Below are 144179 nucleotides of genomic sequence, written 5' to 3' on the forward strand. Positions count from 1 at the left end.
ATATTCAATATCCTGAGATAAACTATAATGAAAAGAAAATAAAAAATAATGTATACATATACATATATATTTATATGTATTTATATAGATAACTGAATCACACTGCTGCCTGCAGAAACGAACACAACATTGTAAATCAAGTATAATTCAATTGAAAAAAGTTTTGAAAAATAGCACAGGAATCTAATTTATTTATTTAGTTCTTTTCTTTTTTTAAATTTTATTTTTTTATACAGCAGGTTCTTATTAGTTATCTATTTTATACTTATTAGTGTATATATGTCAATCCCAATCTCCCAAGGAATCTAATTTAAAAGTATGGAGATAACCACTGCAATTAGTTTATCAGAAGGTTGTAAAAAATGTTTTTTCCAAACTAGATTATTTCCACCCTTTAAACCTTTTAAACCTTTAAATCTGATTTCCAGGTTTAAAAGTTATGAAATAAGACTGAAAAATGAAATGCCAAATAATTAGGTAACTATTTTTAAATCAGTATTTTCCTTGCCAACTTTCTCAAGATTGATTTCTATTTAGTGCTTCAGCTAAAAGAAGCCTCAGGTAGGGCTGGATGCAACATAAGCAATGTGCACATGGTAAGGTCAAAACATCTTTTTAAAAAATTAATTAATTAATTAATCTATTTTTGGCTGTGTTGGGTCTTCGTTTCTGTGCAAGGGCTTGCTCTAGTTGTGGCGAGCGGGGGCCACTCTTCATCGTGGTGCGTGGGCCTCTCACCGTCCCGGCCTCTCTCTTTGTGGAGCACAGGCTCCAGACGTGCAGGCTCAGTAGTTGTGGCTCACGGGCCCAGTTGCTCCGCGGCATGTGGGATCTTCCCAGACCAGGGCTCGAACCCGTGTCCCCTGCATTGGCAGGCAGATTCTCAACCACTGCACCACCAGGGAAGCTTGGTAACTCAGGGATGGGTTCAGAGGAGAATGATTTTGTGTCTCTTACTAGGAGACTTTAGACTTTTGAAAGAACCCTAGGGTTAATCTTCCTTTCTCTGTCTTGTTCCTGGAAACTGCCATCGGGAAACCAACTCTGCATGTCAAATAAATTGAGAGGAGTGTCTCAAATGTTTGAGCTCACAATTTTGAAATCCTATTGAAAAGCTGGGCTACCTTGCTAGGTCCGGATTCTCTGCTGGCTGGGATTAGTTTCGAGTCTTGTAACAGCGGTAGGAATGGCTGGTAAATCTGCCACAGTAAATTATTTTCCATTATTTAACAAACATCGGGTGAGTGCCACCTGGTGTGCAACACATGCTGCTAAGTGCCAAGGATTTTTTTTTTACCTTGCCCCCAGCTCAGCACCAGGACTCATTAGAAATTCAGAGGACTTGATGGATGAGTTCATGTCAGTCCCTCGCTATCTGGGGAGACTTTTTCAAGAAAAGCTGAAATTGCTGGAGGCTACGTTAGCACCCTCTGCGTACAGACCCTGTATCCTGCCTCACACCGCTAGCCCTTTGTAGCCACCAAAGATTTCAGAAGGGGGAATGAATGTAGGCTTTGAAGGTTGAAGGCACACGTGGCAGCCAGAGGTAGAGTTCTGAGCCCACAAAGTGACATGGTTACAAATTCGGCTTCTAAAGTAGTCCTTTCTTAACCATTTTGTCATCACCATTGCACTGGTGAAAGCAATGGTTCTCTCAATAGGAAAAGGCAATTCCCCGGCACACGTACTTACAAATGATTTCAGAAGATTGATACGTCAGAAACCTCAGGTCTTGGAAGTCATGTCGGCAAAAGTGTTTTGCACCTGAGTTTTAAAGCCTCGCCTACAACAGTCTTAAGTGGCAGAGCCCAATTTACATGCCGCACAGTATCTGCCTTGCCGCGTTCGCCAATTTAGTCTTGCTGCTGAGTTCCTAACCCCGGTCTGGGTCTCAGCCCCCGATTTCTGCCTCCAGACTCCAAGGTGCACTGAACCCGCGATCCGCCATCCTGAATCTTTCCCTTGCACATCTTGCCTTTCCCGGCTCTGCGCCCAAGCGCACTTGCGCGCTTCCAACCGGTTATTCCATTCCCCGGATCCCCCACCGCCCTGCCTGAGGAGAGCCAGTTTCAGATATCCAGTTCCCCTGCCCCAAGGTTTTATTCCCTTGCAACGGTGCCACCGCTGCGGTTAAGAAGCAGACAATTGGAATAAGGGCCTCTTGGAAGTTAGGTGTCCTGAGCCCGGAGACCACCAACCTGCAAGGGGAAGAGATGTGCCGCGAGGCAGCCGCCGTGTCGAACAAAAACTGAAGCTTCTTGACACTGAGGTCTGGGGCGTGGACCTGTGGCTCGGGTCACTCGTGGCTCGTTTCGGCTAGTTTCGGTTCCGCCTGAGAAAACCAGCTACCTGGGATTCGTGTTTTATTCCACCGCCCCGCGATGCCGCCGCAGTGCTTGCCGCGCTGGAGGGTCTGTACAGGCTGCTTGGATCTTGCGCTATGTGCTCAGACCCAGCGATACTGCGGACAGTGAGAAGCTTCGTTTTCTGCATTCTATCTGCTGAGGACAGCAAGTCAGCACCTCAGACCTTTCTGGAAGGCTTAGAGCAGGAGCTCCGACAGAGAGATCCAGAAACGTGCTGGGCAGGGTGTAGGAGGGTGGAGGTGCTGGGTAATCGGGCTTTACAGAGCACACTTACTGAGAGTCGGTGCAGGTTTCGTGGACGCAGGTCCTAATCATGCCGCTCTGAGCATACTTAGGGCGGTACTGTGAGCATCACCTGGAGGCCCCCGAGCGCCAGTGTCATTTTGTGAGTGCCTGTGCTTTGGGAGTGCGCACATGTGTGGAGAACGTACTGAGTTTGTGTGTGTGTAAGAGTATGACTGAAGTGAGAGCGAGGATTGCACTCCGCTGGACTCTTTAGCACCATCAAGCTTGGCGGGCTTTCTAGCAGAGGACTGAATTGCAGTAGACGTGGGTGCAGGGCTGGAATCACAGGTCACTGGAACATCTTGGCAAACAGCAGCCGGAAGCAAGGGGCAGCTGGGCAAATGGTTGGAGAAGGAGGCTGAACTTTAGGTGATGAATGGCGGGGGAGGAGGCGTGGGGCTAGAGGTCCGCTTGGAAGCTTTTAGCCTTGCACTTCCCTGCTCTGGCCCAGTAGGGCATCCAGCCCCTCCTTAACCCACATGGTGGACCAACCAGCATGACTCCAGGCAGCTGCACAGGGTGCTGATTGGGAAGATGGGTTGCGATCCCACGGAATCCCCTATGAACTTCCCTGGTAAGCACTTCTGGATCCCCACCTGGGCAGAGAACAGGTACATACTTACTACTGATAACACTCCTTCAAGATGAGAATATGATCCCCATTTCAAAGATAAGTATACTGAGGCACTAGAAGTTACTAGCCCACGATGTTTCCACCTGGAAAAGGCACAGCTGCAACAGAGTTCCAGTGTGACAAAGTTCTTGATCCCCTGTGTCTGATACCCACAAGCCCTGCCCTCCTGTGCGTGATTCCAGCTGCCTGAATCAGACCCCCTCCTTGGGCACAGAATCATCAACTCTACTGTGCATTAACCCTCGAAGCTGCACTTGCACGGAGGTCTGCGGTCAGACCTAGGGGAGACAGGGTTCCTTGTAATGCTGGACTCTGCCAGACAAGATCGCACAGGTGGGGATGGAGTGGGACACGTGCGTGTTCAAAACCTGCGAAACCGAACAGCTGAAGTTAACCATGACGTCAACCTGTCCTCAAATTCCTACTCACTTTTTGTGTGTTTTTCGTTGGTCCTCACCAACCCCCCCCACGTCCCCCTCCCGCCCCCGCCATCAATGACCTCAATGCAAATACAAGTGGGGTGGTCCTTCTGGATGCTCCAGGTTCTGGACGCAAGTGATGACACAATCCTTCTGGGGCTCAGATCCTTCCCCTCATTGGTTGCCCAGAGCTCCTGGACCACCCCAGACCCAGAGCAGCAGGAATAAGAGCAGCTGCTGGTGTTGGGAGGCATCAGGCGCACTGCCCAGCTCGAGTGTCACTGCCACTTCTGCCACAGTGCCATCGCCTGAAGCCAAAGCTACCGCCACTGCTCCCTCCTCTGCTCCAAGCCACCTGGTTCCTGCTGCCAGGTAAGCCCGGAGATTCCTGCTTAGCTGGGATTCTGTTTTTCTCTCTCTCCCCTCTCTTCCTTCTCTCTCTCCATTACTTTTTCTTAGCTGCTCTCTTCCAGTCGCAAAGGCTCTGTCCACTTCTGTCTAGGTCATTTCACACAGCCTGCATCACTCTGCAATGCATCCCAGGCTCCTTCCACAGGTAACACTGGATGGTCTCAGTTCACGCACTCCCTGCTTCACTCTCCCAGCGCTGAGGCGGGCTCCAGTTTCCTTTCCCGCAGCACACGTGCTTAGGTCAGTTTGGGATGCTGGAGCTCCCCTGGCACTGCAAGCAGATCTGGACGCAGAAAGAGTTTTGTGCAGATGGTGCTCTCACGGATCACGTCTTGTGCCCAGCGGACCGCGGGAAATGCTTCGGAACCTGGGCCAGCGCAAGCGGGTGGCAAATAGGTGCAGTGACTGAGGGGCAGGCAGCCATTAAACGCAAGCCCCCGTTGTGGGTTCTGGGAACTTTTTTCCCAGTTTAAGTCCTGGGTCCCAATTTGAGACCCTTCCAGCTTGATTCTTACAGGGTACTCTTTACCAAAGTGTGGAGCAGCTGAGCAGTAGAATGTGGTTCTTCAGTTTCTCAGGGATTCCAACCGCAGAAATTTGTCCTCGGTAATCCCCTCCCCCCTCCATGTATGTGCAAAAGCCCGGCACCAGGAGGACAGCTCTGGGTTGCACAGTGGGAAAAGCTGTGGTGACAGGTACTCGGACTCTGTCCTCCAGGAGTCCTGGCCAACACGTTGTATGTGAGAGTGAGTGGAGTGATGGGGTGGGGGCTATGGACAAAGACCTCCTCACCCAGTTGTCCCACTAGGTTTCTTTGCTAAACTAAGTATGCTGCAGCCTTACTGGATCTTCCAGCAGTCCACTTGGCTGAGCAGGAAACGATGGTGAATCGGAGTGACATGACTAGCATGAAACCAGGACGCCAGGGAGTTAGGGGCAGAGGCAGGAGCAGAGCCTGGGTCTGTGGGCTCATGGAATTTATTTATTGTTCCAGGTGCTGTTATTCTTCCCTTGCAGAGAGTCGTCATGGGCTTCTGGAAGTTCCCCCCCTTCGTGGTCCTCAGCATCCTGGTCTTGTACCAGGCAGGCATGCTCCACTCAGCACCATTCAGGTGAGACAGCCCTGCCAGGAGCGCTCCCACCTGCCTCTGTCCCTGGATCATAAAATTCTATGTTCTCAGTTGTGCTGTGCTGAATTTGGCTCTTGGTGGGGTTGTGGGTGGGGGTGGTGGTAATGTATGAATGTAAACGTGTATATAAGTTTATCATAAACTGTTTATGAGACAAAGATGTGTAGCACACAGTGTACAAACACACATAAGATATACAGTACTCGTTATTGTAAATTTCATATAACATTGCTTTTTACCAAATATTTGTATCTTCAGCAAACCTATTTACTAATTTAACCACAATTTGAGAAATAGATTGCATCCTATCTGCTAACTACTTTGCCAATAAATTTGTTATTAAATCTGATATGTTACCTATACATCTAATTTCTCACCCTCATTCAAATTACATTAAAGTGAAATGATTTTCAGATTCAAACTATCATTATCACTTATTTTTTTTTGTTGTTGTTTAAGAAGAATTTTTTTTTTTTAAATTTTATTTATGGCTGTGTTGGGTCTTCGTTTCTCTGCGAGGGCTTTCTCTAGTTGTGGCAAGCGGGGGCCACTCTTCATCGCGGTGCGCGGGCCTCTCACTATCGCGGCCTCTCTTGTTGCGGAGCAAAGGCTCCAGATGCGCAGGCTCAGTAGTTGTGGCTCACGGGCCCAGTTGCTCCGCGGCATGTGGGATCTTCCCAGACCAGGGCTCGAACCTGTGTCCCCTGCATTGGCAGGCAGATTCTCAACCACTGCGCCACCAGGGAAGCCCATATCACTTAGTTTTTAATAATGGCTATATTTAACACTAAGCTCATAAAATTCCTGAAAATCTAACCATCAGCTTTCACAAGCCTATATGATCCACTTGGAGCCAACCACTTCTTTTAGGTCACACCAGAGCCTAAATCCTGGTGAAGCAGCATTTTTGGATGGACACTGGCCCCATGCCCTGTCCATTGAGAGCTGGGGCAGCCACATTCTCAGGGGAAGTTGCAGAAACCAGGAAACCTGGCTGCTTATCCTGGGAAGGGGTTAGGTAGGGGCTCAGAACTGGTGTTGGGCTTGCTTCCCCTCCCTAGGTCAGCCTTTGATAGTTGTTTTGATCCTGCCACATTTACTGGGGAGGAGTTCCGCCTCCTACTGGCTGCAATCGTGTATGACTGTGAGGACAGGAAGGCCCTTGAGCTGGAGAAGAAGCAGAAGACAGAGGGCTCCAGGTGAGGCTCCCTGCCTCATCCAGTTCAGGGGTATTGGTACCTCTCTGAAGAATTGTTATCCTATGGCCCCGTGTTCTCCAGATCTTTTTTTTTTTTTTTTGGCCCTGCCAAGCGGCATGTACCACGTGGCATGTGGGATCTTAGTTTCCAGACCAGGGATTGAACCCGTGCCCCCTGCAATGGAGGCGTGGAGCCCTAACTGCTGGACCACCAGGGAATTCCCCCTCCAGATCTTTATTCAAATGTCACCTACCCTGGCTATCCTTTCTAAAATTGTACCTCACCCTGCCAACCCAATCTAACCTTTTCTTTCCTGTTTTTTTTTTTCTTTTGGCCACACCCCATGGCAAGCAGGATCTTAGTTCCCTGACCAGGGATTGAGTCACCCACGCCCCCTGCAGTGGAAACACGGAGTGTTAACCACTGGACCACCAGGGAAGTCCCTCTTTGTTTTTTTCTTTTCACCTCTTTATCACTTATTAGCTACTATCATAATATATATTTTATTTAATTTGTTATGTGTATCCCATCCTGTAAACAGTGTTAAGTTCCATATGGGCAGGAATATGGCTCTTTTGTTAATTGCTGAATCCCCTACACACTGAACAGTATGCCTGGCACAAGGCAGTACTCAATAAATATTTTTTGAATGAATGGAGTTAAGTCTTCTTCTCTTTTGTGTTTGTAGTCAACTCTCTGGTTCCTTCTGTGTCTGAGGTATTACATGATCTGAGCCATATCATGTCTCTGCTCTCTTGCAAAATAACCCATTGCTTGTTTCACTCCCAGCTTCCTCAGGGTCTTTGCATTTACTTATTTTTATTTATTTTTTTGCTTAAAATGCTGTTCCCCAAAAGTCTGCATGCCTGATTCCCTCCCTTCCTTTAGAACTCTGATGAATCATCTCAGAGAAGACTTTCCCGACCACCATATATAAAATTACATTCCTTCTCAGATTACTCTCTATCACCTGATTATTCAGCTTAACTTTTTATTCATAGAACTTACCACTATCTAAAATATTATATATTTATTATTTTTTCTTTTTTTGTCTGTGTCCTTCCACCAGCATGTAACTCTATGAGGGAAGTTACATGTATCCTTGGCTATATCCCTGGAACTTAGAAAATTCCATAGAACATGATAGGCCCTCAATAAATATTTGTTGAGTTAATAAGTAAATTATGAAACTATGTAATGCTCTAATTTAGTTCTCTGAGTTCACCTTTAACCATTGACATGTTATGATATGTAAAAATCTCATATTTAAAATAGTCTATAGTTTTTGTTTTGATTTTCACTTTGACTCAAAAGTTATATGGAAGAGTATTTTAAAATTTAAAATAACTTTTAAAACTATGCTTCACTTATTCAGTTCCAGGTTTTGCACTGAGGTTTGAGAAAGTAATATCTATTAATTTTTGACTTGGGAAATTAATTGAGATTTTCTATGAGGTTTATTATATGATCCTTTCCCATAAATGATTAAAAGATATCAGAAAATGAAGTATTTTCCTTCACGTATAAAATTTGGTAGCTGTAACTATCTACACATATATCTTTGTTTATATGTAATTAAAGTGATTATGTTATTCATATATATTTTTTTTGTCTGGGTAGAGGGCAATAAAGTTTCCAAGTATTATTCTATCTCTGTGACCTATCCCTTGCAATTCTAAAAATTGTTAGTTTACATATTTTGAACTTTTTTCTTATTTTAAAAATCAACTTACATAAGGTATAAGTTACTTGATCATAATGTATGATCATTCAGCTTGCTCTGCACATCCTTGACAATGCTTGGTATTTTTAGTCTTTTAATTTTAGCCATTCTTATGACTCTGGAATAGTATCTCATTGTAGGTTTTACTTTTTATTTCCTTAATGACTAGTGAAAATTAAATATCTTCTCATTTGTTTATTGGTCATTTGTTTATCTTCTTTTGTGTAATTTTCGTTCAAATACTTTGCCCATATTTTATTGGGCAGCTTTTGTTCATTTTACTCAGTTGTAGGAAATCTTTTATATTCTAGGTAATAGTCCTGCTTCCTTTACGGGTACTGTTTCACTCACCTGCTCACGTTTCCCTCTCTTGGATTACTTCCTCTGTGGGCTGCCAGATGCCATGTCATGAGGCCATTCAAGCAGGCTATGGAGGGGTCTATGTGTCTAGGAATGAAGGTCTCTGGCCAATAGCCAGCGAGGAATGGAGTCCTGTCAACAATCAAATGAGTGAATTTAGAAGTGGACTCTCTAAAACCATAATTTGAAAAGATACATGCTACAATGTTCACTGTAGCACTGTTTACAATAGCCAAGACATGGAAGCAACCTAAATGTCCATCAACAGATGAATGGGTAAAGAAGATGTGGTACATATATAATGGAATATTACTCAGCCATAAAAAATAATAAAATGATGTCATTTGCAGCAACATGGATGGACCTAGAGATTATCATACTAAGTGAAGTCAGACAGAGAAAGACAAATACCATATGACATTGCTTATATATGGACTCTAAAAAAAAAAAGTTACAAAGGACCTTACTTACAAACAGAAATGGACCCACAGACATAGAAAATAAACTTATGGTTACCAAAGGAAAATGGTGAGGGAGAGGGATAAATTAGGAGTTTGGGATTAACATATACACACTACTATATATAAAATAGATAACCAACAAGGACCTACTGTTTAGCACAGGGAACTCTACTCAAGATTCTATAATAGCCTATATGGGAAAAGAATCTGAAAAAGAATAGATATATGTATAGGTATAACTGAATCACTTTGCTATAACCCTGAAACTAATACAACACTGTAAATAAACTATACTCCAGTATAAAATAAAAATTGAAAAAATAAAATAAGTGGATTCTTCAGCCCCATTTGAGGCTGGAGATGACTGCAGACCTAGCTGACAGCTGGACAGCAACCTCAAGAGAGACCCTGAGCTAGAACCACCCAGCTGAGCCTCTCCCAGATAACCTGCCCTCAGAAACTATGTGAGATAACAGATATTTGTTCTCCTGAGCTGCTAAGTTTTTAGGTGATTTGCCCCACAGCAATAGATAACTAATATCCATCCAAACCCTGATAACTTTGGTTCAGTCGCAAAATCTGGAAAGCACTTTCAAGATGAGCAGACCTGAGTCAAGTTGGAAGTCACAGTTCCCAGAAAGGATGCATTGTCAGACTTCTTTCCCCTGGTTCCCAAGCCCAGATCATATTAGGTGCAACGGCATAAGCTGCTTCCACTCCGAACAAAATTAAGTCCTTCTGTTTCTCCTCATTATCGAATGCTTTTTACCAGCAGCCTATTTCTCTCTCTGAGTTCTCAATGCTCTCCATCCTATAGCTACTCTTTCACATCATTCTTTCTGCCTCTAAGATTCTTATGGTGGGAAGAAACCATTAAGATCATGTAGACCAACCCTCATGCTTGAATTATTCTATAACACCCTGAGTGGTCTACTAGCTTATTTTCGAAAATTGGATATCACTATCTCCTGACGTAGCTCAGTCTATCTTTGGATCACTTTGACTCTTAGAAAATTTTTCCACGTGTGAGTAGAATTCACATTCTCTTCTCTCTTGATTCATCTGGTGAAGAGAAGAGATCAAGAGATTCATACTTGGGCTGACTCTCCAGGGAGAACTGGCTATGAGTGAGACCACATTTCTGCAGCCAAGACTAGGTATTGATTGTTGGGGTTTTAAAGAAATCATATTTTCTTTACTATTAAGTCCCTAGCTGGACTTCTTCCTTCTTCATCACAATCAGATTCCCAGTAGTCAAGCCCCACAGATTCCCCCATAATCCCTGTGGGCAAGACCAGAGTGGGGGCTCCCAGGAAGGGACCCCTAATGCCGGGAGATCTGGATGGCCACCGTGGGCTCTCTTTTCCACTGGAGGAACTGCAGGCTCAGGGGAGACCTCTCAGCATGGTACTGCCCCAGCCTGGGGGAGGGGTGATGCAGTTGGCATGTAGCCATTCCTCTTACCCTTCTGATGCCATGTGTCCTGGTCTCTGCGGCACAGTGTGGGTGCATCAGCCTCACCCCCGTGTTCTAGGATTCTCTCAGTGGTGTCTTTGTTCACAAATAGTTGTTAGTTGTTCTTCTTGTGGGGGTAACGAAGTCAGGAATGACCTATGTCACCATCCTGGTGATGTTACTCTCATCAGCGCTGAAGTCTGGAGAAAGACTTTCTTCTTCCTCAGGGAAATATCAGTGTTTACTTTTAAGGCCTTCAAGTGACTGGGTAAGGCTCACCCACATTATTGAGAATAATCTTTGCTTAAAGTCATCCTATTATAGAACTACAAAATATACCTTCCCAGCTAAAACCTAAATTAATGTTTGATTGAATAACTGTGCATTATATCCTTTCCCAGATGACACATAAAACTAAACATCACAAGGGGCTATTATCCCAGGGCATGAGTTGCAAGCCCCAAAGTCTGGACATTAGGCATGAGTGATGTGACTTGCCAAATAGTAAAATTATAGACATAAACAGTAGATAAATGATTTCTATCTGCTGTTGTGGCTGAGGGTAAAAATGTTGTGAGCCCACAGTTCAGTGCTCGTTTCTCTTATTGGACATTTCACTCTACCAAGCTAGCCTTGTGCAAAAACAAGAGAGGTAATAGGCTGCTAAGTCCCCCAACTTACATCCTTATCTCTTGTATACCTCTGGCATTTCTTATTCACAGCCTCAGGAGTAACACAAAGTTAGAGGAAGCTGGAACCAAGGACTTGAGCCCAAGTTATCATTCTCATGAATTCTCAAACCTGGAGCAGGCTGGGGCCAGAGATTCTGCAATTCTGGAAACTCTAATGATGCCAATGCTGCTAGACTGAAGACCACACTTAGAGCAGCAAGGTTTAACCACATTATGATTATAGCTCTGATTATATGATAGTATAGTTGGTGGACATTTATGTCTCCTCTCATATATTCTAAGAATCTTAAGGGCAGGGGTTGTTTATTTTTTCTTTATAGCCTTCAGAGTGCCTCACATAGCACTCAGTACTTAGAGGATGCTAATTAACTTAATACCTGTATTTTACAAAAAAAGAGAATGATGCACAGATTCCTTATACAAGCTGTTAGAGGTAAGTGTGCCTGTTTGAGACTGCACAGTGAGAAGAAGTTTGGAAATTGTACACTGAGATTGAGCAGAGAGAAGGTTTGGAATCAAAAAGGGGTAAGGAACAGGAAAAGAAGCCTTAAACCAGTCTCTTAAGATGAAGATCTAGAAAAGAGCCCAGATCAAGAATTACTTTTTTGTATTTGTTCTGCATTCTAAAGGTTTTGATCCTTCTTTTTATACCAAAGAAAGTCTCAGGTCAGTGCTAACTTATCTTTAATACCTAACACTGGTGATTCCTTCCATTTAAAAAACTTAAAAAAAATTGTGGTCAAATACACATAAAATTTACTATCAACTATTTTTAGTTGTACCATTCAGTGGTATTATATACATTCATAATTTTGTGCTACCCTAACCTCCATCCATCTCCATAACTATTTTCATCTTGCAAAGCTCAAATTCTATACCCATTAAACACTAAATTCCCCTTCCCCCTTATGCCTAGCTCCTGACAATACATCATTCTGCTTTTTGTCTCTATGAATTTGACTATTCTAATTACCTCATATATGTGGAATCATACAGTATTCATCTTTTTGTGACTGGCTTATTCACTTAGAATAATGTCCTCAAGGTTCATCCCTTGTTGCGTATGTCAGAATTGCCTTCCTTTTTAAGGCTGAATAATATTTCTCTGCATGTGAAGAAATTCTTACCATATTTTGTTTATCCATTCATCTGTCAATGGACACAAGTTATTTTAGCTATTGGGGGTAATACTGCTGTGAACATGGGTGTACAAATATCTCTTAGAGATTTAAAAAAAGATTCAGTCACCTTAGTAGTTATAGGAATGTGAAGATTTCCTATTTCTTTGTGATTTAGTCTTTGTAGGTTTTGTGTTTCTAGGAATTTGTCCATTTCATCTATGTTATCCAATCTGTTGGCATACAACTGTTCATAGTACCCTCTTACAATCTTTTTCATTTCTGTAAAATTGGTAGTAGTGTCTCCACTTTCATTTCTGATTTTAATAATTTGAGTCTTCTCTTGTTTTTCTTAGCCTATCTGGCTAGTGGTTTGTCAATTATGTTGCTCTTTTCAAAGAATCACCTTTTGGTTTTATTAGTTTTCTCTATTGTTTTGTGTTCTTAATTCCATTTCCTCTTCTCTAATCTTTATTATTTCTTTCTTTCTGCTAGCTTTGCATTTGGTTTGTTCTTTTTTTTTTTTTTTTGCTGTGCTGTGTGGCTTGTGGGATCTCAGTTCTCTGACCAAGGATTGAACCCAGGCCACAGCACTGAAAGCCTGGAATCCTAAGCACTAGGCAACCAGGGAATTCCCTAGTTTGTTTTTATTTTTAGTTCTTGGAGTTGTAGAATTAGTTTGTTGATTTGAGAACTTTCTTGTTTTATTATTTAGATATGACTGACATGCAACATGTGTAAGTTTAAGGTGTACACATGTTGATTTGATACATTTGTATATTGCAACATGATTGCCATTGTAGTGTTAGCTAACATCTCTACCACATCACATAATTATCATTTCTTTTTTGTGGTGGGAATAATTAAGATCTACTCTCTTAGTTAAGTTGATGTCTATAATACAGTATTGTTGTCTATAATCACTACACTGTGCATTAGCTCTCAAGGTTTTATTTATCTACTAGTTGCAAGTTTGTACCCTTAAACAACATCTATTCCTCCATAACCCAGCCCCTGGTAATCACCATTTTACTCTCTGTTTTTAAGAGTATGGCTTTTTTAGATTCCAACATATAAGTTATATCAACAGTATTTGTTCTTCTTTGACTGACTTACCTCACTTTGCATAATGTCCTCAAGGTCCAGCTTTATTATCAAAGATCACAGGATTTCCTTCTTTTTCAAGACAATAATATTTACATTTTAGTAATGTGAGATCTATCTATCTATCTATCTATCTCATATTATCTTTATCCATTCATTTATCGATGGACACTCAGGTTGTTTCTATGTCTTGGCTATTGCAAATAATGCTGCAGTGAACATAGGGATGACATACCTTTCCAAGACAGTGAGTTCTTTTCCTTTGAATTAATATCCAGAAGTGGGATCATATGATAGTTATATATTTAATTTTTTGAGGAATCTTTGTACTGTTTCCCATAGTGGTTTCACTAATTTGCATTCCCATCAACTACTGCACAAGGGTTCCCTTTTCTCCACATCCTTGCCAATACTTATCTCTTGTCTTCTGAATGGTATGAGGTGATATCTCATGATTTTGATTTGCATTTCCCTGATGATTAGTGATGCTGAGCATCATTTCATGTACCTGATGGCCATCTGTATGCCTTCTTTGGAAAAATGTCTATTTAGTTACTCTGCCCATTTTTTAAGTTGGATTGTTTGAGTTTTGTGATTGAATTTTATGAGTTCTTTATACATCATTAATATTAACTCTTCCAATTGATGGTTTGCAAGTATTCTCTCCTACTCTGTAGGTTGTCTCTTGATTTTGCTGATTGTTTCTTTTGCTGTGCAGAAGCTTTTAAGATTGGTGTAGTTCCACTTGTTAATTTTTGCTTTTGTTGTTTGTGCTTTAGGCATCATATCCAAAAAATCACTGCTAAGACCAATGTTGAGGAGCTTCTTCTCTAGGTTTTCATCTAGTTGTTTTACAGTATCAGGTCTTATGTTTAAGTCTTCTATCCATTTCAAGTTAGTTTTTGTGATTGGTATAAGATAGGGGTCCAATTTCATTCTTCTGCATGTGGTTATCCAGTTTTCCCAACACCATTTGTTAAAGAGACTTTCCACATTGGGTGTTCTTAGCACTCTTGTCAAATATTAGTTTTCTGTTTATGTGAGGGTTGCATTCTGGTCTCTGTATTCCATTCCATTCTATTTTTATGCCAGTATTACTAGAGCTTTGTAGTGTAGTTTGATATCAGGAAGCATGATGCCTCTGGCTTTGTTCTTTCTCATGATTGCTTTGGCTATTTGGAGTCTTTTGTGGTTCCATACAAATTTTAAGTTTTTAAAAAACATTTCTGTGAAAAATGCCATTGGGACTTTGAAAAGGATTGCACTGAATATACAGATGGCTTTGGGTAGTATGGACATTTTAATAATATTAATTCTTTTGATCCATGAGCACAGGATGTCTTTCTATTTGTTTGTCATCTTTGGTTTCATTCAACAAAATCTTGTAGTTTTTGTTATATAGATCTTTCCCCTCCTTAGTTAAATTTTATTCCTAGGTATTTTATTTTTTTTAATGTTATTGTGAATGGGATAGGTTTTGTAAAATTTCAGATGTTTCACTGTTAGTGTATAGAAATGCAACTGATTTCTGTATATTGATTTTATATCCTGCAACTTTACTGAATTCGTTGATTAGTGACAAGGGTTTTTTGGTTGAGTCTTTGGGATTTTCTACATATGAGCTCATATTATTTGTGGATAATGACAATTCTTCTTTCTGAATTGGATGCTTTTTCATTTCTGATTTTATTTGAGTCTTCTCTCTTTTTTCATAGACTCACTAAAAGTATGTCAATTTTGTTTATCTTTCTGAAAAATTAGCTCTTAGTTTCTTTCATCTTTTTAAATAGTTTTTCTGCTCTCTATTTCATTTATTTCCACTCTGATCTGTGCTATTTTCTTCTTTCTGCTAAATTTGGGCTTAATATAGTCTTATAGTCTTTTTCTAGTTCCTTGAGATGTAAAGTTAGGTTGTTATTAGAGATCTTTCTCATTTTTTAATATATGTATTTATTGCTATAAAACTTTTCAGAACTTCTTTTGCTGCATCTCATAGGTTTTGGTACATTGTGTTTCCATTTTCATTTGTTTCGAGATTTTTTTTATTTCCCTTTTGATGTCTTCTTTGACCCACTGGTTGTTCAGGAGAGTGTTCTTTAGTATCCATGCATTTGCAGATTCTCCAGCTACCTCTTGTATTGATTTCTAGTTTCTTACCATTGTGGTCAGAAAAGATACTTAGTATGATTTTCATCTTCTTAAATTTACTGAGACTTGTTTTCTGTCCTATAATATGATGCATCCTGGAGAAAGTTCTGTGTGCATTTGAGAAGAATGTGTATTCTGCTGCTGTTGGATGGAATGTTCTAAAGATATCTGTTAGGTGCATTTGGTCTAACATATGGTTCGAATCCATTGTCACCTTGTTAATTTTGTCTAGATAATCTATCTATTGCTGAAAGTGAGTTATTGAAGTCCCCTACTATTATTGTATTATTTATTTCTGCCTTCAGATCTGTTAGTATTTGCTTAATATATTTAGGTGCTCTGATATTGGGTGAGTATATATTTACAATTGTTATATCTTCTTGATGAATTGACCCCTTTATCATTATATAATGACCTTCTTTGTCTCTTGTTGAATAGTCACTTAAAGTCTATTTTGTCTGATACTCTTTTGGTTTCCACTTGCATGAAATATCTTTTTCCATCTCTTCACGTTGAGCCTATGTATGTCCTTAATGCCTAAGTGAGTCTCTTGTAGACAGCATATTGTTGGGTCTTCTTTTTTATCCATTTAGCCACTCTTTGCCTTTTGATTGGTGAATTCAGTCATTTTATATTTAGGCAATTATTGCTATGAAAGGACTTAGTAATGCCATCTTATTGATTGCTTTCTGGTTGTTTTATATTTGCACTGTTCTTTTTTCCCTCTGTTTCTACTTACCTTTGTAAATTGTTGATTTTCCATAGTGGGATGCTCTGTTTCCCCTTTTGTGAATCCACTCTAGATTTTTGCTTTGTCATTACCGTGAGGCTTACATGAAACATCTCATAGATAAAACAGTCCATTTTATGCTGATAGCAACTTATCTTCGACCTCCTTCAAAGTCTCTACCCTTTTACTTCTCCCTTTTATATTTTTGATGTCACAATTTACCTCCTTTACATTGTACGTTCATTAACAAATTATAGTAACTACAGTTATTTTAATACTCTTTATCCTTTATGCTATATTAAGTGGTTAACCCGCCATCCTATTATAGAATTAGTGTTTTCTAAGTCTGACTGCATATTTTTTTCACCTATACCAGTGTGCTGTATACTTTCATGTTTTCATGTCACTGATTTTTGTCTTTTCATTTCAGCTTTGAGAACTCCTTTTAGCATTTCTTGCAAGGCAGGTCTAGTGATGATGAACTTCCCCAGCTTTTGTTTGTCTGGGAAAGTATTTCTTCTTTATACCTGAAGGATAACTTTGGGGATAGAGTATTCTGGTTGGCAATTTTTATCTTTAAGCTCTTTGAATATATCATTCCACTCTCTCCTGGCCTATAGAGTTTCTGCCGAGAAATCTGCGGATAGTCTATTGGGGGTTCCTTTGTAGGTTACACTCTTTTTTTACCCCTGGCTACATTTAGGATTCTTTCTTTATCTTTGATTTTTCACAGTTTTATTATAATATGTCTTGGAGAAGGTCTTCTGGCACTGAGAATACAGGGTGATCTATTAGCTTCGTGAACTTGGATGTACAAGTCTTTCCCCAGGTTTGGGAAGTTCTCAGCTATTATTTCTTTAAATAAACCTTCTTCCCCTTATCTCTCTTTTCTTCTGGGACCCTGGTTATTTTGACAATTATCCTTTGGATGGATTCCCACTGATGGTGCAATCTTTCTTCACCCTTAAAATTCTTTTTTTCTCTGTTTTCCTCTGTGTTATTTCAAACTCTAAGCTACTTTTTCTGTCTTCCATCTGCTCTACTTTACTACAGATGCTCTCAATTGCATTCTTCATCTCATTTCTTGAATTATTCAGCCCGAGAATTTCTATTTGTTTCTTTTTTATGGGTTTCTATCTCTTTGAAAAAAACCTCTGTTTGATCATATTTTTTTTTTAAGATTTCATTGAATTGTCTTACTGAGTTTTCTTTTAGCTCACTGAGTTTCTTCAAAATAGCTATTTTGAATTCTTTATTAGCTAGATCAGGCTGTTTCACACCTTTGAGCTCAGTTGTTGGAGAATTATTGATATTTTTTGAGGATAACATACTTCCTTGATTTTTCATGTTCCTTGTGTTTTTGCATTGTTGCTTTCACACTTGAAGTAGAAGACAGTTCTTTATGTTTTTTAAAATTTTTATTTACTTATTTTTTAACATCTTTATTGGAGTATAATTGCTTTACAATGTTGTGTTAGTTTCTGCTGTACAACAAAGTGAATCAACTATATGTATACATATATCCCCATATGCCCTCTCTCTTGCGTCTCCCTCCCACCCTCCCTATCCCACTCCTCTAGGTGGTCAAAAAGCACTGAGGTGATCTCCCCCTGCGACGCAGCTGCTTCCCACTAGCTATCTATTTTACATTTGGTAGTGTATATATCTCAATGCTACTCTCACTTCATCCCAGCTTACCATTCTCCTTCCCCGTGTCTTCAAGTCCATTCTCTATGTCTGCGTCTTTATTCCTGTCCTGCCCCTACGTTCTTCAGAACGTTTTTTTTTTTTTTTGATTCCATATATATGTGTTAGCATATGGTATTTGTTTTTCTATTTCTGACTTACTTCACTTTGTCTGACAGACTCTAGGTCCATCCACCTCACTACAAATAACTCACATTCGTTTCTTTTTACGGCTGAGTAATATTCCATTTTATATATGTGCCACATCTTCTTTATCCATTCATCTGTTGATGGATACTTAGGTTGCTTCTGTATCCTGGCAATTGTAAATAGTGCTGCAATGAACACTGTGGTACATGACTCTTATAGAATTATGGTTTACTCAGGGTATATGCCCAGTAGTGGCAGTGCTGAGTCATATGGTAGTGCTATTTTTTGTTTTTTAAGGAACCTCCATACTGTTCTCCATAGTGCCTGTATCAATTTACATTCCCACCAACAGTGCAATAGGGTTCCCTTTGCTCCACACCCTCTCCAGCATTTATTGTTTGTAGATTTTTTGATGATGGCCATTCTGACTGGTGTGAGGTGACACCTCATTGTAGTTTTGATTTACATTTCTCTAATGATTAGATGATGTTGAGCATCCTTTCATGTGTTTGTTAGCAATCTGTATATCTTCTTTGAAGAACTGTCTATTTAGGTCTTCTGCCCATTTTTGGATTGGGGTGTTTGTTTTTTTGATATCAAGCTGCATGAGCTGCTTGTATATTTTGGAGATTAATCCTTTGTCAGTTGCTTCATTTGCAAATATTTTCTCCCATTCTGAGGGTTGTCTTTTTGTCTTCTTTATGGTTTCCTTTGCTGTGCAAAAGCTTTGAAGTTTCATTAGGTCCCATTTGTTTATTTTTGTTTTTATTTCCATTTCTCTAGGAGGTGGGTCAAAAAAGGATCTTGCTGTGATTTATGTCATAGAGTGTTCTGCCTATGTTTTCCTCTAAGAGTTTTATAGTGTTGATCTTACATTTAGGTCTTTAAACCATTTTGAGTTTATTTTTGTGTATGGTGTTAGGGAGTGTTCTAATTTCATTCTTTCACATGTAGCTGTCCAGTTTTCCCAGCACCACTTATTGAAGAGGCTGTCTTTTCTCCATTATATATTCTTGCCTCCTTTTTCAAAGATAAGGTGACCACTCTGCATGGGTTTTTCTCTGGGCTTTCTATCCTGTTCCATTGATCTGTATTTCTGTTTTTGTGCCAGTACCATACTGTCTTGATTACTGTAGCTTTGTAGTATAGTCTGAAGTCCAGGAGCCTGATTCCTCCAGCTCCATTTTTCTTTCTCAAGATTGATTTGGCTATTCAGGGTCTTTTGTGTTTCCATATAAATTGTGAAATTTTTTGTTCTAGTTCTGTGAAAAATGCCATTGGTAGTTTGATAGGGATTGCACTGAATCTGTAGATTGCTTTGGGTGGTACAGTCATCTTCACAATGTTGATTCTTCCAATCCAAGAACATGGTATATCTCTCCATCTGTTTGTATCACCTTTACTTTCTTTCATCAGTGTCTTATAGTTTTCTGCATACAAGTCTTTTGTCTCCTTAGATAGGTTTATTCCTAGGTATTTTATTCTTTTTGTTTCAGTGGTAAATGGGAGTGTTTCCTTAATTTCTCTTTCAGATTTTTCATCATTTGTGTATAGGAATGCAAGAGAGTTCTGTGCATTAATTTTGTATCCTGCTACTTTACCAAATTCATTGATTAGCTCTATCAGTTTTCTGGTAGCATCTTTAGGATTCTCTATGTATAGTTTAATGTCATCTGCAAACAGTGAATTTTACTTCTTTTCCGATTTGGATTCATTTTATTTCTTCTTCTTCTTCTCTGATTGCTGTTGCTAAAAATTCCAAAATTATGTTGAATAATCGTGCTGAGAGTGGGCAACCTTGCGCTGTTCCTGATCTTGGAGGAAATGGTTTCAGTTTTTCACCATTGAGGATGATGTTGGCTGTGGATTTGTCATATATGGCCTTTATTATGTTGAGGTAAGTTCCCTCTATGCTTACTTTCTGGAGGGTTTTATCATAAATGGGTGTTGAATTTTGTCGAAACGTTTCTCTGCATCTATTGAGATGATCATATGGTTTTTAATCCTTCAGTTTGTTAATATGGTGTATCACATTGATTGATTTGCGTATATTGAAGAATCCTTGCATTCCTGGGATAAACCCCACTTGATCATGGTGTATGATCTTTTTTATGTGCTGTTGGATTCTGTTTGCTAGTATTTTGTTGAGGATTTTTGCATCTATGTTCATCAGTGATATTGGTCTGTAGTTTTCTTTTTTTGTGACATCTTTGTCTGGTTTTGGTATCAGGGTGATGGTGGCCTCGTAGAATGAATTTGGGAGTGTTCATCCCTCTGCTATATTTTGGAAGAGTTTGAGAAGGATAGGTGTTAGTTCTTCTCTAAGTGTTTGAAAGAATTCACCTGTGAAGTCATCTGGTCCTGGGCTTTTGTTTGTTGGAGGACTTTTAATCACAGTTTCAATTTCAGTGCTTGTGATTGGCCTGTTGATACTTTCTATTTCTTCCCGGTTCAGTCGCAGAAGGTTCTGCTTTTCTAAGAATTTGTCCATTTCTTCCAGGTTGTCCACTTTATTGGAATATAGTTGCTTGTAGTAATCTCTCATGATCCTTTGTATTTCTTCACTGTCAGTTGTTACTTCTCCTTTTTCATTTCTAATTCTGTTGATTTGAGTGTCTTCCCTTTTTTGCTTGATGAATCTGGCTAATGGTTTATCAACTTTGTTTATCTTCTCAAAGAACCAGCTTTTAGTTTTACTGACCTTTGCTATCGTTTCCTTCATTTCTTTTTCATTTCTTTCTTTTTTTTTTTTAAGATTTTTTTTTTAAAATTAATTTAATTTATTTATTTTTGGCTGTGTTGGATCTTCGTTTCTGTGCAAGGGCTTTCTCCAGTTGCGGCAAGCAGGGGCCACTCTTCATCGCGGCGCGCGGGCCTCTCACTATTGCGGCCTCTCTTGTTGCCGAGCACAGGCTCCAGACGCGCAGGCTCAGTAGTTGTGGCTCACGGGCCCAGTTGCTCCGCGGCATGTGGGATCTTCCCAGACCAGGGCTCGAACCCGTGTCCCCTGCATTGGCAGGCGGATTCTCAACCACTGCACCACCAGGGAAGCCCTTTCATTTATTTCTGATCTGATGTTTATGATTTCTTTCCTTCTGCTAACTTTGTTTTTTTTTTGTTGTTGTTGTTCTTCTCACTCTAATTGCTTTAAGTGTAAGGTTAGGTTGTTTGAGATTTTTGTTGTTTCTTGAGGTAGGATTGTATTGCTATAAACTTCCCTCTTAGAACTGCTTTTGCTGCATCCCATAGGTTTTGGGTCGTTGTGTTTTCATTGTCATTTGTTTCTCGGTATTTTTTGATTTCCTCAGTGATCTCTTGATTATTTACTAGTGTATTGTTTAGCCTCTAAGTGTTTGTAATTTTTACAGTTATTTTTCCTGTAATTGATATCTAGTCTCACAGCACTGTTGCTGGAAAAGATACTTGATATGATTTCAGTTTTCCTAAATTTACCGAGGCTTGATTTTTGACACACAATGTGATCTATCCTGGAGAATGTTCCATGAGCACTTGAGAAGAAAGTGTATTCTGTTGTTTTTGGGTGGAATGTCCTATAGATATCAAGTCCGTCTTGTTTAATGTGTCATTTAAAGCTTGTGTTTCCTTATTTATTTTCATTTTGGATGACCTGTTCATTGGTGAAAATGGGGTGTTAAAGTCCCCTACTATGATTGTGTTACTGTTGATTTCCCCTTTTATAGCTGTTAGCATTTGCCTTATGTATTGAGGTGCTATGTTGGGTGCAAAAGTATTTACAATTGTTATATCTTCTTCTTGGATTGATCCCTTGATCAATATATAGTGTCCTTCTGTGTCTCTTATAATAGTCTTTATTTTAAAGTCTATTTTGTCTGATACGAGAATTGCTACTCAGTTTTCTTTTGATTTCCATTTGCATGGAATATCTTTTTCCATCCCTTCACTTTCAGTGTGTATGTGTCCCTAGGTCTGAAGTGGGTCTCTTATAGACAGCATATATACGGGTCTTGTTTTTGTATCCATTCAGCCAGTCTATGTCTTTTGGTTGGAGCATTTAATCCATTTATATTTAAGGTCATTATCGATATGTATGTTCCTATTACCATTTTCTTAATTGTTTTGGGTTTGTTTTTGTAGGTCTTTTCTTTCTTTTGTGTTCCTGCCTAGAGAAGTTCCTTTAGCATTTGTTGTAAAGCTGGTTTGGTGGTGCTGAATTCTCTTTTTAACTTTTCCTTGTCTGTAAAGGTTTTAATTTCTCCATCAAATTTGAATGAGATCCTTGCTGGGTAGGGTTATCTTGGTTGTAGGTTTTTCCCTTTCATCACTTTAAATATGTTCTGCCACTCCTTTCTGGCTTGCAGAGTTTCTTCTGAAAGATCAGCTGTTAACCTTATGGGGATTCCCTTGTATGTTATTTGTTGCTTTTCCCTTGCTGCTTTTAATATTTTTTCTTTGTATTTAATTTTTGATAGTTTGATTAATATGTGTCTTGGCATGTTTCTCCTTGGATTTATCCTGTATGGGACACTCTGAGCTTCCTGAATTTGATTGACTATTTCCTTTCCCATATTAGGGAAGTTTTCAACTGTAATCTCTTCAAATATTTTCTCAGTCCCTTTTTCTCTTCTTCTTCTGGGACCCCTATCATTCGAATGTTGGTGTGTTTAATATTGTTCCAGAGGTCTCTGAGACTGTCCTCAAGTCTTTTCATTCTTTTTTCTTTATTTTGTGGTAGTTTTTTCCACTATTTTATCTTCCAGGTCACTTATCCTTTCTTCTGCCTCAGTTATTCTGCTATTGATTCCTTCTAGAGAATTTTTAATTTCATTTATTGTGTTGTTCATTATTGTTTGTTTGCTCTTTAGTTCTTCTAGGTCCTTGTTAAATGTTTCTTGTATTTTCTACATCCTATTTCCAAGATTTTGGATCATATTTACTATCTTTACTCTGAATTCTTTTTCAGGTAGACTACCTATTTCCTCTTCATTTATTTGGTCTGGTGGGTTTTTACTTTGCTCCTTCATCTGCTGCATATTTCTCTTTCTTCTCATTTTGCTTAACTTACTGTGTTTGGGGTCTCCTTTTCGCAGGCTGCAGGTTCATAGTTCCCGTTGTTTTTGGTGTCTGCCCCCAGTGGGTAAGGTTGTTTCAGTGGGTTGTGCAGGCTTCCTGGTGGAGGGGACTGGTGCCTGTGTTCTGGTGGATGAGGCTGAATCTTGTCTTTCTGGTGGGCAGGACCACGTCTGGTGGCGTGTTTTATGGTGACTGTGAACTTATTATGATTTTAGGCAGCCTCTTTGCTAATGGGTGGGGTTGTGTTCCTGTCTTGCTAGTTATTTGGCATGGGGTGTCCAGCACTGGAGCTTGCTGGTTGTTGAGTGGAGCTGGGTCTTAGTGTTGAGATGGAGATCTCTGGGAGTGCTCTTGCCGACTGATATTATGTGGGGCCAAGAGGTCTCTGGTGGTCCAATGTCCTGAACTCAGCTCTCCCACCTCAGAGGCTCAGGCCTGACACCCGGCCGGAGCACCGAGACCCTGTCAGCCATATGGCTTTTGGGAAGTCTGAGGTCTTCTGCCAGCATTCAGTAGGAGTTCTGTAGGAGTTGTTCCACATGTAGATGTATTTTTGATGTATTTGTGGGGAGGAAGGTGATGTCCACGTCTTACTCCTCTGCCGTCTTGAAGGTCTTCCTCAAGATATTTTAGACATGCCCATCTTTTGGGGCCGCCAATGTAGGTGAAAGTAAAGGTGGAGTCTGAGTATCTGAAATCCGGCATGGCGTGGTCATGGAGGGGCCAGAGGTGCTCAAGGCGTGGGGCAGTACCATTGTTTACAGTGAAATTGATGAGTATCTTTGACAGTGGATATAAAGCAGGAATGTGGCGGTATGTATTGAGAATCATAAAAATATTCATACCCTTTGACCCAGTAATTTGATTCACTGTAATTTAAACTGAGGAGATAATTTTTTTTAAAAAGGGCAAATTCCTATGATGAGGCTCTTCATTCTAGCATTCTCTAAAATAGCAGAAATTGAAAAACACATAAATGTCCAACAATAGACAGTAAAAACAGTGAAGGAAATTGCAGTACCTTAACTGGGCAGAATATTCTGCATCTCTCAAAATAATAATTATGAAGAATATGAGATACAGCAAGGAGATGTTCTAAACACTCTTTCATAAAACAAAATATCCAATTATGTAGATATTTTGATCATAACTCTGTAAAATATACCAGACAAGGACTTATAAGGGAGGAGAAAAAATAGACTGTGTTTGCTCCTGCTTCTTGCTTCAAAATACGAAGTTGGTAAAGTTTCTTTCTGGCATTTACACATCACTCTAACTTCATTGCCACCTCTTTTTCCTAGCTCCTTCTTACTCATTTATTGAGGATTCATGCTGCTTCAGGGTACCCATGTCACTTAGACAAAAAGGCAACAGATAAATGTATTCATTAATTATGGAGGCTGTATTCTGTGTTCAGCACTGGGATACAATCATAATTAAGACCTCTCCCCTCTGCCCAGTGAGCTCCCAGTTTACGCACAGATAGATAAGGAGATATTTGCACTACACTACAGAAGGCACAAAGTGGTAGGGGTAAAAAAAGGAAACTAAGTGGAAACCCGAATCCTAAGGAGTCAAATATCTTATCTCTTTAAAGGGATATTACATTTAAAAGGGGCTTAGGGAATTTGCTGTAGTTATCCCACTTTCCTCCACATCACGTATGTTCCTGTTTTGTCTCCTACCTGAGAGACACACATGTGCTCAAGTCTCTCTTCTATGGCAAAAATTAAGTTTTGACTCCACACTCCCCTCTTATCATCTGTTCTATAACTCTCCTTCCTCTTTACTCACAACTCCATACTTCTTGTTTCTAATTCCATACTGACCAGTCACTGCTTTGCCCACAGCCATTAACATTAGTTGTGACAAAACCACAAGAAAAGATAGATTACACAGGAAAATGTAGCGCTCATGTAATCCAGGTGGAAGAGATAGAAACTGCAGAGGGAAGGATGGACTCAGTGTGTCCCAGGCTAGAGAGCAAGCCAGTGTGTCTACAGCATGGTGAACACAGTGCGGAATGGCAGCAGTTGAACCTGGAGATGTAGGCAGGAACCCCGCCATGGGAATGGAGTCTGTAGATCTGAGTAGAGTTTGCCCTTTAAGTGCAAATGAAATGGCATGGGAAGCCATGGAGTGGAGAAACATCTCTGCTGTTTCTTCTCTTGCCTTAATACTGTATGCACAGCATCTTCATGAACTCTGATCTTCATGGCAATAATAGGAAATGAGTAGATTAGGTGATAATACCCATTTGATAGGTAAGGAAACTGATACTTCATCAAGACCACATGACTAGTAAGTGGGGAAAAAGAGAGTAAGTGGAAAAATTAACTAGCCTGGGAACTCAAGAGATAAAAGAGATTAAAAAAAAAAAAACCCTTTCTTTGTCAGTAATCTGGATAGGTGACCTTTCCCTCATGGCCTGTTGCTTCACCTGAGAACCTTGCTCTGGAGGTGTCCTTCCAGCTGTCCACTATGAAATGATAAGATCTCTCCATTTCCTTTCATAGCCTCCTCACCTGCGGAGCTTCCTAAACCTGATGTGCAGGCCACAAACCAGACTAATTTAATCAAAATGTGGAGAAGAAGGTGGAACTTGGGTATCAGCATTTTGCAGAAGTCCCGTGAGATTCCAATGAGCATCCAAAGTTGAGAACCAATGTATTAGAAGTCCCTGAAAGGCAGGCATGAATGAGGGCCACCAGATCTGCCTTACTCTGCTCCACCCCCACCATATCCTCCATCACCTACTCCTCAGGTGCCTCCTCCCTGTCCTAGGGCTGCTGCTGAAGCTCCAGTCAGGCCACACCCCTTAACTGCTTTCCACAATATTTACTGTCCATAGTCTTTTGACAGCCCTAATGCATCCTGCAGATTAAACAATCCCAGCCATTTTGAGCTGTCCTGGGATTAGCCTGTCACACAATGGCAGAAACTGCCCTTGCCCCTCCTGGTTCTAACTGAATAATTTTCTCTAAATACCTCCCTTTCCAGCAGACACCCAGGCTCCTTAGACAAATAGAGGTGAGCAAGGGCTGCCTCTAATGGGATGAAGGACCAGAAATGAGCTGCCCAAATGCAGTGGGTGTCGAAGCAGCTGCTCTATTAAGTGAGAGACACTGAAGGCTTCAAGTCCTTCATGTAAACTAAACACCCTTGGTCAGGAGGTGCAGCCAAGAGCCCTACAGAACCCAGGCTGCAGGCTCCAGGGTGGAATTTCCTATTAGGACAGGCTCCAGGGGAGGTGATGGGGGTTGCTCTTCCCTGTTCACTTCCTACATCCTTCTCCTCTTCCCCCTGTTCCTACTCCTCCTCCACAAACTCACCCTTGCTCTTCTCTAGTGTCTGAAAAGATTCCTTGGAGCCTTATTCCTACTCAGTTTAAGAGGGAATTTCTGTTCCAAACCCTTGCTCTGGGCTCAGGTGTCCTCCACTAGTGTATGGGGGGAGCCGAGATTAAGATGCCTGATACCACCTGGCACTAGTGCCTTCCTGGAAACCACGACTCTGAGGAGTCATTGATCAGGGAACATTTTCCATGTCCATAAACTTTTCCATCAAGAGGGATGCTGCTCAGGGTTATCCTTTTTATTCATCCATTATTAATTCACTCATTCAGTAAATATTTTCAACACAAACAAGGTGAATCCCATGTTTCTTCTACAAGTTGTGTACAGCCCAGCAGCAGAGATAAACATGTGCACATGGCAAGACACTCACTGGAACTGTAGCTCAGATGCCACAGAGATGGCACTGACAAGATCTCCTTGTCAATATGGTCAAGCTCATGTTGCTTGGTCACTGGAGACCACATCAGTTGCAAGAAGGAGATTTCTGGGAGGAAAGAGAATTGGATGGTGGCCATTCTCCTGGTTGATATCCAAACACATTGTATGCAGTGGGGCTGTCCTAGTCGAGGCCAGAAAGCAGGAAAAAGCAGACTGGGCCCCAAGGACTTGGCCAGCAGGAAGAAATGTTGCTTCTGGGAATCGTGTGCTGCTGGAAAGAGGAAAATCCCAAACTAGTGGCATATGTGCACACTGGGGGAAATGAAAGGTGTGTGAGTATAACTCAGAGCTGTTACAGGAGCAGCTTAAGACTGAGTCTCAGAGCAGAAATCTCCCTTGCACTTAGGAACAAGACATCAGTGGCTCCCCAGCGCCTGGAACAGTGAGTTACAACCAAAGCAGCCCCACTCCCCAAGAGGAAGGAGCATGCAGCCCCCCTAGGAAACATTATTCATGCCCAGTCTTCAGGTTGAGAAAAACAGCCATGGTAACTCAATTTTTAAAAAATTATTATTATTTTTAAAAATTTATTTATTTTATTTATTTATTTTTGGCTGCGTTGGGTCTTCGTTGCTGCGTGTGGGCTTTCTCTAGTTGTGGCGAGCGGGGGCTACTCTTCCTTGCAGTGCACGGGCTTCTCATTGCAGTGGCTTCTCTTATTGCAAAGCATGGGCTCTAGGCACATGGGCTTCAGTAGTTGTGGCACGTGGGCTCAGTAGTTGTGGCTCCTGGGCTCTAGAGCGCAGGCTCAGTAGTTGTGGCGCACGGGCTTAGTTGCTCCGTGGCATGTGGGATCTTCGCGGACCAGGGCTCGAACCTGTGTCCCCTGCATTGGCAGGCAGATTCTTAACAACTGTGCCACCAGGGAAGCCCGTGATTCACTTTTAAATCACGTTTTCTAATGAGAATGCATTAGAATCATTAATTATGTTGTCACAGAAAAAGGGTGAGAACCGCAAGTTAGAAGATAAAGTCCACTTAGCAAGGCATACAGAGCCCCTCACAATTAATTTCAATCTACCTTTTAGCCTCTTCTCCAGCCTCTGGCCAGTTTTCTCCCTAATGTCCATTCTGTTCAGCTTTGTGGTTTGGGTGACAATGATTCTCTTTCCCCCAGCTGTAAGGATGGGTGTGATGATTTTAAACCATCACTAATTCTTACAGATCTTCCCATCAAGAGGTGGGGACTTGCTTTGACCAATATAATGTGACAGAAATTATGTCACACAGGTCTCAAGTTTGGATGTCAAGGGTCCTTGAGCCTCTGTTCTCACCTTCACGAGGTACTATGTTCATGAGAACATGCCCCAGCTGGATGGGCGGAGAGGACACACAGAAGAGAACCGAGGCAACCCAGATGACTGGCAGACGTAGGACCAACAACATCCAGGACTGGCTGGCCCCGAGCTGACTTACCAAGTGACCCTAAATGTATGAGTGAGCCCAGCCAACACCACATGGAAGAGAGTGAGCCATCCCAGCTGAGCCCTGCCCAAATTCCTGACCCACAGACTCACGAACTAATAAATTGTTGTGGTTTTGAGACACTAAATTTTGGAGTATTTTTTTTATGTAGCAAAAGCTAATGGAAAGAGTGGGCTAAGCCAATCAGGGTGAACCCTTCCCTCCTGTCACAGCTGATCCAGACAGGTCAGATGATCAATGCAGGCTCAGGTGTGGTCCAATCAGTGAGAACCTCAAGGCCTTGGCTGGGGATACCCGGTCAACGTTGTTCCTCCCTACTCTGCGTAGTGTGCTGTGAGGTGAAGATGGAACTATGCAGCCATTTTGCCACCATTACAGGAGCAGCCCGAGGACGAAACCATTACATGACAACTCTCCAGAAAACTGCAGAGAAATGGAGTCAGAGCCTTGGTCAATGTCTCTGTCAAACTGCACCGGAAACTTACATCTTCTCTAGACTTTTATAATTATAGGACCCATAAATTCTTTGGTTATTTAGGACATATGACCTCTGCTTTGGTTATCTGCAACTGAAAGTGTCCAACTTATACACTCTCAAAGCTCTAAACCTGTGGTTTCATGTTCATTTTGCCAGTGAAACCCTGCTTTTCAAACAAAACCTTAAGCAGAAGCATAAAATGAAAGAAAAATGTGTTTAAAGTAGGAGTGGGCAGCCCTGAATCCTGAGACCAACATCTTAACTCCTGTATTTGATCCCTAGGGCTGCTGTATGCAAGTACCACCAACTACGGGGTGGCTTACAACAACAGAAATTTATTGTCTCTTAGATCTGGAGGGTCGAAATCAGACATCAGTGTGTCAGCAGCACCCTGCTCCGTCTGAAACCTGTAGGGGAATCCTTCCTTGCCTCTTCCTACCTTCTGACTTCCAAGGCAGCAAGGGAGCTCAGAACATTACAGATTATGGAGAAACTATCTAGATTCACAGAATGTTATATTTTATTTTATTGAAAAAACCCCCCTGATATCCATAGAGCAGAGTGCTCATCCAAAGGTTCACCGCTTATTCACTGACAGAACTGCAAGTAGCATATGCCTCAGTGGTAGAGGGACCACACACCCCGTTTGTCCAGGATGGTCCCAGTTGCCATCCTGGACAAAGGATGGATTCACCTGTTGCCAGCATGTGATGATTAATAGCTCTCCCTTACTCTATCAAAGTGGTCCTGATATGAACGATAAATTATATGGACTGACTTTCAAAAAAGTTACTTTGGAAGTTTTCGGTGAAGATGATTTCAGCTGCAAGTAAGCGAAAATCCAACTCAAATTGGATTAAATAATAAAAGGGATTTATTAGCTCATGAGGAATGTGGGAACACCAAAAGCTTGGTTTATTTTGACCTGTCTGATGCACATGGCACTTTCTACAAAAGCTGACTTCACTTCACTGGGACTAAATAGCAACAACCTGCTTCCTCATCCATACCCCTGTGCTACATGATTCCTCATTCCATTCCCAGAAAAAAAAAAAAATCTCTGAACCCTGCCCTCCACCAAGAAAAAGCAAAGAGCCATATTTCTCAGAGGCTCCTAGCAAAGAAATCCTATGGTTCTTCACCTAATTTTGCTTGCATGCACACCCTGTCACTGAAATGTGTGACCAGAAAGTAGTCTCACTGGTCTGAATCAGATGTCCTTCGCCAAGGACCAGGGGTGGAGTCAGCTTCAGCCAAAGTGCTTGGGCTGGGCAGGGTTGGCAAGAATACCCAACAAAAATCAGGGTTAGTACCAAGAGAAAGGGAAATGGATATTGGGGAGTAACCTTCTTGTCCATTCACTATAGAGATTGTTGTCTTCAAAAGGCAACTGGGGGGACTTCCCTGGTGGTGCAGTGGTTAAGAATATGCCTGCCAATGCAGGGGACACGGGTTCGAGGCCTGGTCTGGGAAGATCCCACATGCTGCACAGCAACTAAGTCTGTGTGCCACAACTACTGAGCCTGCACTCTAGAGCCTGTGAGCCACAACTACTGAGGCTGCGTGCCACAACTACTGAAGCCCGCGCACCTAGAGCCCATGCTCTGCAACAAGAGAAGCCACCGCAATAAGAAGCCCACGCACCGCAATGAAGAGTAGCCCCCGCTCGCTGCAATAGAGAAAGCCCGCGTGCAGCAACGAAGACCTAATGCAGCCAAAAATAAATAAATAAATAAATTTACTAAAGACAACTGGGGTTTTGGCCTTTAAACAATGAGTGCACAAAAACACAACCCCAGAGAGGAGGAATTCCCATCAGGTAGGATGATTAAAGAGCACAGGGGGGCTGTAGGGCATTTCCTCTGTACTCACCCAATGGGTCTGGTTAGAGATTGGGTCAGGGCATCAGATACATTTGGGTTTGAATCCCAGCTCTGTTACTTACGTTGTAACCAAGTGTGTAGCTTAATCTCTCTATGGGTCTCTCATTCCCACTTGTAAGACTGGGACAATAATGTCTACTTCATAGTGTTTTGAGAGAATTAAAAAACATTAAGCATTTAAATTATCTAGCAGAGTACATAGGTAATCAATTTTCTTTCTTCATGCTTTAGTAACTTGTTTAGAGAGAACAGAATCAGGGCACAGGAGCTATAACAGCCTGAGTCACTGATCTTTACCGAAGAGAAGATCCTATTATCTTGGTTTATGAGACACAGCTTGCACCTACATCCCCCTGGTCCTTGCTGCAAACATGGTGACTAATTCAGTTTGGCTGTCCTTTTTCTGGACTTGGTTGCCTACCATCTCTGTGTGATTCTTTCATTAGTGTGTTAATTAATGATGTCACAGTCTTCTTTCAGATCAGTTCCTTTTAGAGTCTACACTTTGGTCTCTACAGATGCCTGATCTCAGACATTATATGTGAGATTACACATTTTAACACAAGGTCCTGGGAAAAGCTCACCCTAGTCCCCATGAACCTAAACACCTTCCTACCCCATCCTTCCTCTTGGTGGAGAGGGTCAAATGTGCTTAGTGTGAAATCTTTCCATAAAACTGAAAACACTATGCACTAAGGGTAGTGGTGTATGCACTGCTAGAGAGCCAAGAATTCATGGACCCCAAGTCAGGCAAACTTCCCTGCTCCCCTCACTACACTCCCCTTAAATGGACACTGCAGTCAAACTGTGTACAACCTCTTTCTTTTCAAATTTGATTTTGAAATAATTTAGATTTTTCAGATGAGATGCAAAGATAGTACAGAATTCCCATATACCCTTCAACCACCTTCACATGGTATTAAGATCTTATATAACCACAGCCCATTTATCAAACGAAGACATTAACAGTGGTAGAATGAAATTAACTAAAGTTTAGATTTTATTCCGATTTCACCAGTTTTTCCACTATTATCCTTCTTCTGTTCCAGGAAACCATGCTGCATTTAGTTGTCATATCTCCTTAGTCCCCTTTGATTCTTTTACAGTTTCTCAGTCACTCCTTGTTTTTCACGACCTTGACATTTTGAATACACTAGTTAGCTATTGCTTAGGTTATCTGATGCCTTCTTGTGATTAGACTGAGGTTACGGTTCTTTGGAAGAATACCTCAGAAGAGAGGTATGTTTCTCATCGTATCACATCAGGGAGTCCGTGATGTCAACATGTATTACTGGTGATGTTAACCTTGACCACTTGGTTAAGGTAGCGTCTGCCAGGTTTCCCCTGTTATTAAAGTTACTCTGGTTCCTTTTCCATATTCTGTCTGTTAGATGAGAATCACTAAGTTCAGTCCACACTTATGGCCACTGGAGCACTTCTTTATTTTCTAGCCCTACATGATGCTCCAGGTTCATATTTTACCTGCCCCAGCCTTAGAATCAGCCACTTCTTTAAGGCTTTCTGCTCCATTTTACTAGAGAATGATATTGAGAGACTAAGATCTGGGTGCTAGGTGTGCTTCATCTTTTGAAAAGTTTAAATGTCAAAGAACACAACATCAGTTTGTGATTGATTTCCTCATCTCTTTACTCCTGATCTTTCCCCTGAACAATATCCTACCCTGAATCTCCCCAACACACCTTCATTTACTCACTCACTCACTCTTTTATTCAGCAGCATTTATTGAGCTCCTACCATTTGTCAAGTACCCTTTTACTTGACACTGGGAATATGATTGTCATTTAGATAGCCTAGGTGCACATTGTCTGAAGTGATAGCCCTGCTGACATGTAGAAGATGGATAGGTATTAGCCATAAAAGAGTGAAGAGATGAGAAGGTAAAAGAAAGGAAAATAAAGACATGTGCTCCAACAGAGCATGTGCCCAGAGGGACATTTAGAGAATCAGAATCATTGTTATTTTAATTCTCTTATTTAATTAGATAATATCATTTTATACTTGAGGGTAGCTCCAATCCCTGACCAGCTGTAATCACCCTGGAAGAGAAGGTAGAGGATTTATAAAATCTCCAACCACTCCATAATGCTATGTGAAAGATACAAATGGCCAAAAAAAACACCAAACCAATGAGAATCAACTGTATATTCTGGTGTCATTGCGTGTAATTTAAATAAATCAATACACAGAGCGAATAACCACCAGTAGTGTTTACAATGCTATGTGCTGGGGGTAGAGAAGCAAACAAGAAAGACATAAAAATGTGTGTCATCAAAGTATAATGAGCATTATAGAAGGTAAGTGTATATAGTTAGCTCTATGGCACACAGCAGGGGTTTTAACTACCTTGGGAATCGAAAAGCTTCCTAGAGAAAGTGGCACTAATGCTGAGGCTTGAAGGAAGAGCAGGCTCTAGTAAAGAGAAGAAACCAAGATCTGGGTTCTAGATGTGCTACATCGTGCGATCGACAAGAACTCATCTATTATCAGAATTTTGTGATTAATTCTCGAATCCCCTTACTACTCCTAATCTTTCTCCTGAACAGGATCCTATCCTGATACCTCCAATACCCCTTATTCATTCACTCATTCATTCAACAGTTAATGAACAGCATTCCACACTTGAAAAGAGCCTGTGGAAAGGCAGGATATGAAAAAGGACATGGTGAGTGCCAAGGAACTAAAGGAAAAGCATTATACCAAGAGAGAAGAGAGTAGGAGAAAGAGAGGCAAGAAATGAGGCTGGAGACTTTGAGAAACACCAGATCCAACAGTAGTCAGTTGAGGGTTTTAGACATTATTCCAAGGCCAGTGGAGAGTCATGGAAGGCTGCTAAGCCAATGAGTGACCAGACCAGGTCACCTGGCTGCAGTGGGGAGGATGAGTCAGAAGGGTGTAAGGAATCAACTTCTGTAAACCTTAGTGAGATTAGTTTCCTTCCTGCCTTACAGGATTGGGGTGAGGATTGAACAATGGAACATATACAAAGTTCTTGGAATGACGTTTGGCACATGGTGGTCAATCAGGAAACGTTGGTACCTTGTTAAGTGCAACAATTTGGATTCTTTTTTATCTAATCTCATTTCCCTTTATTCCCTTGACCATATTTTCAAGAAAAAATTACCATTTAAACTTTTTGCTACAATTAAAATTGATTACTGTGCACGAATGTGAAGAAGACCTGGGCCCTTCCTTAACACATATACAGTGAGCCACAACCTGATATGATATGAACTATACTGATGACATGAACTCAGAGGGCAAGGACAGCATCCGTCACCACTCTGTCCTTAGCATCAGGCAAAATGTGTGACACTGTGGACATGAACACAGACTTCCTGACCAAATGATTGCATGCTCTGGGAGTTCAGAGGACAGAGTAGGAAGATTGCATACACTGAAAGTTTAATCTCTGAGGATTTCATATGAGCTCACTGAGAACGTACGTGGCTTTCTTTCTTTATATTTTGTTGATTAATATTTGGGATTACTATTAGTATCATTTCTTTTTTGGGATTACTATTAGTATCATTTCTTTTTTGTTTCTATTGTTCATGAAAATTTTTTCAGAGTGATTGTTTAGTCATGTTTTCAAATTAAAACTTTCCTATCATGAAACATGGTACAAGAACATGAAAACATCAAATCTATAGTAAGATGCATGGTTTGATCATATTAAATTCCTAATTGTCTATCATATTTCCATCTGAGTCACAGAAAATATGAGGCTAATTTCATTCTCTATTGCTGACTTTCCCCACCACCTACCTGCACCCTGGCCACCTACCCTAACCCCTAGCTGACGTGTGTTTACATAATCAGAGTAATTTTACCCTTAGTCTGAGCAATACACCAGGGAACTGATATGAGAATTCTGTAATGTCAGTAAAGTACATAACTGTGGGGTCATAACTAACACATATTCCCTTAATGGGAATATGGCAAGATTTTAAAAAACATATGGGATGGGAAATATTATTTCAGCCAATACTGGAAAATACAATCTGCCACAGTCAAAAGATACCTTCTTCAGCTAAGGTAGACAGTTCATAATAAAATGGTATTGCTGACTTTTTAAACAAGGATATCTAAATTTTGTTGTTTTTCCTCTGATCTGATTCTGAAAAAATATTTTACTAGAACCATCAGTTTGTCTTCTTCCTGGAGATGTAATACTCAATCTACTCCCTATTATGGCTAGAAGCTATGGCAGTTGCATGATCACCAATATTTCTTTAATGGATAAGAAAAAGTTGTTTTCCTATTCACCTTTCATTTAACACAGCACTAATGATTATCAGCTGTTAGTATTATTATTCTATAGGAGATAGTGTACAGAGATAGAGATTTTCACTTAATAAAATCTAGATGTGGAAAGATGAAACAAATTTTTTCTAAATCACAATTAAATTTGAACAAAAATGTAGCAGTTTTTTTCTAAACTTACATTAGTGTTGCAGCTGGGATTTGAACCTAGATCTCTGTTCTAAGCCTAGATTCTTACTCTTAATTAAAATCTATCTAAAGCTTTGGGCCAAGAACTTCATGTCAAGCTTATCAGTAGGAAAATCCTCAGTCAAGGCTCAATCCAAGGAGCTGTGATACCCTTCCAAAAAACTGTATCCTAGGATCTTTCATGCCAGGGATGTGTGTTACATACAGATTTGCATTTGAATATTTCTGTGTCTGTTGTTCTGTCTGAGAGAATACCTGAACTAATATAACAAAGCAAGATCTAAAGAACCAACGTGGAGAGGACCAAAATATTACGTTGTTTCTTCTCCATGCTTCTCCCACCTCAATTTCATGGTTCTATAAGATAACACACTCTGATTAAATGTCATTTTAAGGTAAGCAATTAGTAGATAAAAGGAAACACAGAAATTTTGCTAGTAGGTAAAAGAAATCACAGGAAGCCGCAGGAAGCTGACTTCAACTACTGAGATGAAGGAAAAGAAAGATATATTGTGAAGACTCTGACAATTTAGAGTTAGTTCTCCAAACTGGCTTGCATCAGAATCACCTGGGGAGTGTAGAAACTATTCAATGCTCAGACCTGACTCCTGGAGATTCAGATTCATTTGGCATAGAATGGGACCTCTGAATAGGAATATGTGTCTTTATCAATACCCAGATGATGCTGATATAATAATTCTTTAGACCTCTTGGAAATTGTAGCATTAGGGCAAAATTTAGGAGATTTTTTTAAACTTCAACTTTTAGCACTTGAAAAACATTTTGATGTCACTTTTCTCATCAGATTTTTTTCCCTGGCTTTCTTTTTTTGTGAGGAATACCTACTAGGTGATGTCTGTTCTTTAGTAGAAGCCAAGATTCTGATACATTCTTTTGCCATTATCATATTAGGTTATTGTAATATCCTTTGAGCTGAATCAGATGAAGTTCCATTTCCATGTTTTCATTAGAATTAAAAAATGGAATAATACTCCTAGGGCATATGCTTATGAGGTTCTTGATATTTTAATATTTGTATTTCCTTTAAATGTTAACATGAATTGCCACTGAACATGACCAGTAGTATTTGGTTGATCTTTTCTTTTTAGTACAGAAATGACTGCCTCCTAGATCAGCTTGCTTTCTTTCAATGTTTGCTACAACTTTGAAAACTAGAAGGATACTACAGTGACTTACTGAAAGGATGATTTCTCCTAAGACTGATTTGTTACTACTTGGCATTTTTCAGAACCTCCTAGAAATATCTAGAAGGCTTTTAACTCATGTCTTCCCCACTCCTATAGTGCACTAAGCAGGGTTCCCCGAAATTGTGTTGAGAATTTTCACACTGGCCTTCTTATATTCTTTAATCCTAGTAGAAATTTATTCATTCATTCAAAAGTTTTCTTTGAGCATATACTACACTCTAAGCACTAGATACAGGGGTGAAATAGGCAGATACCATTCCTGCTTTAATAGTACTTATAGTCTGATATAAAAGAAACAGATAATCTGGGTTGTAATTATATCAAGCAGAAGTAGGAATAAACTTTCTCGACAACCTCGCCCTTATCCTACTTCATCACCTGCAGGAACCTGGCATCTCTATCTTCCTAGAGAGAGAGCAGAAAGGATTTCTTAGTAGTATTTTGGCCAATGAAAATTCTTGAACACCTGAGACAAAGGTGAAAGGGAAAAGTTGTCCCAGATTGACTACAAGACAAAGGAGGAAAAGAAGAAAACAACAATTCTCGAACCTGTGGTCTCTGCTCAGCCCCTGGGATCTTCCATGAGCCCATTCTTCACATTCTTATTTTAACTGGAGGTTTGCTGTGGATGGCATTTATTGGTGCTGAAGAGAAGTTAGGCACTGATTGCTTAAATGTGAGGGACTACTGCTTACTGCTTAAGGTGTGCTGAGAACAACTGGCCCAGGGCTAAGGGGTTTCCAAAGGACCTAGAAGATCCTTTTGGTCTTTGTTGCCAAAAAGTGACTTTGAATTATAGAAATCAATACAAGATCTGACATCTGAAAGTTAGTTGTTATCACACCAGCTACAAGGATATTTGTCTAGTAATAGGAACACAATTTCTACTCATGTCCTCAGAGCCCTATTATCCGGGACATACTCCTCATACGACTGCGGTCTGGATCACAGAGCCCTTCTCACACTACAGACTTTGTCTTTACCATGATTGTGCCTCCTGAAAGAAACTACAAAACACCCACTCATCAGGTGTCCCCTGCCTGATGACCTCCCTTAAACCAAACAAGGCTGAGAAGAAGAGACCAAGAAAATAGCCTCTGGATAACTGAAACAGGTACCACAACAATTCATTATTGCCATCCTGACCATTACTAAGTTCTCAATGTCTCTAGGCTCTTCATTCACACCCAGCTCTAACTTGTTTGGCTGTCGTTACTAAAGACCATGAAGAAGGATTCTGGGAAGATGGCAGAGTAGGAAATACCAGGTATCTGTGTCCCCACATAGCCAACAACTATGCTGGTAAACCTGTCTAATGTAATTACTCTGGAACTCTGGAGTCTGTTGAAGGCTTGCAACTCTAAAGGGAAGATTTGGACTGAAAACTGCAGTTTATGTTAGCCAATTCCAGCTCTTAGCACCGTCGCAGCTACCAATCTCCCATCCCCAGGTATATGGCAGTTAGCTGTGCATGTGTTCCTGGAGTAGGTTGCAAACAGCTTGTGGGAGCCAGAGTGGACCAAAAGGACCCTGTTCCGCAAGTATCAGGGATCTGTCCTCTGATTGCTGATTGCTGGTTTTATCACAGAGGTTCAGGCGAGTAGGTGGGTCTGAGGGTCATTGTTGCAAGCTCTTTTTCTCTGCCAGAATGACTGCCAAAAGATTTAAAGGGCCAGCACTCTTTTTCTGCCCCCTTCATTTTTCTATTTTTCCCATTGGAAAACAGACTAAAGACAAGGATATTCAAAAAAACTGCATATACAGGGGAAATAAGTGACCACGCATGCCCAGGGAAAAATTCAGAAGACAGACCTGAGGAAGACCTTAAGTTATGCCTCAGGTTGATCCTCAGCACAGATTCAGCCTACACTAACAACAATGAAACAAAAACAATTACAAACCCCAGCAAGCCTTGAGGAAGGAGGAGAATTTGATTTCCAGAGTTATAATATTATTAGATTCAAATGTCTGGTGTTCCAAAAAATCAGAAAGCATACAAAGAAACAGGAACATATAGCCCATTCAAAAGAAAAAATAAATCAACAAACGTTCCTGGAAAAGACCTGATGGCAGATATACTAAAAAAGATTTAAAACAACTATCTTAGAAATGCTTGGGTCTTCCCTGGCAGTCCAGTGGTTAAGACTCCATGCTTCCAATACAGGGGGCATAGGTTAGATCCCTGGTCGGGGAACTAAGATCCCCCATGCCGTGTGGCACAGCTCCTACCCCACCGCCCCCCCCAAAAGAAAAAGAAAGAAAGAAAGAAATGCTCAAGGAATTAAAGGAAGATGTGATGTGCAGAAAGTTAAGAAAATGATGTGTGGGGAATTCACTGGCGGTCCAGTGGTTAGGACTATGCGCTTTCACTGCCGAGGGCCTGGGTTCATTCCCTGGTCAGGAAACTAAGATGCCACAAGCCGTGAGGCACCGCCAAAAAAACCAAAACAAGACAAAACAAAACAAAACATGATGTGTGAACACAATGGGAAAAGTAATAAAGATATTAGAAAATCTAAAAAGAATCTATAAAAGCAATTCTGGAACTGAAAATACAGTAACTGAAATGAAAAATTTACAAGAGATTTGAAGGTAATTTGAGCAATCAGAAGAAAAGAGTCAGCAAACTTGAAGATCCGAAAATGGAAATTATTGAGACTAAGGAGCAGAAAGAAAAAAGCGTAAAGGAGACTAAACAGAGTCTAAAAAACATGCTGGAAACCACTAAAGGGACCAACATACATACTGTGGATGTCCCAGAAGAAGAAAGGGAGAAAAGAGCAGAAAGAATATTTGAAAAAATAAAGCTGAAAACCATCACATTTGATGGAAGACATAAATATAAACAGCCAAGAAACTCAACAAATTCCAAGTAAGATGAACTCAAAGAGACCTACACCAAGACACATTATAATCAGACTTTAAAATGCCAAAAGCCAGGAGAGAATCTAGAAAGTAACAAGAGAGAAGCAAATCATTGCATACAGGGACTTTTCAATAACACAGTCAGAAGATTTCTGATTAGAAACTGTGGGCCAGAAGGCAGTGGGCCAATACATAAAAAGTGCTAGAAGATAAACACGGTCAACCAAAAATCCTATATCTAGCAAACTTTTGTTTGAAAATGAGGGATAAACAAAACTGAGGGAGTTTGTTACCACCAGTCCTGCCTTACAAGAAAGGCTAAAGGGTGTCCAGCAAGGTGAAATGAAAGGACACTAGACAGTAACTAGAAAGTGTGTGGAGAAATAAGATTTCAATAAAGCAATTATAAAAGTGAGTATTATTGTAACAATGGTTTGTGACTGCACTTTTAGCTTCCTATATATTTTGAGATAGTAATACATTAAAAAACTATAAAGGCTAGTATTATTGTAACTTTGGTTTATACCTCCACATTTTGCTTTCTACATAATTTAATACTAATGCATTTAAAATTATTATTAGGTCATGTTTTGGGGCACAAAATGTAAAGAATGCAATTTTGTGACATCAACAACTGAAAGGGGTAGGGATAGAGAAGTAAAGGAGCTGAGTTTTTATATGTTATTGAAGTTTAGCTGGTGTAGATTCAAATTAGAGTATATAAGTATAGGATAGTAAATGTATCCCCATGGCAACCACAAAGAAAATAGTTACAGAATTACAAAAAGGAAATGAGGGGGGCTTCCCTCATGGTGCAGTGGTTAAGAATCCCCCTGCCAATGCAGGGGACACGGGTTTGAGCCCTGATCTGGGAAGATCCCACATGCCACAGAGCAACTAAGCCCGTGTACCACAACTACTGAGCCTGTGCTCTAGAGCCCACAAGCCACAATTACTGAAGCCCGTGTGCCACAACTACTGAAGCCCATGTACCTAGAGCCCATGCTCCACAACAAGAGAAGCTACTGCAATGAGAAGCCCGCTCACCGCAACAAAGAGTAGCCCCCACTCGCCACAACTAGAGAAAGCCCGCGCACAGCAAAGAAGACCCAATGCAGCCAAAAATAAACAAATAAAAATAAATAAATAAATAAATAAAAATTTTAAAAAAAGGAAATGAGAAAGGTATTTAAGCATATATTTCAAAAAATCAAGTAAACACAAAAGAAGAAGGTAATGCAGGATATGAGGGACAGAGAAGCTATAGGCATCTAGAAAGCAAATAGCAAAATGACAGAAGTTAAGTCTCTCCTTATCAGTAATTACTTTAAATATAAATGGATTAAATATTCCAATCAGAAGACAAAGATTCGAGGAATGTATAAAAACACATGGTTAACTTACAGGCTATCTACAAAAGACGCCCTTTAGATCCAAAGACACAAATACGTTAAAAGTAAAAGGATAAAAAAAGATATTCCATGCAAATAGTAACCAAAAGAGAGCAAGCGTGGCTATACTAATAGCAGACAAAATAGACTTTAAATCAAAAAAAGTTACAAGAGAAAAAGAAAGACATCCTATATTAATAAAAGGCTCAATACAGCAAGAAGATATAATAATTATAAACATTTTCACATGTAATAACAGATCAGTGTAATATATGAAGTAAAGCTGACAGAACTGATGGTAGAAATAGACAGTCCTTTAGACAGTAGTAGTTGAAGACTTCAAATTCCCATCCAATAATTGATAGAACAACCAGACAGAAGATAAATAAGGAAATAGAGTACTTAACACAATAAACCAACTAGATCTAATAGACATCTATAGAACATTCTACCCAGAACAATAGCACACACATTCTTCTCAAGTGTACATGAACATTTTCCAGGGCAGACCATAAGTTAGGCCACCAATTAAGTCTCAATCACTTAAAAAGATAGATATTATAAAAGGTATCTTCCCCAATCACAATAGGATAAAGTTAGAAATCAGTAACAGAAAAAAAAAATCACAAACTTGTGTAAATGAAACCACACTTTGCAACAAGCAATGGATCAAAGAAATACTATAAAAGAAATTAGAAAATGCTTACAGATGAATGAAAATGAAAATTCAAAATACCAAAACTTATGGGATGCTGTGAAAGCAGTGCTAAGGGGGAAATTTATAGCCTTAAATGCTTACATTAAAAATCAAGAAAGATCTCAAATCAACAACCTAATTTAATAACTTAAGAAATAGAAAAAGAACACACTAAACCCAAAGCTATCAGAAGGAAGGAAAGAATAAAGATTAGAACAGAGATAAATAAAATGGAGGTTAGAAAAACAGTAGAGAATATCAATGAATCCAAAACTAGTTCTTCAAAATCATCAACAAAAGTGACAATTTTTTAGCTAAATGGACTAAGAAAAAAAGAGAAGACTCAAATTATTGAATCAGAAATGATAGCAGGGCCACCCAGAGCTGTCCCAGCTCTGGCGCCCAGGCTGCTGACTTTTGGGTGCAGAGTCTTCACTGGGGAATACTGCTTCTGCTCTCTGGGTGTGGCTGCCAGTAGGCACAGCATTCTGAAACTTTTTGGTCATTGCAATGATCTTGATCAGGAGATGAGAAAATGCTTGAAGAATGAGTACATGGAAAAGAGGAACAAGAGCAAGGAGCATGGCAACACAATGTGAAAGAGACTTTTTAATCCTCCAGAGGACTCTGAAAAATAGATCATATTTTCACTGGATGCCTTGGCTGAGAGAAGACCCAAAGACTCTTGGTTGGTAGCTGAAGGAATCCCGTTGCATTTGGTCTCCAGAATCCTTTGAATGGAAAGTGACACATGAGAAATAGAGCCTTAGAGAAGTACAGAAGCCCTGGATCCAGAATGTTGGTTGGGCAGAGCTGTTAGTACTCTCTCTCCTCTACCAGCACACCTGAGACTTTTAATGTGTTTCTTCCCTTTGCCTACGGCCCGTTAACATTTGAGTAACTTATCTCCCTCAGTAAAATCATTGATTCTAAAAAAAAAAAAAAGAAGAAATGATAGTAGGGACATTACTACCAATTCTTGAGAAATAAAAAGGATAATAAGAGAATTATGAAAAATTGTACACTGACAAATTGGATAACCTAGAAGAAATGGACAAATTCCTAGAAACACAAAACCTATCACGTCTAAATCATGAAGGAATAGAAAATCCAAATATACCTATCATTAGTAAGGAAGTTGAAACAGCAAACATTTTCCAACAAAGAAAACCCCTGGATCTGATGGCTTCACTGGTGAATACTACCAAACATTTAAAGAAAACTAGTACCAATATTTCTCAAAATTTTCCAAAAAAATGAAGAGAAAGGACCATATCCTAACCTATTCTATGAGGCCAATATTACCCTGATACCAAAGCCAGAGAAAGATTCTGCAAGGAAAAAAATCCCTACAGACCAATATCCCTTATGAACATGGATGTAGAAACCCTCAACAAAATACTAGTAAGTTGAATTCAGCAGCATATTAAAAAGATTATACAACATGACCAAATGGGATTAATTCCTGTAATGCAAGGATGATTCAAAATATGAAAACTGATCAACTGGCTAAACCACAATAACAGAATGAAGGGAAAAAAACATACATAATTCCCTCCACTGATACAGAAAATGTATATGGCCAAATTCAACACACTTTCTTGATAAAAACTCTCAACAAACTAGGGGTAGAAGGAAACTATTTAAATATAATGAATGATATCTATAAAAACCAACAGCAACACCATAGTCAATGACAAAAAACTGAAAGCTTTTCCTCTAATATCTGGAATAAGATGAGAATGCCTACCTGAAACCATAAATCTCCTAGAGGAAAACATACGCAGTAAACTCTTTGACATCAGTCTTAGCAATATCTTTCTAGATATGTCTCATCAGGTAAGGGAAACAAAAGCAAAAATAAACAAATATGACTACATTAAACTGAAAAGCTTCTGCACAGCAAAGGAAACCAAAAACAAAATGAAAAGGCAACCTACTGAATGGAAGAATATATTTTCAAATCATATATTTTATAAGGGGTTATATCCAAAATACATAAAGACTCATATAACCTAATAGCAAAAAAATAAATAAATAAAAAGAACAATTCGATTAAAAAATGGGTATAAGAACTGAATAGACATTTTTCCAAAGAGACATATAGATGGCCAACAAATACATGAAAAGGTGCTCAATATCTCTAACCAGGGAAATACAAATGAGAACCACAATGAGATATCACTCACATCTGTTAGAAAAGGGAACCCTTCGGCACTATTGGTGGGAATTTAAATTGGTGCGACCACTATGGAAAACAGTATGGAGGCTCCTCAAAAAATTGAAAATAGAACTACCATTTGATCCAGCAATTCCACTTCTGGGTATTTATCCAAAGAAAACAAAAACATTAACTTGAAAAAATATGTGCAACCCTTTGTTCATTGCAGCATTATTTACAATAGGCAAGATATGGAAGAAACTTGTTTCTACTGATAGATGAATGGATAAGGAAAATGTGTAATGTGTTTTATGTATACACACACACACACATTTTATATATATATATATATATATATATACACACACACACATTTATATATATATATACACACACACATTTATATTTATATTTTATATATATATATATATATATATATATATATATATATATATATATATAATGAAATATTACTCAGCCATAAAAAGAAATGAAATCTTGCCATTTGTGACCACATGGATGAACCCCTTGAGGGCATTGTATTAAGTGAAAGAATTCAGATAGCTCACCGATACAGAGAACATATGGGTGGTTGCCAGAGGTGGGGGTTGGAGAATGGGCAAAGTGGGTAAAGGGGTTCAATGGTACAAACTTTCATATATGAAATTAAAAAGTCATGGGGATGTAATATACATCATGGTGACTATAGTTAATAATATAATAAATACTATATATTTGAAAGACCTAAGAGAGCAGATCTTAATAGTTCTCATCACAAGAAAAAAAAATTTGTAACTATATATTGTGGTGAATTTTAACTAGACTTGTAGCTATCATTTTGCAATATATACAAATATCAAAATCATTATCTTATATACCAGAAACTAATGTTACATGTCAATTAAACCTCAATAAAAATAAACTTTAACATATCACTTAAAAAACCCTCCTACAAAGCTACAACAATCAAAACAGTGTGGTACTGGCATAAGGCCATTCATAAAGAGCAATGTTTTAGGATAGTAGAGGCCAGAAATAAACCCTTCTATATGTATAATCAAATGATTGTTGACAAGAAGGTGAAGACCATTTAATGGGGAAAGGACAGTCTTTCCAACAACCAGTGCTGGGAAAACTGGATGTCCACATGCAAAAGAATGAAGTTAGACCTTTAATTAACACCTTGTACAAAAATTAACTCAAAATGGATCAAAGGCCTAAATGTTAAGACCTAAAGCAATGTACCTCTTAGAAGCAAACATAAGAGGAAAGCTTTGCGACAATGGATTTGGCAATTATTTCTTGGATATGACACAAAAAGGCACAGATAATATAAGAAAAAATGGACAACTCTGACTTCATGAAAATTTAGAAAAATTTTTCATCAATAGAATCTATCAATAGAGTGAAATGGCAATCAATGGAATGGGAGAAAATATTTGTAAATCATATATATGCTAAGGGAAATAATATCCAGAGTATATGGAGAATTTCTAAAACTAAACCACAAAAAACCAAGCATCAATAAATGGCCAAAGAACTTGAATAGACATTTCTGAAAAGAAAATACAGAAATGGCAAATAAGCACATGAAAAGATGTACAACATCACTATAATCATTAGGGAAATGCTAATCAAAAGTTCAAGGAGATACCACCTAACACCTATTAGGATGGCTACTATTCAAAAACCCAGAATATAACAAATGTTGGTAAGAATGGAGAAATTGGAGTTCTTGTACGCTTTTAGTGCACAATGTAAATGTAAATGAATGTACAGCTGCTGTACATGTATAGCCTTTATGTAAAAAGGTATAGCTACTGTGGAAAGCAGTAGGACAGCTCCTCAGAAAAATTAAAAATAGAATTACTATATGATCCAGCATTTCTACTTCTGGGTATATACTGAAAGGACTGAAAACAAGGTCTCAAAGAGATATTTGTACACTCATGTATATAGCAGTATTATTCACAATAGCTAAAACATGGAAGCTACACAAGTATCCATCAACTGATGAATGGATAAGCAAAATGTATATACATACAGTGGAATATTATTCAGCCTTAAAAAGCAAAGAAATTCTGACATATGCTATAAGAGGGATGAACCTTGAGGACCTCATGTTAGGCAAAAGAAGTCAATAAAACAAGGCAAATGATTCTACTTATATGAGGTACTTAAAGTACTCAAAGTCATAGGGACAGAAAGTAGAATGGTGGTTGCCAGGAATGGAGAGTTATAGTGTAATGGGTATAGAGTTACAGTTATACAAAGTGAAAAGACCTATACAGGATGAAAAGCACTCTTAAATGCTTACTCAGGATTTGTTTGCTCTGTGTTTACATATAATTCTGACAAGCTTTATTTCTGCTCTCTTGAGTACAGATTAACTGAGCAGATGACCACAGAGACCTTTTTTATATTGCTTGACCAGTTTTACAGGGTCTGACTTAATATCTATAGGTTCTTTGTTCCTATACCAGTATACTAAGTTTGGTTTTTGTTGGTTTTGCTTTCTTGTTAGCTTTACTGCACACCAAATGGAAATGCAAGTGGGTAGACTGTTGCTAAATACAGTCACAATGACATCAGCAAGAAGGGATAGTTGACAACCTGATGGGAAGAAATGAAAGAGAATAACCAAAAATTATATAGATATTAGACATCAAAAAGAACTGACAGCATGATATTGTCTAGTTTGGGGCTATTGGCCCTACACATCTCATAACCCTGAGAGCAGCACTGTCTCACGCCAGTGTATTAAGTAATAATTTTATGATAGTGTCAGTGACCTTCAAGAAAGGATTTAAATTGTATTCAGTTTAATCTAAGAAAGTAGAGTAATATGCACTGCATTTTACTAGTTTTCCACACAAATTGATATGATTTGGCACTTGAGGGGTAGGGGTAAACTTTTGTTATATGATAATATCCACCACTCTTGAGTGCCTTTTCCATGGCAGGCAATGTGCCAGGTATTTAATATAAATTGTCATTAATCCTGCTGAGCAATGAGCCTGCACCATGGACAGGTATGTATCTGAGAGGTTTGGGAAAGGCAAATTCATTCTGTTGTGGCTCTGGTAATCAGTTTTATTCTGAGAATTAAACACTTACAGATTGCCTTCCTCTTAAGAAGGCAGAGGAGTGTGCATTGATTTCACTTATCATATTGAGCTGATATAGTTAGATAAGCTTTCGTTATAAAATAATAGCCACCACTCTTAAGTACCTCCTTCGTGCCAAGCAATGTGTTTGGTGTTTAACATAATATATGTTATACATGTTGAGGAACTGTGGCTCAGAGAGATTATTATCTGCTTAAGGACATAAGTGAGTGGCAAAGGCAGGACTCAAATCCAGTTGTAAAAGACCCCAAAGTCACACTCTTCCCAATCCCAGGAGACTTCAGCTACAGAGGAAGTCCCCTCATGTGCACGGTATGGTTCGCCAACAGAGCCCATAAAGGAGCTGTCTGTGTAAGGAACTTCCTCATACAGTGAGAAGATTCCTGTTTCTATCCCTCTTCTCCATGGAACACTGTTCTTACTCAGGGAGAGGAGAGCCATTCTGGATGGCTCTGAACCAAGGGAGAATTTTAATCATCTCAGAGGAACCAACCCAGAGTAGTTCCTTGGTGTTAACTGCTGAGCCTGTCCACCTCTCAGAGTGACCAGCCTGGCCCTGGTTTACCACACTCAGCATTTTCCCTGGCAGCTGAAGTCACCCTAGAAATGGCCTCTGGACTTTGGAAGGAAACTCTCCTGGTACCTGCTACAAGGAAGTTTCCTGTGTGGTTGGGAAGAGCACCCCAAGGGCAAGTCAACTCAGCTCTGTAGGAAAGTCAGCTAGGCCCTCTCATATTCAAGAACGAGAAGCCAGGAAGCCCCCACGGATGTGGTATCCCCTTCGGTCCTGCTGCCATGAATGCCTTTCTGATTCTTTGTCTAAGCTAAAAATCCACTGGTCCCTGGTCCTAGGCTCCTTAATGGCAGTTGGAAGGCTAGAGCTAACTGTAGTTGGGGATTTCCCTTCCCCTGGTTGGTTGGCCATGATAATATGCCTTCAGGTTAGGCTCTGGTTAAGTGGTGTCTCCTGAGGGCAGGGCTTCTTAGGAACATAGTGATTTGGTGTATTTCCAAATGGTTCTTTTCCCCTCCCTCTCTGGATGCACAAGGGGATTTTTCTCTGTTATCTATTGTGAGAACCAAGTGCAGCTTGTAGAGGCAAATCCCACCAGGGTATATTTCTCCCCTATGTACTGTGAGAACCTGGTTGAGCACCTGGACTTAAAATTCACACAATTGTAGGGGACCCCTTATGACTGGGTGCCCCTGGAGTTTTTAACTCTCAGAGTTGTCCACGCTGTGTCTCCAGCAGTTCTTCAGTTACAGTTCAGGTTTTCCTACCATAGCACTGGCTCCAGCACTTGTTCCCACTGAGGTTTCCCCTTGTGATCTCTGCTCTATTAAGCCATTACCCACTGCCTGTCTCCTCAGTCTTGGGGGCAAAGGCTTGCTTTGTATTCACGTTTCTTAAGGATTCCAGAAGAGTTGTTTTTCCAGTCTCTTCAGCTTTTTACTTGTTGTTAGGACAAAGTAGTGACTTCCAAGTTCCTTACATGCAGAACCCAGTCCAGTGAATTTTCATTTGAAATTCTGCAGTGAATTGGACAGCTCTGAACTTCCCCCAGGCTGAGGAGAATGAATTTGTGTTGCTACTGCTCCTGAGGTTGTCACTATTGTGGTTTTATGGTTGTTGTTGAGTCTATTTCATACACAAAATGTATATAATTAAAGGAGTAAACATTTAGGTATAACCTTTCTAACTACATGTAAATTCACAGAAGATTTCTCAGCCATCTGTATGAGATGATAGATGTTCACTAAATTTATTGTGATAAACATTTCAAGATGTATGTGTGTCAAATCATTATGCTGTATACCTTACGCTTATACAATCTCATATGTTAATTATATCTCAATAAAACTGGAAAAAACTTGAAAAAAGAATTTTCAACCAGACATGGGTCTCTGGCACAGCCTGAGAAATCATCTTTCTAAAAAATGTTAAATAAAAAGCACAGGAATCTAATTTAAAAGAATGGAAATATCATAGCAGTTAGAGTTTATGAGAATGTTGTAAAAAATTTTTTTTTCCAAACTAGATTATTTTTACCTCATGCTGATCCCCAGGTTTAATAGTTATGAAATAAGATTGTCCAACCAAGTGCCAAATAATCAAGTAACTATTTTAAAATCAGTACTTTCCTTGGTGACTTTCACTAGATCATGCTGTTTAGTGCTTCAGTTCTAAGAAGTTTCAATGAGGGCTGGATGCAATATAAGCAAACTACACATGCTAAGGTCTAAACTTTTTTAGTTCACTTGGTAAATCAGGGATGGGCTCAGAGGAGAATGGTTTTGCATCTCACACTAGGAGGCCCTAGACTTTAGAAAGTGTTTATTTGCACTCACAATTTCAGTATCCAAGCAAATGTTGCTCTGCCTAACTAGGTCCGAATTCTCCACAGGTCGGGATTAGAGCCGTACAATAGCGGTGAGGTTGGTTGGTAAATCTGCCAGAGGAAATTAATTTCCATTCATTCAACAAACACTGGGTGAGTGCCACCTGACGTGCAACACATGGTGCTAAGTGCCAAAGAAAAGGGTTTTTTTTTTTTTAACATCTTTATTGGCGTATAATTGCTTTACAATGGTGTGTTAGTTTCTGCTTTATAACAAAGTGAATCAGTTATACATATACATATGTTCCCATATCTCTTCCCTCTTGCATCTCCCTCCCTCCCACCCTCTCTATCCCACCCCTCTAGGTGGTCACAAAGCACAGAGCTGATCTCCCTGTGCTATGTGGTTGCTTCCCACTAGTTATCTATTTTACGCTTGGTAGTGTATATATGTCCATGCCACTCTCTCACTTTGTCACATCTTACCCTTCCCCCTCCCCATATCCTCAAGTCCATTCTCTAGTAGGTCTGTGTCTTTATTCCCATCTTGCCACTAGGTTCTTCATGACCTTTTTTTTTTACCCTTAGATTCCATATATATGTGTTAGCATACTGTATTTGTTTTTCTCTTTCTGACTTACTTCACTCTGTATGACAGACTCTAACTCCATCCACCTCACTACAAATAACTCCATTTCGTTTCTTTTTATGGCTGAGTAATATTCCATTGTATATATGTGCCACATCTTCTTTATCCATTCATCCGATGATGGACATTTAGGTTGCTTCCATGTCCTGGCTATTGTAAATAGAGCTGCAATGAACATTTTGGTACATGACTCTTTTTGAATTATGGTTTTCTCAGGGTATATGCCCAGTAGTGGGATTGCTGGGTCCTATGGTAGTTCTATTTTTAGTTTTTTAAGGAACCTCCATACTGTTCTCCATAGTGGCTGTATCAATTTACATTCCCACCAACAGTGCAAGAGGGTTCCCTTTTCTCCACACCCTCTCCAGCATTTATTGTTTCTAGATATTTTGATGATGGCCATTCTGACCGGTGTGAGATGATATCTCATTGTAGTTTTGATTTGCATTTTGTTTTTTTGTTTTCTAAACTTGTCCCAGTCCCAGGGACTTAGAAATTCAGAGTAATTGAGGGATAAGTTAATCTCGGTCCCTCCCTATCTGGAGGGACTGACTTTTAAAGTAAAGTTTGAAAGTGCTGGAGGCTAAGTTAGCACCCTCTGGGTACAGACCCTGATGATATCTGTCTCACACCACCAGCCCTTTGTTTGTAGCCTGCAAAGATTTCAAAGTGAGGAACCAATGTAGGCTTTGAAGGCTGAAGGCCCACATGGCACTCAGAGGTAGAGTTCTGAGTCCACAAAGTGACATGGTTACAAATTTGGCTTCTAAAGTTGTCCTTTCTTAAACATTCTGCAGTCACCACTGCACTGGTGAAAGCTGTGGTTCTCTCAATAGGAAAAGGCAATCCACAGACATACATACTTACAAATGATTTCAAAAGATTAATATGTCAGAAACCTCAGGTCTTGGAAGAAATTTAGGTAAAAGTTACTTGTCACCTGAGTTTTAAAGACTCACCTGCAAGTCTAAAGTGGCAAAGCCCAATTTACATGCCACACAGTATCTGCTTTGCCGTGTTCGCCACCTTGGTCTTGCAACTCTTCAGGGAAAGCCTAGGCCAGAGCTCAGGACCCTAACTGCTGAGCCCCCAAACCCCGGTCTGGTTCTCAGCCCTCGGATTTCTCCTTCTAGACTCCAGGATGCACTGGGCCTGCAATCCACTATTCTGAGCCCTTCCCTTGCACATCTTGCCTTTCCTGGCTCTGTGCCCAAGCGCACCTGAGCGCTACCAACCAGTTCTTTCATTCCTGGGGTCTCCCGCTGGCCTGTCAGTCCGCCCTGAAGAGAGGGAGTTTCAGGCACCCAGTTCCCCAACTCTGAGATTTTATTCCCTTGCAGCATTGCCGCACCTGGGATTAAGAAGGAGAAAAACTGAACAAGGACCTCTTGGAAATTAGGTGTCCTGAGCCCGGAGACCACACTCCTACAAAGGTAAGAAATGTGGCACAAGACAAGCGTGTCGAAGGAAATATTGAGGCTTCCGGACACTGAGGCCTGGGTCACTCATGGCACACCCGAGGCTAATTTCGGTTCCGCCTGGGAGAAGCACCTACCTGCTCTGTTTTCTTCCACCAGCCGCTGATGCCGCTGCAGTGCTTGCCGCGCTGGAAGTTCTCAGGCTGCTGTGGATCATGCGCTGTGCGTTCAGACACGGTGATTCTGGGGACAGTGAGAAGCTTCTTTTTTTGCACTCTACCCGCTGTGTACAGTAAGCCAGGACCTCGGATCTTCCAGGAGGGCCTCGAGCAGTAGCTCTGACAGAGAGATCCAGAAACCTGTTGGACAGGGTGTAGGACGGTGGAGGTGCTGGGTAATTGGCTGTTACCGTGCAGGCTTATTCTTGAGTCAGTGCAGGTTTCATGAATGCAGTTTATTTTCATCCTGATGTGCGCGCGGGCGCACACACGCATGCGTGTGCGCTTCTGGCACGATTGAGGGTGAATGACACGCCAATGCCCCTGTGCCCGTGTCCTTTTGTGAGTGCCTGTGGTTTGGGAGTGGGCACACGTTTGGAGGCATTACTCAATTTTTGTGTGTGAGAGAATGACTGGAAGTGAATGTGAGGATTACACTCAGCCGTAAACGTAGATCTGACCATGTCTCTGGGAGGCACAAAATATGCCATTGACAAGCCACCTCAAGGAGTAAACAAACACCTGGATCATTGCAACGGCTTACAGGGCCCAAATTTCCCTTCCCTTTCTCTCATCACCAGTCCCACTACCGTCTGGTCTCACATTCTACTTCTCCCTCCCACTGACCTTCTTTCTACCCCTCATTCTGTATCCACCAACACCAACATCCTCAAGTGTTTGCACCTGCTGGTACCTCTCTGAAGAATGCTCTTACTCAGCGGCCCCACCACCTCCAGATCTTTATTCAAATGTGGCCTACCCAGGAAATAAATCCTTTCTGAAATTGTACCTCAGGCTGCCAACACACCCCAACCCTCTTCTTCTTTGCTTTATTTTTTTTTCCTCTTTATCCCTCATTATATACTATATCGTATATATTTGTTTACTTTTTTGGTTTATTGTTCATACCCTATGCTGTGAACAGTGTAAGTTCCACATGGATAGGAATATAGCTATTTTGTTAATCTGCTGAATCCCCTACACACAGAACAGCATGCCTGGCACAAGCCAGTACTCAATAAATATTTATTGAATGAATGGAGTCAAGTCTCTTTTGTGTTTGTGCTCAACTCTCTGGTAAAACAACTGATAGAACTATAGGAGAAATACATATAAATCAAGAACTGTTTTTAGAGAATTAATGCACTCTTCCCAATAAGCCATGGCTTCTGGTATCACTTCCCCAATGTTAGGTCCCACACTGACTCCGCAAACATCCCCTGACAATACGATGTATTTCAGAAACAATACAGTGGTTACACCCACAAAGGGGTGATATATTTTATTACTGATCAGATTATGTCTACTTGTTCCAATACCATTTACTAAAAAAACCAAGTTGTCCCACATTGATCTGAAACACGATTCTTATCTTTGCTGATCATCTTCTGGCCTTTTTTTCTCCTCTATTTATATGTTTATACACCAGTAAGACAGTTTAACAACTAGTAGGTCAAAGGTGCCCTTATATTTCTCTTTTTAACATGCTCTTGGCAATGCTCACATATTTATTTTTGCAAAGGGAAGTTAGGATAATTACCAGTTTTTAAAAAATCCTATTGGATTTTGATTTGCTTGGGCTTTCCAGGTAGACAGTTTTATCATCCATAAATAATAGTAAATCTTATTTCTTATTTGTGTTCTTATTATATAAAGTAGTACTTCTTCCATATTCAAGAATATACTGAATATATATATATATATATATATATATATATATATATGAATAAACTCTCTTCTTACTGGATATTCAAATATTTTTTTAAATCATAAATCGATATTAAGTTTTATCAAATATCTTTTGTTATCTAAAAAAATTATGTTTTCTTTGACTTATTAATATGACTAACACACTTCTAAAAATAAAAACTAATGTTAACAGATAATATTTTTTGAGTGGTTACTATAAGTTTAGTAAGTGCATTGCAGATAGTAACTCTTTTAATCTTTACAACAACTAGGCCTATTTTATACATAAGGGAACTGATGTACGGAGAGATTAAATAAGTTGATTAAAGCCATACAGCTATCAGATCCATCTCAAGATGCAAACCATTTCCTAGGCTATCTGACTCCAGAGTCTGCACTCTTAAATCACTATACTGCTACTTCATAAACTCTGCTTTGTCAGAGGATATGTACTAAAATATAGTTCTAAATTCAATTTGCTTGTGATTTATTTAGGATTTTGTACTCCCTTTGTTCTGTTTAGAATTGGGGCTATGCCAATGTTATTAAATGAGTTGGCAAACTTTTGAACTTTTTCTATGTTTTAGATCATGAAAACTTTCTGTGCCTTAAGCTTGATGTAATTCACCTGTGAAACTTTCTCACCGAGTTCTTTTTATAACATAGTTCTTAGCAAGGTTTTCAATTTCTGTCCTGGTTATTCAACATTACTATTGTTTTATTTTATTCTACCTATTTTTGATTTACATATATTTTTGAAAACAGTTTAATTTTAAATTTTTTGCATGCATTAGCAAATTGTACTTTTTCATTATAATTTAAAATCTTCATATTTGAGGTTATATCTTTTTTTTTCATTCTGGATGTAGTATATCTGTATTTTCCCTTTTCCTTTTCCTCATTCAAATTAACAACAATTTCTATTTTATTGAACTTTTCAAAGCACTGGCTTTAATATTTATTTTTCATTTCCACTGTCCTTCTGGTTTCTAATTCACTAATACCTTCCTGGCGCACTTAATTCCCTTAACCTATGTGATTGTTAAAAACTTTGTTTAGCTGGTCTCTTTCTAGATTTCTGTGTTGAATTATTGAATTAAATTGCTTACCTCTTCTTTTTCTTGGTTAGTTGTTAACTAATTAGTTAACTATTAGTTAGTTAACTAATAGTTAACTAAGATTAGTTAACTATTTCCCTCTACCTAACTGATTAGATCCTGATCATGTTTATGATCACAGAATATCTGCAATGCACTTACTAAAATGCCTAGCAGGTAGTGACCAAGTCTCCATCATGTTTTACCTGAACTATTACAACAACCTCCCAATTGATCTCCCCGTTTCTACTCTTTTTGCTATGTAGATAATTCTAGAGTGATCTTTTAAAAATATAACTCATACCGTCTCTATCCTCTGTTCAAATCCTTCCACAGGCTCCCCACCTCCTCAGAGTAAGCCAAAGTCCTAATGGTAGCCTAGAAGGTACTACAATGATCTGACCCCATATAATTTCTCTAACCTCCCTTCCTGTCAACGAATCCATTGCTTGCTCCACTCCCAGCTTCCTCAGGGTCTTTGCACTTACTATTTTCTCTGCCTAGCATGCTATTCCCTCAATGTCTGCATGATTGATTCCTTCCCTTCCTTCAGAACTCTGCTGAAACATCACCTTCTCAGAGACGGCTTTCCTTACCACAATATGCAAAAAGGCATCCCTTCTCTGATCACTCTCTATCCACCTTACTCAGCTTTATTTTTTCCAAAGAACTTATCACTATCTTAAATATTATATATTTATAGTGGTTTTTTGGTCTATGCACTTCCACCAGCATGTAACACTATGAATGAAGTTACATGTTTTTTTATCTATGTCCCTGAAGCATAGAAAAATTTCTAGAACACAGTAGCCCTTCAATAAATATTTGCTGTTAATAAATAAATTATGAAACTATATAAGGCTCTGATTTTGATCTCTAAGTTCATCTTAACCATGTGACATGTAATGTAAAGATCTCATTTTTTAAATAGTCTATAATTTTTGTCTTGATTTCCACTTTGCCTCAAAAGTTAGGAAGAGCATTTCTATCTTTTTTTTTTTTAATTTTTATTTTATTTTTTTAAATTTATTTATTTATTTATTTATGGCTGTGTTGGGTCTTCGTTTCTCTGCGAGGGCTTTCTCTAGTTGTGGCAAGCGGGGGCCACTCTTCATCGCGGTGTGCGGGCCTCTCACTATCGCGGCCTCTCTTGTTGCGGAGCACAGGCTCCAGATGCGCAGGCTCAGTAATTGTGGCTCACTGGCCCAGTTGCTCTGCGGCATGTGGGATCTTCCTAGACCAGGGCTCGAACCCATGTCCCCTGCATTGGCAGGCAGATTCTCAACCACTGCGCCACCAGGGAAGCCCTATCTTTAAAATAGCTTTAAAAATTATATGTCAGTTATCCAGTTCCAGGTTTTTTGCACTGAGGTTACATAAAGTGATCTCCATAATTTTTTTACTTGGGAAAATTACTGAGATTTTTCTATGAGACTTATTATGTGATTCTTTCCAAAAAATATTTGTTAAATAATAGAAGAAGAATTTCCCTGAGGTAAAAATATTTATATCTCTATCTAGCTATAAATCTATGGATATGAAATTAACATGATTCATGATATTAATCATATATATTATCTTTGCCTTGTGGTTGATCTTGCAAAGACTAAGAGAGGGCAATAAAGTTTCCAAATACTATTGTTTTTTCTGTGAACTACCCCTTGCATTCTAAAACTTTTCCGTTTACACAGTTTTAACTTTTTCTTACCTTTATAAACAACTTTAATAAGGTATAAATATAAAATTATATACTTTAAACTATGTTGTTTCAATGAATTTTACCAAGAATATGCCATATAAACCACGTAACAATACCACAAAAATGTATAGGATATTTCCATCATCCCAGTATGTTCTTTATGCCACTTTGAAATCAATATCAGCCAAATCACACAATCACTGATGTGATTTCTATCACTGTGGATTCATTTTTCAATAGATATATAATATGTACTCTCTTTTATCTAGCTTCTTTCCCTCAGCATCATGTTTGGGAGATTGTTTTTTTATTGTTGCATGTATCAGTATATAACTATTTGGGGGATTAATCAGGTATTAATTCCAAAGGATTGGGGAGAAAGAATTAGGTAGCATTCCAATGTATACCAAATGTTGGACAGACACATGTATTGTTTCTAGCTTTAGTTATTATGCATGACACACTTATGAACACTCACGTACAAGTGTTTCTATGAAGAGCTGAAATCATTTCTCTTGGATAAATAGCTAGAACTTGTATGGTAAATGTCTGTACAACTAACCTGACTATGCCAGTTTACAAATGGCTTTGTCATTTTACACTCTCAGCATAAACTTCAGTTCATTTAACTTGCTTGACACAACCTTGACAATGATTGCTATTTTCAGCCTTTATAATTTTAGCCATTCTTATGATACTGTAACAGTGCCTCATTATAGATTTTGATTTTTATCTCCCTAATTAATAGTGATAATTGAGTATCTTGGCCATTTGTTTATATTCTTTTGTAAAGTTCCTGTTCCACTATTTTGTCCGTTTTTAATTAGATACCTGATCTTCTTACTATTTAGCTGTAAAGATCTTAATATATTCTAGATACAAGTCCTGCTTCCTTTGGGGGCACTATTTCACTTACCTGCTCACATTTCTCTCCCTCCTGAATCACTTCTTCTGTGGGAAACCAGATGCCATGAAACGAGGCTGTTCAAGCAGGCTATGGAGGAGTCTGTGTGTCAAGCAAGGTAGGTCTCTGACCAACGGCCAGTGAAGAATGGAGGCCTGTCAACAACCAAATGAGTGAGTTTAGAAGTGGATTCTCTAGTTCCCTTTGAGCCTGGATATGACTGTAGGCATAGCTGAGAGCTGGACAGCAACCTCAAGAGAGACCCCGAGCCAGAACCACCCAGCTGAGCCTCTCCCAGAGAGACTACTCTCAGAAACTGTGTGATATATTGTTCTTCAGAGCTAAGTTTTGAGATAATTTGCTAAACAGCAATAGATAACTAATATTCATCCAAACTATGATAACTTAACCCAGTTTTGGGATTGGATCCAGTTTTGGAAAAGCGTCTGAAAATTCCTGTAACAGTTGCTGCACATAAGTGGTTGATAAAGCTAACAAATGTCTTGCCTTTGTCTATTGTAGGGCCCTGAGCCAAGTACTATAAATCTGGGCCTCATCTTTCCTACTCAGGCTTGCCAGGACAATGATGAGATTAATTGTTTCCATAAAGAGGGAAACTCTAGGAACTTCCTGGAGAGCTTGGCTCATGCGTAGATCTAGGAAAATTGTAAAAGTAGTTTCTTGCCTACTTAAATGTAGCCAACAGTGGCCAAGTCCTATACAAAACCTTTAATATAGTCCACAAAGCTATGTATGAAGTGGCACCTGACTATTGTTCTAGTCTCATTTCTCACCATGCTCTCTCTCCCATTCTGAACTCCAGTTACACTGGTATTCTTTCAGTTTGTCAGAATCTGCATGTTCTTTCTACCACAGGGCCTTTCCACATGCTATTTCCTTGTTCCAAAGTTCCTGTATCTTCTCTGTTCGCAGTTAATTCTTACTCACTTCTTAGATCTCAGTTAAGTGTTGCTTCCTTAGAGAAGCCTTTCCAGACAACCGCCCTGAGTCTAGGCTGTGTTTCTTTCTTATTTGATTTCAAAGAGTGTACAAACCTTTCCTTAGTTCACCATTTCAGTTTTAGTTTACAAATTTATTAGTGTGAATATCTGATTACTATCTAATGCCTTAGCTAAAAGTTCCATTCATACAGGAACTGCATCCATTTTGCTCTCCCCTGTAACATTTAACATAGAATAAAGTATAGTAGGTGCTCAATAAGTGTTTGTGATATGAAGAAAAATGGCAATTAGAACCCATTTTGGCCAAAGCAGTCTTAAGAAAGAAAAACAAAGATGGAGGTATTACGGGCCCTGATTTCAAACTATACTACAAAGCTATAGTAATCAAAACTGTATGGTACTGGCACAAAAACATACACATAAATCAATGGAACAGAATAGAGAGCCCAGAAATAATCCCATGCTTGTGTGATCAATTAATTTACAACAACGGAACCAATATACAGTGGGGGAAAAGACAATCTCTTCAATAAATGGTGTTGGAACAACTGGACAACCACATGCAAAAGAATGAAACTGGACTATTTTCTTACACCATATACAAAATAAAATGTATTAAAGACTTAAATGTAAGATCTGAAACCATAAGACTCCTAAAAGAAATCATAGGCAGTAAGCTCCATGACATCACTCTTAGTGATGCTTTTTGGATCCGTTTCCTCAGGCAAGGGAAACAGAAGCAAAAATAAACACATGGTACTCCATTAAACTAAAAACCTTTGCACAGCAAAGGAAACCATCAACAAAACAAAAAGGCAAACTACTGAATGGGAGAAGATAGTTGCAAATGATATATGTCTGATAATGGGTTAATATCTAAAATACATAAAAAACTCAGCTCAGTATTTTAAAAAAATCTGATTAATAAATGGGCAGAGGACCTGAACAAACATTTTTCCACGGAAGACATACAGATGGACAATAGACACATGAAAAGATGTTCAACATCACTAATAAACAGGGAAATGCAAATCAAAACCACAATGATTTATCATCTCACAATTGTCAGAATGGCTATCATTAAAAAGACAACAAATAACAAGGATGTGGAGAAAAGAGAACCCTTGTGTACTGTGGAAGCTATGTAAACTGATGCATTCACTAAGGAAAACAGTATGGTGGTTCCTCAAAAAATTAAAAATAGAACCACCATACAATTAAACAGTTCCACTTATGGATATTTATCTGAAGTAAACAAAAACACTAATTTGAAAAGATATATGCACCCCTATGTTCATTATTTACCACAGCCAAGATACGGAAAGAACCAAGTGGCCATCGATAGATGAATGAATAAAGATGTGGTAATATATAGACAATAGAATATAACTCAGCCGTAAAAAGAATGGAATCGTACCACTTGTGAAAACATGGATGTACCTAGAGGGCATTATGCTAAGTGAAATAAGTCAGATGGAGAAAGCCAAATACTGTATGATTTCACTTACACATAGAATCTAAAAAACAAATGAACAAACAAAACAAAACAGAAACACTCATAGATACAGAAAACAAATGGGTGGTTGTCAGAGGGGAAGGGATGGGGAGGGTTGGGCAAATAGGTGAAGGGGACTAAGAGGTACAACTTCCAGTTACAAAATAAATAAGTCACAGGGATATAATGTACAACATAGGGAATATAGTCAATAATATTGTAATAACTTTGTATGGCGACAGATGGTTACTAGACTTATCATGGTACTCAAATAGTAATCCCTCCTATATAAATGTCAAATTGCTATGTTGTATACCTAAAACTAATATGATATTGTATGTCAACTACACTTCAATTTTTAAAAAGGTGATAATATGATTGCAAAAAAAAGGAATCCATTTTAATAAATGGTACCCTCTGAGTAGCACAGGGGCTATGTTCTAATCTAATCCAGATAGAGAAAGCTTTCCTGGAATGTGATATCACATCACATCTCTAAAAATGAACAGCATTCTGTCAGAAGAACATAGCAATCACAAAAGTAAGAAATAACAAGAGCCTGAATAAGCTCACAAGTCACTGGATCCAGGTCTAGTCAATTATTTCTTCTCTGAAAATGAGAATTCTTAGTCCTTCTATCTGGATATAGGAAGTTACTGAAGGTCCCGTAAAGAATGGTAGGAGCTTCAAAACTGAATGGGAAATGAGTTTGTAAGGTGGCAGGTGAATGCCACACAGCTCTTATGACATAGCCAGATCCCTTCCCAAGCATAGCTAATGAAGACCACCTTTGTTGAAGAGCTGCCTACTCAAGCACTCGTGACTGGAATTCTGGAAATGCCAGAACACCCAACAGCCAGACCTGAGGATTTGAAAAGGAGAAAAGGTGATGCCAAGGTAGGACAGGATCACTAAGCTATTTGTCCTTTGGTCTCTTGAAAGTTGGGCCCAGGACAAGACCCAGGAATGCAAAGGCAACTCCACAGAACCCTAGAGAAATCAGAAGGTACTGTCACATACACTAGACCTGGGGAGCTATCAAGGAATGCTGGGCCTTTCTGTAAGGCAGGTATGTAATCTTGTGAGCTGGTGCTGAGCTCAGTTGATTTCCAAGGGTAATCAAATAATTCAGCCTCATTCAGACTTAAATGTTGAAGCCCTAATCCCTAAGTGATGGTGTCTGTAGATGGGTTCTTTGGGAAATAATTAGGTTTATATGAGGTCATGAGTGTAGGCCCTCATACTGGGATTAGTACCCTTTTATAGAGACACCAGAGTTGTCTGCATTACCCTTACCCCTCTCTGTGCCATGTGAGCACACAATGAGAAGGTGGCTGTCTGCAAGCCAGGATGAGAGACCTCACAGAACCTGATCATGCTACCACCCTGATCTCCAATTTCCAGTCTGCAGAACTATAAGAAAATACATGTCTGTTGTTTAAGTTACCCAGTCTATGGTATTGTGTCATGGCAGGCCACAACTAATACAGTGGCAGCCATACAATGATGAATAAAAGACACACAGTCCCTACTCTCACTGGAGGATGAATAGGGAAGTTCAAAACCAACCATTAGCATAAGATATGAGTAATAATCAGAGTGTACAGTGCAGCACAGGTATATGTAAAAAGATGTAGCCTTGCCAGGAACTACGGAAAGAGCTATTTTAAGAAATAAATTTTAACTTGAGATCTGAAGATTGAAAGGCGCTGGGGGGACATTAAAGAGCTTTCAGGCATAGAGACCAGGGGCACAGTCATAGTATCAGTGGCATGATGGAGCCTGCTCATAACAGCTCATGCAAGCCATTGTTTGCATCTCTTCCCAAATACTTTGTGTTCAGTGATATCTCATTGGTAGATTGAAAGTAGACATGTTGGGAAGATTTACACAGTGGAATTTTGTAAATGCTACAAATCAGGACTTTCTTCCCCCCCAGAGAACTACCAGTTGTTAAACATTTACCACAACAGCTGTAAAGCATGTTTAAGAAACAGGGAATAAGGTCGGAGACAGAGTAAAAGATAAAGTGGAAAGATATGAGGATAATATTAAACTTTTAGGAATGGTGTGTGATCATCAGTATCTCAGAAAAAAAAAACCAACTTACTCAGTTTTTATAAACAAGGGTGGGAACCACTGGGTAAGATTTAGAGGGCCTTGTAAGCTACGGTAAGAGGTTAGTTTTTAGGTTAAGATCAAAGGGGGGTGGGGGAGAGGATTCTGGGAAGATGGCAGAGTAGGAAGATCCAGAATTAAAAGATTAAAGCCACTGCACATTCAGAGTGAATCTCCAAGGAAGTGGTAATCCTCAATGTGGTACATTTTTATTCAAGATTGCCTTTCAAATGAATGTATAAGACTTGAGGACTGGTTGCCATCCTTTCAAGAACTATAAAGGAAAACTGGATTCACAGACTCCATAAATGTAAGTGTCACCTGAAATGACTGTCATTTCTCAAAAGCATTTTTAAAGTTCCAGTTTTCTTTTTTTTTTTTTTTTGTGAGCACACATCTCACATAACATAAGATAGTGGAAAAATAAGATTCTATTTATAAATAAGCCATTCAAACAACTTTCTACAACCTTCCAGAAGTACAGGAGATAATAGTCTCCTCCCACTTCCTAAAAAGGTGTAGTATTTTGACAACTCATACCAACTTTGAGACTTTGTCAAAATTGGAAAATACCTAAGACAACGGAAGACCTGTAGGGGTGTTTCACAACTAAGATAAGGAGCAAGTAGCTTAAAGGATTAACACGTTAGACTTAACTTGAAAACAACCTAAAGCAGAGTTAGGCAACAATGTCTTCAATGCATACATCCTTTCTCATTTTTGCTCCTTTCTCTTTTTCCTCTGTCCCTCTTGCACCTAATAGCAACCCTATTCGATTTATAGTAAAGAGCCCTCTTTGCAAAGCGCTATGGTTACCTCACATAGTTGTACCAGCAATAAAACTGGTTACTCATGCCAAATTTTTATCCATTGTACCAGGTCTACCTATGTCAAGATGACAGTCTTCCAGCACATTTATAATTTGCAATCTATTATGAGACTAAATTACCCCTCTCCCAAAAGAATGTTCATAGTAAATACAGAGTTCCTTTCAGTTCAAATATCTACGTATGAAAAACAATTTCCTATTCTGCATGACACCATTTCACATAACTGGTCTAGAAACACTTTCTACTTTGTAGGCCTAATAAGTTGTTCTGTAATTAATAACTAACATTTACTCAAAGAACATCTGAGTAGCACTTAACTGTGTTCAGTTATTATTATTACCATTATACACATCGCGAAAACTTAAGATTCAGACAAGTAAAGGTCAAGTTTTACCTGACGAAAGAGGACTCAACCTGTCGTCTTGCGCTTTCACACCTTATGATTTCTCTAAATATTAATGACGCTTTGTACACCAGAGATCAAATATATTCCATGGAAATCATGGAAATACACTCAGTTCCTGAAGAACTGGAGGGTGGAAAATAATATCTAAGAATTACACAATTTGCTTTATCTAAACCCAGCCTCCCTTTAGCGACATATACCATCAGGGAACTGCAGAAACCTAGAATAATTCTTGTAAAAGCTGGTTTAAATACGGATGTAAGCCCAAACCTGAAACACCGCAATTGCCAAACAGCCCTGCGGTACTTTTCCTTCAAAACACAATTTGTGGTCGATCGTTAGATTAATTTTTTTCTCTGGCTAGACTGTAACTACCTAAAATTGGGCTGTGACTGCCTTCTTCACCACTTTATCCCCAGCACCTGGCAGAGCCTGGCTGGTCGTTTCCTATAAAAGAATGGATTCAAAAGGAAACGAGTGAGGGTTTTCCTGGTGGCGCAGTGGTTGAGAATCTGCCTGCTAATGCAGGGGATACGGGTTCGAGCGCTTATCTGGGAAGATCCCACATGCCGCGGAGCAACTGGGCCCGTGAGCCACAACTACTGAGCCTGCGCGTCTGGAGCTTGTGCTCCGCAACAAGAGGTCGCGACAGTGAGAGGCCCGCGCACTGCGATGAAGAGTGGCCCCCGCTCGCCGCAACTAGAGAAAGCCCTCGCACAGAAACGAAGACCCAACACAGACAAAAAAAAAAAAAAAGGAAACGAGTGAGCCGGGTTAGTGCCAGTGTTCTGGAAACTTCTGCCTCCTCGAGGTCAGGACACCCTTCCAAACACAAGCTAGCGTTTTGGCCTTTCCCCTGCTAGTTCGCAGCGGCGTGGCTGCCTGCAAGTCACTCAGCAGGTCTGTGCCGCAGTTTCCTTCTCTGTAAAAAGGGGAGGACCAGAGGACCTGACCCCGGGCGCCTGCACTGCAAGGGAAGCTGGCCCATGGCCGCCGGCGGCGCAGTCTCCGTGTTTGCTGCGGGGACGTTCCTGGCTCCGGGCAGACAGGACGGCACTGCGACTCCGCACTTATTTTCACTCATTAGTTCATTCTCTCTTTCACGGTCATTTCCCAGAGGCCTTCACCTGTGCTCTCTCAGCCTCTCGTCAGACGCCTAGACCAGCCATTCTCAAACGCAAACATACAACTACCTCCTATTAACCATTAACTCGGTCCTAAAAATCGGACTCCTGGCTTTCTAGAGAAGCGGGGGGGTGGAAGCTAACCTACGCACATCGCGCGGCTCCGTAGGCGCCAAAGGCTGGGCGCGCTGAAGGTAGCGCCTACCACTCCCGACGGGGCGGCCTGCGCGAGCCTCAGAGCCCACTGCGCAGGCGCGGGAGCGGCTCCTCGTAGTCTTCGGGGACGCGAGATTCTTTCCGGGATCCAGCTGGTGTCAGGTGGTAAGGGCTCGCGGCTGGGCGGGGCTCTCCCTCAACCTCACGGCGGCGCCGCCCGAGTACCTCGACTCCCGGCCTGGGAAGCGGGTCTCCCTCCAAGCCTTGGGCACACGGAGAGGGGTCTCGACAGCTCGCACCCACAGGCGTCAGCCCACCCAGGAGGAAGGCCCGAGCCGTTCCTGCCCGAGGTAGGTCAGGCTGTACCTAATGGTACAGCTGGCTCTACTTTTTCATGTAGACATAGGGGAGCTCGGCCAAGACGGCCAGCGAGTAGATGTCGCCGGTAAATGGCAGACCCGAATGCCATACTGGCGAACCCCCAGCACAAAGAGTAGCGGGAATAGAGTGCTGCTGAGGGCTGCCGCGAAGGCCTCAGCTCCGCGAGTTTCCAACCATGGCCGGGGGCTGGAGCTGCGAAGTCTTGCCATATCCCACTGCCCCGGAGACCCTGAGGTCCCGTCCCACTTCTATGGCCATTGGCTGGCTGAGCATAGGGCCCGTGGGCCCAGTTACTCCTGGATTTTTCCAGCTCACAGTCCGCTGTCCGGAGGGTGTGCCGCCCTCTGGATCTGGGCCCGGCTCTAGGCAAACCCCAGCCTGGGTGGGTACCGAGCCTGGAGGCCTTTTCCAGGGTGTTGAGACCTGGGCCTGGAAGACATGACAGCACGGCCTCCCTCACTGGGCCAGGGGCATCATGCGTCCCTGGCAGCCAGCCCTTTCTGTGGGTATCTTTTTAGGAATGAGGTCTGCTTATTTCAGAGTAGAAAAGTGGGGCGATTATCAGCACTGTGGTCTTTAGCTCAGAGGCATAATCTTTAGAATCTCCATTAGAGAATTGACCCATCAATGTAAAAAGACAGTAATCATATTACTTTGCCTCTTTTACTAGTCAGATTTTTCCTTCTTATGGTATGAGGCATTTTTGTTTGTGATGCCTTAACAATTGTGATGATCGTGCAGTATTTATGTGATTAACTGACGTTACCTATCTTTTCACTCTCTGGTCTTCTAGGAAAATGGAAAAAATAGTATGAGAGGTCATTGATAAACTTAGCCCTCAATGTCTAACCAAAGGTCAGTGGAGATGGCCCAGGTAGGATATTGCCATTGCAGCTGGAGCACAGTGATGCCGAGGCACTAGGAGTGGAGTGATATTACCTACTGGATGTCTGAGGTCACCCCTGCCTGCCTTCCTCAACATCATCCCACTTGTGTTGTCTGACTGGCCACAACTGTTTCGCAGTATGGTACTTGGTTCGAGTGGCCCCCTTCCATTATTTATTTTCAAAAACGATTAATTTCCGTTCCAAAAATATCCTCCCATTCACTTAGAGTAAGGAGCATTTCTCCTTTGGCATTCTCCCCCTGCCTACGTTAGCAGAGGAGAGCTGAAGCCTTGACAACCGTCTGACTCACTAACGGCACTGATGAGATGCCTCTTCCCCACCTCCACTGCCCCTTGGGGACAGTGTGTGTGGGAGGTCTTCATGACTCACTAAAAGTCTCTCAGAACACAGATCCTTCCCTGTCATCGTTTTCATCATTTATCGTGTTCTCTCAGCGCTCAGCAAAGAGAAATAGCTTTCTTTGTCCCCCTTCCCTGCATTTGCTACTAGAGTGATAGAAAAAAACCAATATTATGTTTGTGGATTTTTTTCAGGACAGGGAAGTTTTTGTAGAACAGGAAATGGAGGATTTCACTGTTTCATGGCAGACATCCCGTCTTTAGTATGCCGGGCGGAATGTGAAAACCCTGTTCATGGTTCTGACATTTCTGTGCAGACACGTAATGGTTTCAACAGGGTTGCTGTGCTCCAGTGAGAGCCCCTTTCTTGGGCTTTGGGAACCTCCCTCCAGGACGCATTCTGAGGGCTCCCTGCCGTTTCTGGATGGCTGCTCCCCTGGCCTGAGCCCTGGGTGCTCTCCCAACCCCCCACCCCAGTGCACAGTGATGCAATCAGCACAAGGTGCCTCCTTGGCACATTTCATTATGTGCACTCACAGTTGCACTTCATCAGAATGGAAGGGAGTGAGAGTCAAGGAAGTGCCTAGCCGAGCCATATTGGAGCCTGAGGCAAAAGAAAAAAAATCAACAGTACTGATGTTGGCTCATTAAAAATTTGATATCTTGGTCATCATGGATTTTTTCACATTAATTTTGATTTTAAAGTGTTACATTAGAATATTATCTTGATTACTAAGTATTTCAGTGCCCCCTTATTTTGCTCCCAAGGTTAGTGCCTCACATGCCTCACCAGAGTCCCAGCCCTGGGATGTAGGGAACCTAAATGATGATTTTAATGGCAAAGTGGTATGTAGGAACTGGGTTTGTGCACTTGGATTTTCCTGATGCTCCTAGGAGCGAGGTACTGAGGTGAAGCTGCTGGAGCTTGGCACCTCTGCATGGGATTTGAGGAGCCTTATGAAAGTCTCCCTTTGACCACTACAAAAAAGTCCCCACCTTGCCTGAAGTTCAATCTTTATCATTTAATTTATTCCCCCAAACAGGCTAAGTTGGAAAATTCAAACCCTGATGGCAGGAGAGTAAAGTGTTAGAAGGTTCCTAAAACTGCACTTACACGTGAATGTGTTTATTCCAGCATTTTCTTAGAGGCAGGACAGAATGGGAGGTGTGATGACACTGATTTGCTGGAGTTATTGGCATGGTCATGTTGAAGGTGGTAGGTGTGGGGACTTAAGAAAGGGATACAGAAAGAAAAAAAGAGGTTTTCAATGAGAAACTTCTTTCCCTTCACAATTTTCCAAAGGTTGCAGACAGATCACACTTCTCCCAGGAGTCATTCCTGCCATTTCCTGGGGATGCTCAGCCAACCACCCTCTGCCACTGCTTCTCTTCCAGCACCCTACTGGTCCATCTTCTAATCTTGACATCTTTTGTTTCTTTTCTTGTATTTAAAGGGATTAGAAGTCTAAAGTGGATGAACACTTAGTGACCATCTTGTTGAAGACCCTCTTCCAAACGTGGTATCTGAGACTCAGTGGAAATGTAATTCTCTGTCCAAAGTCACACAAGGCAGCACCAGTGGAACCAGAAGTCTGGGCTCTGGACTTGCCACTTGTTTCTTCAGTCATTCATCACAGAATTATTGAACACCTACTAGACTACATGCTGGCGATGTAATGGTGAGCAAAACCAGTCATGGTCCCCACTTTCCTGGGACTTAGAGTCTACTGGGGGGATGACTATATCAATCAAATAATCACATATAGCATTACAAACGGTCAAGTTTTCTGATGTAAAGAAACAGTTCTATAAGCCTGTATAACAGGAAATGTGATAAGTGTTGGGATCAGAAATTGCTGTCTGGGTCATAGAACCAGTTTATACCCAAGGACTTATTATCCCTCTAATGTGCATGGCAAGTTTTACTGAAATATTTGTCAAGTTTCTGGTCTTATATGGGACATTGTGTTCCAAGTAGAAAGGGAAAGGAAAGTGGATGTAACAAAATCCATTCTTTAATGTCTTTAAGGACACACCCAGAAATGGGCATCCCTTGGCCCAGTCAAGTTGACACATGAGATTAACCATCATGTTACATTACTGCCAGATCATTAAGTAAAATTCCCATTTGGGTACCCTGCTACCTGGATTTGTCAGCTTCTCCAAAGACAAGTGCCATCGTTCTCTCTGATAATACCCTAATATACACCAGGCTAGCAACCACTTCATTTTCTTTCTACTTTCTCTCACAATAGGTCCTTTGATAGAAAGCTTTCAGCTCTCTACTTCAAAAACTATAATCTCTGTACAATTTGGAACAGTTTAGTTAATTAGAGATCTTCAAACCCTGCCATGATAGAGGAAGAGCCAGACTTAAAAAAACAGTGTCTTGCTTGCACACGGATTGATCCAAAAGCAGTATTTTAACCTAATTTCCTAAATACAGTTTTTCAGTAAATATTTTCCCAGGGGAAATGAAAACTTTGAAAAAAAAGCATTTTAGCAACATGATGCTGTGATTTATAATGAGAAATATATAGTTGGCCTTTGTCCTATTTCCAGCACAGAACTAGTAAAACCCTAGAAATTTCCTAAGCCAGGAGAGTGACAAAGGTGTCTTTTGTTATGTTAATGTGGTGACTTTGGACTGCTCCCAAAGATGCAAGCTGGTTGCCAGTAGAGCCAGCCAAGTGATTAGAGGTTGGAACTTTCAGTCTCACTTCCTGACCTCCTGGCAGGGGAGAGGGGCTAAATTTGAATTTAATCACCAGTGGCCAGTGATTTAATCAGTCATGTCTCTGTAACAAGCGCTTCATAAAACCCCCCAAAAAGATGGGGTTCAGAGAGCTTCCGTGTTGGTGAACATGTGGGGATGCAGGAAGAGTTGCATGACTGGAGAGAGCATGGAAGCTCCATGCCCCTTCCCACATACCTTGCCCCATGCATCTCTTTCTTCTGGCTGTTTCTGAGTTTGTACTTTTATAATAAACTGGTAACTCTAGTAAGTAAAATGTTTCCCTGAGTTCCTGTGACCCGCTCTAGCAATTAATCAAACTCCAGGAGGTCATGGGGACCTCTGATCTATAAGAAGCACAGGTGACAACCTGGACTTGTGGTTGGCGTCTGAACTGTGTGTGGAGGGGTGCTGTCCTGTGAGACTTAACACTTAAACTGTAGGCTCTGTTGCTATCTCCAGGTAGACAATATCAGAATTTAGTTGAATTGTAGGACACCCAGCTGGTGTTGAAGAATTGCTTGGTGGTGTAACTCCCCCATCCCCCATTGGAATTGGTGATCAGAATTAGAGGCTTCTTTTTTTTAAATTAATCTTTATTGGAGTATAGTTGATTTACAATATTGTATTAGTTTCTGCTCCACAGCAAAGTGAATCAGTTATACATATACATATATGCACTCTTTTTTATATTCTATTCCCATATAGGTCATTACAGAGTATTGAGTAGAGTTCCCTGTGCTATACAGTAGGTTCTTGTTAGTTATCTATTTTATATATAATAGTGTGTATATGTCAATCCCAATCTCCCAATTTATCCCTCTCCCTCCCTTTCCCCCTTGGTAACCATAAGTTTGCTTTCTACATCTGTGACTCTATTTCTGTTTTGCAAATAGGTTCATTTGTACCATTTTTTTAGATTCCACATATAAGCGGTATCATATGATATTTGTCTTTGTCTGACTTACTTCGCTCAGTATGACAATCTCTAGGTCCATCCATGTCACTGCAAATGGCATTATTTCATTCTTTTTTTATGGCTGAGTAATATTCTGTTGTATATATGTACCACATCTTCTTTATCCATTCCTCTGTCGATGGACATTTAGGTTGCTTCCATGTCCTGGCTATTGTAAATAGTGCTGCAATGAACATTGGGGTACATGTATCTTTCCAAATTATGGTTTTCTCCAGATATATGCCAGAATCAGAGGCTTCTTATTACTCAATTTCAGAACTTCATAATAAGTTCTCAGCTATGAATCTACTGATAGTGTAGAACTTACACGTGAATTTAAAGTAAAATTTAAACCACTCATTTTGTCTCTGTAAAGTTTTGTAAATGTGTGTATGTGTATTTCTGTATACTGCTATTAAATTTCCACAGAGAACAAAAAAATTCTTTAAATATATGTAGTTAATCCTCTTGGATAATTTCAGAATATGTTATAAAATAGAACTTCTATTTTATAAGTAAATTTTGAGATTTGGCCATTACTGCCCCCCACAAAGTAGTAAAGATTGTTAAATACAAACTACAAGTAAGGTAGTTATAGAAGGAATACCTTTACTATTAAAAAAGCTCTTAAATTTGTATAGAAAATGCTTGAAACTCCAAGAAATTGTTAAGCAAATGTCATGAGTAAATATATAATTCATTAAAGAGAGATTACAACTGGTAAATAAATACAATGAAAATGCACAACTTCACTCAAAATAATAAATGTGAGATAAAAATCTCTGAAATTTTTAACAGCTTTATTCATAAATGACAAAAAATGGACAAAGCCCAGGTGTCCATTAACAGGAGAATCAATAAATACCTGTAGTATATTCATGCTATGGAATACTACTCAGCAATAAAAAGGGAGAAGAAAACCTGCTAGTACATGAAACAACAGGGATGAATCTCAAAGACATTATGCTGAGTGAAAGAATCCTCATCCCAAAGACTTACATACTGTATAATTCCATTGATATGAAGTTCTGGAATTGGCTCATGTAAACTATGATTTAAAAAACTAAAAATAGTGGTTGCCTCTGGGAGGGGGGCATGTATTGGGGTCAGGGTTTAATGGAAAGAGGCATGAAGCAACTTTATGGCATCATGATAGATGTTTGTGTTTCATAGGTGTATGTGTTTGCCAAAACTCAGCAAATGGTACACTTAAGATTTATGCATTTTATTGTATTTAAATTTTACATTTTAAAAGACCAGTAAAAAAATATTGAACTCTGTTTAGTGGTACACATGCTAAAGTGAGGGATGAAGAATAATGTTGAATACAACTTACTTTGAGGTAAATTAAAAAAATATGCATTGATGGATAGAGGGATGACTAGATATCAACATATGTGTTAAAGCAAATATTGCAAAATGTTTAAGTCCAGGTATTGGGTATATGGGTATTCACTGTACAGTTCTTTCAATTTTTGTGTGTTTAAAATTTTTTTTTCATAAATTGTTGACTTAAAACAACTCTGATGTACTATTTTGCTAATTAAATGAGAAAAAATAATTTAAAACATTTAAAAAATATGAACCACAATATATTTAAAAAAATAATACACAATAATGGCCATGATGCTGTGAAACTGGTATTCTCTTGTCTCTGGGTGTGTAATTGATATAATTTTTTTGGAAAACAACTTGACAGTTTGTATCAAAAGCCATAAAATTGGCCTACCTCAACTAATAAATCTATATATAGAAATCTACACCAAGGGAATTGACATCAATCTTAGAAAATCCTGTATAAAGGAAGATGTTCATTATAACATTATTTAAATAGCAATAAGTCAGAAACCTAACTGTTTAACAGTAAATCAGTAGAGAAGTTTGTATTTCATTGTTTCCGCAGAAAATTTGAGAAGCTGGTGAGAAAATTATAGGTGATGAAATAGTAAAATAGATATAGAAATAATGACTGATGAGGGAAATGAAATCATTATGTAAAATACATCTGCCCTTGAAATAGTGCATATAGTTAAAAAAGGATAGCTATGAAGACAATACAGTTTCACTGAAAATGTCTATGATATGACATCAGGTGTAAAGTAGACAACAAATCTATATATATTCAGCATAATTCCAACTATGTAAAAGTATTATGTGTCTGAAGCTCCTTGTAGTGGTTGCTGTCATTTACCATCTAAATGCTTTCAGACTGAAGCTTACACTGCTCCAGCTCTCTGGAGTATGGGTGGCTGATAGCTCCCAGATGAGTCACTTTCTGAGAATGGCTTTCAGACAAAAGAGGTTGTTCAAGGTCAAAAGACCTTGTTCAAGGTCTGGCTCCCTCCCTGGGAATAACTCTCATCGAATGTATGGTGGAGGACAGGACTAGCTATGTAATTTGCAGGGCCCAGTGAAAATGAAAATGTGGGGCCCCTCGTTCAAAAATTAAAGTAACAAAAAATAAAAAATTAAAAAAATGAAAAAAAATTAAGAAAGTGACAAGTGTCTGTTACAGCTGATAATTAAACCAAGACATGGAGCTCTTCTGAGTGTGGGGGGCCCTGTGTGATTGCATAGGTCATATGCCATCAAAGCTGCACTAGTCCAGGGAGGTGTAAACACTCAGGTTTCTTGTCTGAAGGAGGTACAAGTCTGAAGTCCTGGCCCAGCTTTGGAGCTCCCTGGGGACCAGCCTTCCTTGTGCAGTTCAACTTTCCTCTCTGCCAAATACCCTTTTTACACTCCCTGACAGGTGTTGATCTAGGAGTACACCCTAGTACATGTTCTGCATGCAGATCTCTGTCTCAGCTTCCCAGGGAACCTGACACAGTACATTATTGTTAAAGAAAACAAAAATAAATGGGAATAAAATCCGGGAAAAAATACAGTAATTGTTTAAAAGTAATTTTTTTTCTCCTTTCTGAATTTTAGTAATATGTTTACATGACATTTAAAATCAAAACAATTTTAAATTTTAAAAATGATACTTCTAGTTATATACCCCAAATAATTGAAAGCAGGAATTCAAGCAGATATTTTGTACACCAGTGTTCATAGCGGCATTATTCACAATAGCCAAAAAGTGGAAACAACCCAAGTGTCCATCAACAGATGAACAGATAAATGAAATGTGTATGTACACACAGTGGAATAGGATTCAGTCTTTAAAAGAAATTCTGTCACAAGTGACAATATTGATAAATTTTGAGGACACTATGCTAAGTGAAATGTCATACACAAAATGACAAATAGTGTATGATTCTACTGATAAGATGTATGTATCTAGAATAGGCAAACTGATAGAGACAGAAAATATAATAGAGGTTACCAGGGGCTGCAGAGAGGAAGGAATGGGGAGTTATTATTTAATGGATACAGAGTTTCTATTTGGGATGATGAACAAATTTTGAAAATGGATAGTGGTGATGGTTACTTAACATTGTGAATAAACTACGTGCCACTGAATTGTACAATTAAAAATGGTTAAAATGGTAATAAAAAAAAAGTTCCACTCCTGCTTAGGATTTAGAAAGCAGCAAGAGTGTCACTCAACCCTAACAATGAGAAAAAGCTGGATAATCTTCAAAATCATAATTTTTTGAACCCACTGGAGAGCTGGAGTCACGAGGCAAACCAGGTGTACTGAATCAAAACTGACAAACACCTCCTAGAAGAGATGGATCACATGAGCTGTTTCAACTTGGAAGAAGACGTTGTACTTGTAAAAGCTGGTAAGCAGGACTGGATTAGGTTGAGCAAGTAAGGCATTCTCCTCTAGTGCCAAATTTAAGGCAGTGACAAAAACTGAGAAAGCAAGATATATATTGGTTAATAAAATATTTCTAAAAACAAAAATTAATGTAAAAATCTGTGATGAACAAAATATCAGCATTTTAAATGAAGGCAGGATGGTATGTGGCATTTACATAAGCCTGCCTTGCTCACCTCACCCTATTCCTTGTCCTGTCAGATCCCATCTTTATTCAAAATTTAGATGTTTTAGACAACTAGCTGCTGGACAATCATCGACAGGAAGACACTGGAACTCACCACAAAAGATATCCCACATACAAAGACAAAGGAGAAGCCACAATGAGATGGTAGGAGGGGCGCAATCACAGCAAAATCAAATCCCATAACTGCTGGGTGGGTGACTCACAGACTGGAGAACACTTATACCACAGAAGTCCACCCACTGGAGTGAGGGTTCTGAGCCCCACATCAGGCTTCCCAACCTGGGGGTCCGGCAACGGGAGGAGGAATTCCTAGAGAATCAGACTTTGAAGGCTAGTGAGATTTGATTGCAGGACTTTGACAGGACTGGGGGAAACAGAGACTCCACTCTTGGAGGGCACACACAAAGTAGTGTGCACATTGGGACCCAGGGGAAGGAGCAGTGAACCCAGGGGAGACAGAACCAGACCTACCTGCTAGTGTTGGAGGGTCTCCTGTAGAGGCGGGGGGTGGCTGTGGCTCACCGTGGGGACAAGAACACTGGCAGCAGAAGTTCTGGGAAGTACTCCTTGGTGTGAGCCCTCCCAGAGTCTACCATTAGCCCCACCAAAGAGCCCAGGTAGGCTCCAGTGTTGGGTTGCCTCAGGCCAAACAACCAACAGGGAGGGAACCCAGCCCCACCCATCAGCAGTCAGGGGGATTAAAGTTTTACTGAGCTCTGCCCACCAGAGGAACACCCAGCTCTACCCACGACCAGTCCCTCCCATCAGGAAACCCGCACAAACCTCTTAGATAGGCTCATCCACCAGAGGGCAGACAGAAGAAGCAAGAAGAACTACAATCCTGCAGCCTGTGGAACAAAAACCACATTCACAGAAAGATAGACAAGATGAAAAGGCAGAGGGCTATGTACCAGATGAAGGAACAAGATAAAACCCCAGAAAAACAACTGAGTGAAGTAGAGATAGGCAACCTTCCAGAAAAAGAATTCAGAATAATGATAGTGAAGATGATCCAGGACCTCAGAAAAACAATGGAGGCAAAGATCGAGAAGATGCAAGACATGTTTAACAAAGACCTAGAAGAATTAAAGAACAAACAAACAGAGATGACCAATACAATAACCGAAATGAAAACTACACTAGAAGGAATCAATAGCAGAATAACTGAGGCAGAAGAACGGAGAAGTGACCTGGAAGACAGAATGGTGTAATTCAGTGCTACAGAACAGAATAAAGAAAAAAGAATGAAAAGAGAGGAAGACAGCCTAAGAGACCTCTGGGACAACATTTAACGCAACAATATTCGCATTATAGGGGTCCCAGAAGGAGAAGAGAGAGAAAGAGGACCCGAGAAAATATTTGAAGAGATTATAGTCGAAAACTTCCCTAACATGGGAAAGGAAGTAGCCACCCAAGTCCAGGAAGCGCAGTGAGTCCCATACAGGAAAAACCCAAGGAGAAACACACCGAGACACATAGTAATCAAATTGGCAAAAATTAAAGACAAAGAAAAATTATTGAAAGCAGCAAGGGAAAAACTACAAATAACATACAAGGGAACTCCCATAAGGTTAACAGCTGATTTCTCAGCAGAAACTCTACAAGCTAGAAGGGAGTAACATGATGTACTTAAAGTGACGAAAGGGAAGAAATTACAACCAAGATTACTCTACCCGGCAAGGATCTCATTCAGATTTGATGGAGAAATCAAAAGCTTTACAGACAAGCAAAAGCTAAGAGAAGTCAGCACCACCAAACCAGCTCTACAACAAATGCTAACGGAACTACTCTATGTGGGAAACACAAGAGAAGAAAAGGGTTTCTTTGTTTACAAAAACAAACCCAAAACAATTAAGAAAATGGTCATAGGAACATACATATCGATAATTACCTTAAACGTGAATGGATTAAATGCTTCAACCAAAAGACACAGGCTTGCTGAATGGATACAAAAACAAGACCCATCTATATGCTGTCTACAAGAGACCCATTTCAGACCTAGGGTCACATACAGACTGAAAGTGAGGGGATGGAAAAGATATTCCATGCAAATGGAAATCACAATAAAGCTGGAGTAGCAATACTCATATCAGATAAAATAGACTTTAAAATAAAGAATGTTACAAGAGGCAAGGAAGGACACTACATAATGATCAAGGGATCAATCCAAGAAGATATAACAATTATAAATATATATGCACCCAACATAGGAGCACCTCAATACATAACGCAACTGCTAACAGCTGTAAAGGAGGAAATCGACAGTAACACAGTAATAGTGGGGGACTTTAACACCTCACTTACACCAATGGACAGATCATCCAAAATGAAAATAAATAAGGAAACAGAAGCTTTAAATGACACAATCGACCACATAGATTTAATTGATATTTATAGGACATTCCATCGAAAAACAGCAGATTACACTTTCTTCTCAAGTGCACACAGAACATTCTCCAGGATATATCACATCTTGGGTCACAAATCAAACCTCAGTAAATTTAAGAAAATTGAAATCATATCAAGCATCTTTTCTGACCAAAATGCTATGAGATTAGAAATGAATTACAGGGGAAAAAACTTAAAAAACACAAACACATGGCGGCTAAAAACTATGTTACTAAATAACCAAGAGATGACTGAAGAAATCAAAGAGGAAATCAAAAAATACCTAGAGACAAAAGACAATGAAAACACGACGATCCAAAACCTGTGGGATGCAGCAAAAGCAGTTCTAAGAGGGAAGTTTATAGCTATACAAGCGTACCTCAAGAAACAAGAAAAATCTCAAATAAACAATCTAACCTTACACCTAAAGGAACTAGAGAAAGAAGAACAAACAAAACCCAAAGTTAGCAGAAGGAAAGAAATCATAAAGATCAGAGCAGAAATCAATGAAATAGAAACAAAGAAAACAATAGCAAAGATCAATATAACTAAAAGCTGGTTCTTTGAGAAGATAAACAAAATTGATAAACCATTAGCCAGACTCATCAAGAAAAAGAGGGAGAGGACTCAAATCAATAAAATTAGAAATGAAAAAGGAGAAGTTACAACAGACACCACAGAAATATCCTAAGAGACTACTACAAGCAACTCTATGCCAATAAAATGGACAACCTGGAAGAAATGGACAAATTCTTAGAAAGGTATAACCTCCCAAGACTGAACCAGGAAGAAATAGAAAATATGACCAGACCAATCACAAGGAATGAAATTGAAACTGTCATTAAAAATCTTCCAACAGGGCTTCCCTGGTGGCGCAGTGGTTGAGAATCTGCCTGCCAATGCAGGGGACACGGGCTCGAACCCTGGTCTGGGAAGATCCCACATGCCGCGGAGCAACTGGGCCCGTGAGCCACAACTACTGAGCCTGAGCATCTGGAGCCTCTGCTCCGCAACAAGAGAGGCCGCGATAGTGAGAGGCCCACGCACTGCGATGAAGAGTGGCCCCCACTCGCCGCAACTGGAGAAAGCCCTCGCACAGAAACGAAGACCCAACACAGCCAAAAAAAAAAAAAAAAAAAAAAAATCTTCCAACAAACCAAAGTCCAGGACCAGATGGCTTGGCTTCACAGGTGAATTCTATCAAACATTTAGAGCAAAGCTAACACCCATCCTTCTCAAACTCTTCCAAAAAATTGCAGAGGAAGGAACACTCCCAAACTCATTCTACGAGGCCACCATCACCCTGATACCAAAACCAGACAAAGATACTACAGAAAAAGAAAATTACAGACCAATATCACTGATGAATAGAGATGCAAAAATCCTCGACAAAATCCTAGCAAACAGAATCCAACAACACATTAAAAGGATCATACACCATGATCAAGTGGGATTTATCGCAGGGATGCAAGGATTCTTCAATATATGCAAATCAGTCAATGTGCTACACCATATTAACAAATTGAAGGAGAAAAACCACATGATCATCTCAATAGATGCAGAAAAAGCTTTCAACAAAATTCAACACCCATTTATGATAAAAACTCTCCAGAAAGTAGGCATAGAGGGAACCTACCTCAACGTAATAAAGGCCATATAGGACAAACCCACAGCAAACATCATTCTCAATGGCGAAAAACTGAAAGCATTTCCTCTAAGATCAGGAACAAGACAAGGATGTCCACTCTCACCACTATTATTCAACATAGTTTTGGAAGTCCTAGCCACGGCAATCAGAGAAGAAAACAAAATAAAAGGATTACAAATTGGAAAAGAAGAAGTAAAACTGTCACTGTTTGCAGATGACATGATACTATACATAGAGAATCCTAAAATTGCCACCAGAAAAGTACTAGAGCTAATCAATGAATTTGGTTAAGTTGCAGGATACAAAATTAATGCACAGAAATCTCTTGCATTCCTTACACTAATGATGAAAAATCTGAAAGAGAAATTAAGGAAACACTCCCATTTACCATTGCAACAAAAAAAAATAAAACACCTAGGAATAAACCTACCTAGGGAGACAAAAGACCTGTATGCAGAAAAATATAAGACACTGATGAAAGAAATTAAAGATGATACAAACAGATGGCAAGATATACCATGTTCTTGGATTGGAAGAATCAATATTGTAAAAATGACTATACTACCCAAATCAATCTACAGATTCAATGCAATCTCTATCAAATTACCAATGGCATTTATTACAGAACTAGAACAAAAAATCTTACAATTTGTATGGAGACACAAAAGACCCTGAATAGCCAAAGCAGTCTTGAGGGAAAAAAGTGGAGCTGGAGGAATCAGACTCCCTGACTTCAGACTATACTACAAAGCTACAGTAATCAAGACAATATGGTTCTGGCACAAAGACAGAAATATAGATCAATGGAACAGGATAGAAAGCCCAGAGATAAACCCACACACCTATGGTCAACTAATTTATGACAAAGGAGGCAAGGATATATAATGGAGAAAAGACAGTCTCTTCAATAAGTGGTGCTGGGAAAACTGGACAGCTACCTGTAAAAGAATGAAATTAGAACACTCCCTAACACCATACACAAAAATAAACTCAAACTGGATTAGAGATCTAAATGTAAGACTGGACACTGTAAAACTCTTAGAGGAAAACATAGGAAGAACACTCTTTGACATAAATCACAGCAAGATCTTTTTTGATCCACCTTCTATAGTAATGGAAATAAAACCAAAAATAAACAAATGGGACCTAATGAAACTTAAAACTTTTGCACAGCAAAGGAAACTACAAACGACGAAAAGACAACCCTCAGAATGGGAGAAAATATTTGCAAATGAATCAACGGACAAAGGATTAATCTCCAAAATATATAAACAGCTCATGCAGCTCAATATTAAAGAAACAAACAATCCAATCTGAAAATGGGCAGAAGACCTAAATAGACATTTTTCCAAAGAAGACAGACAGATGGCCAAGAAGCACATGAAAAGCTGCTGAACATCACTAATTATTAGAGAAATGCAAATCAAAACTACAATGAGGAATCGCCTCACACCTGTTAGAATGGGCTTCATCAGAACATCTACAAACAACAAATGCTGGAGAGGGTGTGGAGAAAAGGGAACCCTCTTGCACTGTTGGTGGGAATGTAAACTGATACCGCCACTATGGAGAACAGTATGGAGGTTCCTTAAAAAACTAAAAATAGAATTACCATATGATGCAGCAATCCCACTACTGGGCATATACCCAGAGAAAACCACAATTCAAAAAGACACATGCACCCCAATGTTCTTTGCAGCACTGTTTACAATAGCCAGGTCATGGAAACAACCTAAATGCCCATTGACAGATGAATGGATAAAGAAGATGTGGTACATATATAAAATGGAATATTACTCAGCCATAAAAAGGAACGAAATTGAGTCATTTGTTGAGACGTGGATGGATCTAGAAACTGTCATACAGAGTGAAGTAAGTCAGAAAGAGAAAAACAAATATCGTGTATTAACGCATGTATGTGGCACCTAGAAAAATGGTACAGATGAACCGGTTTGCAGGGCAGAAATTGAGACACAGATGTAGAGAACAAACATATGGACACCAAGGTGGGGAAGCCGTGGGGGGTGGGTGTGGGGGTGTGATGAATTGGGCAATTGGGATTGACATGTATACACTGATGTGTATAAAATTGATGACTAATAAGAACCTGCTGGATTAAAAAAAAAGAAAAAAGATGAGAGTGTGTTAGGGGTTGTATACGCTGTACAATGGTTCTCACAGTGTGGTCCATAAACCTCTGGTGTCCCTGAGTCCCCTGCAAGGGGTCTGCAGGTCAAAACTATTTTCATTATAATAATAATGCATGGATACAACATTCATTCAAAGTGTACAATAGGCCTACACATTTTAATATAACAGAGTACAGAAAGTTCATTGATATTTAGATTCAACATTGCAACTGACCTTTAAGCGCCCACCACTTGTTGAGTTTTGGTGTAGTATCAAAGGAGAATATTCATAATTACCTGCAATGGTTATTAAAATACTTCTCCACTTTTAGCAGGTTCTGTTAATTAGTTCTTCTGGTATTTACTATTATAAGTTTAAGTAATAAAATTGTAATACCTGAAAAAAAAATTTAGATGTTTTATCATGGATTTTTTCACATTAATTTTTATCTTTATAAATATTACATTAAAATATTTACCTTGGTTACTGAGATTCTTGGCACCCCTTTAAGTTTTGCACCCTATTCCTGGCTTTCCAGGACATCTCTATCTAGAAGTTGATATTATTCACCAAATAAAACTAGGCAAATCAATGTTCCAGTAGTTTGCTTTCTCAACTAAACAGAGGTCAAATAGAAAATGCAGATGTGCTCAGGATTTACTCTTGGTTGGGGATTGTACGAGGTAGTGACAACAAAGCATTTCTCTTTTTTTGTTGTTTCAGACTTTTTTTAATGTGGTAAAATACACGTAACAATATTTACCATCTTAACCATTTTTAAATGTATAGTTCAGTGGTATTAAATATATTCATAATTTTGTGCAAACATCACCACCATCCACCTTCATTAGTCTTTTCATCTTGTAAAATTGAAACTCTCTACCCATTAAACACTAACTCCCCGTTCCCCACTCTTCCCAGACTCTGGCAACCACTATTCTACTTTCTGGCTCTATATTTTTGACTACTCTAAGAATCTCATATAAATGGAATCAAATAGTATTTGATTTTGGGGGACTGGCTTATTTCACTTGACATAATGTCCTCAAGGTTCATCTTCATCCATGCTGTAGCATATATCAGAATTTCCTTCCTTTTTAAGGCTGATTAATATTCCATTGTATGTATATACCACATTTTGCTTATTCATTCATCATTGGACACTTGGCTTGCTTCCATGTTTTAGCTAATGTGAATAATGAACATGGGTGTACAAAAATCTACCAGATCTTTTTTTCAATTCTTTTGGGTATATACGCAGTAGTCGAATTGCTGGATCATATAGCAATTCTATTTTAATTTTTGAGGAACCACCGTATTGTTTTCCACAGTGGCTTCGCCATGTTACTTTCCTACCAATAGTGCATAAGATTTCCAATTTCTCCAAATCCTCAACAACACTGTTATTTTCTGTTTTTTTTTTTTTATAGTTGCCATCCTAATGGATGTGAGGTGATATCTTACTGTACTTTTGATTTGCCTTTCCCTAACAATTAGTGATGTTGAACATCTTTTCATGTGCTTATTGACCACTTGGGTATCTTCTTTGAAGAAATGTCTATTCAAGGCCCTTGCCCATTTTAAATCCGTTTATTTTTGTGTTGTTCAGTTTTCAGTGATCTCTACATATTCTGGATGTCAGTCACTTATCAGATATACGATTTGCAGATACTCTTTCCCATTTGGTGGGTTGCCTTTTTACTCTGTTAATATTGTCTTTTGATGTACAAAATTAAAAAACTTTCATCCAGTCCAATTTGTCTATTTTTTCTTTTGTTGTTTGGGCTTTTGGTGTCATATCCAAGAAATCATTGCCAAATCCAATGCCATGAAGACTTTGCCCTATGTCTTCTTATAAGAGTTTTATATTTTTAGGTCTTACATTCAGGTCTTCGATTTTTTTGAGTTAATTTTTGTATGTGGTGTCAGGTGAGAGTCCAACTTCATTCTTTTGCATGTGGATATTCAGTTTCCCCAGTACCATTGATAAAAAGACAGTCCTTTCCCCATTGAATGGTCTTTGCACCCTTGTCAAAAATCATCTGATCATAGGTGTGAGGGATTATTTCTGAGCTTTCTATTCTATTCAGTTCATCCATATGTCTATAACGGTACCACTTTTTTTTTTTTTTTGGATTACTGTAGCTTTGTGGTGAGTTTTAAAATCAGGAAATGTAGTCCTCCAGTTTTGTTCTTCTTTTTCAAGATTGTTTTGGCTATTCAGGGTCCCTCAAGATACCATATGAAGTTTAGGATGGGTTTTTCATTTCTGCAAAGAACATGTTGGGATTTCGATAGGGATTGCATTGAATCTGTAGATTGGTTGTGTTACTGAATAGGTTGCCTGGACTTGCCCCACGGTCCTAGCCTGGGCTGAGACCCCTTGTCTCAGGCAGGGAGGTTCTTTTTCTGATCAGATTCCCACAGTTAATAACAAAACCAGTGTTGAGACTAGAACGGCACAAGCTTTATTCAATGGCCAAAGAATGGAGAAGTAGGAACTTAGTTTGCAAATCAATTTCTCAACCCAATTCAGGTGGAGACACCATATATATAGGAGGGTCAAAGTAAAAGGGAGGAATTTGGAAAGAATGGGAGGAATATTCATGACTTATCCGAGAACAGGGATGTGGTTTGAACCCAGAATGTAACACTACTTTTTGTCCTTGTACTGGCTTTTCAGGTTGTTGTCATGGCAATTGTCAACTGTCATGGCACTGGCGGGTGTGTCATTCAGCATGCTAATATATTACAATAAGCGTATAATGAGGCTCAAGGTCTACTGGACGTCAAAATCTTCCGCCACCTTGGGTCTAGTTTGTTCCGACCAGTTCTTGTTTTTCTCTTTGCAGCTTCCTCCTGCAACTTAGATAAGAGCAATTGGTTTCCATTCGAGGGAGGGGCAGGGGTATGATTCCGGGGCAACAGCCTTGGTAACAGTTGGGTGGTATTGACATCGTAACAATATTAAGTCTTCTAATACATGAACATGGGATTTGTTTCCATTTCTTTATATCATTTTCAGTTTCTTTCAGCAATGTTTTGTATTTCCATTGTACAAGTCTTTCACCTCCTTAGTTAATTCATAAATATTTTATTCTTATTGATTCTCTTATAGATAGCATTGTTTATTGTAATTACCTTTTCAGATTGTTAGTGTGCAGAAATGCCACTAGTTTTTGTGTACAGACTTTATATACTGCTACTTTGCCGAACTCATTTATTAGTTCTAACGGTTTTTTTTTTTCATCTTAAGGGTGTTCTACATATATGATCATATTGAAACAGGAGAGGAGGGGGCAGGGCACAACCTTGAAAAGAATGACATAGCCATAGGACATGACAAAGACTAGTTAGAACCAACTGGGTCCAAGATGGCAGATTTGACGTCCAGTAGACCTTGAGCCTCATTATATGCTCATTGTAATACATTAGCATGATAAATGACACACCCACCAGCACCATGACAGTTCTGAGGCTAACCATAAAAAGCCAAAAAGTGGGCAGTGGCCCAATTCCTGGAAATCTCTGCCCCTTCCCCAAAATAATGGGAATGAGCCTCCCACTCATTAGCCTATGAAATTACCCAGCCCATGAAAACTAACCACACCATATTTCAGGGCCACTCTCACTTTCTGAGATGGCCCACACTCTGTGGAGTGTGTTGCTCTCTAAATAAATCAACTTACCTATCACTTTGTCTCTCAGGGAATTCTTTCTGCAATGAGACATCAAGAACCTGAGCTTCATTAAGTCCTGAGACCAGGTGTGTGATCTCAGTTAAAAGACTGTGGGTTCAAGTCCCAATCTGAGTTGCACAGTTTCAGTATCATCTGTGAACAGACATAATTTTACTCCCTCCTTTCCAATTTGAATGTCTTTTCTTCTTCTTGCCTAATTGCTCTGATTAGAGTTTCTAGTACAGTGTTGAATAAATGTGGTGAAAGCAGGCATCCTTGCCTTGTTCTTGACTTAGAAGAAAAGCTTTCAGTCTTTCATCATTGAGTATTATTGGGCTGCACCTGACAGGCCTGCAAGCCCTGTACTTGCCCAGCCTCAAGACAGAAGAAAGAGCCCAGAGTCAGCGACAGAGACATCAATGGTTTAATGGATAGGGGAAATCTTACATGTCTGAAGGAAGGTCCTGGAGTGACACCCCACTGTGTGTGCCCAGATGGCAGGCAGGACATGGTAGTAGTCTTTGCTACCTAGGAAAGAGGGAGGTTTCCAGTTATAGGGGGAATTCACGTCAAGGTTACCAGGAAAACCAGTAGAGGGGCACACCCCTTTGATAAACTATCATAGTGGAGATAGTTCTGATCTAAAGATTAGAACAATTACTTAGCTGGGCTGGGGACAACTATGTAGGCATTTACTGATTAGGCTCTATAATTAAGAGGGAAAGTCAAGTCAGGTGACTAGGTGAGGCAAGGACTGGTCAAGCAGGAGATGTACAGAGAGCAAGAGAACAGCCATCGTGAGTGCCCTGATCATACAAGTTTGATGTTTGCTGTGGGTTTTTCATATATGGCTTTTATTATGCTGAGGTAGTTTCCTTCTATTCCTAGTTTGTTGAGTGTTTTCATCATGAAAGTACATTGAATTTTGTCTAATGCTTTTTCTACATTAATTGAAATGATCATGAGGGTTTTTCACCTTTTTTTCTGTTAATGTGGTGTATTACACTGACCAATTTTTGTATGAACTATTATTGCTTTCTAGTAATAAATCCCTTTTGTTATGGTGTGCAATCCCTTTAGTATGCTGAATTCAGTTTGCTGAAATTTTGTTAAGGATTTTTGCATGAATGTTCATAAAGAATATTGGTTGGTAGGTCTTTGTTGTTGTTGTTGTTGTTTTAGTGTCTTTTCCTGACTTTGCTATCAGGGTAATGCTGGACTCATAAAATAAATGAGTAGGAAGTATTCAATTTGGTGGAAAAGATTTTTTTTTGATATTTATTTATTTATTTATTTGGCTGCATTGGGTCTTCGTTGTGGCATGCGGGATCTTCATTGTGGCATGAGGGATCTTTCAGTGTGGCACGCAGGCTTCTCTAGTTGTGGCGTGCAGGCTCCAGAGTGCGCGGGCTCAGTAGTTGCGGCATGCGAGCTTAGTTGCCCTGTGGCATGTAGGATCTTAGTTCCCCGACCAGGCATCGAACCTGCATCCCCTGCAGTGAAAGGCGATTCTTAACCACTGGACCATGAGGGAAGTGCCTGTGGAAAAGTTTGAGAAGAAATGGTATTAGTTCTGTAAATATTTGGTAGAATTCACCATTAAGTCATCAGGATCAGGGCTTTTCTTAGTTGAGAGACATTTGCTTATTGATCAGTCTCCTTGGTTACAGGTCTATTCACATTTTCTATTTCTTTATGATTTAGTTTTGGTAGCTTTTATGTTTCTAGGAATTTTTCCATTTCATCTTGGTTCTCCAATTTGTAGGCATACAATTGTTCATAGTACTCTTATAATCCATTGTATTTCTGTAGAATCAGTAGTAATATCCCCATTTTCATTTCATTTTAGTAACTTGAGCCTTCTTTTTTTTTAATATTTATTTATTTATTTGGCTGTGCCAGGTCCTAGTTGTGGCACACAGGATCTTTGATCTTCATTGCGGCATGTGGGATCTTTTTAGTTGCAGCATGTGGGATCTTTAGTTGTGGCATGTGAACTCTTAGTTGTGGCATGTGAGATCTAGTTCCCTGACCAGGGATCGAACCCAGGCCTCCTGCAGTGGGAGCACAGAGTCTTAACTGCTGGACCACCAGGGAAGTCCCAACATCTTTGTTTCTTAATATAAGCATTTACAGCTGTACATTTTCCCCTTAGCACTGTTTTTGCTGCATCCCATAAGTTTTCGTATGTTGTATTTTCATTTGTCTCTAAATCTTTTCTAATTTCCCTTATGATTTCTTCTTTCATCCAATAGTTGTTTCAGAATGTGTCATTTAATTTTCACAAATTTTGTGAATTTTCCAGCTTTTCTTCTGTTATTGATTTCTAACTTCATCTCAATGTGGTCAAAGAAGATACTTTGTGTGATGTCTATCTTTTAAAGTCTGTTAAGGAGAATGATGTCATCATCACGGCAGAATAAGAGTTTTCTACCATCTTTCCTCCAAAGAACACTGATTTAGACAGTCACCCATGGGTGAGAAGGCTTTTGTGGACATCCAAGAGGCCGGTGGATAGGTTTGTGCACACCAATGGAGAGGGGAAAAAAAAATCTGAGATTGGATGCACTGAAGAAGATAGTGGAACAGTTTCACTTTATTCACATCACTCTTCTCCGGAGGCAGCACAGTTCAGCACAAAGAGAACTTCTTGGCCTATGATTTCTCCCTCAGGGGAAAGTGAGAGTGTTTGATTGTGTGCTTGGCTTCCCCAGCTTTGTGGGTTGCTGCCAAAGAGATCCACTTCTTTCTCACCCCATCCAGAATACTGAGGCATGCCATGCAACTGGGGGGTGGGGGGTGGCTGGGAGAGCAGCTGATAGGGCTAATTAGTAACATGAATGCATATGAAAATATATATCACACTGATAAAGGTATTTAGTTAAATTCAGAATACTCTAATACCATAATATGGTGATGTATTAACCACTTAACTCTCGTATAAAAATTAAAGGACAAAAGTATTAAAAATAACAATAGCTACAATAATTTATTAATGAATACACAATATAAAAAGAGGTAAACTGTGACATCAAGAACAAAAAATACGAGGACAGGGGAGTAAAAAGTAATAAAGTTAATGTATATATCAGCACCCACAAACTGGAGGCTGCCCAGTGGCCCAGCCATATCACAAATCTAAACCTAAGTCAGCCTGCACTTAACAGGAAACACCTGTCAAGGATACCTAACCCCAATCACAATCCTCCAACTCAGCTTTAGCTAGCTTACCTTACCCTAGAAAATAGGACCTCCTAGCCAACTGTGCATTTCTGAGTTGCCTCTTTTAATACTCTATAAAACTCATTCTTACCCAAAATCCCTTAGGAAGAGTGTTCCACTGCTTGTGAAGATTGTACACTTTCGATCCATGAATTGCTTTCCCTTGAATAAAAGGCATTAAACTCATTGTTAAATTGTTTTAGTTTTGTCATTTGACAAAGGGTAGAGTCTTTGTGTGCTACATTTCTGATCACAATTCCAATTGGGGGTTCACTCCACCAAGCAATTCTCCAACACCAGCTGGGTTCAGAATTCAACTCAATTCTGACACTGTTACCAAACTCAAGTTCGTGTGTCAGACGCACAGTAAGGCCAAACAAACTGAAAAATTGGAGGTTGGAGCAGAGAAAGGATTTTTTGCAGGGCCAAGCAAGGAGAATGAGTGGCTCATGCTCAAAAACCCCAAACTCTCTGGTGGTTTTGAGGGAGAAGTTTTTATTAAATTTGGCAAAACTTGGGGTGATGGCTGCAAGGTGTGTGGCTTTCTTCTGATTGGTTGGTGGTGAGGTAACAGGGCGGTGCTCCAGGAATCTTGTGCTCAGCCTGAAGTTACCATCCTCCACCTGGGTGGGGGCCTTAGTTCCTGCAGAAGAACTCAGAAGATGTTATGTACATTCCTTGAGGAGTAGCCGGAACCCTGCCCCAAGGCTGCATTATTGTTTCTTGACTGCTTCTCCTTTGTTTCTGCATCCCCCTCCTTTCCCTGATTAGCAACTGTTTGAATCTGCCTTTTGGAACTCAGGGAAGGTTAAGGAGGCTGAATGAAGTCTATCTCTCACAAACAAGAAATGGGGGGACACAGAAAGAGGATTTGTACCAGGGAGGGCCCCACAGGGTTCTGCTGCTGTTTCATATCTCCCAGGTGATAGCATCAGATCTCACAGATTAAGGGCTCAGTCCTACAAGACTCCCCCCATGCCTTCAGATGTCAGTTGCAAGACCGGGTTGTCACCTGTGCTTCTGACTGACTGGCTATAGACTGGAGGTTCCAACAGCCTCCTCCTTGGCTTTGATTAATTTGCTAGAGCAGCTCACAGAACTCAGAGAAACATTTTTCTTAGCAGATTACTGGTTTATTGTAAAAGGATATAACTCAGGAACATCCAGATAAAAGAGATGCACAGGAGGGAATTCCTGGCGGTCCAGTGGTTAGGACTCCACGCTTTCACTGCTGAGGGCCCGGGTTCAATCCCTGGTCAGGGAACTAAGATCCTGCAAGCCGCACAGCGCAGACAAAAAAAAAAAAAAGAGAGAGACACACATGCAAAGGACAAAAGGATATGGGGAAAGGGCATGGAGCTTCCATGCCCCCTCTGAGCACCATTGTCCTCAAATCTCCATGTGTTCACCAACCCAGAACCTCTCTGAAGCTACCCTTTCGGATTTTATGGCAGCTTTATTGTATAGGCATAGTTGATTAAATCATTGGCAATTGGTGATTGAGTCAACCTCCAGCCCCTCCCTCTCCCTTGAGGTCAGGGGGATGGGACTGGAAAGTACCAACCCTCTAATCACCTGTTTGTTTCTCCAGGCAACAAGCCCCCATCCTTAGGTGCATTTCACAAGTCAGCTCATTAACATAACAAGAGACACCTTTCATCACAGGCGAGTCCCAGGGTTTTAAGAGCTCTGACAGAAAAGGGGATGAAGACAGTTTTTATTACAAATCACATCCCATACGAATTCGAAGTTATCAGCTTAACATAGACTGTAATATCTATAAGATGTTTTGTGTAAGCCTCATGGTAACCACAAAGGAAAAACCTACAGTAGATACACAAAGGATGAAGAGAAGGGAATCAAAACATACCACTACAGAAAATCATCAGTTCACAAAGACAGCAGGAGAGGAAGAAAGGAACAAGGGAACGACAAACAGCCAGAAAACAGTAGGATGGCATTTGTAAATCCTTACCTATCAATATTTACTTTAAGTGCACTGGATTGAATTCTCCCATTAAAAGACATAGAGTGGCCTAATGGATAAGAAAATAAGAGCGAACTATACGTTGCCTACGAGACTCCTCAGTCCAGCTATAAGGACACACAGAGGCTCAACGTGAAGGGATAGAAAAAGATATTCCATGAAAATGGAAACCAAGAGAGCAAGGGTAGCTACATTTATGTCAGACAAAATAGACTTTAAGTTAAAAGCTGTAACAAAAACAAATAAGATCATTATATAATGTTAATGGAGTCAACGAAATTCCAAAATGGTTACCTCAGTCAGATTCTGCCAGGGCAACTGTCTCTCTCTAGCTGGGGAGGTGAATTCCCAGCACTTCCTACTCCTCCATCTAACGAAAGTCCTCTAGCAAAATGGTTTTAACTTGCTAGACCCAAACCTAATGTATCCACACAGGTTGCTCTAGCACTCACTACTCCTAGGTGTCTGGCAGCCCACCGGTCTGACAGGGTGGCTTTTATTTTGGGGATCTGAGGAAGCACTGGACCATCAGCGCAGGCAGATTTCAGACTGAGGGGTCTTCTAAGAATTAAATCAGTTTTCATAGAGCTTTTTCTGGGAGCATTCGCTGAGCACCAGCCTCTGGAAAGGATCTGCCTTTCTGGGTCATATCCTGGGAGGGGCAAAAAAGGCATGAAAACAGCACCACTCTGCAGTCGTCAAAGGAACAATGGCCAGCACACTGGCAGACCCCAGTGAGAACCCAATGCCTAGGTGCACTATTCCCAGGAGCTGGGGGTGTCAGATCCCCCTGCTTGCCCGAGCCCACTGAGTCCTCAGTCTTGACCCCACCATGGATTCTTACTTTTGCTTCCAGGCCAAGAGCCAGTGGGAGGAAACCCACACCAGGAGACTGCAGGGTGTGCTATATCATCGTACATTTGCTCAGAGCCAGGTCAAGTCATGCAAAGTGTCCACTCGAGAAAGAAGTTTTATTTGCAGTGTCTACTGAAAAAGAACACACAACCTAAAAGTTGAGAATTAAGTTTTGTTTGGTGGACTTACTGAGGACCTAAGCCTGGGAGATAGGCTCTCAGATAGCTCCGAGGAACTATTCTGAAGAGGTAAGGGAGGAGCCAGGATATACAGGAGTTTTGCAAAACAAACAAACACAAACCCTCCGCCCCCGACCGAGGTAGCCAAACATCAAAAGATTACTGCTAATTAGAGAAAAAACAGACATCTCAAGTTAATGAATTTAATGTTTTTCTCTGTATGGGAAGATGCAAGAGTCTGGGCTTAATGAAATCATTCCTTTGGTATGCACCTTAACTATCTAGAGCCAGTATCCTGTTTTTCTCCATCTTGAATCCTCTGCAGGGTGCACCACTGGGGGTGGCTGCAGAGGCTGATGGCTTGATGGCCGCAACACCCTTTGTTTACTGACATGGCAGGCGACATTCTTTGTTCACAGCTGAGAATAGGTGAAGGCAAGTGTACAGTTTGATGGTCTGGGTGTAAGGACTGCATATGTTGGCATCTGTGCTCGGGTCCTCTGCCAGAATGATTCTGGGAATCATAATGAATGAGTTATGGGGAGGTGGCTGGGAGGTAGCTAGCCCCTTCTGGGGCGTGAATTTAGAATACCATGACCCAGGTGAGGCTGGGAGCAATCAGTGAGAGTGGTTGTCCTCAGCTGAATACAGATGCTTGGTAAACTTCAGGCCTGCAGTGCATCATGCCTTCTGCTGGAGGGTGCTGGAAGATGGGCTGAAGTGTGTCAGGCTCTTTAGTCCAGGTAGGGGGCAGTAGGTGAACTAGCGTGGACTGGCCTACCCACGCAGAGGTCTGGTGCATGGTCGCTGTGCAAATGACCTGTGGAGGGGCGGCCTCTACCCTGATGGATGTATGGGAAGAACTCTGTGTGTGTGTGTGGTGGTGGGGTGAGGGGGCGCACATACATCAGTGGTTGTAGGCTACAGTGTATTGAAGTAAACGAACAACTTAGCACTAGGAAGGATAGTCCCAGATTTCTCAGTACTTGAGGATGCAGATGATGAGCCTTCCTGCTTCAGCCGTATCCAGCAGAAAGCCCTCTGGGTGGACTAGACCCATGGGATGGGGCTCAGGCTCTCCAAACCTGAGCAAACCCTGAAATCCCCAGACCTGGGTACCTCTTCCTGCACTTTTGCTTTTGAGCTTCCATACCATCCATGTTCACGGGCAGCTTTGAACTTCAAAGTGCAGAGGAAAGAGGCCTGGAGAAGGGGGTCCATTTGCTGAGTGGGGACAGGTCTAAAAGGCCTGAGCTGTGGTGGTCATTGCTCTGGCCCAGGTCCCAGGCCTTGAGGGAATGCTGAGAAGTAGGGGTAACCCAGGATGACGTGACCCAGGATTTGGCAGATGGTTCCTATGACCAAGAACAGCACCAAGAACAGCTGTGCTGAGGTTCCGGTAAACATTTCGAAAGAGGATGTTGCAAAGCCTGTTTTCTGGGCCTTTTCCAAGTAAGACGGGGATTTTTTATTTTCCTGTGGAGGTGTATTTTATGCTTGTCCTTGGGGTGTGACCTCTAGAGACTCCTTGTGTGCCTCAGAGTGGGACTGGGAGTAACCCCGACATTCACTGAGGTTCTTCTGGCCTTTGTCAGTCGCCCCTTGCTGGCACCGAAGGGACTGACTGTAAGGGATGGAAGAGCAGGGAAGAGTGTGTGGAGTGTGTGCCCCACAGTCAGGAACCAGGAATCTCACTGGGTTCTGGGTTTTCTGTGACATTCTTTGGGGAGGGCTCCTAGCAAAGATTGGTATGATAATTTCCTCTAATGGCTCTTATGATCTTCTGTCTTGATGATTATGTTTAGGAGAGAAACTTAATTGGTTAAGTGATGCAACCCACAACATTAATTCTTTTTATGAAAGTCCCTTGGGATAGGGTCTTCTCCCCTGGACTCTCTTAACATCAGAAACTCACAGTCCTTTCTCTTTCATGTCACTGCCCAGAAGAGAGCCTGCAACATTGCCACTTGCATGACCCTGGCCACCTGTTGGCCAGTCGCTGAGCAGTTGGGGTGGGGAGGGTGAAGAGCAACTTTGTGCCCACCAATATGGGCTCCAAGGTCTTCAGCTGGCACTGCAGGGGCCTTCAGACTTGAGTGGTTAGACACCTCAGGAAGAAGTGACTTGTCTAATGGTCATGGAGAAGAGACAAGTTAAATCAGGGTAGAGGCCCATATTCTGAGCCCACTAGATGTGTGTTGTAGGGAGAGGAGATGGGCAAGTCTGACTTTCCTCTATGATTCTGAGTTCATCCATCTAAGACATTTCAATGAAGCTCATTTAAAACACAGATCATTTAAAAAATAATTGCAGTCATTCAAGCTGTGCGACATGATCCTTGATTACACGTTCATCCTTTTCTTCTAGGTCATGGTGAAACTGAACTTGCCACATCTTTTGATTTATAAGGAAAGTATTGTAAGTTAGAAAACTTTTGTGGAAAACATGCACATTACACTCTTGCTGATATTGAAGAGTCTCTTTTTGCTGTAAAGCAGTATGCAAAATAGCTCATTCCAGTTCTTTCCATGCATCCACCCATTTTTAAAATAAACTTTTTATTTTGGAATAATTTTAGATTTACAGCAAAGTTACAAAGATAGTACAGAGAGTTCCTGTGTACTTTTCACCCCCTTTTGCCTAGTTTTGCATCTTACATAACCAGGTTACATTAGTCAGAACTAAGATATTAAGGTTGGTATGTTACTATTAACTAAACTCTAGACATTTTTCAAATTTCACCAGTTTTTTCACTAATGTCCTTTTTCTGTCCCAAGATGCAATCCAGGATACCACATTACATTTTGTCATCATGTTTCCTTAGTCTCCTCTGGTCTGTGAGTTTCTTTCTTCCTCCCTCCCTCCCTCTTTCTTTCCTCCCTCCCTCCCTCTTTCTTTCCTCCCTCCCTGCCTCCCTCCTTTCTTTCTTTCCTTCTTTCTTTCTCTCTTTCTTTCTTTCTCTTTCTTTCTTTTCTTTTCTTTTCTTTTCTTTTCTTTTCTTTCTTTCTTTCTTTCTTTCTTTCTTTCTTTCTTTCTTTCTTTCTTTCTTTCCTTTCTTCCTTCCTTCCTTTCTTTTCTTTCTTTCTTTTTATTAAATTGCCAATCATTTGCTTCAGTTTTGATTGGCTTTTAAGTCCATGTGTTATTTTTTTTTAAATTACTTTTTATTGGAGTATAGTTGGTTTACAGTGTTGTGGACAGTTTTTTCTTTCTTTTTTTTTAGGCATTTGTTTTCGTTTTGTCTTTTTTAAGTGACCTTGAGAATTTTGAAGAGTTCTAGTCGATATTTTGTAGAATGCCTCTCAATTTGGATTTGTCTAATGCTTTCCTCATGTTTATACTGGAGCTTTAGGATTTGGGGAAGAATATCACAGAAGTGAAGTGCTGTTCTCATCAAATCAGGGCATGTACTATCAACATGAGCTATCACTAGTACGTTAACCTTGATTACTTCGTCCCAGTAGTGTCTGCCAGGTCTCTCCACTGTAAAGTTACTGTTTTTTGCTTTCCATATTGTGTTCTTCGGAAGTCCAGCTCACACAAAAGGAGGGATATTAAGCTCCATCTCCTAGAGGGGGTAGTTGTTGAGCAGAACACTGTGTACCGGTGACCAATCCCAGGGCAGGACTCCAACTACAAAGAATAGCAAAGATCATCACAATGCCAGCCACCAGGAATAAAAGTCCAGACACTTCTGCCCACTGCAGCTGCGTATCAGAGTCACCAAGGAAATCACAACACAGTCAAGCACTGGACGGAACAACGCTTTACTCACAGAGAGAAGAGACCAAACAAGATCAGCTCCAATACTGTGCGTTGGTCCCTCATGGCTGGTTGGTGCCCCCATCTGACTCAGGGCAACTGGCCTACATGTACCCCTCTCCTGCCACAGAAGAAGGATTCCTCCCCACCTCCCCTATGGAGTCTGAAATACTGAAAACTGGAGGTGTTGGCTATTGATATACAGGCTTAAGCAGAACAAAGAAACACTCACTGAGTCTGAGATCGGGAGAAATATTCTCACACAGGCAATAAGCCTGGCACGGCTGTGAGGGCTCTTTATCTCTTGCTAAGGAGATGTTCCAGGCCCAAGACCCACTCTTAGTGGCCCAGTGGGGGTGGATGGATTGCGTGCATGAGACTTCCTTTCCCAACAGTAGTATTTAGATATATTGTTTGGAATTCTTCTGTAAGAAGTATTTGTCTCTTCTCTCTCTTTATTTATTAAATCATTTATTATTTATGTCAGTATGAACTCATTTACTTTATAATTTACGTTATAATACAATATTATATCACTTACATTGTTGCTCAGATTGTTCCAGCTTTGGCCATTGTGAGCTCTTTCAGTTGGGCTACTGTCCTTTTGACAAGCCTCTATTTTTCGAGTATTTCCTTACTGTCTGGCATTACAATATAATCCAGGTTTATGTGACTTATTTTCCCTGTCCCAGCCCTAGATTCAGTCCTTTCTGGAAGGAGCCTTGGTTTCTATTATTGAATAATGGTATATACTCATCATATGGTGTTTTTCATTTATTTTGCTAATGTAGGGAATTACATTGAATTTTAATTAATTAATTAATTAATTAATTTATTTATTTATTTATTTCTGGCTGCTCTGGCTCTTCCTTGCTGCGTGCAGGCTTTCTCTAGTTGCGATGAGCGGGGGCTACTCTTTATTGCGGTGCTTGGGCTTCTCATTGCGGTGGCTTCTCTTGTTGCTGAGCACGGGCTCTCGGCACACGGGCTTCAGTAGTTGTGGTGCGCGGGCTCAGTAGCTGTGTCCTGTGGGCTCTAAAGCACAAGCTCAGTGGTGGCGCACAGGCTTAGTTGCTCCGCGACATGTGGGATCTTCCCGGACCAGGGATCGAACCTGTGTCCCCTGCATTGGCAGGCGGATTCTTAACCACTGCACCACCAGAGAAGTCCCTACATTGAATTTTGAATGTAAAACCAACCTTGTATTCCTGGAATAAATACCATCTGGTCATGATTATTATTATTTTTTCCATATTGATTGTTTTTATTTTGATTTTTTGTTTGTTTGTTTAGGATTACTGAGTCCACATTCATGAGATATATTTGCCTGTATTTTGCTTTCCTTGTAATGTCCTTACGTGTTTTGGTGGAATTATACCAGGTTCATTAAATGAGTTGGGAAATGTTCATTTTTTCCCTCTGATATAATTTTTCTTTGATTGGTGACATTTCTTCCTTCTTGGAGTAGGAGGGGTTTAAATTATATATTCAAGTTTTTTATCAGATATAGCACTATTCAGATTTTTCATTTTCTCATGTAAATTTTGGTAACTTGTCTTTTTCAAGGAATTTATTTTATCTAAATTATCAAAATTACTGGCATAAAATTATTCATAATATCCTCTTATTATCTTTTAATATATGTAGGATCACTAGTGATGTTCCCTTTTTTATTCCTGATATTAGATATCTTGCTCAATGTTGCTAGGGGCTTGTAATTATATTAATCTCAAAGAATCAACTTTCAGCTTTTTGATTTTCTCTATTTTCTATCTGCTTTCTATTTCATTACTTTCTATTCTTATCTTTATTATTTTATTCTTTCTTCTTTCTTTCTTTTTTTTAAAATTTATTTTATTTATTTATTTATGGCTGTGTTGGGTCTTCGTTTCTGTGCGAGGGCTTTCTCTAGTTGCGGCAAGTGGGGGCCACTCTTCATCGCGGTGCACGGGCCTCTCATTTTCGCGGCCTCTCTTGTTGCGGAGCACAGGCTCCAGACGCGCAGGCTCAGTAATTGTGGCTCACAGGCCTAGTTGCTCCCTGGCATGTGGGATCTTCCCAGCCCAGGGCTCGAACCTGTGTCCCCTGCATTGGCAGGTGGATTCTCAACCACTGCACCACCAGGGAAGCCCTCTTTCTTCTTTCTTTGTGTTTAATTTATGTTCTTTTTTTTCTAGCTTCTTGAGATGGAAGCTAAGGAAACATTCTCAATCTTTCATTTTTTAAAATACATATATCTACGACTTACCTGGTGGTCCAGTGGTTAAGACTCCATGCTTCCACTGCAAGGGGCGCAGGTTTGATCCCTGGTCAAGGAACTAAGATCCCACATGCTGCACGGCATGGCCAAAAAAAAAAAAAAAGGTATATATATATATATATATATCTATAAAGAGAGAGAGAGACAGAGACAGAGAGACAGAGAGAGAGAGACAGAGACAGAGAGACAGAGAGCGAGACAGAGACAGAGAGAGAGAGACAGAAACAGAGACAGAGACAGAGTGTTGTAATTTTTTTCCATAATCGTTTTCAGCTCTAGTCCACAAATTTTGCTATGCCATATTTTTATTTTCCATTCAAAATATTTTCAATTTTTCATTATGATTTCTTTTTTGATGTATGGGTTATTTACAAATGCATTGCTTAATTTCCAAATATTTAGGTATTTTGTAATTATTTTTCTTTTTTAATATTTGGAAGACTTTTAATTAATTTATTTTTTACTTTCTTAAAAATCCAAGTATAGTTGATTTACAATGTTGTGTTAATTTCTGCTGTATAGAAAAGTGATTCAGTTATACATATATATATATATATACATTCTTTTTTATATTCTTTTCCATTATGGTTTATCATGGGATATTGAATATAGTTCCCTGTACTATACAGTAGGACCTGTTGTTTATCCATTCTGTATGTAATAGTTTGCATCTACTAACCACAGCCTCCCACTCCATCCTTCCCCCAGCTCCCTCCCCCTTGGCAACCACATGTCTGTTCTGTATGTCTGTGAGTCTGTTTCTGTTTCGTAGATAGGTTCATTTGTGCCATATTTTAGATTTCATATGTAAGTGTTATCATGTGGTATCTGTCTTTCTCTTTCTGACTTACTTAGTATGATAATCTCTAGGTCCATCCATGTTGCTGTAAATGGCATTATTTCATTCTTCGAAATGAGTAGTATTCCATGTGTATATGTACCACATCTTCTTTATCCATTCATCTGTTAATGGACATTTAGGTTGTTTCCATGTCTTGGCTATTGTGATTAGTGCTGCTATGAACATAGGGGTGCATGTACCTTTTTGAATTATGCTATTAGTAGATTTAAAATTTAGGATTTTTTTTCTTAGTGTTGAATTTACCTATTTTAAGATCTTGAAATGTCCTTTATCACTAGTAGTACTCCTTACCTTAAAGCTTGCTTATATTAATATTGCCACATAAATGCATTGTGGTTAGTGTTTTCATGGCATATCTTTTCCCATTCTTTTACTTTCACATTTACAAATAGCATATAGTTAGGTCTTGTTTTTTTAGACAGTCCTACAATCTTTGTCTTTAATTGGAATATTTAGTCCATTTACATAGTATAATTTCTGATGTAGTTTGTCTTCTGTCTTCTCTTTATTTTGCTTTTGTCTCATCTGATCTTTGTTTCTTTTCCTTTTTTTCTTGTTTTGTTTGGTATGAACCAAGTTTGTTTGTTTCTTCCTCCCTCCCTCCCTTCCCTCCCTTCCCTCCCTTCCCTTCCCCTTTCCTTCCTTTCTTTATTCTATTTAACTCTTCTAATATTTTTTTTCTAAAAAATCAACTTTATTGATGTATAATTTATATAAAAGTAAATGCATTCATTTTATAATTTGACAAGTTTTGACAAATATAACCACCATTACAATCAAGATATAGATTACTTTCTTAGCCTTAAATGTATTCTCTTGCAGTTAATCCCCAGAACTGTCAATCATTGATCTACTTTCTTTCTGTATAGTTTTGTTTTTGCCAGTTTTAGTATTTTACATAAATGGAATCATACAAGATGTACTCTTTAGTGTCTTGTTTCTTTTACTCAGCATAATTTTTTTTAGACTCATCAGGTTTGTTGTGTGTATTACAGTTCATTCTTTGAAGGCTAGGAATCTTTCCTAACAATGAATGAGAGTGCCTGTTCTGCTCAGCCTAGACAACAGAGCATGCTGTCAAACTTTGAAATTTTGCTCATCTGATAGGTGAATAATGTTCTCTCAATAGATTTTAATTTGTACCTTTTTCCCTTGTTATGAGTCACACTAGGAACCTTTCATCTGTTAAGGTCTGTTTGCATTTCTTTCTCTGAGAATTGTCTATGTCAGCCCATTCTTCTCCAACATTGTTGGTTTTCTTCTTTATTTTTATTTATTTTTGAAAAAAATTTTTATTGGAGTATAGTTGATTTACAATGTTGTGTTAGTTTCAGGTGTACAGCAAAGTGAATCAGTTATACATATACATATAACCATTCTTTTTTTTTTTTTAGATTCTTTTTCCATATAGGCCATTACAGAGTATTGAGTAGAGTTCCCTGTGCTATACAGTAGGTTCTTATTAGTTATCTATTTTATATATAGTAGTGTGTATGTGTCAATCCCAATCTCCCAATTTATCCCTCTCCCTCCCCTGATAACCATAAGTTTGTTTTCTACATCCGTGACTCTACTTCTGTTTTGTAAATAAGTTCATTTGTACCCTTTTTTTAGATTCCACATATAAGTGATATCATATGATATTTGTCTTTCTGTGTCTGACTTACTTCACTCAGTATGACAATCTCTAGGTCCATCCATGTTGCTGCAAATGGCATTATTTTGTTTTTTATGGCTGAGTAATATTCCATTGTATATGTGCCACATCTTCTTTATCCATTCCTCCGTTGATGGATGTTTAGGTTGCTTCCATGTCTTGGCTATTGTAAATAGTGCTGCAGTGAACATTGGGGTGCATGTGTCTTTTCAAATTATGTTTTTTTCCAGATATATGCCCAGGAGTGGGATTGCTGGGTTATATAGTAGTTCTATTTTTAGTTTCTTAAGGAACCTCCATACTGTTCTCCATAGTGGGTGTACCAATTTACATTCCTACCAACAGTGTAGGAGGGTTCCCTTTTCTCCACACCCTCTCCAGCATTTATGGTTTGTAGATTTTTTTGATGACGGCCATTCTGACTGGTGTGAGGTGATACCTCATTGTAGTTTTGATTTGCATTTCTCTAATAATTAGTGATGTTGAGCATCTTTTCATGTGCTTTTTGGCCATCTGTATGTCTTCTTTGGAGAAATGTCTATTTAGATCTTCTGGCCATTTTTTGATTGGGTTATTTGTTTTTTTGATATTGAGCTGCATGAACTGTGTGTATATTTTGGAGATTAATCCCTTGTCGTGTTGCTTTGTTTGCAAATATTTTCTCCCATTCTGAGGGTTGTCTTTTTGTTTTGTGTGTGGTTTCCTTTGCTGTGCAAAAGCTTTTAAGTTTAATTAGGTCCCATTTGTTTACTTTTGTTTTTATTTTCATTACTCTAGGAGGTGGATCAAAATTCTTTATTTTTAGACACTCTTTATTTGTTTATTTAAAATAAATTTCCATGGTTTTTTGATGTTGAGAATAAGCAGAAGACAAGTGTTTTTTTTTCCCCCATCTTTATTTATTTATTTATTTATTTATTTATTTATTTATTTATGGCTGTGTTGGGTCTTCGTTTCTGTGCGAGGGCTTTCTCTAGTTGTGGCAAGCGGGGGTCACTCTTCATCTCAGTGTGCGGGCCTCTCACTATCGCGGCCTCTCTTGTTGCGGAGCACAGGCTCCAGACGCGCAGGCTCAGTAATTGTGGCTCACGGGCCTAGCTGCTCTGCGGCATGTGGGATCATCCCAGACCAGGGCTCGAACCCGTGTCCCCTGCATTAGCAGGCAGATTCTCAACCACTGCGCCACCAGGGAAGCCCCTAGACACTCTTTATTAAGGATATCAACCCTTTATCTGTGATGTAAGTTATAAACATTTCCCTAGTTTTCCGTTTTTTTTAAACCTTGCTTTCATGGTTTTTTTTCTTCATGCAAAAGTTTTATTTATATGAGATTAGATAGCTCAGTCTTTTCTCATTGTTTCTGAATTTTTAGTCATAGTAAGGAAAGTTTTTTCTACTTGCAGTTGTAGAGGAATTCTCCTCAGCTTTCCTGTAGTAGTTCTATGGTGTTGTCACTTCTATTTAGACATTTGATTCATTTGGAGTTTATGGTGTGAGAAATGGATCGAACTTTATCTTTTTCTATTAAGCTATCCACTTATCTCAATACCACATTTTAAAAACCTATCTTTTCTCTACTTATTTGAATTATTGCTTTTGTCACACAAATTACCATATGCTATTGGGTTTATTTTTGTATTTTCTATTTTATATCATTAGACTGTCTGACTATCTGTGCATCAATACTATACTTACTGTTTTAGAGGCTTTTAAATATGTTTTTATATTTGATAGGGCCAGCCTCCACTTTGTTCTTTTTTAGGGTTTTTCTTATTTCTTGGTTCTACTAAATTAGCTTTATGATGAACTTGTCTAGCTTGTAAAAAATGTATGCTGATATTTTAATTGGAAACTTATAAATTAATTTAGGGAAAACTAACAGATTTAATGTTAAGTCTTTCAACTCAGGAAAGAAGGAAAATTTCCATTTGTTCAAACCTATGTTGTGACTTATTAGGCTGTGGCTATTTCTTGTTCTAAGTATTTTCTTTTTCTTCTTTCTCTCTTTGTTTCTCTTTTCTCATTTTTTTCTCTATATTTCTTTTGTTTTTCTTCCTATTTTAGATGGATTTTTCTCATCCATTATATCTCTTAACTACCTTTTGTTTAAACTTGGGATTATTGATTTTGTACACTGACTTTACAATTAATTTGTTATTTTATTAAAGCATAGTCCTTTTGTTCTTTTGGATTTCCAGACACTTAATTTTATTATCTGCAAATAGAGATAGGTTTATCTCTTTCTTTACAATTCTTAATCCTCTAATTGCTTCATTTTGTATAGTTGAATTGGTCATAACTTCTAATATGTTGTGTTAAATTTACACTTTTATTTGAATTGATATAGATACTTCATGCTATAATTTGACTCTGGTAACTTCAATAGCTGTATCCCATGGATTTTGAAATGTTGTTTTCACTAATGTTCTTTAAAAAAAAATTCTCTAATTGTATCTGTATTTGTGCTTTAATCCAAGGGTTGTTTGATAGCATAATTTAAAACTTTCTAGCTGAAAGAGGCTTTAAAACTTTTTGTTATTGAATATCTATTTTTTAATGCATTTCTCTTTTTCCTTTGAATTCTAATTATTTTACTACAGTATGCCTTGATGGCAATCATTCTGGGTTGATTTTCCAGAGTATACAGTGTATCTTTTCAATATGTAATTTTGAGTTATCTTTTATTTTGGAATGGTTTTCTTCAGTGATTGTTTTTTAGTATTCTGGTGTGTTCAGTTGCTTTGGTTTTCTTCTTTGGAGATTTACACACACACGCATACACACTAACAGTTTGCTAATGTTCTGTGTCACTTTCTGTTAAATCCGTTTTGGTTTTTTTTTGGCTGTGCCATGCGGCTTAGTTCCCTACCAGGAAATTGAACCCAGCCCCTTGGCAGTGAAAGCACAGAGTCCTAACCACTGGAGCACCAGAGCATTCCCTTAAATCCTTTGTAATTAAAAATATCCCCCCTTTCCATTTATTCACCAATGTATTACTTCTAGTTTAGTCTTCATTTCTAAAGATATATATTTTTAAATTTCTAACACATTCCTTGTTTTTGTAAGTTCCATTTTCAAATCTTTTCTTTTCTCCGATAATATTATTTCTGGGTTATTTTGATTCTAATTTAAGTTGTTCTTTTAAACTTCTATTATTTTCTTAATTTCTTTTAGCTTGTTTGTTTAAAATAGTAGCATACAGTTTTTCTTTATTTTGTGGGCATGTTGTTCTGGCTTGTTTTCACTGCTTGAAAGAATGTTATTCTGATCCTAATTTTCATTTTTTTCTGATAATAATTTTGAGTGGGTTTGACTACTTTTCTTTTCTATTGCTTATATTATATTTCAACGAGGTGAGTTTGCCTGTGCTAGAAGGGAGGATGGTCAGTGTAGATTTCCTAGCTTAAGGATTTTAGAGCTCCCTCTTCTGTCATTTATTTGAATTGTTAAAAAATACAGTGCTCTGTGAGAGGGGCTGTCTCCGTTCCCTTTTCCTTTCCTGTGCCCCTATTGTTCCTGCTCAGTATGGGGGCTCTGTCCTAGAAGTGAGACTTGAGCCTGGCATCCATGTCACCCCAGCACTCTCTGATTTAACGAGGTCCCCTTGCACTCACCTGCAACTGTAGCCTACAAAGTACCTCCTAGGTTGGAATGATGTTCTCTGGGAGATATATCTGCAATGCATATAAAGACAAAGGATTTCTGGTAATATCCAAATCATATGTAATCAATAAGGAAAAGAAAACTACCCCTAATGTGCAGAGGTTAAAAACAGGCAATCTACAGAGGAGGAAATCTGAATGTCAAATAAATATATGAAAAGGTGCTTCATCTCACTGATAATTGGAAATGCTAATTAAAATATGAAAATAGAGTATTATCTGATTCAGCACTAAAGACATTACAATAAATTAATATAATGGTTACCAAAAAAAAGAGTAACATATTGGTTTCTGTTGAACAGCCATCACCTTGTAATTGTTGTGAAAAAGGAAGCCAGAAAAAAAATCTGATTAGAAGAGATTTTAGTGCTCTCTTTCTGGCCTTTGCTTACACTGTTTCCACATTTCAGAATATATTCTCTATCCACCTCTTTATCTTGCTCATTCTCATGTTAATTGTCATCTCTTTCGGGAAATACTTGACTCCCCTTAGACTAAGATAGATGCCCTACTTTGTGGGTCCTTGGCATTTTATTCTTTCTCCACGATAGCATTTTCTAAACATTACTGTGATGATCAGTTTTATGTATCACCTTGGCTAGGCTATAGTATCCCATTAATCAATCAGACACTAATCTAGGTGTTTTATAGATGTGAACAACATCTATAATCAGTTGACTTTATGTAAAGGAAATTATTCTCCATAATCTGAATGGGTTTGATTCAAGTAGTTTAAAAGCTTTGAGGGCAGTACTGAAGTTCCCCTGAAAAATAAGAAATTCTACCTGTGAGCTGCAGCATCACCTCCTGCTGAGAATTTCCAGACTTCCCTTCCTTATGGCCTGTCCAGTGGATTTTGTTCTTTCCTAGCCAGCCCCTGCAACTGTGTAAGTCAATTCCTTGCAATTAATCTCTCTCTCCCTTTCTCTCTCTCTCTGCCTCCCTCTCTCTCTCTCTCTCTCTCTCTCTCTATGTATATATATATATATATATATATATATATATGATATTTTTGCTCTTTCTCTGGTAGAACTCTGCCTGATAAAATTACTCTACCAGGGACTTCCCTGGTGGTGCAGTGGTTAAGACTCCACGCTCCCAATGCAGGGGGCCCGGGTTCAATCCCTGGTCCAGGAACTAGATCCCACATGCATGCTGCAACTAAGAGTTCACATGCCACAACTAAGGAGCCGGTGAGCCACAACTAAGGAGCCTGCCTGCCGCAACTAGGGCACCCACGTACTGCAACTAAGGCGCCCATGTGCTGCAACTAAGAAGCCGGCAAGCCGCAACTAAGGAGCCCGCCTGCTGCAACTAAGACCTGACACAACCAAATAAATAAATAAATAAATATTAAAAAAAAAAGAAAGAAAGGAGGTGAGCATTTGCTTCCTAAAAAAAAAAAAAGATTACTATACCAGATTATATAATTATGTTTTCTTTTACATCAGACCATAAACACCGTTAAAGCAGGTATGGTGTCTGTCATGTTAACCTTTGTATTTCTGGTGCCTAGGATATAGTATATGTTCAAAAAGGCTGTTAAATGAACAAATGAATTTCCTATTGAGATTGAAGCATATAAGAGGCCCAATGTGCAAATCCTTAATACAGCTGTGGGAAACCCTGCTTAGTGCACTGTAGGATTGGAGAAATGGAGAAAGAAGGATCTAAAAGCCTTCTAGATGCTTGTAGGAAGTTCTGATAAATGCCAAATAGTAACAGTTCACTCCTTGGAGAAATCATTCTTTTGGTAAGTCACTGGAGTATCCATCCAGTTTTCAAAGCTGTACCAAACATTGATTCCATGAGGCAGTCATTTCTGTACTAAAAAGGAGGATTCAACCAAATACTACTGGTGTAGTTTAGTGGCAAAGAACTTTAATATTTAAAGAAAATGTAAATATTAATATATCAAGTAACCCTAAATCGTATACTCTAGGAGGCTTATCCATTTTCATTTCCAACAAAAACATCAAAAATAGAGTTTCATCTTATTTGGCATAAAAGATATTACAATAACCTAATATGATAATTGCTAAAGAATGAATCAGAATCTTGGCTTCTATTAAAGAAGAGACATTACCTTGTATGTATTTAAAAAAAAAAAAAACCAGAAGAAAACCCTGATGACAAGAGAGAACGACATCAAAACTTTTAAAAAAATGCCAAAGATTAAAAGTTAAAACAAAAAGAACCAAAACATGAATAGTGCCCTAAGCCTGTTTTCCAAAAGAGGTCTGAAGGCTTATTACATCAGCTACATCTGATGTGATACATCGTATTCCCAGGCCCCACTTTCTGCCAACTGAATCTGAGTCTCCTTGGGTCAGGTCTGAGTACTGAGTAGTTACTAAGCTCCCCAGGTGATTCTGATGCACAACCAGTTTTGTGAACTAATTCTAAACTATCAGAGTCTTCACAAAAGATCTTTCCTTTCCTTCATCTCACAGGTCAAGTTCAGCTTCCTGCAAGAAGCTTTCTGTGTTCTCTTTTACCCACTAGCAAGATTTCTGTGGTTCCTTCTATCTACTAACTTCTTATCTTAATATGGCATTTAATCATATTACATTATAGAACCATGAAATTGAGCTGGAAAAGAATGGAGAAGCAACAATATTTTAGTTCTCCTCACATTGTCTCTTTATATCCTGTTTTGTTCTATTAGTTTAGTCTCTCAGACGGAACAACAGACAACCATGACCAAAGATTTTCCTACCGATAAGCCCGATGTAACAAAACTTTTGACCCAATACTTTAGAATTAATTAATTAACCGTAAGAACCTAGGCTTATTACAATGACCTAGGTTCATTCCCAGCTGCACCACTAATATGATTTTAGAAAAGGTGCTTCACCTTTTCACATATAGATTTCCTTATCAGTCAAGTAAAGATACAATATCTTGATAATAATGATTATTATCATTATCATTATGCTAAATAGAGGGAAATGGAAAAACAAAATAGTTTCTCATCAATTAAAAAAAATTGGTGATCATGCAACTACCAGAGTTTTTAGTCATAGTTGGGACTAGTATGAATATTACATATCCAGAAAGGAAACAAACTGATGGTTCCGGTAAAACAGTTTTTCAGAATCACAGGTAAAGGGAAAACAATAAAACTTAGGTGTCCTTGTTCCAAAAATAAACATAATATTTTGAACTATTTCTCACCTCCTGCTGTACGGCCTGGTTCCTAACAGGCTGTGGACTGGTACCGGTCCACTGCCCGGGGGTTGGGGACCCCTGCTATACAGGCACTAAAAGGAAGATAAAGATCTAAATGTATTGACCTAATTTTAAGTGAAAAATGAAAATTACAAAATTGTGTATAGGATGATCCTATTTGTGTTAAAATATATACTAGATGCTTCACATATGTAGTTGTATGAGGAGAAACATATCTGGAAGGAGAAATTAACAAGAAACTGTTAACAATGACAACTGGGTTATGGGATTGTGAAACTGAATTGGGAAATAGGAACTTTTGTTTCCTCTTCCACATTCTCTGTACTTTTAAATCTCTTAGTTTGAGTTTGGGTTTTATAATAAAAGTACTTTCAAATGCATAAAAACAATAGAATTTTGCTAACAGTATCAGAATTAGTTTTCAAGTTTTCTTTAAAATGATTTCTTCCCTGAGGGGCATGTGTAGGTGTTCAAAGCACATTTGTCCTCCCTCAGTGATCATACCAGTGCACGACAGCTGTCACTCATGGAGCCACTGACTCAGACTTTAACACATTGAGAATAGCCTGTCATGGCTTTCATCTGAAATAGTTAAAACTCTTTAAGAAAAAGTAAGCAATTTGACCAAGGTAAATTCCACCAGAAGACTCTGAAGAACTGTAAACACAGGAATGAAACAGGTTTAGCCTTTAATTTTCCCACAATAACGTTGTGTTCCCAAAACCATTATGATTACTCACCTCATTTTTCAGCTTGCTTCAAAAATAAAATACATTAGCATAGAAACTGGGAGAACTACATATATTAATTAGAGGGAGCCATGTTAGTTATAACCCCATAGTCATTTACTTTACTGACATTACACAGTTCTCATACAAGTTCACTGGCGTATTGCTCAGACTAAGAATAAAAATAATTTGATTATCTAAACACACATCAGCTAGGGGTTAGGTTAGGTGGCCAGCATGCAGGTAGGTGGTAAGAAAAGTCAACAATAGAGAATGAAATTTGCCTCATATTTTCTGTGACTCAGATGAAAATAACAAAGATAACTAGGAATTTAATGTTATCAAACCAGCCTCTCAGTATAGATTTGATGTTTTCATGTTATTACACAGTGTTTCTTGATAGGAAAGTTTTGATTTGAAAATGTGACTAATCACTAAGAAAAACTTTCATAAAAAATAAAGCATATTAACAGTAATTCTAAACATTAATCAATAAAATATATAGAAAGAAAGCCATAGTCCTCAATGAGCTTGTATTAAATCCTAAGAGACTGAATTTACAGTGCACCCAGGCCTCCTGCTTCATCCTCTGAGCTCCCAGAGAATGCATTCATTTGTTTGAGAAATCTGTGTTGAAGTCCTCTGTGCCACACATATTGCCTAACATTAAGGACAGAGTGGTGAAGGATGCCATTCTTCCCTATGAGCTTTGGCTCATGTCATCAGTGTAGGTCATATCACAGTATATTATGGCTCGTTGTGATTATGTCTTAAGGAAGAACTCATGTCCTATTCATGTTTGTTCACTGTGTTTAGCTCAGTAATCAAGTTTAATTGCTGCAAAAAGTTTAAATGGTTAATTCCCCCCCCCACCAAAATATAGTTATGGGAATAAAGAGAAAAATGAGAATAGATGAAAAACAATTAATATTGTTGGACTAAAGAAGGTATTAAAAATTTCTGATTGCCTATCATGTGGCAAACATCATTCCAGGGAATTTATATGTGTACCCTTGTTTATTCCTCACCCCAGTTTTGTGGGACAGGAAGAAAACTAACCTTACTAAGCCTTACAGAGGTTAATGCTTCACTCCCTTCCTACCTATACTCCCCACTGCAGCCGGGTGACCCAGTCTGGTCACTCATTGGCTTAGCAGCCTTCCATGGCTCTCCACTGTACTTGGAAAAATGCCCCAAACCCTCAACTGACTTGGAAGGAGCTATGGGACCTGGTGTTTTCCCAAGTCTCCAGCCTCATTTCTTGCCTTTCTTTCTCCTGCTCTTTTCTCTCTTGGTAAAATGCATTTCCTTCTGTTCCTTAAGCACACACCGTGCCCTTTTTCATCCTGGCCTTCCCACAGGCTGTTCTCAAATGCAGAATGCTTTTCCTTCCTCTCTCCTCAATAAATATCGAATGAGTGAATGAATTAATGAATGAAGGGATATTGAAGAGAACGTAGAATCCTGTTCAGTGGAAAGATAAAGAGTAGGTAAAGGGATTATGGAATTAATCACAAAACTATGATAATAGATGAGTTCTTTGAGGTTTAAGCTGATCACAAGATGTAGTACATCTAGCACCCAGATCTTGGTTTCTTCTCTTCACTAGTTCCTGCTCTTCCTTCAAGCCTCCATGTTAGTGCCACACTCTCTAGGATGCTTTTGTGACCACCAAGGTGGTTAAATCCCTCACTATATGCCCTATAGCTCCATACACTTCCCTTCTATGGTGCTTATCACACCAGACTGAAGCTGCTTAAAAGGGCTGTGACTTCCTTGTTTGCTTCTCTATTCTCAGCACACAGCTGGTGTGCACACAGCTGTGGTGTGTTGTAAACACGACATAGTGGTTACTCTCTCTATATTAATTGATTTGAATTAACACAGAATTACTCTAGGACACATAGTTGGTTAGCATTTCTCATTGGTTTTGGTGTTTTATTCTTTTGGTCATTAGTTTATTTTATTTAGAATTATCGTGTAGTTGGAGATTTTATATTTTCCCTACCCACTCTCAGATTGAGTACAGGGACTTCCCTGGTGGTCTAGTGGTTAAGACTCCACGCTCCCAATGCAGGGGGCCCGGGTTCGATCCTTGGTCAGGGAACTAGATCCGCATGCCGCAGCAAAGATCCCGTGTGCTGCAACTAAGACCCGGCACAGCCAAATAAATAAATAAATATTTTTAAAAAATTGAGTACAACTGGTGAGAGATTGGGGCTACTCTCAAATATAAAATATTATCTACTCAATAATAGAATTAAAAAATAACTATCCCAGTTATTTAAGTGTCCTTCTGGGTGCATGCTCTGGGGAGCACATGCATTTCTTTTTTTTTTTTTAACCTCACCCTCCACCCTTTTCCGTTTTCCTGACTAATTCCTATCTATCTTTTTCATCTCATCAAGTATTACTTCAGAGAATGTGTACATACACTATCAAGAGGACAACTGCATTCCCAGTGTCAAATACAAGAGTACCTGACACATAGTAGGAGCTCAATATTGAATAATGAATGAGTGAGTGAATAAATGAGGATGTGTTGGAAAGATTCAAGGTAGGCTCTTGTTCAATGGAAAGATACAGGAATAAAGAGATGAGGAAATAAATCACAAAGCTATGATAATAGTTGTGTTCTTTAACATTTAAGCTGATCATAACATGAAGCACACTTAGCACCCAGATCTTGGTTTCTACATAACATTCTCCAGTAAAATGAAGCAGGAATTCTTGGAGAAATAGCTGATTCTAGGGCAGGGGCAGGGAAAATACAAGATGAGTTTGGAATATCACATACTGCCAGAAAATAATGAAGTGCTTAAGTGGCCAAAAGTGTGGACTGAACTTAGTGACTCTCATCTAACAGAATATGGAAAGGAAAAAATAGTAACTGTAGTAACAGGAGAAACCTGGCAGACACTCCCTTAACCAACTGATCAAGATTAATATCACCAGTAATACAGGCTGACATCATGGACTCCCTGACATGATGCAATGAGAAACGCACCTCTCTTCAGGGATATTGTTTTACAAGATCCATAAACTCCATCTAATCATGAGAAGATACCAGATAACCTAAATTGGGGGACAGTGAAGGAAATATCTGACCAGTGCATTTAAAAGTGTCAAGGTCATGAAAAAGCTAGGGAAGACTGCGAAACTGTTAAAGAATCAAAGGAGAATGAGACATGACAACTAAATGCAACATGGTATCCTGGAACAGAAGAAGGATATTAGTGGAAAAACTGGCGAAGTCTGAATAAATTCTATAGTTTAGTTAATTTCACTGTTCCAGTGTTAATTTCTTGATGCTGATACATGGGTCATGGTTATGTAAGATGTTAACACCATGAGAAGCTGGATGAAGGGTATATGGGGACTCCGTACTATCTTTGCATCTCATCTGAAAAATCTAAATTATTTCAAAATAAAAAGTTGAAAAAGAAAAAGATTCCACACAAGGCTGCAGTGTCCATTACAGGGAGTGTAGTGAGGAGGGCAGGGACAATTGCCTGATTTGAGGTCCATAAAATCTTGGCCCTCTAGCAGTACATATAATGCTACCCTTAATCTGCATAGTGATTTTGATTTTGTGGAAGGATTTCACATCCTAAGCTCATTTAACCCTTTCCACTAAGAGGAAGGATAGGTAAGGAAGGTGCTTATGTTCATAGGGGACTAGAGTGAGAAACTTCCAGAACTTTAGGACAAAATGAGTAATCTCACATATAACGTTTGAGATTAGGCATCTGTAGAGAGCAAAGTATGGACTCTAAAAGGAACTGATCTGAAAGAAGACTGTGACATCAGTAATTAACACACTGGTGAAAAAAAGCACGCAGAGATGGCAGGCAACCAAGTCCAGAAATAGGATAACCAAACTCTGAATTTGTCAATATGTTTGCAGCAGGGACCAGGGAGATGTAGGTGCAAGCTGTGTCTCAGAAACTCAGATAATAGGATCTTCTCTTTGGGAAAAAGATCAACTCAGGCTATTGTAGCTCCTTTTTCTGATTCTTTTCTCTCTTAACAAGTAATTAAAGCACAAAGAAAGAAAATTGATAACCTGTGTAGTTAGCACTGTGCTAGATAATTTTGATGTTTTTAAATTTTCTCAAAACACTATGAAGTAGGCATTATTGCCCCCAGGTTACACATGGGAATCAAACACCTATAGAGAGATTAAGCTACTCACTTGGTTACAACGTAAGTAGCAGGGCTGGAATTCAAACCCATATGTATCTGATGCCCTGACCCAATCTCTTACCAGACCCATTGGGTGAGTACAGAGGAAATGCCCCACAGCCCTCCTGTGCTCTTTAACCATCCTACCTGATGGGGACTTCTGGCAAAAACTGGATCACTGCTCTCTGGGGTTGTCTTTTGCAGCACTTGTTTAAAGGCCAAAACCCCACTTGCCTTTTGAAGACAACAAGCTCTATAGTGAATGGACAAGAGGGTGACTCCCCAACATCCATTTCCCTTTCTCTTGGTACTCACCCTGATTTTTGTTGGGTATTCGTGCCAGCCCTGCCCAGCCCAAGCAATTTGGCTGAAGCTGACTCCACCCCTGGTCCTTGGGGAAGGACGTCTGATTCAGACTAGTGTGACACTATTCTCTGGCCACAGATTTTGGTGACAGGATGGGCATGCAGGCAGAATTAGGTCAAGGAGCATGAGGATTCATACACTGGGAGCCTCTGAGAAATATGCCTCTTTGTTTTTTTTGGGTGGTGGGTGGTTTCAGAGTTTTTTCCAGGAATGGAATGAGGACTCATGTAGCACAAGGGTATGGATGAAGAAGCAGGTTGTCGCTATTTAGTCCCAGTGAAGTGAAGTCAGCTTTTGGAGAAAGTGCCATGTGCATCAGACAGGTCAAAATAAACCAAGCTTTTGGTGTTCCCACCTTCCTCATGAGCTAATAAATCCCTTTTATTATTTAATCCAATTTGAGTTGGATTTTCGCTTACTTGCAGCTGAAATCATCTTCACCGAAAACTTCCAAAGTAACTTTTTTGAAAGTCAGTCCATATAATTTATCGTTCATATCAGGACCACTTTGATAGAGTAAGGGAGAGCTATTAATCATCACATGCTGGCAACAGGTGAATCCATCCTTTGTCCAGGATGGCAACTGGGACCATCCTGGACAAACGGGGTGTGTGGTCCCTCTACCACTGAGGCAGATGCTACTTGCAAATCTGTCAGTGAATATGCTGTGAGACTTTGGGAAATTAATTTCTGATCTCTGAATATCAGTTTTATATAAAATAAAAATAAAATATGACATTCTTTGAGTCTAGGTGGTTTCTCTTGAGTCTGTAATACTCTACTCCTTGCTGCAATGGGGTTCCAAAGGCTGAAATGTTCCTCGGAGCAGAGATAATAATAATAACAATAACAATAATAATAATAAGCACAGTGGAAGCTTCACAAACTAAATGTTTACTAGTTGGGATTTTGTTATTCTGCCATTTTCATACCAACCTTTACATGGATATTTGAGAAGCATCAATGAATAAAAATTACAAAACCACAAAAGACTAATAAACAAAAGTCATTAGGTGGTACACTTGATTTGTAGGCATTCTTATGATGGGATTTGTAGCATCAAGGAAAAGTTGAGTGGGGAGAAAAGCTGGGCCAAGGATGATGTCCAGTCAATGTTCAAATTGCTTCTCCTCCCACTCGTTCCCAAGACCATTTTGATGTCATAGTCTGGAGTCAAATCCTGAGTCTTTGCCAAGTCATTATCCTTTAAATTTATATTATTTAATAAATAACACCCTCTAACAATTAATAAAAAATATCAGGCCACATACTTTTATTTCATCCAGAACTTACTGAATATCTTCTATTTGCTAGCCACTAAGCCAGGTGCAAGTGACAATCTTGCCATCAAGGTCACACATAATCCAGTGTGAAAATAGCAAATATATATAGACTTAACCATAATGAGGTGATGCCCATGCTTTATTTGACATATCAACCAGTCTATGAGACACAGAAGAGAGAGGAATTGTTTCTTTTGGAGGGAGGAGCAGAAAGAGTAGGTCCCATCCAATCTGAGTCTTAAAATCTGAGAGGAGGAAGAAGGACCTTTGGGGAAGAATTTCAGAATATGAAACAGGACAAAGAAATAAAACCACTTTCCATCTCCCTCAGAGCTCTAATGCCTGCAAGGTTGCCTCAGGTACTATTGTGGGATGGAGACTTATAGGTTGAATTGTGTCACTCCAAAAAACAATATTGGAGTCTTAACCTCCACCATATCAGAATGTGACTTTTTTGGAAATAGGGTCTTTACTATGTTGAGGTCATTAGGGTGGACACTAGTCCAATATGACTGGTGTCCTTATAAAAAGCAGAAATTTGGACACAGAGAGGCACAGATGGCACACAGTGGAAAGAGACACAGAGAGAACTGTAAAGCCATGTGAAATGGAGGATTGGAGTGATGCATCTATAAACCAAGGAACACCAAAGATGCCAGCAAACCAGCAGAAGCTGGAAAGAGGCAAGGAAGGATTCCCCTACAGGTTTCAGAGGGAGCAGGGTGCTGTTGACACATTGATGTCTGAGTTCGAGCCTCCAGAGCTGGGAGATAATAAATTTCTGTTGTTGTAAGTCACCCAGTTAGTGGTACTTGCATATGGCAGACCTAGGGATCAAATATAGGAGCAAAGAAGTTGCTCTCAGGATTCTGGGCTGCCCATTCCTACTTTAAACACATTCTCTTTTGTTTTATGCTTCTCCTTAAGGTTTTGTTTGAAAAGCAGGGTTTCATTGATGAAATGAACTTGAAAACCACAGGTACAGAGCTTTGAGAGTATATCAGTTGGACACTTTCAGTTGCAAATAACCAAAGCAGAGGTCAAATGTCTTAATTAACCAAGGGATTTATGGCTCCTATAATTATAAAAGCCTAGAGAAGATGTGAGGTTCCAGTGCAGTTTGACAGAGACATTGACCAAGGCTCTGACTCCATTTCTCTGCAGTTTTCTGGAGAGTTGTCATGTAAGGGTTTCATCCTCGGCTGCTCCTGTAATGGTGGCAAAATGGCTATATAGTTCCAGCTTCACCTGACAGCACACTACGCAGAGTAGGGAGGAACAATGTTGACCAGCTATCCCCAGCCAAGGCCTTGAGGTTCTCACTGATTGAACCACCCCTGAGCCTGCACTGATCACTTGGCCTATATTCTGGATCAACTGTGACAGGAGGGAAGGATTCACTCTAATTGGCTTAGCTCACTGTTTCCATTAGCCTTTGCTACATAAAAAAATACTCCAAAATTTAGTGTCTCAAAACCACAACAATTTATTAGTTCATGAGTCTGTGGGTCAGGAATTTGGGCAGGGCTCAGCTGGGATGGCTCATTCTCTTCCATGTCGTGTTGGCTGGGCTCACTCATGCATTTAATGTCACTTGGCAAGTCAGCTTGGGGCCAGCTGGTCCTGGATGGTGTTGGTTCTATGTCTGCTGATTGTCTGGGCTGCCTTGGTTCTCTTCTGTGTGTCCTCTCCACCCAGCCAGCTGGGGCATGTTCTTATGCACATAGCACCTCATGAGGTGAGAACAGAGGCTCAAGGACCCTTGACATCCAAACTTGAGACCTGTGTGATATAGTTTCTGTCACATTATATTGGTCAAAGCAAGTCCCCACCTCTTGGTGGGAAGATCTGTAAGAATTTGTGATGGTTTAAAAACATCACACCCACCCTTAGAGCTGGGGGAGGGGGAACCAATTTCACCAAACCACAGAGCTCCTGAACAGAATGGACATTAGGGGGAAAACTGGCCAGAGGCTGGAGAAGATTGAAATCAATTGTGAGGGGTTCTGTATGCCTTGCTAAGAGGAATTTATCTTCTAGGCTTATGGTTCTCACCCTGTTTCTGTGACAACATAATGATTCTGATGCATTTTCATTAGGAAACATGATTTAAAAGTGAGTCACCATGGCTGTTTTTCTCAACCTGAAGATTGGGCATGAATAATGTTTTTTTAGGGGGGCTGCATGCTCCTTCCTCTTGGGGAGTGGGGCTGCCTTGGTTGTAGCTCACTGTTCCAGGCACTGGGGAGCCATTGATATCTTGTTCCTAAGTGCAAGGGAGATTTCTGCTCTGAGACTCAGTCTTAAGCTGCTCCTGTAACAGCTCTGAGTTATATTCACACACCTTTCTTCATTTCCCCCAGTGTGCGCATATGCTGCTAGTTTGGGATTTTCCTCTTTCCAGCAGCACATGATTCCCAGAAGCAACCTTTCCTTCCTGCTGGTCAAGTGCTTAGGGCCCAGTCTACTCCTGGGTGCTCACACACCATTCTCATTGCCATAACTTTTTTTTTCTGCTTTCTGGCCTCAACCAGGACAGCCCTAGTCCATCCAATGTGTTTGGACATCAGTCAGGGAAATGGCTACTGCCCAATTCTCTTCCCTCCTAGAAATTGCCTTCTTGCAACTGATTTGGTCTCCAATGGCCAAATGAACATGAACGTGAGCATATTTACAAGGGGATCTTGTCACTGCCATCCCTGTGGCATATGAACTGCAGCTCCAGTGAGTGTCCTGCCATGTGCACATATTTATCTCTGCTGCTGGGCTGTACACAACTTGTAGAAGAAACATGGGATTCAAATTGTTTGTGTTGAAAATAAATACTTTTTGAATGAGGGAATTAATAATGTATAAAAAAACAAGATAACCCTGTGTAGCACCCCTCTTGATGGAAAAGTTAGGGACAAGGAAAATGTCCCCTGGTGGATGACTTTTCTTGTATTCTCAGAGTCCTGGTTCCCAGTCAGGCACTAGTGCCAGGTGGTATCAGGCATCTTGATCTCAGGTTCTCCCTTACACTGGAGGTAATGGTTTTATCATTTCATAGTGGGGAACTAGAAGGATCCCTACAGAGCAGAACTTGTCAGGTGAAGCAACAGGTAAAGAAGGAAAGGTCGCCTGTCTGATTTAGTGACAAATAGAGGGGCATAACTTTGATCTCTTGAGTTCCCAGGCCAATTAATTTCCCATTTACTACTCTTCTTTCATTTACTAGTCACATGGTCTTGGTCAAGTCTCAGTTTCCTCACCTGTAAAATAGATATCATCACCTAATCTACTTTTTTCCTATTATTGCCATGAGGGCTGGAGTTCATGAAGATGCTGGGCAAACCATGTAGGGGGGAGAGAAGAAACAGCAGAGATATGTCTTTAGGTGTGGGACTTTAGAGGATATTGTCTAAATGATGGTGGTGGGCTAGAATTACATGAAAAATAGATTTTCAATGCCTTCTACACTATACCCTTCTCTCCAAGAGGCTATAATAAAATCTGGTCAGAATATTGTGAGATCCCTGGTCAGGCTCCATCTCTCCCTAGATGGGGTTAAATCTAGTCTCATTGTTCTCTAGGGAGTTAATGACCAATGAATCTTCTGCTACTCTTGCCTCTGTCCCTAGTGGCCACCTAGACCAGAGCTGGTACATCTCTATTTCATTGTCAGTAATGTTGTTGGATGAATGAGTGCATGGAGTCTTGGCTTCTTATAGTCTTAGTCATATTAGACAGAACTTCCCAGCTCTCTTCTTCTCTTTTCCAGAAAGAACCTTCCTCAAACTCCTAAAATGATGACCAGACCCCTGAAAAGCTACAATGCCAACCATCAGGCACTCTTGTACAAACATGTTCCACTGTCACACTTTCAGCCTTAATAATTCCAAAGGGAAATCCAACTCAACCCAAGTGACTAAGGCATTCCCTTGTAGAACCTGTATTAGTTTCTTCCTTCCCCCTCCCTCCCTCCCTCTCTCCCTCTCTTCCTTCCTTCCTTCCTTCCATCTATATTGGAACAGACTTTAGAAATGAGTTTGTTACAGTCTGGAGCCCTGCCCTGAGAAGGGCTTATCTGTAAATGATATGCTCTGTGATGAATTAAAAGACAGGAATCTTTGCAACATCGCTTGGAAGTCACTCTGTGAAGTCCTACGTTGCTTTGCCTCCTTAGCTTCCATGCCCAGAGCACCTTGAAGACAGTCTCAGAGAAGATACTAATGGGTCCATGTGTGAGCTCACTTACCAGGACAGGAACATGTGGGTTGCCTTGAGCCCAACTGCGTCTTCTGATCTCTTTGTCCCTGTAAGAAGGAGACTCAGATGTGAGGAGAAAAAGCAAGCTGGAGATTGTTAGAGGTAGGAGCGAGGCAGCCCACTGGAGAATATCCAGTCAACAGCCACAGAGGCCTGGTCAATATACAGTTGGCAGCAGACAGGTTTGGGATCAGGAGTAATCATGGGCATGGACTCCTCAGGCCAGATAGGACTAATGAGAAATGGAAGGGAAAATAAGAGAAGGAAAAAAGACATTGCAAAAGCAAGCTGCTTCTAGGCCAAGACTAGCAATTAGGCCAGGACTGGTTCCCAAGGCAGCCATGAGGTTAAGTCTGCACAGGAAACCAGTGGCCCCAGCTATGAAGGTCAGAAGTCACAGCTCATGGAGGCTCATGGTACATCCCTTGCACACCAGCCCAGGCTACAGATTCTGTTCCACCCTGCAGGGCAGCACTTGTCTCAGCAGAAGAATACAGCTGAATACAGCCGAGACAAGCTTTGGGTGTCTGTCCACCTACCCAAGTACAGGCTGATCTCAGGAAGATGTCCTTCTGTGGCTTGTTTTTTGCCACTAATAGACTATGTGACCCCGTGCAGGTCACTCTTGCTCTCTGGAACTCTGTCTTCTCATCTGTTAAAGGGGTCATTGGAAGTAGACCAGCCCAAGAGTTCTTGTGGCCCTAATACTCTGAGAGCACCTCTCTCTGCTCCCTGCCCAGTCTGTGCCCTGCTTCTGGCCCCCCTGTGTCCCCAGGTATTCCTGTTCCTTCCTTTTATAATTAAAATGTATACTTCACGTTCTTGAGCCTGGCTTCCCTTTGTTTCTTTTCTTACTGCCACACAGATGTAGCTCATCTTTCCTGGATCTCAGTCTCTTGCCCTCTCTCTGTCCATTAACTATCTGTACTTAGTTATTAGCCAAAGTGTTCATTTTGATTTGTGCAGCTCTTTATAATTTGTAGACCTCCTTCACAGAGCTTCTCTCATTAATCCTCACCAAAAAACTTGGCCTGCAGGAACCCCAAAGAGCTTCAGTCCCATGGGTCACTGAACTTTGGGCTGTCTTTTCTAGAGCAAGTCTTCCTCCTTCTTATCCTGACGTTTATTTGAGCTGAACTAGTTTCAAATGAAAACTTGCTTTCATAGAGATATTTAGAAATTACAACCCTTTTTCCCTCCATGGGAATTTATTAAATCTATTCCTTCAATATTAAAGCTATAAACCAGTTTATGTCTTGCTGGCTTGGGGGCTGTACCAACACAGGAATCAGACTGCCTTGTTGTGACCGTCCCTCAGTCACTCACAGGGGAAATGTCCGGACTGACCCAGCTCGAGGCCTGTGATGCCTTGAATCATTCTTTTCTAGGAGTCTCTGAAGGGGTTACTGGCCACAGTCCATCTCTACAGCCAAGAGCTTTCAGGGAGACCAGAGTGAATGAGGAACAAAGTTCCTACAATTTATTAATCAAGGATGGAGAAGGCCTATTGGGGAAAAGTACCTAGAGCGTCGGCAGCTGGTCCAAGGCACTGCTCTTTGGAGTTGGAGAGGAGCAGTTGGCTTTGAGGCAAGGCCCTGAACATGATCTCAATAAGGAAAAAGGGGTGGGGTGGGGTGGAATTCTCCTGGGAGCAGGAGTAACCTGAGGACATGTTTTTCTCAGGTCACCGAGGGAAAGCATGGTGAACTGTTCCCCAGTATCTCTCATCTTGCCCTGATGCTACCTACTATTAGAGCCTTGTTCCTTTGCATTTCTGGTTAGAGATCTCATCTATGCCAGGCGCTATCCTAGTGATGAAAGTACAAAGTGAAATAAAACATAGCTCCTAACCTCATGGAACTTCTGGCTTGTTTTGGAATTCCATAGGACTGATTGGCTGTGGGGTTAAATAATTAAAATGTATAAATGTCACCAGGATTCTGACTCAGGAACTGGGTGGATGCTCTGAAATACACTAGCTGCTTTCACATTTGTTACAAGGATGTGCTCCAACTTCTTTCCAAAGCCAACTGCTCTAGGCTCTGGGTCCATCCTCTCTCACCCTCTCGTTTTTCATTCTTGCATTATTTTCCCCATTACATGGGATCATTCCAGTCAGCACACAGACATGTCTGGTGCCCACTATTTGTAAGCCCTCCTTGACGTCTCACTTACTTCTGCTGCTTCATAGAAAACTTGTCCACAGTCACTTTTTCCACTTCCTCTCTTTCCATTCTCAATCCACTCCAATCAGGTCAGGCAAACAACGCCTGAAAATGTCACTAATGGTCTCCTTGTTGCCAAATCTGGAGGTTACATTTCTGGTCTCTTCTTACTTGGTATCTCCAGCATTTTTTTTGACCTAGCTGACCATTCCCCTTTTATTTGAACTTCTTATCTTGTCTTTTAATGACTCCATTTTCATCGCATTTTCCTCCCATCTCACTGGCCACTTTTTCTTAATTTCCTCTCCTGGCTCCTCTTTCTTTTCTAGACCTCTAAACTGTAAAGAGTCCCAGGCCCCGCCTGTTCCTCGCTGCCCTCTTTCTCTAGGTGAGCCTCTCTGCTGTCAGGGCTTTAAATATGCTGATTATTCGTAAATGTAGTTACCCAGTTGAGCTCCAGACGTATATTAAATTGCTCATTTCACACCTCCACTTAATACTACACATGACAAAAACAGAAATTTTGATTTCTAGTTCTGTGGGTAAATAGCATAACTCTTTTCCATTCTGCATAAGAACCTGACCTTCAAAGTGTAGCTCTGTTCTCCTAATGACCTGAAGAGGGTAAGAATGTCAACTATGTTACTAAGCAACATCTCTTATAGTAAAAATGACCCCTGTTTGATAATCTAAACATGGAATGGGAGGAAGCATAAATGAACTGTAAATACCTGGTGGGAAAGCATGCTCTAGGGCTTCCCCCACATGTGGTGATTCTTGTAATTGCCATGAGCCTTCCTGGGAAACTGGAAGCTATGTCCTTAGAGTAATTACAAAGATACTAGCTCCTTTAGGCAAAGAAGCTATTAAGCTAAGTAAGCCCCAGGACCTGACTGATATAGATCTGGAATCCTTGCATCTGGGCTGTCACCTGTCAAGAAGGTAGTTTCTGGACAATTGAATGGGCTGCTGTTGGACTGCTTTAAGGAACCTAACAAAAGAGGAACCTTGTGATGTGCCCTGCTGAACAACTGGGATTTCTCTCCTGTATCCTTCTAAGAAGACCTGTGGCAAGTGTGACTGATGGTAGTCTTGTGAGTTTCAATTTTTAGGAGAGTCTAAGAAGACCTCATATCATACCTATTTCTAACCCAGTATTGCACATTTCAGTAAATGGCACAAGCATTCATTCAGATGCTCAAGCCAAACACCTAGGAGTTTGATTCCATCTTTTTTGATTATTTTCTTAGTCCCAAGCTTTGCAAGTCATCAGCAAATTGCTAGCTCTACTTCTAAAATATATCCCATATCCATTTATTTCTTGCCATCTCTACCATTACCTTAAATCAAACAATCAACATCTCTCATATGGTTTATAGCAATAGCCTGCTTCCATTCTTGGACCCATCAACCCATTCTCCACACTGCAACCAGAGTGATCTTTTAAAAACATCAATTACATTATGTTCCTTTCTTGCTGAAGCCCCACTCCCCTGGCCCACACCCCATGACTTTCCATTGCACATAGATAAACTGTAAACTCTACTGAGATCTACAGACCCCACATGGGGGGACCCCTACCTATGTTTCCAATTTCAACTCCTGCCATTCCCCACTGTTGTTCACCATGTTCTAGACACACTGCTTGCTCTCTGGCTTGTAATTTCTATGTCCTCCAACTGGATTGAACAAGCCCTACATCTTCCTGTGTAATCTTTCTTTTCTTGTGGTTTTAATTGTCACAACCAACTTGAATAGTGGGCTAAGCAGTGACTGGAATTGAATTAGAAACAAGAATTATGGAATTATGAGTAAAAAGGAAGGAGAGTTATAGAACAGATGATAAGAGGGGAGTGTGGAGTCAAAACTTAATTTTTGCCATGGAAGAGAGACTTGAGCATTTTTATGTCTCTGAGAGAGGAGCCAGAAAGAGAGAAATACGTGACATGGAAGGAAGTGGAATAACAAAAGAAGCAAATTCCCTGAGCCCCTTTTAAAGATAAAATCCCTTTAAAGAGATAAGATATGTGACTCCAAAGGATTCTGGTTCCCACCTTGCTTCCTTTTTTCCCTATCACTCTGTGAACTTCTCTACTATATTACAATTATCTCCTTATCCATCTATATGTAAACTGTGAGTTCAGTGAACAGAGGGGAGAGGTCTTAATCACAGTTGTATCCCAGTGCTGAACACAAAGGCTCTATAATTAATGAATAAATTTACCTGTTGCCTTTCTTTCTAAATGACATGTGTACCCCGAAGCAGCATGAATCCACTCAATAAATGAGTAAGAAGGAACTATTAAAAAGAGAGGGGGCTGTGCAGGTAAAGGGGTGTGTTGATGACCTTGACAGACAGTTGGTAAAGGTTCTTTTTTAAAAAGAACTTTTACCAACTTTATGTTTTGAAGAGAAGGAGCAGGAGCAAACACAATCTATTTTTCTCTCCTCCCTTATGGTTGTGGTCTACATTCTGGTACATTTTACAAAGCTATAATCAAAACATCTACATAATTGAATATTTTGTTTTATGAAACAGTGTTTGGAACAACTTGCCATATCTCATATTCTCCATAATTATTATTATGAGAGCTGCAGAATATTCCATCTAGTTAGTGTACTGAAATTTACTTCACTGTTTTCACTGTTCCTATTGTTGGACATTTAGGTGTTTTCATTTTCTGCTATTTTGGAGAAGGCTACAATGAAGAGCCTCATACATAGGGATTTGCCCTCCTTTTGAATTATCTCCTCAGTTTAAATTACAGTGAATCAAATTACTGGGTCAAAGGGTATGAACACTTTAATGATTCTCAATACATACTGCCATGTTCCTGCTTTGTATCCACTGTCAAAGGTATTCATCAATTTCACTGTAAACAATGGTACTAATATTATTACATCTTCTTTGCCAAGTTAATTGATATAAAAACATACTTTGTTGTTCAATTTCAAGTTTGCTGTAGCCTGAACATTTTCCCCTGTTTGCTAACTATCTACATTTTGTTGTTTATTTCATTTGCCATAAAGGGGGCATTTATAATATTTTTATATATTAGGGTAAACTTTTTATATGTTATACATAATAATCCATTGCTCTAACATTTGAGACAAATACTTTTCCTGCTGTTTTCATTTTCACTGTGATTTGTTGGTTCTTATACTGAAGTTATATATTGATCTTTTCCTTTATGAATTCTTTCAAAGATCAGTTGCTATCATCTAAATGAACACATAAAAACTCTCAATTCTGTTTTGTGCAATTTATGAAAATTAAAATATTTAATAAATTTGTAATATTTAAATATAAGATTTGGATATAACTTGATGTTTCCCCAAACTGGTAATCCAGTGGCAGCTTGGAGTCTATAAGAGAGAGCAATAGGGAGCAATCTTGTTAAAAGGGAGGGTGGGTTCCTTGTCTTGAAGCTGCATTTGTACAACAAGCACATTGTTTTCACTGTTGCTGCATGTTGTGAGGTAGCTTTATGATGGTGGTGACCATGATGGAGATTATGGACGAGAAAGGCTAAAGCTCTCCGGGTCAGGACTGCTTTTTGATTTTGGGGGGATCTAGGCATTTTTGCCTTCATAGGCTCCATAGGAAAAATATTAAAAACCATATTTTATAACTGTTTTGTTGTAAAGATGAATATAACAGGCTGGATTCATTATTATACGATTATTATTATTAATTTTCCTTTTTTCTTATTTTAAATGTTAAAATTAAAACATTTTTGTGGGCCCCTAAACTGTGCCTATTGTATCTAATAAATGAGTCAACCCTATCCCAAAGCCACCCCTTAGCACTGATTAACTCTATCAATCGTCTATCTATCTAACCTATCTATCTATCTATCCATCATCTATCTAGATCTATCATCTATCATATCTATCTATCCATATATCTGTCTATCTACCTATCTATCCATCCATCTATCATCTATCTAGATCTATCATCTATCTATCTGTCTCTCTACCCATCTGTCTAAATAATTGGGTCTACTTCTTGCCTTTTCATTGAGTTTCTCAGATACACATTTCTATCTATATCAGAATCACAGTATTTCAACAATAATTGTTTTCTTATTTTTAAAAATTTATTTTATTGAAGTATAGTTGATTTACAATGTTGTGTTAATGTCTACTGTACAGCAAAGTGATTCAGTTTTATATATATATATACACATTCTTTTTCATATTTCTTTTCCATTATGATTTATCACAGGATATTGAATGTCATTCCCTGTGCTATACAGTAGATCAGTTGTCATTTTTTAAAATATGAAATAACATTCTAATATTGTTAGAGGTGATCTATACCACAGAGTTCTTTTCAAATTTCTTGACCACTTATTTTCAAAGTGAATCTTAGAACCCTTCTGTTTACTATAATAAAAAAAAAAAACCCATTGAAGTTGCATTGTGTTGGTAAGTTGTCTCAAAGAGACGTAACATCTTTATAAAGATACACAGTTTGATATTCCATTCCAGCACCAGGGTACCATGACCATGCTGCAAAGAGGGTTCAAGGGGAGTGGAGACAGAGGCAGGAAACAGGGTACAGAAGGACCTGCACTCTGGTAGGGTGATCTCGCAACTAGGGGTGCTCAGTGAAGCTAGAACACAAGCTGCCATGAGTCAACATAGTGCCAGAAGTGGGTCATAAGCTAACACTGTAGGATACCTGCTAGTTTATTCCTCAGTTTAGGGAAAGGGAGTGCCTTTGGGAAGAAAGCTGGAGACCATGTTTTAGCCAAACCCACCTTCTTCTAATCTGGTGTTCTAAAGTGGCTATAGCTTGGTAGCCCTGAGTATCATATTACTTATGAGTGAGTTTAAAGCAGAAATTTTGTTTTTCATGCAGGTATCCTTGACACAATAAATAGTGATAGAAATAGGGAAAAGAGATCACAGGGTGGAGGCTGACCAGTATGGAGCCATTTTGGATCATCACTCATGATCAGCTCACTCCTTTGCAATTTTTATTATAACAGAAATATTTTATGTATCCTTATAATTTTCTAATATGAGGAACAGTCATTTTAGGATAGAGTTGCAAAATTCAGAGGCCTTCCTCCCCAAGTCCAAGTCTTTAGTGATGAAAATTAACAAGCACTGTACATCAAGCTAATGACTTACAAGCTAAACTTACAGGTGTTGTCTGCTGTGAATAGATGTAACTTTAATATAAGGGCCATTAGAGTAAATTGAGTAACTTTAATGTAGAGAGAATTTGGATGTATATCATGTTTTATAAATCACATGCAGAGGATACACTTGGCAAGCTATTCCCCTAAAGGACCTAGATTAGGAAGATTTCTGTGATTCCAAGAAAAAGGTGAAAGATAAATGATCTGAAACTTCCAACTTTCAAAATTTCAAGGACAATATTTTACTTCAATTTTAATGTTATGAGGGATATTGGAGCACCTTGTTGGAAAATCTACTTGTGGGTCCATTCCTGCCCACTCTTCACACTCGATAGTATACAGTTACCTTTGTACTCAGATGTGCCTTCCCCCTCCAGGTAAATCAAATAATCATCTACATACTTACTGGGGGATGACACATTAGTTTCTAACACTGATTAATGTTAGTCATTTCATGTATATATATCAACAACAAAAAAACCCATCCAATGTATGAGGGACCTCAGCAAATTCAAAAAGAGTGGCCAAGCTGAATAAACAGAGAAAATTTTCCTTAATGAAATAGGACATTCAGTTTAAACTTATCATGAACTGGTCACAGTCCCAGACAGCAAATAGAAACAAATGTTAATTATCTCTTGGAGATTTAAACCCAGACCAATAAAAATTCCAATTGATTAAGTACCAATGAACACAAACTAAAAATTGAAAAATCACAAAAATACCCATGGAAGAAGTCATCATAAATAAGAGTCATCAGAAATAAGAAACTGAAAAATCAGACCCACAAATAATGCAGATACAGGAATTTTTGGTTTCAAAACAAACTTGTCCAATATTGTTAAATAAATTAAAAAATGATGTTAAAATTTTTATTAGTCAGCTTGGGATACCACACGCTGGGTGGCTTAAAGGACAGGAATTTATTTTCTCCCAGTTCTAGTTGCTGGGAAGTTCAAGATCAAAGTGCCAGCTGACTCGGGTTGGGGGGTGGGGAATGTGATGCCCAGATCCCAACTAAAGTGATCCTCAGGCATTTGCTCTGGCAAGCATGCAGCATCTCTCCCAAAAGAAGCTTCTCATTCTGGCTCCAAAGGTGACTTTGGGGATTATGGAATCTCTTGTTCCCTCTCTAGAGACATATACCTGCCTCCTGGTTTCACCCTCTAAAATGCTTCTTGATCTTGGCTCTTAACTGACACTTAATGTAGGTGTTGGACTTAGACCCCTTTTCCTGTCCCTGACCCTTTTCAATCTCTGACCTCCTCTTCCAAGTTCAGTGCACGATTCCTTAAGTTCTCCTCACTATGCAGTCTCAAACAGGTACACTTAACTATAACAGCTTGTATAAGGGATCTGTTCATCATTCTTTTATGTAAAACACAGGTATTAAGTTATTAGCATCCTCCAAGTACTGAGTGCTATATGAGGCACTCTGGAGACTGCAAAGGAAAAATAGATTAATAGTCCCTGCTTTTAAGATACTTAGAGTTTAAGAGAGGAGACAAAGATGTTAACCAACTATACTATCATATATTCAGAGCTATAATCAAAGTGTTGTAAACCTTGCTGTTTGAAGTGTAGCCTTCAGTTGAACAGCATTAGCGTCACTGGGGAGTTTGTAAGAATTACAGAATCTCTTGCCCCATCCCAGACCTACTGAATTAGAATCTATATTTTAATATAATGTGCGCATGAGTCACCTGGGGATGCCAATGCTGCTGGTGCATGGATCACGCTTTGAGGCGTGAGGTTGTAGAGTACAAAGAAAAGGATAATTCTGCCTAGCTGAGTGAAGGGATAATGGTGTCACTGAAAGCATCACAGAAGGGGTATCATATGCATTGGGCAAGGAAGGACAGAGAAAACTTTGCTTAGCAGATTGGGAGAGAGGACAGGTGGATGGGCAGTCAGGCAGAGGAGATAACACAAATAAAGACATAGGGACATGAAGAGTATATTTGGAGAATGGTAAGTAGTAATTGTATTGGAAAAATGGATGAAGACGAAGTTGAAAATATAGGCTGGGACCATATTTTGAGAAATCTTTTATGCTATGAAAAAGACAGTAGAAAACAGGGATTCCAGAAGTTCTTTGAGTGGAGGAGCAACAAGATCATATCTGTCTCATTGAAATGAAGAGGGTAGATTGAATGGGAGAAAGCCAGACCACAGCAAGAAGCCAGGAGGAGGTTACTGCAATAATTCAGGCATGAAATAAATAAGAGCTGGAACTAAGACAATGGTTGTGGGAATTGCAGATACTTTGAACTAATAAGTTTGTATTAATTTGTTATGCAGCAATAGATAACTAGCTCACATTTTACTACCTGGAACTGGGATCGAGAAATATGTAAGAATGTGAGAGCAGTAATGAAATCAGAGAATAGGCAGTGGCTGGAAGAGTTTTGAAAAGCATGTATGAGAAAGTGCAAATTTCCTTGAACAGACTTTAGTAGAAATCTGGACTTTCAGGATGCTGATCGTGGGGATTCAAAAGGAAGTGAGGAACATGTTATTGGAACCTGGGGAAGGAAAATCCTTGTTACATAATGACAGAAACTTAGCAAAATTATCTCCAGCAGTTATGTGCAAAGAAGAAATTGTGAGTGATGAACTTCAGATTTTACAGCTAAGGAGATTTCCAGGGAAAGTGTAGAAGGTGCCACCTGACTTCTTCCTGTCATTTATAAAACATGGGGGAGGAGAGTGACAACTTGAGGGAAGAACAAAACAGGACCTAATGATTTTGAAAAATCAGCCTCTCCAGATGGCAAAAGATGTTAAGGGATTCACTGTTGGGAAATCATGCTCTGGAGAAAAGGCTGAAGCTATTACTATACCTTTTGCTAAAATGTCATAAAGATCAAAAGTCAGAGTATTCAGCCACACTCAGGATTCTTTCAAGAGATTCAGAGTGCACCTCACAGATCTTTTCAATTGTGGATGAAGAATGTCACCCATCATATCAGTAAGCAAAGGATGTTGGGACCAACAAGCCATCAGCCACTGCAGTTGTCCCTGTGCACCCTGAGGAGACTCAGGATGGAGAAAAGCAGGATGCTGGCCCTAGGTAACTAAGGTGCGTATCAAATGAATAATTTCAGTGAGCCTGGACTCTTGCATCTTCCCATACATAGAAAAGAGCTAAATTCATTAACTTGAGATGACTGTTTGTCTTTAATTAACAGTAATCTTTTGATGTTCTGACTACCTGGTTTTGTTGCAAAAACTCCTATTTAAAAAAAAAAAATTATTTATTTTATTTTTAGCTGTGTTGGGTCTTCATTGCTGCTCATGGGCTTTCTCTAGTTGCGACGAGCGGGGGCTGCTCTTTGTTGTGGTGAGCGGGCTTCTCATTGCAGTGGCTTCTCTTGTTGCAGAGCACCAGCTCTAGGCGTGCGGGCTTCAGTAGTTGTGGCACGCGGGCTTAGCTGCTCCATGGCATGTGGGATCTTCCCAGACCAGGGCTCGAACCCGCGTCCCCTGCATTGGCAGGCGGATTCTTAACCACTGCGCCATCAGGGAAGCCCCCAAAACTCCTATTTTTTAAAATTAATTTTTATTGGAGTATAGTTGATTTACAGTGTTGTGTTAGTTTCTGCTGTACGGCAAAGTGAATCAGTTATACATAATACATATACCCACTCTTTTTTAGATTCTGTTTCCGTATAGGTCATTACAGAGTATTGAGTAGAGTTCCCTGTGCTATACAGTAGGTTCTTATTAGTTATATATTTTATATATAGTAGTGTGTATATGTCAACCCCAATCTCCCAGTTTATCCCTTCCCCCCTTTCCCCTTTGGTAACCATAAGTTTGTTTTCTACATTTGTGACTCTATTTCTGTTTTGCAAATAGGTTCATTTGTACCATTTTTTAGATTCCACATACAAGCACTATTGTATGATATTGTCTTTCTCTGTCTGGCTTACTTCACTCAGTATGCAGTCTCTAGGTCCATGCATGTTGCTGCAAATGGCATTATTTTGTTCTTTTTAATGGCTGAATAATATTCCACTGTATATATGTACTACATCTTCTTTATCCATTCCTCCATCGATGAACACTTAGGTTGCTTCCATCTCCTGGCTATTGTAAATAGTGCTGCAGTGAACACTGGGGTACATGTATCTTTCTGAATTATGGTTTTCTCTAGATATATGCCCAGGAGTGGGATTGCTGGGTCAAATGGTAGCTCTATTTTTAGTTTTTAAAGGAACCTCCATACTGTTCTCCATAGTGGCTGTACCAATTTACATTCCCACTAACATTGTAGGAGGGCTCCCTTTTCTCCACACCCTCTCCAGCATTTATTGTTTGTAGATTTTTTGATGATGGCCATTCTGACTGGTGTGAGGTGATACCTCATTGTAGTGTTGATTTGCATTTCTCTAATAATTAATGATGTTGAGCATCTTTCCATGTGCTTCTTGGCCATCTGTATGTCTTCTTTGGAGAAATGTCTATTTAGGTCTTCTGCCCATTTTTGGATTAGGTTATTTGTTTTTTTGATATTGAGCTGCATGAGCTGTTTGTTTATTTTGGAGATTAATCCTTTGTCGGGCGCTTTGTTTGCAAATATTTTTTCCCTTTCTGTGGGTTGTCTTTTCGTTTTGTTTATGGTTTCCTTTGCTGTTCAGAAGTTTTTAAGTTTAATTAGGTCCCATTTGTTTTGTTTTGTTTTGTTTTTCATTACTCTAGGAGGTGGATCCAAAAAGATCTTGCTGCGATTTATATCAGAGGGTGTTCTGCCTATGTTTTCTGCTAAGAAAAAACTATTATATGTCAGCTCCTCCCTCACCTCTTTGGAGCAGTCCCTCAGAGTTATCTGAAAGGCTGCCTTCTTGACGTAAGTCCTTAGCAAGTCCGCCAAATAAAACATAATTCTCAACTTTTAGGTTTGCTTTTTTTTTCAGTTGACACAATCAAGTCAGAAAGCCTCTAGGAGACTTAAGAGCATTGTCCCTCAGCTATCTTGGCAGGAGCTAAGGATAGAGAAGTGGATAGAGAAGTTTGCTGTTAGTGTATAGAAATGCAACCACTTCAGTTGATTCCACATGACCTATAGACAGGCCCAGCATTCCTTGGGAGCTTCCCAAGTCAGGTGTATGTGTTACTGCTTTCTGGTTTTGCTAGGGTTTTGTGGAATTGCCTTTGCATTCCCAGGTCATGCCCTAGGCCCAGTCTTCACAAGACTAAAGGAAGAATAGCCTTAGTGATCCTGCCTGATCTGGCATCACCTATTCTCAGCTCTGGAATCCTCAGCTGTGGCTCCTGGATGTTCTGCCATCTCCAGAAACCCAGTCATCAGTGATCAAGGGTACAGCTCTCTAGCAAAACTGGTCTTCCTTGATGAGGCTCTGTGATGGTATGTGCCATACAACTGCCACCTTACAAGCTCATTTTTCTTCCAGTTTTAAATCTGCCATGCTTCGTGAGACTTTCAATAACTTTCTGTACCTGGATAGAAGACTGATAGTTCTCATTGGCAGAGGGGAAATAGTTGACTTGACTTGGATCCAATGATTGACCAACTTATTCAGGCTCTTCTTACCTCTTACTTCTCTAGTTGTTTTGTTCACTTGACGGAATCCTGTTCATTTTAGAGATTTGATATGATATCACATCCCCAGGGAAGTTTTTAAAAATCTAGATCAGGTTAGACTATAGTCCCCCTGTGCCTACTCCAAAGATAGCATTTAACACAATGGGTTCTAATTGCTTCTTTCCTAAATGCTGCAAAGACTTACTATACCTGACACCACATTAAGTGCTACAACAAAGAGCAAAATGGATGTGGTTCCTGTGTGAATGGGACTCTCAGTCTAAGAGGAAATAGATATTAATAAAATAATAAATCTGAATGTATAAACTAAACCTGAAATAGTGAGCTGAAAGAAAGGTATATCCAATCTTTGAAATCAGATAAGAAAGGAATGTAACGTAGACTCTGGGAGTGGTCATCTGGGAAGGCTTCCATGAGGAAGCAATGCTTAGCTGAAATCTGAAAGATAGAGTTACCTGGGAATAGAGAAGATATAAGGACTCTAGAACAAAGAAACAGAATGTGGAAAGGCCCCGTGTAGGAAGAACATGCAGGTTCTGACAAATTGAAAGAATACCAGTGTAATTGGAACTCAGAGTGGGAGGGAGAGCATGGTAAGAAATGAGCCTGGAACAATAGTCAGGTTTCACATCATCCGTAGCTTTGTGGACTATCTGAAGGGTTTTATACAGGACCTGGCAGGTTGTTGACTCTCTTTACGAAGGCAAGAAACCACTCCTACAACATTCCTAGATCCACAGTTTAGCCAAGCTCTCCAGGGAGCCTCTAGAGTACCCCTCTTTATGGAAACAATTAATCTCATCATGGTCCTGGCAAGCCTGTGTAGGAGAGATGAGGCCCAGATTTATAGTTCTTGGGTCGGGGCCCTACAAGAGACAAGGGCAAGACGTTTGTTAGCTCTACCAATCATTTATGTGCAGCAGCTGCTACAGGAATATCCAGAAAAGTTTCACCAAGAGTAGAAACATCTGAGGACCCAAATAATTGCAGAGCCTTCTCCCCTACCCCAGATACATTCTTGAGAATGAATAGGTAATTGTCTAGAATGAATCTAGCTAGTGAGATGGCTAAATCCAACTAGGGACTTCATAGTAAAGAAAATATGATTTACTTTAAATCCCCAACGATTAATACCTTCAGAAGTGTGGTCTCACTCATAGCTAATTCTCCCTGGATATTTTGCCCAAGAATGAATTTGTTGAGAACCCAGTGAAGCAGGAGAGGAAAGAAAGTGAATTCTGCTCACTATTGGAGGAATTTTCTAAGAGTCAGAATGATCCAAAGATAGAATGAGCTATATCAGGAGATGGTGACATCAAAATTTCAAAAGTAAGCTAGTAGACCACTTCAGAGTTTTATAGAGTAATTCAAGCATGAGGGTTGTGCTACACGATCTTAATGGTTTCTTCCCACCATGAGAATCTTAGAGGCAGAAAGAATGATGTGAAAGAGTAGCTACAGGATGGAGAGCATTGAGAACTCAGAGAGAGAAAGAGGCTCTGGTAAAAAGCACTCAATAATGAGGAGGAACAGGACTTAATTTTGTTTGGAGTGGAAGCCACTTATGCCATTGCACCTAATATGATCTGGGCTTGGGAACCAGGGGAAAGAAATCTGACAATGCATCCTTTCTGGGAACTGTGACTTCCAACTTAAACTCAGGTCTGCTCATCTAGCCAACTTCCCTTGAATGTGTTTTCCAGGGAAATCACTAAAGTTACCATGGTTTGGATGGATATTAGTTATCTATTGCTGTGTAGCAAATTATCTCAAAACTTAGCAGCTCTGAAGAACAAAAACTTAATATCGCATACAGTTTCTGAGAGTAGGCTCTCTGGGAGAGGCTCAGCTGGGTGGTTCTGGCTTGGGGTCTCTCTTGAGGTTGCTGTCCAGCTCTCAGCTAGGTCTGCAGTCATATCCAGGCTCAAAGGGAGCTGGAGAATCCACTTCTAAACTCACTCATTTGGTTGTTGACAGGCCTCCATTCTTCACTGGCTATTGGTCAGAGACCTGCATTCCTTGACACACAGACTCCTCCACAGCCTGCTTGAACAGCCTCGTTTCATAGCATCTGGTTTCCCACAGAAGAAGTGATTCAGGAGGGAGAGAAACGTGAGCAGGTAAGTGAAATAGTGCTCCCAAAGGAAGCAGGACTTGTATCTAGAATATATTAAGATCTTTTACAACTACATAGTAAGAAGATAAGGTGTCCAATTGAAAATGGGAAAAATAGTGGAATAGGAACTTCATGAAAGAATATAAACAAATGGCCAATAAGCATATCAGTAGTTTTTAGGGAGATAAAAATTAAAACTCACAATTAGAATCTGCTACAGTATCATAAGAATGGCCAAAATTATAAAGGCTGAAAATAGCAATCATTGTCAAGGTTGTGTGCAGCAAGTTAAATGATCTGACATTTATGCTGGGAGTGTAAAATGGCAGAGCCATTTGTAAACTGGCAGAGTCAGTTTAGTCATAACAGACGTTTACCATACAACTTTTAGCTATTTATCCAAGAGAAATGGCTTCAACTGTTCCCAGAAATATTTATACATGAATGTTCATAAGAGTGTCATGCATAATAACCAAAACTGAAAGTAATGCATCTGTCTGTCCAACAGATTTTAGTATGCAATGGAATGCTACTTAACCCCTCCTCGACAATCCTTGAGAATTAATACTCAATTAATATCCAATTAGTTTCCCAAATAACTATATAATGATATATGCAACAATATAAATAAATCTCCCAAACAAGATGCTGAGTGAAAGGAGCTAGATAAAAAAGAGTACATAGCATATATTTATCAAAAAATGAATTCACAGTGATAGAAATTACATCAGTGATTATGAGAGGCAGGGGTTTGGAGGATATTGACTTCAAAATGGCATGAGGAACCTTCTGAGATGATGGAAATATTCCATACCTTCTACTGTGGTGATGGTTACATAGATTTTATGGTATACTTTTGGTAAAACTCATGGAAATATAATTCATCTATATAATTTTATATTATATAATTTATACCTTATGAAAGTAGATTTTAAAAGTAAAAAAAAACCCTTTATATTATGTAAAATAAAATGTTTTTAGAAATACAAGGGGCTAATTCACAGAGACAAAAATAACACTTGGAAACTTTACTGCCCTCTCCTAGTCTTTGCAAGATCAACTACCCAGGCAAAAATAATATATAAGAATAATGTAATTAATCTTTTAATTATATATGCATAGATATATACATAGATAGACACTGATATAAAAGTTTTTAGCTCAGGGAAAGTACTTTATTTTCTGTTATTTTTATAACATTTGTGAGAAAGGACCATATAATATGCCTCAAAGAAAATTTAACTAAATTTCCCAAGCAAAAAATTATAGAGATCACTTTACCAAACCTCAATGCAAAAAACCTGGAACTAAATAACTGAAATGTAATTTTAAAAGCTATTTTAAATTTGAAATTTCTCTACTAAATAACTTTTGAGTTAAGAGTAGATAGCAAAAGAAAAATTAAAGGTGATGTTAAAAATGACAACTTTACTTCTCAAAACATGATGCTTATTTTCCTCTGAGTTCATCTTAAAGATGAACTCAGAGGAAAATAAGTCAGAAGTTCATAGTTTTATAATTTATTTATTAACTCAACAGATATTTATTGAAGGGCTACCATGTTCTAGAAATTTTTCTGTGCTCCAGGGATATAGGTAAATATCCATATAACTTCCTTCATAGAGTTACATGCTAGTGGAAGTACATAGACCAAAAAAACCCACTAAATATGTAACATTTTAGATGGTGATAGGTTCTATGTGGATAAGATAATGGTAAGTTCTATATGGATAAAATAAAGCTGAATAAGGTGGGCAGACAGTGATCAGAGCCATTTCATATATAAGCATACAGGAAAGCCTTTTCTGAGAAGGTGATGCTTCAGCAGAGTTCTGAAAGGAAGGGAATGAGTCAGTCACGCAAACATTGAGGGAATAGCATGCTAGGCAGAGAAAATAGTAACTGCAAAGACCCAGAGGAAGATGGGAGTGGAGCAAGCAATGGGTCAGTTGGCAGGAGATCTGAGAAATATATAGGGTCAGGTCATGTGGTACCTGTTAGACTACCATAAGGAAAATACAGGTACACTACATCCAGAATGAAAAAGAAGATATAACCTCAAATATGAAAATTTTAAATTATAATGAAAAAGTATGATTTGCTAATGCATGTAAAAAATTTTAAATTAAAATTTCACAGAAATATATATAAATCAAGAATATACAGAATAAAATAAAATAGTAGAGTTGAATAATCTTGAAAAAATTGAAAACCTTGCAAGGAACTATGTTATAAAAAGAACTCTGTGAGAAACTTTTACAGGTGATTTACATCCAGCTTAAGGCAGAGATAGTTTTCACGCTATTTGCACTGATTTAAAACAGAACAATTTCAAGTTTGCCAACTCATTTGATACCATTGGCATAGCCCCAATTCTAGACTTAACAAAGGTAGTACAAAATCCTAAATAAATCACAAGCAAATTGAATTTGGAAATAAATTTTAATACATATCCTCTGACCAAGTGGAGTTTATTAAGAAGCCACTGCAATGCCCCAAGTGATTACTCTGTGAGATGGGGACTCAGTGGAGTATTCTGTACTTACGGGAGACATGGTCTGATCTGCTTTATGTACTACTGTGATGAGTAAAGAATGAATGGGAGCGAGGGTTATAGTTCTATGTGTTTCTGAGGAAATAACTAGAATCAGTAGGTAGTAGGAGATGACTTTTCTAATTAAAAAACCCCTCTTAACTGACTGCCCACCAGTGAAACTTGCTGCCGAGTCACCTTGGAAGTTACAGTCAGCAGTTTGTCACCGGCATTTCCAGCAAATGCCAGGGATGTTAACGCTGGGAAATTTCTGTATTTAATAAGCCTTTAGACCCTATGACATCCCAGATTCCTTCCAATACCGAACATCTCTGATTCTACAGCATGTATCACCTCAGTCTCCCCCAGTTAGAATATAAGCTCCATGAATGCAGGGGGTTTTGTCTGTTCTGTTCATTGCTCTAGTCCTGGAGCTCAAATAGGGTCAAGCATATAGCAGACACTCAATGATTATTTGTTAAATATAAGAATGTCTCTGTTAAACTTATTGCAGGACCTGAGCAACGCACTTTTCTTCTCTGCACATCAGAGAGTAAAAAGTTGGATTAGATGGCATCTGATGATCTTTCTAGGTCTGCCAGTGTGTGATCCCCTTTCAAACTGTGAGCCGTTGTTCTAAAGGGCTTTGCAGGCTCTGGGGTGTATGAAGGGGTGCTGTTGGGAGGAAAGGCAGGGATGGGTAAGGGCAAACCTGAGTCAAGGAGAAGAGAACAGATAACTTCTGGGGCTGGGGACCAGGGCACTCTCTGAAAATAAATGTGAATGTCTCTTTGAGATGCACAGGGTTCTAATTCCAGTAAAGGTGTTTCACTAGACACTGAGGATACAGGATACTGAGGACCCACCCCAAACATGGCATCATTGCCTCATTTGAGCCAGCCTGGCCAACAAAGTGTCACAGGTCCCTGAGGTTCTCATGGGAAAAACAGCATAAATAGCAGCAGGGACTCCTTTTAACTATATCGAAAATATATTTTGTATCTTGACGAAGTGCACAAATGAGAACATTTCTTTAAAGAGAGAGTTCCACTGAGGCTCAGCATTACTAGGCATCTCCAGACACCCACAAGGCAGCGATTTCATGTGCCCCTGAGGTTTAGCAGAGCAGCCAACAGGTTGGCTGACAGGGCCCAGATTTGCTACCAGATAAGCCAGTGAGACACGCGTCATATTTATAGAATACAGAATCAACTATAAAAAAGATGCACATTGGGTAATTACAATGATTTTATTCTGCATTTATCTTTAGTTTATTTCAAGCAAAAAGGAGTGTTTTCAATATCAAGAGGCATGCATATATGTGTGTCTTCCATGCTATTTCTTTTCAATAAGTTGCTTTCATTGCAAATTAAAAGAAATGGAGTTCAGCTCTTTGGTGACCTAGGAGAAAAAAAAAAGTAAGAACTAGAATATTATTACTTATTAACAGTGAGGCTCTTGTCATGTATTATCTCAATTACTTTTTATATTAATGATACAGGTAGGTACTTATTGTTGCTTTCAAGTTATATGGGGAAACAGGCTCAGAGAGGGTCTGGTCCATGGTCACATAGTTAGTAGAGGACAAACACAGTATTTGAACCCAAGTCTATGCTCTGAATCCAGATGTACATGACATTGTAGAGAATACTCCCAAAGGGTAGGGTCTTTGCCTTTCTAACTAAAAAACTAGAATAATCACAATTATAACTGTAGGGAACAGTGTTTTAAATGAATAGGATCTATATTTCCTGGCAGATGATCTCAGAGTCACTTGGAGACACTGAGAAAAAACAGAAATGAACCCAAATTCTAGGTGTTTTAGCTATTGGGACTCTGTTCTTTCTCCAGACACTGTGGTTGGCGCCTTCACTGTGGATTTTTTTGCAATACAGGACCAGGGAGGGTCAGACTGTGGCCTGCACTCCTGCAATACCCAGCCATCTGCCCTGCCATCTGAGGTACTAGGGCAGTTGTCTTCTTCCTGGAGTCATTTCACTGCTTAGGCCTGAAGGTCACTGCGGCGCCGGCCAAAGGCTTTGGAGCCCACGTTGGCGGGCATGAAGTTGTTCTTAACCACGCTCCCAGATCTGCTCAGCCAGCCTGCATCTTATGGGTCACATAGGTGGCAGTTACAGGATCTCTTCTGGGCAGTGATGCTGATTTGCAGGATAGAGAAAAAGAAAAGGCCTGTCAGTGAGAGGCTGAGGGCAGGTGCTACCCCATGGGACCAACATGGTAAAATTACTGCTCTGAGAGGCACCAATGAACTTTAAATATTTTTCCTAAACACAAAATCACCACAGACAATCATAGGGCATTAGGGAAAATGCCACAGTCACTCCCCATAGACGTTTCCAAGGATGTCAGAAAACCCAAATGTGCTCTGGGCAACAAGCCATGGAACACAGAACTATAGCAGCCAATCTTTTCTGTACAAGTAAACGAAAGCTTAACCAAGGCTTAGGTGACTAGAGAGATTATGGTGCCACACCCAACCTCATTCTTAAAGATTGTCTAGAAGATGCATCCCATTCACAAGGTACTGAGTACTCCTTAGGAAAAGGAAAATTCCCCTGTCCTCCTGGAAGAGGAAGCGAGTTTGCAGCATCAAGTCTCAGAGGTGCTTAGTGCTCCTGTTTTTGCTACCTGAGGTTATTCACAGGGACCACCCACTATGCCCTGACTCCAGCTACCGGGGGCTAAAGCTACTTGCCAGACAGGTCCCTGTATCCATGAAGTGTGGGATGTGGCCAGACCAATAACCACCACAGCTCAGGTGATTTTAGAAATATACTATTATTCCCCCAATGAAAGGCATGTTCAGAAGCAGGACTGAGAAGGTCTGCTATGAAATCTACAGGTACTCACAGGGCTGCCCTCTCTCTCCTGATCTCTTCCTGAATGATTCTCTCTGGCCTGCTCTCCCTCCTCCCATCTGATGTTCCAGACATCCACTGCCACAAAGAATGCCACTGATACTAGCCCAAAGAGCAACCAGAGAAGACCACATGCATCAAGTTATAGGAACAAAGGAATTAGAAAGGAGAGAAAGGGGTTGAGTAGGCACCTTGAGGCATGCCAACATGAGGGGTCATGGTCTTTCTCCAATACTCTGGCCATGACCCATTTCTTGCCAAGCATTCTGACCCCAGTTTTAGTTAAGGGGAATGCGTAAAACTTGTTGAGGTCCTATGTGTGGGTGCCCAGGACACAGGTACTCAGATTATTGCACTGCTTAGTTCTGGAGCTGTCTAGGCTACAGGGAAAAGTCAGGCTAGACAATACCATGCACCAGGGCTGCCCCTGCAGGCAGTCATGCAGAAGGTTAGAATAGGGAGAGGGCACCTGGAGCGAAAGCAGAGGGGCAGGAATGGGGGCGGCTCACGCATCCTCCATTAGGAGAACACAGAGGTTCACTGAGCCAGGGCAGTGTGGGGAAGGGCTGCGGGGGGAAGGGGTGACCTTTTCTGGCATTCCACATGCTGCTCAGTCCTTCTTGCTCTGCAGAGAGGCTCTTAGGGCAGATACAGGTGCAGCACATGCCTCTGAACAGGTACGGCCAGGTCAGGAGCTGGTGTGAGCTCCAAGCTCAGGGTGCACAGGGGGGTGGGGCTGGGGAAGGATGTCTGGTCCAGTGAGAACATGCACATCTCCACAGATTCTACCCATCTAAAGGCCTTGGACCTACCTCAGACACTGTGCTACCTGACAACATCCTTTGTAAGGGCTCTGGCTTCACCTTGCAAATGTGCAATGAAGATGCCTTGCAGGTGTGAAAGAATATCATGTGCAGGTTAACAAGGAGGGGCTAGATTTCTAAAATCCCCTGAGATACATGGGATTCATTTCCTGGCTTTACTTTACGAGGCTAAACTCCGCCAGTGCTGGGAGGTATCGTCAGTACTGCCAGACAATTTCCGGAATGAGGGAGTCCACAGCTTCCCCCACTGCTTTTAGAAAGGGATCTTTGTACATGTGGTGCAACCATAGTTCCTTCACATGACCTCTGTCTTCAGTGGAGGCTGTAGAAGAGCTGGGCCCCAGGCCAAGGTGAACAGTGACTGCTTGCTGGCTGCCTGTCCAGCTGTGTTCTCTCCTACCTGTCAGGATACATCTTCCTGGTGAGGCAGGGGAGAGGGTAAGTGCTGAGCAGAGGACAGAGCCTTACCTGAAGCCCTCCTGTCTCTTGCTTCAGCTCACGGGCCTTCATCTGCACATAATCGTTCATCATTGCAGCCAGTAGGAGGCGCATTTCCTTACTGGTGAGTGTAGCAGGATCAAAGCCATTCTCCAAAGCCCACCTAGGGAAGGGAAGCAAACCCAGTCCTGGCTCTGAGTCCCTGCCTACCCCCACCCCCAGGATAAGCAGCCAGGTTTCCTGGTTTCTGCATCTTCCCCTGAGGATGTGGCCGCCCCAACTGCCAACAGAAGAAATGAGGCCATTGTCTATCCAAAAATGCTGCTTCACCTGGAGTTAGGCTCTGGTGTGACCTCAAAGAAATGGTTTGCTGGCAACTGATGGTTAGATTTTCAGGAATTTTTTGAGCTTAGTGTTAAATGCAGCCATTATTAAAAATTAAATGATAATTATAATTTGAATCTGAAAATGGTTTCAGTTTAATAAATATAATTTGAATGAGGATGAGAAATTAGATGAATAGATCACATATCAGATTTAATAACAAATTTATTGGCCAAGTAGTTAGCAGACTAGGATGAAATCCATTTCTCAAATTATGGTTAAGTTAGTAAATAGCTTTGCTAAAGATAAAAGTGTTTGATAAAAAGCAACAAAAGTATGTTGTGAGGTTCAATGAGTTATATGAAATTTCTAATAACTAGTACTGTATATCTTATGTCTATTTGTAAACTGTGTGCTACACATCTTTCTATGATAAACTTATATATAAGTGTACATTTGTACATTACCACCACCCATCCCCCCACCTCCACCCACCAGGAGCCAGTTGCTAAAGATTCAGCACAAGCACAACTGAGAACACAGAACTGTATGATTCCAGGGGCCATGAGAGGTGAGAGTGCTCCTGGCAGGGCTGTCTCACCTGAATGGCGCTGCCTGGAGCATGCCTGCCTGGTTCAGGACCGGAATGCTGAGGACCAGGAACGGGGGGAACTTCCAGAAGCCCATGGCACCTCTCTGCAAGGGAAAAATGACATCACCACCTGCAGCAGTTCAAGTTCTGTGAGCCCACAGACCCAGGCTCTGCTCCTGTCTCTGACTCTAACTCCCTGGCGTCCTGACTTCAGGCTGGACATGTCACTTCCCTTCACCATCGTTTCCTTCTCACCAAAGTGGACTGCTGGAAGATCCAGTAAGCCTGTAGCATGCTTGACTTAGCAAAGAAACCTAGTGGGACAACTGGGTGAGGAGGTCTCAGTCTGTAGCCCCCTCCCCGTCACTCCACACATTCTCACATACAACCTGTTGGCCAGGACTCCTGGAGGACAGACTCCGAGTACCTGTCACCACAGCGTTTCCTATTGTGCAACCCAGAGCTGTCCTCCTGGTGTGGGGCTTTTGCTCATACCTGGTTGGGGGAGGTGGGTAGGGAGGACATATATCTGCGGTTGGAATCCCTGAGAAACTGAAGAACCAAATTCTACTGCTCAGCTGCTTCACACTTTGGCAAAGAGTACCCTGTGAGAAGCAAGCTGGCAGAGTCTTAATTTGGAACCCAGGACTTAAATGGGGGAAAAAAGCTCCTGGAACCTGCCACTGGGGCTTGCGTTTAACGGTTACCTGCCCCTCAGTCACTGCACCTATTTGCCATCCGCTTGCGCTGGCCCAGGTTCCGAACCCATTTCCCACGGACCATTAGGCGAGGGATGTGATCCGTGAGCGCACTGTCCGCACAAAGCCATTCCTGCTTCCTGCTCTGTAGGTGGTGCCTGGGGAGCTCCAGCATCCCGAAATTGACCTAAGCAAGTGTGCCGCAGGAGACAGCGAGACTGGAGCCCGCCCCAGTGCGGGGAGAGTGGAGCAGAGAATCCCCGGACTGAGACCATGTATTCACATTCCTCCAGACACCCATTCCACCCTGCATACTGAAGATGGGATCCTTGCCATGAAACAGTGAAATCTTTCACTTCATCTTTCACAAAACATCCTCGGTGTGATCAAATCCATAGACGAACATTATCGATTGTTTTCCATCACTCTAAAAGCAAATGTAGGGAGCTGTTTCTCTTTTCTGAGCACTGAGAGAACATAATAAATGATTACAAGGAAAGCTTTATGTTCTGAGAGACTTTTAGTGATTCTTGAGACCACCTCCTTACTGTCCCCCAAGGGGAGGTGAGGATGGGGGAGGAGGCATCTCGTCAGTGCTGTTAGACTGCTTGAGTCATGGATCAAGTTCCCCTTTGCTAATGTAGCCAGGGGAAGAATGCCAAAGAAGGAATGCTCCTTAATTTAAGTGAACTGGAGGTATTTACAGAATGAAAATCAATCTTTTTTGAAATTAAAAAAATGATCTGACCAAGGATCCTCTCCTGATCGATATTATGGTTAGATTAGAGTTTACTGATGTGGATTTCAGGCAAGGATGACCTCAGGATCATCCTTTTTGGATCTTCTCCCTCCTTCTGCTGCCTCCTTCTTCACGTAAGGTCCAATCTGAATGGTGTTCTCATAGGAACTTTCTAATGGCCTGACCCTAGGCTGTTACTTGTCATTTTGACAACATCCTGACCAAAGGCCTTATCTTGGAACGTCAGGCAGCTTGAGGGGCAGTGAAGAAATCCTTATTTGGGACTATTATATAGACCTTTGATATATAAACCTTTGTAATTCTTGCCAAAACAATTGTAAAACATGGATTATGTTAATCAATGAGCATAAATAATATGAGCTCAATGAGCATGATGAATGTTCACAAATCTGGGTATATGTGTAGGAATGTGTCGCTGAGGATGTCTGAATCTTATTGAAACCGTGGTCTAGAATTCCAGGAAAAGTTGACATCTAGTGGTAAAAAAATTAAAGACAAAGATACACTTATGTCTTTGTCTGTTCAGGCTGCTGTAACAGACTACCATGGACTGGGTGGCTTTTAAACAACAAAAATTTATTTCTTACCATTTTGGAGGCTGGGAAATCCAAGATCAAGGTACTGGCAGATTTGGTGTCTGGTGAGAGCCCACTTGCTGATTCATACATAGGTGTCTGTCTTCTCGCATGGCAGAGGGGCAAAGGAGCTCTCTAAGGTCTCTTTTATAAGGGCACTAATCCCATTCATGAGAGCTCCACCCTCACGAGCTAATCACCTTCCAAAGGCTCTACCTCCAAATACTAACACATTGGGGAATGGGTTTCAACATATGAATGTTGGGGGAACACAAGCATTCAGTTTACAGCATCATAGAACTACTGGAAGATAAGAGCAAAACCAGTTGGGTGACCTTGGCTCATGCTTAGTGTCCCAGTGGAGCTATTAATACCACCCCCTTTCACTCTCAGAAGGATACCAGTATGGACAGCGTCTTAGTCCATTTGGGCTTCTGTAACAAAATACCACAGACTGGTTAGCTAATAATCAACAGAAATTTATTTCTCACATTCCTGGATTCTGGAAGTCCAAGATCACTTCCTGGTTAAATATATGGTTGTCTTGTTGCTGTATCCTCACATGGTGGAAGAGGATAGGGATCTCTCTGGAGCCTCTTTATAAAGCACTAATTCCATTTATGAGGGCTCCAATCTCATGGCTTAAGTATCTCCCAAAGGCCCCACCTACTAATATCATCACATTGGGTATTGTGTATGGACACAAACATTTCAGACCATAGGCAACAATAAATCTTATTGTTGCCTAATATATATGTCATTAGTCTAGGGTATGTGGTCAGTCAGTGTAAACTCTGTGATGGTATCATCATTAGATGAGACCTAGTACTATAGAAGACAGGAGAAATAGACTGCACTGGAGGTGAAAAGAAGGAAGACAGATCCCATAAAAAGATAAAGCTGCTGATAGGCAAGCCCTTTATCCTCCAGGCAACAGAATCTACTACACCTCTGATATCTGAAATAAATGTGTCAAATATGAGAGGTATGTGAAGTGTTTGAATGAGAATGTGTAGTTTATTAGGATACATACATATTTGTCATTATTCATCCTTTACTAAGTGCAATTTCTTAGCTGCTGGAAATAGAAAAATGAACAAGAAAAGGATTCTGCCCTCAGGGAATACTAGATCTACTTCAGTGTGTATTAACAAGCTCTCTTCAATCTTGGAGTCATTTTCATAAGCCCAAGTTACAGAAAATCTTTACTTCCCAAATCACTTCCCTTAAGGAACTCTACCACATACTTAGAAAAGGTCTTGAACTCCTAATATATTTATAAAAGCATGGAACATAAAAATGAAATCAAAAAATTTTAGGCAATCATCTAGAATTTTCTGTCCAACAAAACTCTGAATTTTCTGTAATGATGTAAATATTCTGTACTTGTACTGTCTGATGCCATAGCCACTAGCCACATGTAGTTATTGAACACTTGATATTGGTTAGGGCAACTGGGCAACTGATTTTTAAATGTTATTGAATTTAAATGTAAATTGCCACATAGCTAGTGGGTACTGTTTTGGACAGTACAGATTCTAGACCTTTTTTGATTCTCAATTAAAATAGTCAAGTTTTTTGCTCTTTTTACTTGGATGTTTTAGCACTGTAGGGATATAACCTATGTCCTAAATGAAAGTGGGTAAATCACAGGAATGACAATTCTACAATCTCCATATTTAATGGGAGAAATGTGTTTATTCACTCAATCAAATTAGATTTAGCGAGCACAACTGTGTGCTGGGCACAATGATGAGATATGATGTACATGGACTTGCCCCCAGGAGATTATAGGGCTTCAGGATAAATAATTCATCAGTGCTGGTAATGGGTATCATTTAATGCCCATATTAGAATATTTTTTTTCTACTCTTTTTCCTTTCCCAGACACCAAATCAGATGTATCAGAAGTTTCTGGCTGCTTAAGCCTTAAAATAAACGGAGGTCAGGCAATATCTCTGTACTGTGAAAAGGGGACTTCCATGTTCTGATGACTGAGGACATGGAAGTGACTGAGAATAAGGTATTTAATTTCCTGTCCATTAAAGAAAAATATTGAGAAGCCCAGGCAGGAGAGATGTAGAGGCATTTCTTATGAAGATTAACTTACTGGTGAGGTATTATTTATAAAAATAAGTAAAAAAAGAAATCAAGAGAATGATAGAGACTTCATCTGTTTTCTTTTCTAATATCTGTGCATTGGAGGAAGATGTAATGATATTCCTGGCACGTCATTTTGCCCTCTGGAACCATCAAACATTGTAGATGTGATTAGGTAGAATCATTTAAATATGGTCGTATATCTTTACCTTTCTGGTCAATCACAAGTTCTGTTTTTTTTTTTTTTTTTTTTTTTAATAAAGAGTTTTTGTTTTTTGTTTTTTAAAATGTAACCCAAATGTCTCAAAGTCCTCAGGCCTCTTGGGGTCATTCTTTTATTTAATATTCAAAGAAAAATGGCTTAAGCTCCCATTCTACATAACAGCAAGTTCTAGTTTTAACATACCTTTCCTTTAAGTTTAACTTCCTTTCTTTTTTTTTTTTTATCCATGCTTATGTTCCTTAAAAGGATTGGGAAAGGGAGGGAGGGGTGTTTGGAAGTATTGTTAAGAGGCCCCGAGCAACTGAGCCCATCATTACATTAAGCCCTAATTTTCGTCTTCCCCAGAGGATACTGTGTCTTCGTAGGGCAGCTGGCTAGAATTCAGGATTGTCACTTAACTGAGAACAGGGTGAATCCAGTATTGATGAACTGTTTTCATGAAGCCTGGGTAGTTCTGTAAGATCCAGGCCCCTGTGGAATCTTTGTTGAAAGAGAGCCTAAAGACCCACCTGTAGTTTTTCCACACTAAGCCGCTAATCCCTTGGATTTGTGGGGGGAGGAGGGGCAGATAAGATCATCCTTATCCATTTTAGGAGCCAGGACCTGAGGTGGCTAACCTCTATTGTTTTTTTTTTTTTTGTTATTCTTTTTTTTTAATTGATGTATAGTTGATTTACAATGTTGTCTGAGTTTCGGGTGTACAGCAAAGTGATTCAGATATATATAATATATATATTCTTACGTATATGTATATATAATATATTCACATACATATATATTCTTTTTATAATATATTCATATACATATATATTCTTTTTCAGATTCTTTCCATTATAGATTATTACAATATATTGAATATAGTTCCCTGTGCTATGCAATAGGTTCTTGTTATTTATCTATTTTATATATAGTAGCATGTATATGTTAATCCCAAATTCCTAATTTATCCCTCCTCCCCACCTTTCCTCTTTGGTAACCATAAGTTTGTTTTCTATGTCTGTGAGTCTCTTTCTGTTTTGGAAATAAGTTCATTTGTATCATTTTTTTAGAATCCAGGTATATGTGATATTCTATGATGTTTGTCTTTCTCTGCCTGACTTCACTTAGTATGATAATCTCTAGGTCCATCCATGTTGCTGCAAATGGCATTAGTTCACTATTTTTTATGGCTGAGTAATATTCCATTGTATATATATATATATATATATATATATATATATATATATATATATGCCACATCTTCCTTATCCATTCATTTGTTGATGGACGCTTAGGTTGCTTCCATGTCTTGGCTATTGTAAATAGTGCTTCTGTGAACACTGGGGTGCATGTATCTTTTCAAGTTAGAGTTTTTGTCTTTTCCGGATATATGCCCAGGAGTGAGATTGCTGGCTCATATGGTAACTCTATTTTTAATTTTTTAAGGAACCTCCATACTGTTTTCCATAGTGGCTGTGCCAATTTACATTCCCATCAACAGTATTGGAGGGTTTCCTTTTCTCCACACCATCTCCAGCATTTATTATTCGTAGAATTTTTGATGATGGCCATTCTGACCGGTGTGAGGTGATACTTCATTGTAGTTTTGATTTGCATTTCTCTAATAATTAGTGATGTTGCGCATCTTTTCATGTGCCTCTTGGCCGTCTGTATGTCTTCTTTGGAGAAATGTCTATTTAGGTCTTCTGCCCATTTTTTGATTGGGTTGTTAGTTTTTTTGATGTTGAGCTGTATGAGCTGTTTGTATATTAAGAAAAAAATTTAAGTAACATAGAACACAAAGCAAGCACCAATTTACTCAAAATGGCCAGAAATAACAAGGTTTAGCATTTGGTAAAAATAATTCAAAACACAACTTTATACCCATAATCAGACAAAACTATGGATACATAGGTGGTAGGCAAGTAGATACATTAAAACAGTTTTATAAA

At 39.8% G+C, this 144179-nt stretch overlaps 1 protein-coding gene and 1 pseudogene across 1 annotated transcript; one reads left to right on the top strand and one right to left on the bottom strand.

Annotated features, from left to right (window-relative positions):
• The first annotated feature begins 5141 nt into the window (after nt 1-5141).
• On the top strand, nt 5142-91119 carry LOC132370181 (calcitonin receptor-stimulating peptide 1-like). The gene is made up of 4 exons (XM_059929924.1): nt 5142-5227; nt 6307-6444; nt 68035-68047; nt 91039-91119. Exons 1-4 carry the CDS (start codon nt 5142-5144, stop codon nt 91117-91119), a joined length of 318 nt encoding a protein of 105 aa, XP_059785907.1.
• Nucleotides 91120-134837: 43718 nt separating this feature from the next.
• On the bottom strand, nt 134838-137987 carry LOC132369867 (calcitonin receptor-stimulating peptide 3-like; annotated as a pseudogene).
• Nucleotides 137988-144179: the final 6192 nt, after the last annotated feature.

Source organism: Balaenoptera ricei, chromosome 8 (assembly GCF_028023285.1).
Source record: "Balaenoptera ricei isolate mBalRic1 chromosome 8, mBalRic1.hap2, whole genome shotgun sequence".
NCBI classification, from domain to species: Eukaryota; Metazoa; Chordata; class Mammalia; order Artiodactyla; family Balaenopteridae; genus Balaenoptera; species Balaenoptera ricei.

Excerpts from the sequence above, each read along its gene's own strand:
- LOC132370181 (XM_059929924.1), top strand. The coding sequence starts at position 5,142 with ATGGGCTTCTGGAAGTTCCCCCCCTTCGTGGTCCTCAGCATCCTGGTC. Across the intron at positions 5,228-6,306 it reads CTCCACTCAGCACCATTCAG|GTCAGCCTTTGATAGTTGTT; the intron begins GTGAGACAGCCC and ends TCCCCTCCCTAG.